At 40.3% G+C, this 144,179-nt stretch overlaps 2 protein-coding genes across 2 annotated transcripts; both read right to left on the bottom strand.

Annotated features, from left to right (window-relative positions):
* Positions 1–39,255: 39,255 nt before the first annotated feature.
* Myh13 (myosin heavy chain 13) lies at positions 39,256–90,982 on the bottom strand. The gene is made up of 39 exons (XM_046422095.1): positions 90,779–90,982; positions 88,939–89,082; positions 88,697–88,853; positions 87,158–87,185; positions 86,734–86,845; positions 84,907–84,999; positions 82,654–82,717; positions 82,460–82,558; positions 82,253–82,356; positions 80,593–80,731; positions 78,376–78,494; positions 77,487–77,636; positions 77,212–77,382; positions 76,168–76,477; positions 74,059–74,132; positions 73,863–73,950; positions 68,965–69,082; positions 68,025–68,148; positions 66,855–66,991; positions 65,120–65,375; positions 63,138–63,380; positions 60,898–61,074; positions 58,821–58,966; positions 58,621–58,711; positions 57,389–57,778; positions 53,964–54,090; positions 53,757–53,875; positions 51,756–51,952; positions 50,575–50,758; positions 49,425–49,590; positions 48,642–48,766; positions 47,235–47,543; positions 46,958–47,161; positions 44,907–45,032; positions 44,466–44,636; positions 41,801–41,905; positions 41,607–41,702; positions 39,769–39,903; positions 39,256–39,352 (listed from the first exon to the last, which is right to left on the bottom strand). Exons 1-39 carry the CDS (start codon positions 90,980–90,982, stop codon positions 39,338–39,340), a joined length of 5,817 nt encoding a protein of 1,938 aa, XP_046278051.1. The 3' UTR covers positions 39,256–39,337.
* Positions 90,983–113,175: 22,193 nt separating this feature from the next.
* On the bottom strand, positions 113,176–142,960 carry LOC124077643 (myosin-8). The gene is made up of 40 exons (XM_046422099.2): positions 142,808–142,960; positions 142,561–142,604; positions 140,864–141,099; positions 139,869–140,012; positions 139,525–139,681; positions 136,370–136,397; positions 136,159–136,267; positions 135,967–136,059; positions 135,778–135,841; positions 135,012–135,110; positions 134,821–134,924; positions 134,502–134,640; positions 133,209–133,327; positions 132,971–133,120; positions 131,571–131,741; positions 130,094–130,403; positions 129,914–129,981; positions 128,272–128,359; positions 128,069–128,186; positions 127,604–127,727; positions 127,376–127,512; positions 125,454–125,709; positions 123,504–123,746; positions 123,247–123,423; positions 123,023–123,168; positions 122,853–122,943; positions 122,376–122,765; positions 121,630–121,756; positions 121,211–121,329; positions 120,888–121,084; positions 119,667–119,850; positions 119,418–119,583; positions 119,197–119,321; positions 118,006–118,314; positions 117,160–117,363; positions 115,876–116,001; positions 115,615–115,785; positions 115,345–115,449; positions 114,524–114,619; positions 113,176–113,457 (listed from the first exon to the last, which is right to left on the bottom strand). The coding sequence occupies exons 3-40, from the start codon at positions 141,071–141,073 to the stop codon at positions 113,308–113,310; spliced, it is 5,814 nt and encodes a 1,937-aa protein (XP_046278055.1). The 5' UTR covers positions 141,074–141,099; positions 142,561–142,604; positions 142,808–142,960; the 3' UTR covers positions 113,176–113,307.
* Between the last annotated feature and the right edge of the window lie 1,219 nt (positions 142,961–144,179).

The following is a 144,179-nucleotide window of genomic DNA, read 5'->3' as shown; positions in this document are numbered from 1 at the left end:
TGAAGACCTCTCCCCCCCATTCTCCACTGATTAGCTCCTACTGAACCCTTAAGTTGGAACTTGGGGGCTGGGGCGCTGGCCTAGCATGTGTGAGGCACTGGGTTCTATTCTTGGCATCGCTCAGAAACAAATGAACAAAATAAAAGTCCATCAACAACCAAAAATATATTTTAAAAAAGATGCCGCTTGGCTTTCCCCAATTTTCCCAGGAAGGGATGCTTTGATCCCAGGGATCCTGCGTCCCTCATCTTGCCACTCCATAGCAGCTTGTCCGGCTGCCATACATGTTGGGATTACACCCTTCTATCTTCTTGCCCCAGTACACACGGGGTTGAACCCTCTACAGACAACCATAGCTAATGTGTGCTGACAACTCACTTCGTTCCAGACACGTTCTAGGTGCCTCACACATAAACATGACTTGTTTATTTTTCCCAATAACCCTGAGGTGCTCCTGACGACCCCACAGGCAAGTACTTAATACATTCTGCAATTATTAATTGAGCTGCTACTAGGAGCTTGGCACTGTCTCAGAGTTAAGTAATAGAATATTGAACATGGGGTGGAAGACACTTGCTCTCATGGAGTTGACAGTCTAATTCTAAGGATTCGACTTAATCCTTAGTCCATTTTCTATGGCTAATAACATAATACCATAGACTGGTAAGTTAGAAAGAGAAAGAGGTGTATTTGGCTGATAATCCTGGTTTCTGGAAAGTCCAGAGATCCTGGTGCCAGTGTCTGAAAAAGACCTTGTGTTCATCTGCTTTTTGTTGTTGTTGTTGTTACTGTGACAAAAATACCTGAAATAGTGAACTTAAGGGAAAAGGTTGATTTTGGCTCATGGTTTCAAAGATTTCAGTCCATGGTCGCTTGGCCCCATGGTGGCACAGTACATCAAGCTGCTTCAGGAAGCAGAGGGGGACTGTTCACCTCACGGTGCAGGCTGGGAAGTGAGTAGAGAAAGAGGAAGGGTCCAGGGTCCCAATAACCCCTTCAAAGGCCTGCCCCCACCCCTAACCTGATCGCCTCTCACTGGGCCCCACCTCTAACAGTTAGGTTCTACCACCTCCCAATAGAGCCATGGAGTGGGGAGCAATCCTTCAACACGGCCTTGGGGCAGACTCCCAGGTCCAAACTGTAGCAGGCCTGGGCTGTGTCACAACATGGCTGCGAAGCAGGTGTGTGGGAGAGGGACATTTGCAAGGGGGAGAGCCAGAGAACCAACTCACTGGATGACAACCTGCTTTTACAATAACGACCTCTGTCCCTTAAGAACACGCAAACAAAACAAAACAAAAACAACAACAACACCCCCTACACACACACACACACAGGAGACCTAATTCACTCCTAATGGTGGAAAAACGTTAATCCCTCTTCAGGACCTAGTTACATCTCTTAAAATCGCCCTGCCCCTCCAACTCAATACCACCATAGTGGGGACCAAGCTTCCAGTACATGAATCTTTGAGGGTTAAACCATGGCAGAGGGTAAAGTCACCAAGGAAGTAAACAGATCGATGGGCTGATATTTCTAGAAATTGGGCAGGCCTGATGGGATCGAAAGGTAGTGTCCAGGTCTGAGGAGTGTGCAGGGGAAGGATCCTCCCCCAGGATGCTACTATTAAAATACCACTGGACGAGGCAGGCGGCAGATGAAAGCCCCAGACTGGGAAACTGCATCCAGCCTGCTGGGCAGAGATCAATCTTTGCCATGAAAGGAAGGACCAAAGAGGAGAGCAAAGCAGCAAGAGCAACAGGGGTCTGAGGTGCACTGGTCCAAGCTGCAGGGGAGAGAGGAGAGTGGCTGCTGAAAAGCTTTGTGACATTGTCGGGGCAGAGAGAGGAGCCCCTGGTAATGAAAGCAATTCCTACAAGTGCCTGGAAATAACTGGCCATGATTGTACAGGCTAAGGCTTAAAAAGGCTTTGTTCTTCTGTCAGATAAGGAGAGCCATTGTGGTGCACAGGAAATAAGGAGTGTGTGTGTGTGTGTGTGTGTGTGTGTAAGTTGAAGGGGCTGGGGGAGGGGCAATCTTACCCCAAATGCAGATGGACGGGTCCGGGTCCGATGGTCCATTGTTGTTCTGAACCTTGCTCCTGCCTGAGAGGAGGGGATGGAGCTGCCCCCATGGGGACCTCCAGGTGGGAGCTGGACCTGGGGATAGGGAGCCTGGGAAGTCCGAGCCTGACTTTCTGTGAACAAGCCTAACCCACCAGATCAGCTGCTGGACATGAAGCTCATGCTCTGGGGTCCCGGAGGCCAACAGGACAGAGGTGTGAATGTATTGCGGGGGAAATGGGGACTAACTAACTACAATCTCAAGAGCCTGCCCCGAGGGCCTCTGGGTAAAAGAGGTGCTCTCTGGATCCAACTACCTGAGGGAGCCCCTTCTGACTGAAAAGGCTGCTGGGAGGTCTAAGGTCTGGCTGAAGAAACACAGGTAGCCTGGGGCTCTCTGGGAGGGCTCCAGAGGACACCAGGCTAGGATAATCTGCCTTCCTTGCCACTTTGCCACCCCTGCTATTAAAGAAGCCATATAACGAAGTGCTGTGGAGTCTCATCTTCAGGGTCAAATCCAACAAATTCAGGCCCTTTCTGTAGTATGGCTTTGAACAATCTTTTTATTTGTTTGGTTTTTTTTTTTTTTGATACTAGGGGTTGAACCCAGGGACTCTACTGAGTGACATCCCCAGCATCCCCAGGATTTTTTACTCCAAGTAAGGGTCCCATTAAATTGCCCAGGCTAGCCTTGAACTTGCTATCTTCCTGCCCCAGCCTTCTAAACAGCTGGGATTACAGGTATGTGCCACCACGCCAGACATCAAATCTGTTCTTTACCTTGGGGACATTGGAACTTTAGCTGAGTCCCTGCCACCATGACAAGCTTCCCTTCTATCCAGATTCCGCTCAGCCAGGGCAGCCTCCCTCCCCCTTCCGGTCTGCTCTTTCTCTGCTCACTGCTGAGTTTCTCCATCAGCTCTTCCTGGGGAAGGCAAGTTTGCGGAAGTGATTTGCATTAACGTTCGAAAACAGAATTTTGGCAGCTTTTGTTAGATGCCAGGGGTTTTGGGAAGGGCACTAAAGAGGAAAAAACAAAAGGAAATATTCTGGGAATTCCCATTTTGTTCTTGGCACTGGATAAGAATTCAAAATACACTAGGAAGTTTTTCTCTGATTATTATCCCCGTTCTCTTTGCCCTATCCAGCACCTTCTTGGTCCTGAGCTTGCTGAATGTCTAGGACTAATTTGAGCCTGAATCAAGGCCCTATTGATCCCAGTGGTTCTCATGGGTCCAGCTCAGGAGAAATAACATTTACAGAGCAGGTGAGCCAAGGGAGTGTCCAACTCCTCTCCGGAGCGTGTTGGCAGCCAGAGCCCTCTGGGGACCAGGGCAGAAGGGATTCCGTTATAGACCTTGGCACTGTTCTTGTTGGTATCCCTTGGCCTTGCCTTCTGGCGCCTACAGATGTCGAGTGATGCTGGAGGCATCCGAGGGAATGCTATTGTTTTGGCTTCGTAGGTTCATTCATTTGTTCATCTTTTTACCCTAAAATATTCACCTGCAAAATGTTATGTATTATGTGTTTGCTTGGGTGTCTAAATGCTTATGGGGAAAGTGTCTACAGCTTTCATTGGATTCACAAAGATGACCCTGACACCCCAAAGTGAAAAAACACTTCATTCAGAGGTAAGGAAATTAAATGAGTATTTAAAAAAAATTAAATTATTTTATTGGTACATTATAATCATACATGATAGTGGGATTCATTAAGCCGTGTCTGTGTATGTACATCATTTGATCCATCTCATTCCCCAGTACCTTCGGCTTTCCCTCCCCTCCCCTCTGAGACGATACAGGAAAAAAATTAATCTATAATCCAGCCACACAAAGGGCTCCGTAGCCACTGTGGATCAGTTATTTTCAGATTTTTTTTTCCCCCATAGAACTGGACACACAACATTTCTACAATTACCTTACATGGCTCTTCCATCCAAATCATAAAGGATTGTGAGGTTGAGAGGCTGAGTACTTGCACCCCACGGCACACAGCCCTAGCTCTGGAGAGTGGTTTAGTGGCTGGGAAGTGCACTTAGCTATCAATAGTGAGGTGAGGTCCAGGACTGAGGGGGTCAGGGAGCAGGAAGGAGACTGGAAGGCAATTTGCAGAGACAGCAACAATTCATAGGATCTGAAAGAGCTGTTGAGTGGCTGGCAGGGAGAGAGCATTACTGAAACGTAGGGTAGGGCAAAAGGGATGATAGGGTGGGGACAGGCACGGCATCCTGTGATACCTTGTTCCCATCCTGAAGCTGAGACTCTATTCTCCCATTGTGGAATAACCAGAGCTTTCTGGATTTCTTTCTTTCTTTAAAAATATTTTCCTTGTATACTCTGGATATTAGGGCTCTATCTGAAGTGTGAGGAGTAAAGATTTGTTCCCAGGATGTAGGCTCCCTATTTACCTCCCTATTTACCTAGACAATAAGATAACAAACAACCCAATCAACAAATGGGCCAAGGACCTGAGCAGACACTTCTCAGAGGAGGACATACAATCAATCAACAAGTACATGAAAAAATGCTCACCATCTCTAGCAGTCAGAGAAATGCAAATCAAAACCACCCTAAGATACCATCTCACTCCAGGAAGATTGGCAGCCATTCTGAAGTCAAACAATAACAAGTGCTGGCGAGGATGTGGGGAAAAGGGTACACTTGTACATTGCTGGTGGGACTGCAAATTGGTGCAGCCAATTTGGAAAGCAGTATGGAGATTTCTTGGAAAGCTGGGAATGGAACCACCATTTGACCCAGCTATTGCCCTTCTCGGTCTATTCCCTAAAGACCTAAAAAGAGCATGCTACAGGGACACTGCTACATCGATGTTCATAGCAGCACAATTCACAATAGCAAGACTGTGGAACCAACCTAGATGCCCTTCCATAGACGAATGGATAAAAAAAATGTGGCATTTATACACAATGGAGTATTACTCTGCATTAAAAAATGACAAAATCATAGCATTTGCAGGGAAATGGATGGCATTAGAGCAGATTATGCTAAGTGAAGCTAGCCAATCCCTAAAAAACAAATGCCAAATGTCTTCTTTGATATAAGGAGAGTAACTAAGAACAGAGTAGGGACGGAGAGCATGAGAAGAAGATTAACATTAAACAGGGATGAGAGGTGGGAGGGAAAGGGAGAGAGAAGGGAAATTGCATGGAAATGGAAGGAGACCCTCAGGGTTATACAAAATTACATACAAGAGGAAGTGAGGGGAAAGGGAAAAATAATACAAGGGGGAGAAATGAATGACAGTAGAGGGGGTAGAGAGAGAAGAGGGGAGGGGAGGGGAGGGGAGGGGAGGGGGGATAGTAGAGGATAGGAAAGGCAGAAGAATACAACAGACACTAGTATGGCAATATGTAAATCAATGGATGTGTAACCGATGTGATTCTGCAATCTGTATACAGGGTAAAAATGGGAGTTCATAACCCACTTGAATCAAAGTGTGAAATATGATATATCAAGAACTATGTAATGATTTGAACAACCAACAATAAAAATTAAAAAAAATAAAAATAAAAATATTTTCCTAGTTGTAGATGAACACAATACCTATATTTATTTTTATGTGGTGCTGAGGATCAAACGCAGTGCCTCACACTTGGTAGGAAGCCCTCTACCACTGAGCCACAAGACCCCAGCCCCTCAAGAGTTTCTTTTATAGCCATCAACACAGCCATATGTTTACTATTTGTATTTCTTGATGTATCAAATTTAGATGATATGGAAATGACTTTTCCTTATCAGCGAGGAACAATTAAGCTTATATACTTTTTTCACCTTTTTTTTTTCCTCAGTTATGTGATTTGGTCCCATTTTACAACTCTAAAAATTACCCCCACCTTCTATGGTTTGTGTTTTCCAACTTTGATCGTTAGCCATTAACTTTCCATTATGTAAGATGAGAAAGTCAGTGTCGCACACCTAGCCTTCATCTCTCTCTCTCTCCCTTCCTCTACTCCATCTCCTGATGATGAGTTTTAGCACAACAGAGTTTTATAATAAGAGTATTCTATTCCATAGCTGAAATTATTTTTTTTTTAAAAATTATGATAAAATACACACAGCATAAAATTTTCCATCTTAACCAATTTAAAATATACAGCTCAGCATGAAGTACCTTTGCATTCTTCTTTTTTAAAAAGTATTCTTTAGGTGTAGTTGGTCACAATACCTTTATTTTATTTATTTTTTTTTATTTTTAGGTGGTGCTGAGGATTGAACCCAGGATCTCGCACGTGCTTGGTGATTGCTCTATCCCTGAGGCACAACCCCAGCCCCAGACTTTGCATTCTTGTGCAGCATCACCACCATCCTTCTCCAGAACTTGCTGAGTCTTGTAAAATTGAATCTCTGTAAGATTTAGATACTAACTCCTCATTTCCTCTTTCCTCCAGCCCCTGGCAACCACCATTCTGTTTTTTTTTTTTTTTATAGTTTCAGGTATTATATTTGGGTCTTTGACCCTTTTTGAGTCAATTGTTGCATGTGGGATAAGGTATAGTCGTGGAAACACACAGAGTTTGGGTCCCCACTGGCTTATTTATGTCACTTGGCATAATGTGCTTAAGGATCACCCATGTTATTAAGGCTGAATGTATTCCATTGAATAAAGATACCACATTTGCTTATGCATTCATTCCTTGAAGGACCCAGGCTGTTTTTACCTCTTGGTTATTGTGAATAATGTTGCTGAGAATATGAGTGTACACCTATCTCTTTGAGACCCTGTTGTCAATTGTTTGGGGTATAAACCCAGAAGTGAAATTGCTGGATCATATGGTGTTTTATTTTCATTTTTTTTAGGAAATGCCATAATATTTTCCATAGCAGCTATACCATTTTATATTTCTAGCAATGTAAAAAATTTCAATTTTTTTCACACCCTTGCCAACACTTGTTATTTTCTGATTTTTTAAAACAAATTCAACATAAAATTTCCTTTTTTTATAAACTCTTTTTTAAAGTTATAGATGGACATAATATCTTTATTTTATTTGTTAATTTTTATGTGGTACTGAGGATTGAACCCAGTGCCTCACATGTGCTAGCCAGGTGCTCTACCACTGAGCCACAATCCCAGCCCCTTAAAATTTCTTTTAACAAGGAATGCTGTGTTGCCCAGTTTGACGCTGGGCTCAAACTCCTGGGCTCAGATGGTTCTCCTGCTTCAGTCTTCTGAGTAGCTGGGACAACAGGTGTGTGTGAGACCACATCCAACTTCTCACTGTGGTTTTGATTTGCATTTCCCTAATGATGTTGACCATCTTTCATGTGCTTGTTGGCATTCATATATTTCTTTGGAGAAATGTCTATTCAGGTCCTTTGCCCACTTTTTAACCAGATTGTTGTTAAGTTGTATGAGTTCTTTATATATTCTGAGTATTAATCCCATATCAGATACATTTCCTAAAATATCATCTCCAATTCTATAAAGTTTCTTTTTCACTATATTGTAACTTTTGATGCTCAGAAGTTTTTATTTTTATATAGTCTAATCTATCTATTTTTACTTTGATTGCCTGGGTTTTTTGCTATCTTATCCAAGAAATCATTGCCTAATCCAATGTCATAAAGTTTTCCCCCTATGTGTTTCTTCTAAGAGTTCTGTAGTTTCAGTTATTATATTTGGGTCTTTGATCCTTTTTGAGTCAATTGTTGCATGTGGAATAGGTTCAGTAGATACAGATTCTTTCTTCATTTCTTTTTCCTGTGGTATTAAGCAGGACTTCTGGTACCTTGATAAATAGAGATGATGGTAGTTGGCATCTATGTCTTATTCCATCTCAAATTAAAAGTTTCCATTTATGGAATTTTATGCTTTCGTAAGACTTTGGTAAAGGTTTTTATCTAATCACGAAGTTAATTTTTATTCTCAGTATAAAAGAAAACATCTTTCCATATTTTTATTGATGCCTTATATACATAGTAGTGGTGTTATAGTTAAAGCTTTGTCCCAGGGTTTCATAAACTGACTTCCAGACCACTCACATATAATCGAATCAAGCCTTTATTGAAGCACACCGGTGGCGGCTGACCAGAACATAAAGCTGTTCCCCTGATCAACCCCGAACAATTGCAAGGGAACTCCTTATAAGCCTGAAAACCGCAAAAGGGATGTTCGGGGGTCTAGCCAATGCAAGCAAGCCAGGTTACAGAAGCGGGACAGTGCAGTCAAGCAAAGAGAAGCCTAACCAATCACAGTTAGCCCAGTCACCCCAGTTACAGAAACAGAGCCCCATTACCCTAGTTACAGAAGCAATGCCCCATTAGGTAGTTCCAGTTCTTAAATGTTTCTATAGCAAAAGGAAAAGAACATCTTGCCCCAGTCATGACTCTTCTACTTGACATGGTTGTTTTACAGGATGAAGTCATAAAACAAAATGGAGTCACATTTGTTTCTACTATCACATTCCCCACTGGTTTTAGTAGATTTGATGTCAATCTTGCACATCAATAGGCCTCAGTTTTTTTCCATCCTTCTGTGTCTAAGGGACTATACTGGGCTCGCCAAACCATAAGTCTGACCTCACCTACATTCTTTTGTAAGAGGCAGGGTCCTACAGTAATACCAATCAGGAGAAGGACCAGGGGCCCAACTATGGCTGAAATGATGGTAGCCAACCAAGGGGACCATGAGAATAGGTTTTGGAACCACTTACCTGAAGTTTCTAGTGCTTCATCTCTTTCTTTTAACCTGTTTCTCACAAGCGCCAAACTGTTCTTTATTATCCCAGAATGGTTTGCAGAGAAACAAGTTTCTCCTGGAGCCATACAAAGTCCTCCTTTTTTCAGAAAGAGACCATCTAGACCTCATCTGTTTTGTAAGACTATTTCTGTCAGAGAGTCTAGTGAAACTTTTACTTTGGAGATTGACCTTTCTAGTTTTCCTAAATCTATATCTATTTGACGGCTGAGGGACTTCCCAAACCAGCCAGGAGGGGAACTAAAATGGGGGCAGCCAGTCTATGTTGGTAAATCAGTGGGCCCTGGCCTTTTAATAAGTCCAGGTGTTCTTTTCCTTTTACTCCATCAAAATAGTAGGTTACGTAGTTCAGAGTTTTGACAGTTTGGAGATATAGGCAAGGAGTTCAAAGTGGGACCTGGGAAGCACAATTTTTGGTGAACGGGGAGTTGTCCCACTTATAAGTTGGGTTGTGGAAGCAAGTGTCTCTTTCTGAGAGATCACCCAGGGTGATCTTGGGAGCAGTTTCCCAGGTACATCTTTCTGAGCTAGACATATTGGTGAACATCTATATTGACCGTAATTTTTCCTCTAATATTAGGGACCTCCAACTGCCTTAAGGGAAAAGGGCGATGACTGTTCTTGCTACTTCCAGCTGAAAGGGGGGCGATGTGCAGTGGGCAAGCAGTTTGGAGTCCCTTTTTAGAAACTGAGTGGATCAAGGAGTCCATGGTAAAAATCTGGCTCAAGAAGAACAGGATGTAAATTCACCTGGGGTGGGCACTTCTATGAGAGAAACAAAAAGACATGAGTGCTAAAATAAGATTAATACAAATAGCAGTTGTAGCATCTGGAACCTGTCCGTGAATATCATGAAAATGACAGAAATTAATAATTGTTTACCAGGAGGCAGAAGACCTGAGAAAATGTCCCCATAACAAGGCCTAACAAAGGCTAATAAGGCACTTTTTTAGGGAACATAAATCTTTAACATTGTCAGAATTATCAGGAATGTAGACACAATGTTTAGTTAAATTAGTTAATGTCATCTGATTTTTGTAAAAATACCTTTTTGGCATGACCACTGTGTTCAGTAAAGATCCTTTTGTTACTTAAGGCTACATAATTATATTAATAAACATTGATTACATCTACCTGTGTAGGAAGTTAGGAAGATCTGTAGGCCTTGAACTTACTAAAAACTTCTGGCAGTTTTTTTTTATTGATAGTTATCAGGCATTTTTGCCTAAGAATTTTTCTTTTGTTGCCTCCAGTCTTACTTATTTTTGGGGATGCTAACACTAGTGTACATTTTAAGTTACATTAAAATAACTGTTGTTTCTTTTTAAATGTCCAAGAATGGCTGTGCTTTTGTTTTTAACTGTTTTTGCTAGGTGCCTAAGACCAAGCTGGTCAAACTGACCTTGTTTCTATCTATTGGTAAGAGTCAGCTGAGTTTCCTTGGAGGACATTTTTGGGGAACTTGTGAGCAGTATTTTAGCTCTGTTAGTGTCATCTGCATTAGGATGGGTCAAGGTCTTGTTGACCAGATGGCTTCCCTTGGAAGTATCAGGCATGTCTCCTTTTTAAATGACCCTCCTCTTTTGCAGCATGTACACTCATTGGCTTTCTGTTCTCCAGGGGTCTCATTAATCTCCCTTATCGGGAGGTTATGTGGCCCAGAGTTGCAAAGCTTTTCCCCCTGTCCTGAGTTTAGGCTGACTTAGAGGGCAAGAGCCAAATATTGTTTTTTTTTTTCCCCCCTTTATTTTAACTTTAATATTTAAATTTGGTCTTAAACATCCAGCAAGTCAGTTTTACCAGTTTGAAAGTAAGAATGTTGGGCTTTAACTTTAATCTTTATAACTTTACAGTTAATTTTTACATAACACAATATCCTTATTTTATTTATTAATTTATGTAATGCTGAAGATCTGCCTGAAGGCAGAAGATGACACCTTAGCATCTACTGTGATCCAATCACTGTACGCCAACAAGGCAGCTTGCAGACCTAGAGACCCCATTAGATTTTGGCTATAAAAACTCTCTCTTGCCAGGTCCTCCTCTCTTGCTCTCTCCTTTTTCTCTCATTTTCCTCTCTCTCTCTCTCTCTCATTAATCAGACACTGTCACAGTAAAGGTCTCTTCGTTGCTCTGAGTGTAGCGGTCACTTGTTTTTAGTTACAATGAAAATACAAAGTGAAATTAACAATAGTAAAAACATATTAAGCTTGTATATAATTTTGAACTTTGGCCAAGTTACACATTATATTTCCTATTTGAGATCACAGTAACCTTTTCAATAAAATTAATCTTTGAATATAACTTTAAATTAATTGAAATCTGGCCTACTTCGAAGTTATTTTGACATACTGTACGGTGGGAGGCAGAGCCTTATCTCAGGTAAGGTGGGGCTCTTTACAAACCTTAGGCAAAGTGTTTTAGTTCTAAAGCTGATCTTTGTCTCTCTTTTAAGATCTCATTTTATAAAGTTTACATATATTGTTTCCTGACTCTGTATGAATGTTAGCTAGTACAATATGACATACATCTGAAACATTAATTAAGGAAAAGCTGAGAGCCTTTAACAATTTTTATGTGGAAAAGTGGCAAAATGTTTTATAATATTTAACCTTTCAGTAGATTAGGCTCTCATTACTTTTTTAAATTTAGTGTAAAAGGTAACATAAGATTTGGTTACAAAACATTAAATAATATAAATAAATTTCCAATAAAATTTATTATCTTTGTAAGTTTAAATTACCATTACAGACAATTTTAGTTTGGAGAATACCAGCTTGATAAAATGTTCCTTTAAACCTTTTACCTTAAAGACTTGTTTACCTGAAAGATATGAACACATGCCGCAGTCTGGCTGGGCACAATCAGGAGCCACTTGTCAAAAGAAACTAACTTTATTTTTAGAACCACACACGCCAAACAAAATAGCCTCTCAGGAAAAACCCTCAGAGCCTCAACTGCCACCACCGGCTTTCCACAAGCCTCTCTCTCCCAACACAAGCTTCTCTCCACCTCCCACAATCCTCCTGCTCTTGAGGCCGATTGGCTGGGTCACATGGGCAGAGCCAAAAAAGTCCCCCAATGAGCAGCTCCGTGGTCTGAAAGGGCAGGGAAACAGTCCAATGAGCATCACCGCAGAGGAGCCAATCAGCTAGATGTTGCTGGGGCCGAGGAGCCAATCAGCTAGATGTTGCTGGGGCTGCTGTGAGCCAATCATCAGCCGGCAGCTGGAAGTTTGCTGGCAGCTGGAAGTTTGCTGGGGCCCCTCAGGCTGTGGCTCTCAACATCTCCCCCTCTCTGTTTAAACAACAAGCATGTGGCTTAGGGACCGTGCCTGTTAGGCAGTCCAATTCAACATATGGTCCTTACCCGTCATCGGATGAACTGACCTCTAGGCGTCAGCCTCCTGTCTTAGGTTGGTACCACTGCAATTGGATCATACCCGTCACTGACTACCGGTCCAGCATACAGCCATACTTGTGGATAGGCCTTTGCACCTGTGGGGGGGTGAGGTTCTTTGCCTCACCTCTGTTGGCCCCCAAATTTTAGACCATCACTAGTAGAGGAGGATGCATGACATTAAGCCAATTGAGGGCTCCTTTGAAAAATTGTACCACCGGTGACATCATCAGCAAAAATACCCCAACACTACCATAAGTCGCTGCACCAACAGATAGTTCACAATGCATACAGGTGAGCTCACAATGTGTCCAGGCAAGTTCTGCAAGCAGTTCAGTGATGGCTATTGTAGAAGCTGTAGATTGGTTTTATCTTTGACTTCACCAGCACTGGGATGAAGATAGGAATTCTGGCAATAATGGCTAAAGAAAAAATTATGTAACATTACAGAAGGCACTAAAAGAAAACAATTTTCTTAACAATTTACATTGTCTTCACCGGCACTGGGATGAAGATAGGAATTCTGGCAATAATGGCTAAAGAAAAAATTATGTAACATTACAGAAGGCACTAAAAGAAAACAATTTTCTTAACAATTTACATTATCTTTAAGAGAATTATTAAATATAATGAAAAGGAAAGGTGAAAGTAAACAAACAGATCTGTTAACCTTCTTTTTTGTTTACATATTAAAACAATCCTCAACAGTTGTTTACCCAATTTAAATTAAACCATATAAATCACGTGAAAAAAAAATATTTGGATCCATTTTATCATGAGCGCTCATCATATATGATATATGGACATACGTACATTCAAACATATAACACAAAACACAAGTGTGCACACATAATATAATACATACAACACATAACATTATAGTAAAGGCCTTATAACTTTTTACAGGTGAAATCTCCATTGCAATGTTTAAAAACTCTATAGTCAAAAAATAGAACTGATCAGCAAAACATTAACCTAGGTCTGTATGAGCTCAAAAAACAAAATAGAACTTCATGATATGGCAAAGGGCAATAATAAAATAGATATTGAAAAAAGCATCCTGGTTCTGTTGCAGATGTAAGAATAGCCAAACTGGAGTTTTGGATATCAGTTGTTATGGATTTGAGCCAAATCATCTTCTTTTTGGTCTGTAGAAATCGCTTTAGTTAATCTTTCTGGAATCCAAATCGGCTGCTGTTCTCCCTGTGGAAACACATAAACAGACCCCCGACTCCAGACAATCACTGGGTCAGGACCTTGGTTAATCTCTCTGGAATCCAAATCGGCTGCTGTTCTCCCTGTGGAAACACACAAACAGACCCCCGACTCCAGACAATTACTGGGTCAGGACCTTTCCATTGTCCTGTTAGAATATCCTTCCAAAGTACCTTGGGCTTATGTACATTTTTTGGACACATATGCCTTTCTGCAGCACTAAGTCCTGATGAATCCAAATTTAAAAAGTTTAGAGTAAAAAGGGTTATTTTAAGTTTATCTTTGGGGAATATATACCCCTTCCCAATTCCTTCTTTTTGCTTTAATAAGTACATTTTAATAGTTTGATGAGCTCTTTCAACTATGCCTTGTCCCTGTGGATTGTATGGGATTCCTGTTATATGAGTAATGCCAAATGTTGAGCAAAATTGTTTAAAAGAGGTAGAAGTATAACCAGGGGCATTATCTGTTTTTAACTGTTTTGGAACACCCACAGTGGCAAAATTTTGTAAGCAATGAGCTATAACATCTTTAGTTTTTTCTCCGGCATGAAGGGAGCCCATCAAAAATCCAGAAGAAGTATCAACTGTAACATGCAAATATTTTAATTTTCCAAATTCTGGCAAGTGTGTGACGTCCATCTGCCAAATATGGTTAGGTATCAATCCTCTAGGATTGACTCCAAGATTAACTTGTGGTAAAAAGGTCACACAATTTTGACATTGTTTTATTATTTGTCTAGCTTGTTCCTTAGTTATTTTAAAACGCTTTTGTAAAGTATTAGCATTGACATGGAACTTTTTATGAAAATTTATAGCTTCTTCTAGTGTAGAGAAAATATGTATGTCATGTGTAGTTTTATCTGCTAAATCATTGCCCAAACTAAGGGCTCCAGGCAATCCTGTATGTGCCCTGATATGTCCTATAAAGAATGGATCTTTTCTGTCCCAGATTAGACTTTGTATAGTGGAAAGCAAAGAGAAAACAGTAGAAGAAGGGGAAATCCTACCAGCATCTTCAAGAGATACTATAGCATTAACTACATACTGACTATCAGAAAATAAATTAAATACAGAATCTTTAAACATCACAAAAGCTTGTAAAACTGCATTAAGCTCTACCTTTTGAGCTGATTGTTTGGGTACTAAAAATGTAAAAGTTTGATCAGGGGTAACTACTGCTGCTGTACCATTATTTGACCCATCAGTGAATATATTTGGAGCATTCATGATAGGTGTTTTTCTTGTCATTTTTGGAAAAATTACAGGATGCAATGACCAAAAAGACAATAAAGGATTAGATGGTAAGTGGTTATCAAATGAAACATTAGATTTGCACATGATTATTGCCCAAGTATTTAACTCATTAGCTAACTCATCAATTTGATTCATAGTATATGGAGTAATAATTTTATTGGGAGAAATTCCAAACACTCCCTTTGCTGCTTTTATTCCTTTGAGTATTAATTGTCCTACAGCCTCAGGATACCTAGTAAGAATAGTGTTAGGAGAATAAGATAAATGTATCCATAATAATGGACCTTCTTGCCAAAATACTCCTGTAGGAATATTTTTTGTTGGTAGTACAATAAATAATAAAGGCAAACTTATATCAATTCTATCCAAATGCATATTTTCCATATATGTTTCAATGATTTTTAATGCCTTTCTTGCTTCAGGCGTTAACATTCGGGGTGAATTTGGATCTGATGGACCTTTTAGGATATCAAATAAAGGTCCCAACTCTCCTGTTGGTATACCTAAATAAGGCCTTATCCAATTTATGTCTCCTAATAACTTTTGAAAGTCATTAAGTGATTTGAGTTGATCTACTCGTATTTGAATTTTTGGTGGACGGACCATGGTTGAGGATAATAGAACTCCTAAATAATTAATTGGGAAATTTAATTGTACTTTATCTATTGCTATCTCTAGATTATAATTTTTTAATAAGTTTGTAAGTGTGGCATAACATTCTAGCAATGTGTTTTTATCTTTGTGTGCTAATAATACATCATCCATATAGTGAAATATTTTTAGTTCAGGATTTTGATTTCTAAGTGGCTGGATTACTTTGTTAACATAAATTTGACACATAGTTGGGCTGTTAGCCATCCCTTGAGGGAGTACTTTCCATTCATATCTCTGATCAGGACCTTCATGATTCAGTGCAGGGATAGTAAATGCAAAACGTGGACTATCCTCAGGATGAATTGGAATTGAAAAAAAACAATCTTTAATATCTATAACTAAAACATACCAGGTTTTTGGCAAAGCAGACAACTGAGGAATCCCTGATTGAGCAGGTCCCATAATAACCATCTCATTATTAATGGCTCTTAAATCTTGCAATAATCTCCATTTACCAGATTTCTTTTTGATGACAAAAATGGGAGTATTATGGGGAGATACAGAAGGTTGTATATGTCCTTCTGCTAATTGTTGTTTGACCAGGTCATGGGCTGCTTGTATCTTTTCTTTAGTCAGGGGCCACTGAGGAACCCATACTGGTCTTTCTGATTTCCAAGTAATTTTTATTGTCTCAGTGGCCCTTTCTGAAAATCCAACCCATGTCTGTCTGTTCCTTGATCTATTTGTATTGGTGCTGCTATACCTTGTTCTTGTTTTTCTAATCTTTTTCCTTTCCTAAAACCTTGTCTAGTCATAATAGTGGGTGCATTTTGGTTGATGTTATTTGTTAATGTCAAACCTAATTGATCTAGGACATCTCGTCCCCATAAATTTACGGGAAGATGATCCAATACATATGGCTGTATAGTTCCTTCACATCCTTCAGGATCCTTCCAATCTAATACCATTGCACTTCTATGGGGATTAGTCGCCACTCCTAGGCCTCGAAGCGTTTGAGTGGCTTGTTGTAATGGCCAATGTTTTGGCCATTCTTGACGAGAGATGATGCTAAGGTCTGCACCTGTATCCAGTAGCCCATTAAATTCATGTCCTTGAATATTTAGTTTTAGCATGGGGCGAGAATCTAAATTTAAAGAAAGCATAGCCCAATCTACACCTGTGGAGCCTAATCCCTTGGAACCTCTTTCTACAGTACGACTGGAAAATTTATCATGTAGGCTGGGTATTATTAGTAACTGTGCTATTCTATCTCCTGGTGAAATTACTGATATACCCTTTGGAGAACTGGCTATAATTTTTATTTCACCTTGATAATCGGGATCAATTACCCCAGGACTTATCATAAGTCCTTTTAGAGTAGAAGAGCTGCGTCCCAATAATAAGCCTACTGTTCCTTTGGGAAGAGGTCCTTTCACCCCTGTGGGAATGATTTGAACTCCCATCTCTGGAGTTAGTACTGCTCTGGCGGAGGCGCAGATGTCCAACCCTGCGCTCCCTCTGGTTTGCCTGATGAGGGATCTGATGGACAATGTGTCCTGGGCACTACCCTGATGGGGTTGCTGGGTTCCTCCAGTGCTCCGTATATTTGTGGTTTTGGGCCCCGGAGCATTGGGCCCCCCTGTCCATTTTTTGGCAATGGAGCCTGATGCCTTTCTCCACGATATCGTGGATAAACACCTGGTCCTTGTTCGTTTTTTGATAATGGAGTACCCTCTATGGTGGTTTGAGAACGGCATTCATTAGCCCAATGTCTCCCTCTACGGCATCGTGGGCAAATACCTGGTATTCTACTCCTTTGATACCTAGTTTTGTTAAACCCTCCTCCAATGGGGCAATTCCTTTTAAAATGTCCTGTTTGTTCACAATTGTAGCATGTTCTTGGCCTGGCATCTAAAGCCTGTTTTACTGCAGCTGCCACAATTTGCCCTTGTTCATTAATGTCTCTGGCATCTAAAGCCTGTTTTACTGCAGCTGCCACGACTTGCTCTTGTTCATTAATGTCTCTACATAATTTAATATATGTGTTTAAATCTTCATGTTTCCATGGTCTAATGATATCTCTGCACCAACGATTCGCTTGCTCATAAGCCAGGTGTTTTAGTAATGGCATTGCTTGTTCTGTATTCCCAAAAACTCTGGTAGCTGTTTGAATAAGCCTATCTACAAATTCAGCATAAGGTTCATTAGCTCCTTGTATTACCTTAGATAATTGACCTTGTAAACCTCCATGTCCTTGTAAAGTCTTCCATGCCTTAATTGCATCTGCAGCAATTTGTGCATATACGCCAGGATCATATGCAATTTGTTGCTGCTGATCCTCATAAGGTCCCTTTCCTAACAACATATCTAGATTTCTCTGAGGATAACCAGCTGCTGCATTTCGCCTAGCCGTCTCCTTGCAAAATTCCTCATTGGCAACCTTCCATAACAGGTATTGTCCTCCATTTAGCACAGCTTTACACATATTAGCCCAATCTGCTGGCGTCATGTTCAAGTTGTTAATGGATTCGACCATGCTTACAGTGAAGGGTGCTTGAGGACCATAGGTTGTTACAGCCTCTTTTAGCTGCTTCACTGTTTTGAAATTTAAAACTTGGTAAAATCGCTGCCCTCCTGCCTCAAATACAGGGCATGTTAATATTTGAGACCTTGTCTCAGGATCCCAACTATCAACTGCGGGGGTTGGGGGCCTCCCAGCATATGGAGGTGGCGCTGTTGGTTGGACACTTACGCCCTCTGGTGATAGAAAGGTGTTAGTAGCAGTCTCCTGTAGAGGTGGTGCTGTTGGTTGGACACTTACACCCTCTGGTGATAGAAAGGTGTTAGTAGCAGTCTCCTGTTGTAACTTTCCCCCTGATGGCTTTTTCTGTTTTACACTTTCTTTCTCTGTCTGACTAGCTTGAGAGGCCTTCTCTTTTACTTGAATCTTTTCCTCTGTCTGACTAACTTGAGAGACCTTCTCTTTTACTTGAATCATTATGTCTTCTCCTTCCTCTACCATTGTCTGAACTGAAGGCTTTGGACTAAGCAAACAAGATACGAATGTCCACAATGGCAATGTGCCAACTGGCAGAGTCCCTGGGCTTTTCTTTTCTATTCTTTTTAAATCTTCACCATGATGGTTCCATTGTGATATATTCAACAACTCCTCCTTAAAAAGCCATGGGCTACATTTTTGTATTGTATCAACGTATGCCCTGACTGCTCTTGATTTTACTGGGATGCCTCCTTCCTCTAACAATTTACTTAACACTCTTTCAGTTTGTTTTTTACTAATTTCTGATCCCATATTTCTACTATAATACAACCCAACAAGATGACGCCAAACAAAACCGAGACAGAATGAAATAAAAAGGGAACAACAAAAAGTCATTATAGCCTTTCTATCCTCCTGACATGGGCATCCGTCCTTTCTCCCTATCTGTTCCTCAGACGTAAATAGTTTTTCCTCAGATGTGAGCGGTTTTTCTTCCATCTCACTCATCTCCAGGGACAGGCAACTTAAAACAAAAGTGAAGCAAAATAAAAGAGGAATCTTAAAATGGCTACCCATCCTCTCGCCCTGCCCTCAGGGGCGAGCAGTTTCACTTACCCTCAGTCGCCCCCCGTGCGAGCCACCAAATGCCGCAGTCTGGCTGGGCACAATCAGGAGCCACTTGTCAAAAGAAACTAACTTTATTTTTAGAACCACACACGCCAAACAAAATAGCCTCTCAGGAAAAACCCTCAGAGCCTCAACTGCCACCACCGGCTTTCCACAAGCCTCTCTCTCCCAACACAAGCTTCTCTCCACCTCCCACAATCCTCCTGCTCTTGAGGCCGATTGGCTGGGTCACATGGGCGGAGCCAAAAAAGTCCCCCAATGAGCAGCTCCGTGGTCTGAAAGGGCAGGGAAACAGTCCAATGAGCATCACCGCAGAGGAGCCAATCAGCTAGATGTTGCTGGGGCCGAGGAGCCAATCAGCTAGATGTTGCTGGGGCTGCTGTGAGCCAATCATCAGCCGGCAGCTGGAAGTTTGCTGGCAGCTGGAAGTTTGCTGGGGCCCCTCAGGCTGTGGCTCTCAACAAACACATTTAATCCATAAAGAAGAGTAATGTACCACACTTTTATTGATGTTTTTATATTAACCAAGGGTAGCTTTTAAAGTAAAATCTAGACTTTGTAATGTAGGACAATAGTTAAAAATAACAGTTGCTGTTTAGCCACAGATGTAAAATCCTTAGTTTCTCCAAGATTACTTGTTCTAGGGGATAAAACTTAACAGACATAATGTAATTAATTTTTTTAGAAGTTTTTGTCAATTTAACATATAAATATTTCAGTCCTTAGGGAACAACCTTGAATAGTTTTAACTATTGTGTTACATATATAACCAACTTAGTTACATATAAACCTTTTAATATTTGTCTTTTATTTATAGACCTTTATATTACTTAATTAGACCCTTTCGTTGTTTACTTAAATGTATTAAATTACACTTTACCACATAAAGACCTTTAACCTGGAAACGTTTTTTATTAAATATATTTTTATATCTAGAACTTTTTAGTATTTTTTAACTTATTGATCCTTTTTTTTGTTTGTATCTTGAAATAACCCTTATAAATTTTTGAATTTAGATAAATTGATCTATTTTAATAAGATGAAATATTTGTTATTTATAGTACTTTAATTAAAATACAGTTGAAACTTCTTGACTTCTTGTATGTAGAATTATACCATTGGGACTTTGTAATTTAGAGTAACCTTGTTTTTATAATAACACAAAATAATTTCAAATTTCTTTTTTAGTTTACCAACCTATGAAAACACCAACATTGTTTAAGTATTTTACCTTATGGAATTTAAGGAGTTAAGAGTACTTGATATTATATTTAACAGTCAGCATTTTAACTTTGTACCAATTAGATGTCTCTAACAAACATGTCTATGATTAATTTTATATACGTTTAGATGTAATTTACATATATTTTTTAAAAACAAGGTATCACACAAGTGTATTGAATAGTATTAGTAATTTTTTGTTGTTGTTGTTGTTGAATAAAAATCCTAGAGACAATGGATATCAGACACATTATAGACATTAACACTTTAACAGCTGTTTAACCATCTAGAAACAAAGCTGTGTATTAGTAACTTTAAAGATATTTGTACTTTTATCTATTTCCCCAATTTAAATTGAACCTTTTAAATTATATTAACCAAAAGTATTTGGATCTATTTTTTAAAATTTTAATTTATGAGCTCATTTGTACCAAATATATTTAGACATGGCAATACACGTAGACAGTACACCGGTGCACCCACACAAAGCAAACAGACAAACAAAAGCCTTGTAGCTTATTTTTAAAAACCTATTATATTGACAGTTAACCCTTGTAAATTGGCCTTAGAATAAAGCAGAGTGTAATCGGAAAAACATATTAACCTAGGCATATTGGATCAAAATTATGAGTTCAACAAATATAGAATTTTAAAAGTTTTCTGACCTTTTTCCTGAGGTGGTCCTGTTCATCAAAGCTGAAAAGAGTTGAGGGAACATAGACAAACAAAGGGGGCTTATTTTTCCCTGGAGGAACTTCCCAAAGATGCAGCTTCATTGGTCTTCTTGGGAGAGTCCCCCAGGTTGGGGTCCCATTCTAAACTGGTTTTTCTGGTTTCTTGGATAGCGGCCACCAACTTTTAGTCTGACATTGAAAAATCTTTAGACCATTTTTTTAATAGTTGGGAGTTATTCATGCTTGTAAATACTGAGAGACAAAAGTCAAATTTCTAGACAAAATTATGCTTTTTGTTATACAATCAATATAGGAATAATAATTTTATAAAACACTTTAGTTTTAATCTGTCCTCTATAGGAACTGACATGATTTACCCAGTTGGCCACCTGGCCCAGTTCCTAAATAAAGGCAATCTCTAGAATGTCTTTTTATTTTTACCTTTAGCTTTTACTTTTGACAATTTTTTAGTTCTGTTGGCAGCACTTTACATTTTAATGTAAGCTGTAGTGAGCACAGTTAAAACAATTTTAACCATTTTTTTCCATTAGAAACAAACTGAGGTAGAAATTAACACAGAACACAAAGGGAACAAACAAAAACAAACCAACAGACAAAGTCCTGAAATTGTTAACAAGTTAAAGGAGTCCAGGTAGAGATCTCTGTAGCATTTCCTTGTCTCTGATGTCGGTGGATCGAAGGAGTCCTGATGAAAGAAGAGTGGTTATGACAACAAGAAAAGGGCCCGCGCACAACACTCGGATAGAAGAACAGGACAAACAGCCCTAGAACAGACACGGGACAAATGACCAACAGCAGAAGACACTGGAGAAATGACAAACAGCAGAACAGACTCAGGACAAGCAACAATCGCTGAGGTCGCACAGGGAAACCTCTAATGGGACAGAGAAGACGTCTCATCCTGCCCCCAGACAGATGAGGCCTCCCAGGGAGGCCTCCAGTGGCCCCAGATACAGACAGATGAGGTCTCACAGGGAGACCTCCAGGGAGACAGTGAAAATCTCTCGTCCTGTCCCGGGGAAGGTGTAAGCGACTGCATCCAATCTGACCTTTTCCCCCAGAGAAGAGTTGACTCCCCAGAACTGACAGCCTGCAGGAGGCTTTTCAGAGCGTCCTAGGATGGATTGGAGTCATCCTCGGAGTGAGGCTGAGGAACGTCTCTCAGGAGCTCCCCTCTACTCCGGGGCCGAGGTCCAAAGGCCCATCGTTGGAGGCAAATTTGGCGTGAGGGTAGGGAAGAAATGGATCCCGGACGAGCCCCCAAATGTTATAGTTAAAGCTTTGTCCCAGGGTTTCATGAACTGACTTCCAGACCACTCATGTATAATCGAATCAAGCCTTTATTGAAGCACACCGGTGGCGGCTGACCAGAACATAAAGCTGTTCCCATGATCAGCCCCTAACAATTGCAAGGGCACTCCTTATAAGCCTGAAAACCGCAAAAGGGATGTTCAGGGGGTCTAGCCAATGCAAGCAAGCCAGGTTACAGAAGCGGGACAGTGCAGTCAAGCGGAGGGAAGCCTTAACCAATCACAGTTAGCCCAGTCACCCCAGTTACAGAAACAATGCCCCATTAGGTAGTTCCAGTTCTTAAACGTTTCTATAGCAAAAGGAAAAGAACATCTTGCCCCAGTCATGACTCTTCTACTTGACATGGTTGTTTTACAGGATGAAGTCATAAAACAAAATGGAGTCACATTTGCTCCTACTATCACAGTGGGAATTGTTGTTATATATCCATACATTCAGTTGTGTAATAACATAGTTTGGTCAATACTGTTCCCCAGTATTTCCCCTTCGTCCCTTTCAAGAGGAAGAATTTTTAAAAATCGTGAATAGCTGTTGAATTTTAACAAACTTTTTTCCTGCATCTATTGAAATAATCCTATGAATTTTTTCCTTTAATCTTTTTATGTAATGTATTGGTATCAATTGACTTTCTAATGTTACATCGACTTAAAATACTGGAAGAATCCCCAACTTATTTCAACAGATAGTACCTTTCTTGTATATTACTGGATTCCGTTTGTCATTTTTTACAAGAAATTTTTGTGCATCCATATTCATGAATGAGATTGACCTATAAATTTTGTTTTGATGTCAAAATTGTACTGGCTTCATAAAATGAGTTGGGGGATATCCTCTCTAAAAAAGTTTAAATTTATTTCTAAGATTGGAATTCTTTCTTTCTTCATTATTTTACTCTCATGAGGATTTAAACATTTTTTTTTTGAGAGAGAGAGAGAGAGAGAGAGAGAGAAAATTTTTTAATATTTATTTTTTAGTTTTCGGCTGACACAACATCTTTGTATGTGGTGCTGAGGATCGAACCGGGGCCGCCCGTATGCCAGGCGAGCGCGTTACCGGTTGAGCCACATCCCCAGCCCTCTCATGAGGATTTAAAGCTAAGAAAAATAGCAATCTGGACTTGAGAGTCTCCCAACCATCTTCAGCACACTCTCTTTTCAGAGCCCTGGAGCATCCCCTTAGGAGGTCCCCTAGCCATTTATGATAATAAGTGGAGCACAGACATGGCTTATCTTCTCTGAGTTTTGCAATGCTAGGAGAAATAGGAATACAGATGATCATTTATGCCATTCTTTTGTTAAATTGGGTGGATAACTAACTAGTTTTTGTCAGCTTGTAGGATATGTGATAGAAGATGTTATGGTTTGGATCTGGAATGTTCTCCAAAAGTTTCTGAGTTGAGAGTTTGGTCCCCAATGTGGCAATGTTCAGAGGTAGAGCTTTAGGGAAGTGATTGGATCATGAGGGCTGTCACCTCATCGACAGATCAGTCCAATAAATGGGTTATTGGAAGGCAGTGTAAACTGTAGGAGATGGAGCCCCGGTGAAGGAAGGAAGTAGATCACTACAGGCATGCCCATGGGAACTGTGTCTTGTCCCTGGCTGCCACTCCTCCTCCTGTTCCTCCTCCTCCTCCTCCTCCTCCTCTTCCTCCTCCTCCTCCTCCTCTTCCTCCTCCTCCTCCTCCTCCTTCTCCCCCTCTTCTCCTCCTCCTCTTCCTCCTCCTCTTGCTCCTCTCTCTGCTTCCTGGTTTCCATGGCTGTTCAGGTTTCCCCTTCCATGCCCTTCCACCATGCTGTTTCTGCCTTGGATCCAACCAACCATGGACTCAGTACCCTGAAACTGGGAGCCAAAGTAAATCTATTTTTTCCCCCTTAGGTATTTTGTTGAAAAAAAATCTGTTTTTCCCCCTTAGGTATTTTGTTGTTTCACTGCAACAAAAAGCCGATTAATACAGAGGATAGGGCTGGGTTTGTGGCTCAAGTGGTAGAGCACTCACCTAGCATGCGTGAGGCACTGGATTCGATCCTCAGCACCACATAAAAATAAAATAAAGGCATTGTGTCCACCTACAACTACACACACACACACACACACACACAGAGGATAGGCTCATATGTGCTTGCTTTGTTGGTGGGGAGGGAGAAGATGGGGATTATACAGAAAACCAAGGTCTCCAATCCTGATAACACAGTGCAGCCGCGTTATTGTGATGTGAATGTTATTCACATTCACCCCAATGCTGTTAATTGGAGCATTGAGTAGGACCAGGATCTGCATCGTGGTGTGGATACATCAAGCTGTTCTTGTTGTCTAGCTTCAGGGACCTTCCTCTGTCCCTGTCTTCACCCTACTGGCCCAGGCATTCTCAGTACCTTCAGCCACCCTTTGCTTGGGAAAACTGGGTGTGACACTTCTCTTGGCACTCGGAGGGAGGCTGCCCCGGGCTTATTCCAGGAAAGGAAAGGAAAGAAGATTTCCTTTTCCTTTTTCCTGTTCTGTACCCAGTGGAGTCTGCCACATGATGGACAGTGAGCAGGAAAGGAGAGGAAGGAGTTATCTGCATTCCTTTCCAAGGCTCTGGTCACAGCTAAAGCCCTGTGTCAGCAGTTCTCAGAAGATTTGGAGCTGCAGTATGGTGCATGCCTATAATCCCAGAGATTCCAGAGGCTGAGGCAGGAGGATGATTGCAAGTTTGAGGCCAGCCTAAGCAGTTTAGTGAGACCCTGCCTCAAAATAAAATGAAAAGGCTTGGAGATGCAGCTTAGTAGTAGCATGCTCTTGGGTTTCATCCCTGGTTCCTCAAAAAGCAACAGTAAAAACAAATAAACAAAAGCCCCCAACAGCTCTGAGGCTGAGGCAGGAGGATCTCAAGTTCAAAGCCAGACTCTACAACTTACTGAAGCCCTAGGAAGCTTAGCAAGACCCTGTCTCAAAAAAAAAAAAAAGTGTGTGGTGTGGCTCAGTGGTCAAGTGTCCCCGGGTTCAATCCCTGACTCCAAAAAAACCAAAAACAAAACCAAAATCCAACAACAACAACAACAATAAAACCCCAAACAACAACCGAACATTTTGGTCTCTGGGCCCTTTTACTTTCTTAAAAATTATCAAGCCCAAGGAATTTGGTTTATGATGGTCCTAAATATTAATAATTATCAGACTTTAAAATAAAACTGAGAAATTAAAAAATACTTAATTTAAAATAGCAACTAACCCATTATAATTAGCATAGTCATATATTTTTATGAAAAAATAACAGTTTTACAGGATAACTTGTGAGAACTGTGGTGTTGTCTTATATTTTTGTAAACTCCTTTTTTTTCGGACTTAATAAAAGATAGCTCATTCTCATGACTATTTCTGTTCTAAATCCATTGCAGTGTTTTTGTTTTGTTTTGTTTTGTTTTGTTTTGTACCAGGGAATGAATCCATGGGCACTTAACCACTTAGCCATATTTTATTTTTTATTTTGAGACAGGGTCTTGCTAAGTTGCTTTAGGGCCTTGCTAAGTTACTGAGGCTGGCTTTGAATGTGCGATCCTCCTGCCTCAGCCTCCTGAGCTGCTGGAATAATAGGTGTGTGATCCTGCACCTTGCCATGGCAATAAGTTTTGTTTTTGTTTGTTTTAGCTAAAGTATGTAAAGAGAATTCGGTCTCACGTAGATATGTAGTTAGAAAAAGGAGGAATATCTTTATCTCCACATTTTTTTTATTGGTGCATTGTAGTTGTACATAATGGTGGGATTTATTTTTTACATATTCTTATATGTGCACAATTTCACAAAGTAATTTGGCCCGTATCACTACCTAGATCTCCCTCTCTCTCTTTTCCTCCCACCCTCTGGTTTTTTCCTCAATCTACTTCTCTTGCTTTGATATTCATGAAAGACCCCCAACCCAGCACCTTTCTTTTCTTTTTTCCTTTCTAGCTTCCACTTAAGAGAGAACATATGACCTTTGACCTTCTGAGTTTGGTTTGTTTTGTTTAACATAATGGTCTCAAGTTCCATCCATTTTCCTGCAGAAGGCACAATTTCATCTTTCTTCCTTCCTTCTTCTTTCCTTCTTTCCTTCCTTCCTTCCAGGGGTGCTTAACCACTAAGATACATCCCCAGCCCTTTCTATTTTTATTTTTTTGAGACAGGATCTTGCTAAGCTGCTGAGGCTGGCTTTGAACTTGCCATTTTTCTGCCTCAGGCTCCTGAGTTGCTGGGGTTATAGGTGTGCACCAAAGCGCCCAGCTCTCATTTTACTTTATGGATGAATAAAACTTAAAAGGAGGAATATTTGAATGACTCCTCAGATAATTATAGATATCCATCTCTGTACTCCAAAATTTGAAAATTAGTAGTTTCTTAAAGATTAGTTGCAGCATGAAATCTAAAATCACATCACTAACCTTTTCATACCATGCTACGTCAGAATCCATTGGTCTATCTTGTGCTTTGAATGGATCTTTCACCAGTTTATGATTTTGTAACACCATCCATTAGTCCCAAGGGACATGCTGAGTTATGCAGAAATTCCACAAGCCAATAATGACAATTTCATTATAAAATTGATGGATTGGCATGAGTGCCAGTGAGACTAGCAGGATGGAATTTATGGAAAAAGAGTCTTCCCGTTCTTCAAGGTAGAAAAAGTCGTAGAAACTATGGACCCAAACTGTATCCAGTGTATCCAGTGTGAATATCCCTTCAGTATCACTTGAAGGGAGGGCCTTAAGGCTCCGTCTGAACCACCAGGCAACCTGCTTTGCCATCCAGCCTTGGGTAAGTCAGTTTCCTCCTGTGGAAAACAGAAATTGTAACAGTTTTTCTCTTAGGGCTATTTTAAGGTCTAAGGGAGATGATTGTTAAAAGCATTTTGAAAATGGTGGGCTCATCGATTTCTTTGCTGGCAATTACATATCTAATTAACATAGTTATCTGTTAAAACTTTTTTCTTTATATTAAGTGAGAAACTGAATCCTGTAACTCTTACCCACTGGTCTGGACCTGTCTTCTAGAGTAGTGCTTCTCACCATGTGGTTCTCACCATGTGGTTCCAACATCAGCATTACCTGAGATCTGGTTAGAAAAGCAAATTCTCAGTTCCCACCCCAGAATTAGAGAATCAGAAACTTTGGGTGTTGGACTCAGCAGTCTGCCTTTTAACCATCCCTCTGGGGGATGCTGACACATGCTAAAATTTGAGAACCACTCATCAGAACACAGCTTCTCAAATTTTCTGCGGTGAAGATTTTCTCCCCAACCCACGTGGACCTATCAGGCATGACTAGTGCCCAGTTCTGCAAGACTAAAATGCTTCCTGTTTAATGGGATAGACCCACTGACCATCAACTTGGATGTCACAGCAATGTTAAATTATTTAAAAACTTCCAAATGCTTTCAATTTCTGCAGGTATCCTGTGGAAGACCATTATCAAACAGTTCAGAGATGGACACTGGTCCCTGGACCATAACTTAAGTAGAAATGCTCCAGATCTGGGCTTTTCAGGTTTAATATGGCCACAAATCACCTGTGGATCTTGGTAAGGTGCTTGTTGGGATTGATTATGTCTGGGAAGGGCCTGAGATTTAGAATTTCTCTCTCTTTTTTTTCTATCTCTTTTTCTTGGTACTAGAAATTGAATTCAGGGGCACTTCAATATTGAGAATTATATCCCCAGTCTTTTTATTTTGTTGTTTTGAGACAGGGTCTCACTAAATTGCCCAGGCTGTTGAATTAGTCATCTTCCTGCCTCAACATGCCCCAGTCCCTGCGATTATGGGCACGTACCATGATACCCTGTGAGATTCTGCATTTCTAAGTCCCCATGGATGTCAATGCTGGGCCATGGGCCATATGTAGAATAGCAAGACTCTAGAACAATGCAGTACATGGCCTTTTTCCCCAGGAGCATCTACCTGAATATTAGAAGCTAGCTGCATGCATTTCCAAGGCTTCATCTAGAGGCTAATATGACCATTCCTTCACCTGGTCTTCAGGCAGCCTCGTTTCCACACCCCTGACCCAATTCAAGCTGCCCCTGTGTGAATGCTAACCACTCCCTCCTTCCGCCCAAGCTCTCCTCTTCTCCTGTCTCCATTTTCCCACCCCTTCCTGGCATTGCAACTATTCCCTTCATTATTTTCTGGGCTGGCTCCAGTCCAGGGGGGATTTTCAAACTGCTCATGCTTTTGGGAAGCTCTTGAGGATAAAGGAAGGAAATCCCCTCAGGGCTGGATGGAGCCATATGCATCTGCCTAACCTGACCCCCTACCCTGCCTTGCTGGGCCTCCTGCTCCAGACATCCTCTCTGGGGACTCCTGCCTGGCTCCTCCAGAGTCACCTCAATGCTACATTAATAACCAGGGCTTTCGTTTCTCCAATCACTCCTTAAAGACCCCCTTGAAGAATTGGGGGTGGCAAAAATTGCAGAGCGTGGAGAGTGGTCCATCCTTTGCCGAGGACAGAGACTTTCTGACCAGGTCAAGACACTGTAACCCCTTTGTGACACCCTTCTCAAGGATTCCCCCATCCCCACTATCCCAAGTGTCCTCCTCCATTTCTCTAGATTGCCCAGTGCCAATCTCACTCCCCCAAAGCCAGCCTTGAGCTGCATCTCTGCCCTGACAAGTTCTGTCAAATGCATTTCCTGGGAATGAACAGAGGGCTGGAGCCAGTCTCACTCCCAAACATCTCAGCAAGGATTCATCTATCAAATTAGTGAATAGTCTGCTGATCCCCCAGGACAAAAACTCATAGATAGATAACCTGAAAAAAAATTATACACAGCTTTACCGAGAGATAAAGATTCAGATAGATTAGAAACTATATTATTCCCGGGAATGTGGTCTTTTCTGATATACCCATACATTTTTGCATGGCCATAACCAATATGTACACATTATCTTGGACTTCATTCATTTAACTTCTGTCAGTATGTGCATTAACATATACATCTTGATGTAGCCAAGTCCTATGTGTGTGTTTATCTTTCCCAGTACACAGTCATCCGAGAGCAGCACGGTGATTGCAAGCTTAGGCCTCATCATTTACTAGCTGTATGAAGTTGACAAATTTCTTAACCTCTCTGAGCCACATCAGTTTTAAAAAAAAAAAAAGGATAAGAGTGTACAACCTAGGTGTGTAGTGAGAAATAAAAAGATCTATATAAAGTTCTTAAAATAGCACCAAACACATAATATATACCCAGTTAGCTTTAGCTGCTGCTACTACTGGAATTAATACCATAGTGTATTCAGTATTTAGGCGGTCCTTTGTTATTTAGCATTTTAAGTTATTTTCAATTATTTTTATTATTATAAAAGAGCAGGTTATTTTCAATTATTTTTATTATTATAAAAGAGCTGTCACAAACACTTATCTTTCCTGGTCATATACATAGGTAGTCTCATCTCTGTTGGAGGATGCTGAGAGGAGGAAGGGGGTGCCAGCTCTATGGAGTTGACAGCTTAGTGGTGGAGAGAAACTGGAAAATGAACGCTGATAATAAACAAAAGGCTGGATGGGAAGTGATACAAGGGTTGGGAGAGAGCACGTGAGGCTGGCGAGAGCTGGGAACACTCAGTGGGAGGGGCTGGCAGAGGAGATGAATCCAGGGTGTATTGAGAGGAAGGCACTTTCAATTTTGATATGTGTTTCTCCATCATGATTCCTGCACCCAGAGTCACTCCTGGCACTCATATGTCCTCAGTTTGCTCTTGAAAGGTCAAGTCCTCCATCATGAGCCATGTGCCTGGCCGGGGCACCCGTGTGCCATGGGTGGCCCTGGGTCCGGATTCCAGCCAAGTCCTGATTTGGGTCCAGATGTTTTGTCTGGCCACACCCAGTTCTCTCCTTCCTGACTCATGAGACAGGAAGCCCCTGGCTGTGGGGCAACGACTCTGAGCAACGGTCTCTTCCTCCTCCTGTCAGTAGTGAGAGGCCCTGCATGGAATTCGGGTCACTGGCTGGGAGGAAATGATGTTATGTTATGAGAAGCTGGACCCTTAGTGCAGTGTTGAAGAATGAGAGGTGTCTGCTGGGTCTCAGTGCCAGCTGGTTCAACGTGGGTGAAGAAGTAGATGTGTCCTATATCTCAGAATCTGACAGTAGTGGCAGTGTCTTTCATGGGGCAGAGACCAATGCTGATGAGTTGGGAAGAAAGGGAAATTCCAAGGGGCATTCCTAGATAGTTTACTTTGTGACAGGAGGTTGACAGTCATCAGATCTTTTTTTTTCCCCCCACCAGTAATGGGAATTGGACCTAGGGATGCTCCCTTTTTATTTTTGTTTAATTTTTTATTTAATTTAAGGTCTCACTAAATTCCCCAGGCTGACCTTGAACTTGCAGTCCTCTTGCTGGGATTGCAGGCATGCACCGCCACACCCAGCATCATATAATTGTGTCTGCCCAGTGACCAATGGGAAGGCATGATCAGCCCAAGTTTAAGAGAAACAGACTCAACATGGTCCACAGCCATAATACTAGTAAGCCCTCATAAGAGGCATTTGTTGTTATTTTTTTCCACACCATTTCTTCTGGGAATAGGAGGGGTAGGAAACAATACTCCTTACTTCATGGGTTCTGGGTGGAGCTGGTGCTACCCAAAGGTTCCTGGGTGGGCCCATGACTCAGACATGACCAATCAAACTCCACAAATCTCCTACCACCTCCTGACCATGGGCATGTGACCATATTGTGAAATTAGAGCCAAGGAGGGTCAGTTTTGGAGGTTTTTTTTTTCCCCTCCTGGAATTATCTTGAGTCTGCTAGTATAAGGATTTTAAGATGTGGGATGTAAACCACATCTAGCCATTGTGTAATCACGAAGAGTCAAGCTTCTTGATAGTACAGTTGATTTAGAGGAGAGAGAGAGAAAAAGAGAGAGGAATCCTCTGAAAGTCTAGCTCCCAGCTCTGACCACAAATCTGTGGACATAGTGAGACTGAAGACTGACTACTCTTAGAATTGCATTTAGGTGAAGCAATAAATTTTCTATCTAGATACTTGTAGTTGACTTTATGAATACAGCTTTTTTTCCCCCTTCCAGTGCTGGGGATCAAACCCAGGGCCGTAAATATATTGGGCAAGGGCTCCACCATCAAGCTACATCCCCAGCCCTGAATGAGTTCTGGTGACTAGAGCATGACAATGGAGCTGGGACTTGTGTTATGCTCGAATTCGGGACCTCCAAAGACCACCAGAGACCCAAGATCGATGTAAGCAGCAAAGAGGTGTTTATTGCGAGCTAGCTCGGTCCTCCGCGCACACACACAGCAACTGGTGACACAGAGAGGCCCCGAGCTCAGGGTTTGCAGCATTTTTATACATTCTTTGGAGAGGGCAGGGACTTCACATACATCATAGCCTCTTTTAGCAAATCATCACACACCGCGGGAAAATCAAATAACAACTCTAAAACATGATTAGCACATTCACTGGTGGGAACAAGTTGGGTAGGGGTGATTGGTCAGTACAAAAGGGGTATTCGTTTGAACTGATTGGTTTAAGCCAAGAGGGGTGTACGTGCTGAACTACATGGTTTCCCAACACGTTATCAACCACCATAAACTACTGGGAGGGTCATCTGGCATCCCAGGTATTTCCCTGTCTCATGCTGATTGGTGGCTGCTAGGGGCTGCTATGGATCCCCACCTAGCCTGACTGAGTCAGGGACACCTGGCACAGCAGATCTCTCCTGTTATTTGTAGATAAACAACTTAGCAGGGTGGGAATGTGCTTAGGAGTGCTCTGTGGGTTTTTCCAAGGACAAAGGTGATGTCCCTTCCTTGGACAGGCTTTGCTCTGAGATAGAGGCTGGTTTTTCACTTGGACAACACAGATCCCTTTTCCTTTCTGCTTCTCCTCCAGGCCCTGCCCTGTGCAGGATGTGAATTCCTAGTCTTTCGAAGTTTTCCAACTTGCTGCCTCTATTAAGCTGACCTAGTTGGACAGTGTGAGATCATACTGGCTTTACATACTCTACTATCTCTCTATATAGAATTGCATGTTTGTTTTTACTTGAACTTCACTGGTTTCATTCACCAGTGTGCTGGTACCAATGTTTAACACACTAATAACTTCTGCTATGTAGAGTTTGCTGATTTCTGTGGTGTGAGTATTCTCACCATGGCCAATTTCAAGTGAGCAACCTGACATGTCTAAAGGAGGAGGTAGGAAGGGGTACAAGCAGGGTGTTTCCACCACGCAAGTTGAATGATTGTAGATCTCCTCAAGAGATTATAAATAATAATAAAAATGTAGTAGGAGGCCCAGAAGTTATTAGTTTAGCTGGGCACAGTGGCACACACCTGTAATCCCTGCAGTTTGGGAAGCTGAAGCAGGAAGATCACAAGTTCAAGGTCAGCGTTAGCAATTTAGCTAGACACTGTTTCAAAATAAGAAATAAAAAGGGCTCAGTGGTAGAGTATTCCTGGGTTTGAACCTCAGTACCCCCCCCACACAGTTATTAGTCTAAAACATTTGCTACCTTTATTTTTAATAGAATTCACTTCGTTGTAAACATACATAATTTAATTTTTAAATAATGTTTGAGTTTGACAACTGACTCACAAAGTTTTACCATTAGCTCTCTGAGCTGGTTCTGAATCTCCACTGATCCCAGTTGGATCCCAGCCTATTACTTTGTTCATGAGCTTCAGGTGAACAATGGGTAGGTTGAAACGAGTGAGGAAATTGAATGCATTATTACCTGTGATTTGTGACCCAGAGATGCACACAATAGTGTGAGGTAGCTGTCTGATTAGTAATGGTCAGCAGGTCCTGCTCGATACCAAGGGCCATAATCCAGTAAAATAGATGTATAGAGCAGGGGTCCTTGGTCAGTCAAGTTTCCACAGAAGATAGCATATCCAAATTAGTACAATGTGAAGAGTTTTTGAGGAAGAGTCTTTTTACAAAGCTATGGGCAGGTATAGCGAAACCATTATGGATGCAGCACACCCCAGCTCTAACAGTTCAGGCCTCCATTGCCTCAAGGCTTGCAGGTGCAAGCATGGGTGATGAACCAGCAGCCAGAACCTGGAGACAGAGAGGGTTGGCGAGAGAGATGATGAGAATAAATATTGATCTCAGTCTTCTCTTTCCCTGTATTGGCTAGACTCATCCCAAAGCCATAGGGCAATGGAGCCCATTGGTCAACTTCCTAGAGGTACTGAGCAGGGTGGAAAGAGGAGGAAAGGGTCTCAAGGGTCAAAAGGCACAGTATTGACCTTGGGTAACTTGCTGCAGAGTGGACACTTTACCCTTCATCTTGGGCCTAAGAAAAAGGCCAGAGAGCCTAGTTTTGGAACTTTCCACCTTCAACCTAGAGACTCACCATTTTTAGGGTCAGGGGGCTGTCTGTGTAGGTGTACTGCTTTACCTCTTATGACCAACACATCTGGCAGAGGTTCCTGCGATAAGGAAGATGAGGTTTGTGGAGCGGACCCAGGGTCATGTTCCCTCCCACCTTCTCTGCTTAGGGTCATCACCAGGGACTCCTCTCTCTCTCTGCCATGCCAGTCCTAGCCCTTCATCTCAAGATTCTTCAGGATCTATTTCTATGGATAGTTGCAGAGAGCCCTTGTGTATGAGCTGAGAGACTTGGGCTGTCCGGATTTCACATTGTATCCTGAGAAGTTACCATATCCTATCACCAATTTGAATTTTCTCATCTGCAAAACCAGAGGCTTATACCAAATGCTCATGATTCTAAAGAATACCTCTGGCTAGGAATGGTCTAATCTAAAACGGAGTTTAATCTCTAGGCTATTTGCATAATGAAAAGCATGTCTTTCCATAGCCAGGAGGTGGCAGCAGAGTTCTGTTTTGGAGGGGGCTGTAGGCCAGGATAAGCCCTGCTCTTCAAAGCCCTACAGTTCAAAGTCCAAGTTTGGTGGCTAAGTATTACTGCTGAATAATCATCATAATAATGACAGTAATAACATTGACAATAGGAATAGCAGAATCATTATCATAATTGTTAGCAAAATAGCAACAATTTGGGCAGTGCTGCATCACAGAGGAAAACTTTTTTTGCATACCATCCCATGGGAACCTTGTAAAAACCCATTGTGTAGATAGGTAACTATCTACAAGCCCCACTTGGAGGCTCAGAGACATTTCCTGACTTCCCCAAGGCCCTCTGGAAAGTATGGATGTACCAGGACAGCATTCAAGCTACGTTGCTTTCATCCTGTGCACTCTAACTCAGTGGCAGAAGACCCAAGGCCTTTTGTAGAATAGTCAGGGGTGGGCAGAGGAACCCAGTTCAGGCTGAGGGCTTGGTCCTGGTTCCCTGCTGCCCCTAGAACTTGATGTGTATATGCTGGGGAAGAAAAGTCCTGACAAGAACCTCATCTTTATTCCCTTCTCTTTCTTTCAGTTCCAAGAAAAAAGAAGAGGAAATGAAAATTTGTCCTTAGATTTATCTTTAGCTACTTATTTCCCATCCTGGCATACCTAGTGTCTAGGCATGAAAGGCTCATTCATTCATTCCCTCAACCCTTAATTCCACAGTCAGAAGAATTCTAATGACATAGAAGATACTGTCAGGCACTGTGAAAGATGGGGAAATGTTCTTTCTCTTTTAACTTGGAGATATGGGGGCCAAGAGCTGAACTCTGGGGCCAAGTAAATGCAGAAATATTTAGGAGTGGTTTGTTCCTACGGATCTGCTGGTAAAAACTGAGGGTGGTATTTGAGAAAATGGAATTCAGATTTGGTTTGTTTAGGTTGTTGGGGAGGAATAATTCTGTAGGATTTTTTTTTTTTTTAATGATCCCCAGCATGATGTGTTAACTCCTCCCAGAGGAGACCTCTTAGAGAAACAGCCAAAGTCTCAGACTCTTGTTCATCTGGATCCCTGTCTTGTATGCCAGGAACTTCCTGGTGCCATAGTCTCAACCTTCCTCATCATGATAAAAGATTATCAGAGTGTTGACCACGTGCCAGGCTGTAGACAAGTGAGCTTCCTAAATATTCTTGCTTACTTCTCCAAAAAAAAAAAAAGGAACGAAAGAAAGAAAAAGAAAAGAAAGAAAGAAAAAGTAAATTGTTACATTCTATTTCACACAGTGAGGAAACTGAGGATTAAGCCATGAAGTAACTTTCCCAAGATTACAAAGTTAGCAGGGAATACGAAAGGATGGAGACTCTGGCAGTGCTGGACCCAAGGATTTTACCATTTTAGCACAGGCAGAAGGAAAACCCACCATTGTGAGATTCTGTGCTGTGCAGGGAGTCTGCAGAGCTGTAATCTCATTTCCTTCTCAAAACATTGGGCAGGTCATTACTCGTCTGCAACAACTCCAGAAAATGATTTTAATACCTGCTTGATCTCTTGAGAGGCATGGAATGGAAAGGAGAAAAACAGACATATGGATAGTTAGCATCCTACAAAATTAATTCTGTGTCTTTGAAATGATATAATTGCTCTTATTGGGAGGGCCATGGGGTGTCAGGAGTGCTGGACTAGGGACTGCAATCTGGGGGACTTTGAGGATGTTGTTGCTCCCTTCTGGCTTCAGATTCCTTGACTGTAAAATAAGAAGATTTAAAAGATAATTTCTGATGAACTCTCAACAATGATGATGAGAATGATGGTGGTGATAATGGTGGAGATGATGGTGATGGTGATGATGATGGTGATGCTTTTGATGGTGATGCTTTTGATGGTGGTGATGATGGCGACGGTGATGATGGTGATAGTGATGATGCTGTTGTGGTGCTGGTGATGATGGTGATGTTGTTGATGGTGGTGATGGTGGTGATGATGGTGATGATGCTGTTGTGGTGGTGGTGATGATGGTGATGCTGTTGATGGTGGTGATGCTGTTGATGGTGGTGATGATAGTGATGGTGGTGATGATGGTGATGGTGATGGTGATGGCAATGGTGATGGTGAGAGTGATGCTGTTGATGGTGGTGATGCTGTTGATGATGGTGATGATGGTGATGGTGATGGTGATGATGATGGTGGTGATGCTTTTGATGGTGGTGATGATGGTAATGGTGATGATGATGATGGTGATGGTGATGCTGTTGATAGTGGTGATGATGGTGATGGTGATGATGGTGATGGTGATGGCGATGGCGGTGATGATGATGGTAATATTAGAGGCAAGTGACTCTAGAACTATTTTCTATTACCGTCACTTCTGCCAATCCTCCTCAACTTCCAACTTCACTGTGTCAAAGGCATTTGGGATGAGCTGGTGATGAGATGAAAAAGAGGATCTAGAGACCAGAGAATAGGGATGACACAAGATATTAGATGACAGTGTTTTTATTTTAGTGCCTAGTACATAGTAAGCCAGTACTTAAAACAGGTAAAGGAAGTTGGGAATTCTTTAGTATATACACTGCTGAAATGAGCACAAGGAAATTATGGATTTTTAACACAGTTTTATTGAGACATAATCCCCATACCATCCAACTCATCCATTTAAAGTCTAAAATTAAATGCCTTTTTGATGTATTAAAAATAGTATATACATGACCACAATCAATTTTAGAATATTTGCACCCCCCCTAACATCCACACACACACACACACACAAAACCCTACACCCTTTGCCATCCCCTTATCCTTCTCAATGGAGCTATGAGTCTTTTTTTTTTAAAACTAATAATTGAACTCAGGGGCACTTAATCACTGAGCTGCATCCCCAGCCTTTTTTAGGGTCTCACTAAGTTACTTAGGGCCTCACTAAATTGCTGAGGCTGGCTTTGCACTTGTGTTTCTCCTGCCTCAGCCTCCCCAGTTGCTGGGATTACAGATGTGCACCACCATGCCTGGCTGGAGCTATGATTTTTACTGTGACATCCACCTTACAAGAATAAGGAAATTGATGCTAAGAGAGGAGAATGACTTGTCCAATGCCCCACCACTGCTGTGTGACAGCATCAGAATTCCATAAGAATTCCAGGTATGCCAGAATCCAGAGCCCACACTCCTGACCACATAGGTCAGTGTGATCAGTGAGGAAGCTCAGGTTGGGAGAACATAAGTGACCAACCAAAGGCCACACAGCTACAGGTATCAGGCAATCAGGTCAAGGCTCACATATAATCTTGGCCCCTACTCCATCCACAATGGTTCTTCTTCCATCCTACTTTTCCCCTGAAGGGACAGAAAATCGGCATAATCATGATCAGCAGGATCTTTAGGATCAGAGGAGGGGGTGGGGGAGGCAGAGGGGAGGGGACTGAAACTAACAGAAACTTCTATTTTGTTGGAAAGAGAAGATAGCACCTGGGCCCAGCCTCAAACCAAACTTTAAAAGTTAACAATTCTCTGGGTCCAGCTACCCACTTTGCCTTTTGGCCCTGGGAAACCTGAGGAAGATCCATACAGGATGGACAGAAGCAGGAGCAGGGTGGTCTCTAGGCCCCTACCTGTGGTTTTCTCTTTCTTTCTCTTTTTTATTCTTTTCCCAAAGCATTTGTTATTTCTGGAAGTGAATGAGTTCAACAGGGTCTGCTACCTGCTCATAAATTAAGGGGAACTGTGGGTGGGCATGGGAGACTTGTATAACACAACCTCTAATAGGCATGTGATGGAAAATCAGAGTTGTTTAGCACAAGAGCACTGGCCTAGGAATCTGGGATCTCCAGGGCCTAGTTTTCACTCTGTCTTGGACAACTATAGTTAGAATCCTTAACCTAATGTCCCAATCTGTAAATATAGGCAGAAAATGGAAAATTGAATTTGTGAGAACTGTGAATTCCTGGGAAGAAAATGTGCTATAGTTATTTGAAAGGGTCCTTCCTTTCTCCAAGCATTGTTCATATTTACTAAGGTTTATTTATAAATAGAAATTGTATGTATTTCAGGTGAACCCAGGGCTTCATGTATGTACAATAATTATAGTCACTATGCTGTATATGAAATCTCCAGAAATTATTCATCTTGTGTAATTGAAACTTTATAACCTTTAATCAACATTTTGCAGTTCCCCCAACTCCCAGCCCCTGGCAACCACCATTCTCTCTCCTTCGATGAGTTTGACTATTCTAGATTCCCCATGTAGGTGAGATCACACTACATTTTTTTTTCTGCACCTGACTTATTTTACTTAGCTAAATGTCCTTCAGGTTCATCCATGTTCTCACAAATGTCAGAATTTCTTTTTTTTGGAAAAGACTGAATAGTACTCTACTGTGTACCTACACACCATATTTTCTTTATCCATTTATGCATCCTGTCACACTGAGGCTGTTGTTTCTGTGTATGGACTATTGTGAATAATGCTGCCACGGACATGGATATGCAGATTCCTCTTCAAGATCCTGATTTTATTACCTTTGGGTGTCTACCCAGTAGTGAGATTGCTGGAGCATAAAAACAAAACAAAACAAAACAAAAAACTTTTTTGAGGAAATGCTATGCTTGCTTACTTGTTTCCTTTCTCTCACCCCCTTCCCTTTCTTTTGGGAGCTCTTTATTACTGAGCAACATCCCCAATCCTTTTTACTTTTTGAGACAGGACCTCACTAGGTTGCTGAGGCTGGCCTGCACCTTACAATCCTGCCTCTGCCTCCTGAGTCACTGCAACTCTAGACATGCGCCATTGTGCCCAGCTCAATACCATCTGCCACGATGGCTGTACCAACTTATGTTCTCCTCAACGGTGCACAAGGATTCCCTTTGCTCGACATCCTTGGTATGATATTTTGTCTTTTGTTGTTCCTTTTTTCTCTGTCCTTATTATCTTTTGTCTATTGTAATTATTTTTTTTTCTCTTTCTGGTAATAGCAATTCTAATAGGTGTTGGGGTGATAGAGTCTTCATTTTGGTTTATTTTTTTCATCTTTAATTTTTTTGTGGTGCTGGAGATAAAAACTGGGATATAACAGATGCCAGGCTAGTGGTCTAACACTAAGCTACACCCCAGCTGGGTCTTTATTCCTAGATGTTTATGTAAGCTGGTAATTTAGCTGGCAGTTGGGTGGCTTTTCACCTTTTTTATGTGGATCAAGGAGGCTCCTCCTTCATATCCCTTATATTTCTTAATATTTACAGTAGAGCAGGTAAGTCTTTAAAAATCAGCCCCACAGAAGAAGAATGGACTCCCATGTCGCTATCTATAAATTCAGAGAGAAAATGGAAAACCGAATTTGCAAAAATTATGAATTCATAACAAACACGGCCGAGCCAGCAATTGATGTGTTTAGGAGAATTTATTTCTCATGTATTTTCCCTCCACTCTCCCAGAGGTGTCCCATGGCAACGAGCCTCAGGAGGGCCTCATTCTTCCATCTTCTGTAGGAGATAAAAAAAAAAAAAAAAAATGGACACAGGAAATGAGTCAAATTCAATGGGAGGCTGACTATTGCCTTCAGGTGGAGCAGAAAAATGGCATTAAGAAGAGGCTTCGTCTCTCTTTGCACATTGTAAAAAACAAATCAGTCAAGCTGCTAGAGATAGGACAAGTCCTTGAAAAGCAAGGAGCTTCCTGGACAGCATCTCCAGTGACAGAGAGAGACAGGGGCAACACGTCTGTCTCCTTGTGTCTCTCGGCTTATTCTCCCAAGAGCCTGGGAATTGGGAGTCTCTGTTGAAATAGTAGCATCTGTGAGTGCATGAGCAGTAGCAGGGGTGGAGGGGACCCACAGGCATCCTCCAAGCTCTCCCTGGGTGTTCTATTGGTCCCCTAGGTCTCAGGGGTCTGCTCTTACCTGGCCCCCCACATCTCGGCTCTTGGCCCTCAGCTTGTTGACTTGGGACTCGGCGATATCCGCCCTCTCCTCGGCCTCCTCCAGCTCATGCTGGACCCTCCGGCACCTGGACAGCTGCGTGTTGGCTTGCTCCTCCTGAAGGGGAAATGGAGGTATGAGGTTATGGAGCCTCTCAGTGTGACTCTGGGGCTCCAGGGAGTTTGAGGACCAGGAGGCTGTGGGCCCTGGATTACCTGATAACAGGGAGGAAAGGTGGGCTGAGTTCTCCAGAGTGTGAGGATGAAGCTCCCAGTTCATGGCCATGTACACTGGGCTTACCTTGCAGGTGCTCCAAGCCCCCACCCATGTAGCCCTGAACCCCTTCTCTATGCTATCTCACCTGCACAGATTTTTGGAGGAGACACAATTCTAAAGTTCTTCTAAGACACCAGAAAGTCTCAGAGACCAATGGCTCAGGTCCCCTTTGTCCTATCATTCTGCCCAGTACCATGTGTCTGGGGCCGGAGCATGGTATGGATCCATTTGAGGGTTATCTAAGGGTTCCTGGCTTAAGTGGCCTCCTAGGTACCCCTCCAACCTTGCTAATCTTGGTGGGACTGCACTAATCCAATGTGTATGATCTCTCCCTCCATTTAACCAATTCAAATATGCTTCTTTGAGGTGAGTCTGGAACTGTCCAGGCTTCTAGGCAGGAAAGAAAAAGGGCAATGAGAGAAGTCATCTGCTTAGACATTTGTCTAGGGGAGAGTCCTTTAAATTTTATTCCTCATAACACTATTTGTGAGAGAAGCTCTGCATGCAATAAGAAGGTTCTGGAACTGGGGTCTGAGCACACCTTTTACTGCCCCATGGCCCCTACTGCCTTACTTCATTATGAATCCTGGCCACCTTAAATAGCTATGCAGGTTTCACCTCTGGGGTCAAGTTAAGGCTGAAGCCCTTGCCAAACTGGAGGATCCAGAGGAAGGGGCATCTTTGCTAATCCTGGCTCAGTTGCCCAGCTTTGTGCACATGTCAATTAAGTGTAGGAAAATCAATTAAGTGTAGGAAAATCAATTAAGTGTAGGAAATGCTATATGATAGACTATCTCTTCCACTGGGGGAGTTAATCGCAAATTACTTACAAAATCCAAGAAACTCTTGAAGTAAAGCAACCAGTTTTACTTTGTTTAACCCAGAGTGTTCCAAAGTCTATTTCTATAAAAGAAAAAGCTATCCTCCTCCTGTCCTCAGCTTCCTGTCATTCACATCCCCCTGACCTAAAGCCATAGACGATATTTTGGAAAACACTGGGTTCAGCTCATTCTATTTCTCTCCTGTTGGTTTCACCTCTCTGATAAAGGGGCAGATCCACAAGGATGAGAGGGAGTGGTGGGAGTGGAGGAGGATGAGAAGACTGGAGGAGGTGGGGAAAAGGATGTAGGGTGTGGCGATGATGTGCATTAAGAGGAGGTGTCTCAGGGAAGGTGGAGGGGGTGGCGGTTGGGGTGGTTAGGGAGAGTTTGGGCCATGCAAGGCCAGTAAAGTGAGCTAAGATGCAACACGATGGACAGAGTGAGTCAGAGTGGGAAGGGATGGAGTGAGGTGAGTAAAGGTTGAATGTAGGGGATGGAGGTGACAGTACAATGTAGGGGATGGAGATAAGAAGGCACAGACGTGGTGGAGGTAGGGAAGGTAAGCCAGGGGAGTGAGAAGAGGTGGGCCTATGTTTATACTTGCAAATGCAAACTCAGGTCAGACCTTCTGCAGATGATACTAAACAGGTACCTGTTCCCACTAAGGATTTGTGGGGCATACAGCCAGGTGCGTGGGTATTCCTGGGGATCTCCTATACTCACTGCCTCCTCTGCCTGCCTCTTGTAAGACTTCACTTTGGACTGCAGCTTGTCCACCAGGTCCTGGAGCCGGAGGATATTCTTGCGGTCCTCCTCAGCCTGCAAACAGAATATCTGTGACAGAGTCCCACCAACCTATGGCTTCTATTTATAGGGTTTGGCCCATGCAACATTCACTGAGCTTTTGGAGACTCCACCTGGTAAGTCATTTCCTTGACTTTGCGTTCATATTTGTGGGCCCCCTTGAGAGCTTCTGCTCCCCGCTTCTGCTCAGCGTCCAGCTCGCTTTCCAACTCTCGTACCTGGGTAGGTGAAGAAAACGCAAGTGTGAAGTCAGAGCTCCCAGCCTTCTTTCACAGACTCACATGCCAGGCATTTTAGAATGAACTCAAGATTCCCTAATTAGATTTTGCAATAGGACATGGGAGCTATTTTTATTCGCCAGGATACCACTAAGCCCATCAGTGGCTTTGCGTAGATTAGAAAGAGACGTCTTCTTTGGGCAGAGGCAGCCCGTGTGCACAGAGCTGGGCAACTGGGCCAGGATTGGCAAAAATGCCCCTTCCTCTGGATCCCTACAGTTTGGCAAGGGCAACACAGACTGGGCTTCAGCTTTAACTTGGACCCCAGAGGTGAAACCTGCATGGCTATTTAAGGTGGCCAGGATTCCTGATAGAGTAAGGCAGTAGGGGCCATGGGGCAATAAAAGGTACACCTTTTGTTTAACCCAGGGTGTCCCAAAGTCTATTTCTATAAAAGAAAAAGCTATCCTCCTCCTGTCCCCAGCTTCCTGTCATTCATATCGCCCTGACCTAATGTCCCAGAAGATACATTGGAAAACACTGGGTTCAGCCCTTTCCATTTCTATCCTGTTGGTTTTACCTCTTTAGGGGCATATTCACAAGGATGAGAGGGAGTGGTGGGAGTGGAGGAGGATGAGAGTTCTAGTTGGTGGATCTAAAGCAATTCAGTAACCATCATGGAGTCTGATGATCATCACTTAGGAAGGAAATGATCCTTCTAGCCAGTCTACCTCAAATGGATAAAACTAGATAAAGTATGTGAAAGTATTTTTAGAAGGATAAAGTACTGCACAGGCATTGTTAATGTCACAGTTGCTTAGGCCTTTTCTGAAGTCTGAAAGGGAGGAGCAGTCACTGAGAACTCAGTTCCTCAATGTGGTCCTAAAGCCACAACCCAGTAAGATCCAACTGTGGGTGGAAGCCCAGTGGCTGCAGAGGGGTCAACTCTGGACTTGGAGACTCATTGGATCAACTTGGAAAGCTCCCAGTGGAAACTGCTTACTCTGGAAACCCTTCCAAAAAGATCCTCACACCCTCCACTTCATGGTCCCTGCAAACTGTCTTCCATCAGGCTCTGCAAAACTTTTTTTTTTCCCCTTGAAATTGCTCTGTAGGTCTATGCAAGGTTTATGGAACTCAGTTAACTGGGCAGCCGGGATTAGAGGACAGTCAAGGTGCCTCACCAGAGAGAGGGTGACCTAGGGCCCTCAGCCAACCCAGAAATCACAGAACCACAGAGGGCAAGAGGGTCCTGATCCTTCCCTCCTTAAGGGATGTATGAGAAGGGTAGGTCTAAGCTCCTTTTAATGGAATAGGACTGGAAATAATTGCAAGTAAACACTTAAGGAATTTGAGAGGAAGTTCTAAATTCCCTGGTGGGTTTACTTTTGTCTACAACTTGTTGTTTTTAGCAAAAATTTAAAAAAATCCTTTCATATTTAAATAAACTGTGTGCCTGGTGACCACATCCTAGGGAGGTTGGTATAAAGAAAGATGGGCTATTCTGCTGGGAAAAGTTGTTTCCTTTTCTTTTCCTCCTCCTCATCCTCTTTCCCTCCCACTCTTTCATTTCCTGTCTTCCTGGGACAATAGAGATCTCCTAACAACCTCCTTCTAACTTCCTCCTCATAGCCCTTTTCTAAAATGTCAATTGCTAGCACAGCCCATTTAAAAAAAATGACTGAAATAAACCATCACAGGTCTAAAGGGAAAATCAAGCAGTAGAGGAAATGAAGAGAATAGTCAGCAAAGAAACAAAACAAATACAAAAGAAGCTTCCAGATAAAATACAAATAGGACTTTCAGTGTTGGGGGGCGGGCTAATCTTTTCTGGTGCATTAACATGGAAGAAATACCAATTGCTCTCCTTTTGGGACGGAGTGGGAAATACACCAGAATCACAGACTGCATTTAGAAACTTAGAAAAGTTGGGAAGAGAAAGAGACCTGGGAGTGGGAGACAAAGGGAGACTATAGACTACAGGATGGACCATCATTCATCAAAATGAATCTCAGTCCAAATTGTAAATTATAATGAAATGTGTATTTTTCTGATTATAAAGTGAGTTTTTCTCATTTAGGTGCATAGATCTGAGTCTGCATGAAAAACAGAAAATGAGTATTAAAAGACATCATCCCACTACAGATACCAAGGTAGTAGCGTATCAAAATGGATTTGTGGCAGGTCGTGGTGGCACACACATGTAATACCAGTGGCTCAGGAAGCTGAGACAGGAAGATTGCGAGTTCAAAGCCAGCCTCAGCAAAAGTGAGGCGCTAAGCAACTAAGTGAGACTCTGTCTCTCAGTAAAATACAAAATGGGGCTGGGGATGTGGCTCAATGGCTGAGTGCCCATTTGTGTGTGTTGGGGTGCAGGGAAAGGTCAAAGAGAATATGTAGAAATTTGGCTCACAGGGACTTTTGGAAATAGTCCCGAAGCTATCTTTTCAGTCTATCAGCAGCCACTTTTGTACCAGATAAATTTCTGGATCATGGTTTTGCCTGGGGCAGCTGAACTGGATATCATTTCAAGAGCCAGAATCCTCTCAAAAGAACTTACCCTGGCCTCCAGTTTCTGGATCTGCTTCTTGCCACCCTTCAGGGCCAGTTGCTCAGCCTCATCCAGACGGTGCTGCAGGTCCTTCACCGTCTGTTCCAAGTTCTTCTTCATCCGCTCCAGGTGGGCGCTGGTGTCCTGCTCCTTCTTCAGCTCCTCAGCCATCATGGCAGCCTGGTCAAGTTCACAGGACATATTAGTGAACAATCCACCTATCCCTTCCCAGAGCATATGGATGATGCTGTTCAAGTTGGTCTTGTGCATCAGATTGAATCTCCCCTGCCTTACTGGGGCCAGTTATCATGTTCCATTTTGCCTCTTTAATGACTCCAGGAAGCCACCACTAACTGTACTCATAAGGAGATGAAACCTACCTGTCATGCCCTGGCTTGGAAGCCCCCTTTCTCCATTTCAAACAGCATCTGAAAAGAGAACAGTGCTTACATCCGTGATGGCCTTCTTGGCCTTCTCTTCTGCATTCCTGGATTCCTGGATGGAGTTCTCCACCTCTGCCTGACACTGAGCCAAGTCAGCCTCCAGTTTTTTCTTGGTATTTATCAGGCTTGTGTTCTACAAGAAAAATGAGATATCAGTGGTGACGGTTTTATTTGGGCACATGAAACAATCGAAAAGGAGGTGGTTGGGTGGGTTAGTAAATAACTTATAATTATGTTCCATTTCTTGTTTTTCACATGGGTGGTCTGTTAGGTATGATTTCAGCTTCAACTGAACAGAAAGTCTTGAAACATATCCAAAACTGAACATAAAAAAAAAAATTGAGTCAATGATAAAGGTGGAATTTTGAATATTTAGGATAGATTAGTCAATAAAAGGCAATGGAACAAGGAAATTGTTGATAGATATAACTACATGTCACATGAAAAATAATCCTAATAATCAAAATGTACTTTAGATAGAATTGAAAGGATAATGACAAACTAAAAAATATTTACAATATATATTATGGAAAAAGTATTCTCTTCCTTATGATAGAAATAAGACAAATCAATAAAAGGGGCAAGGAGTACAAGTAGAAAAAAACACATAGGAAGAAATACAACATACAATAAAATGATGAAGTGATTCACTTTGCTAGTAATAAATACTGAAATTCCCAATGAAGTATGCTCCAACAATAAAACTGATGATGATTCAAGAAATAATAGGGACTTTTCAGAATTTGTAGAAAAGAGCCCTCACATCATTTTCTAATTGGAATAAAAATTGAGACACCTTGTTAAGGAACAATTTACAATGTATTATGAATATCTTTATTGTTTTGACCCTGAAATTTTATTTCTAGAATTTTATTTACTTCCAGAAATATCAAGGCAATAATAATAGTAGATGTATGTGAAAATTTAGTTATGAGCACATTTATAACAATGGTCTTTCTAATCATAAAAATTTTATTGGGAACAATCTAAATTAACCAACCATAGAGGATTGATTAAAGTGCCATATTATAGCACTGTAGTAGCCTGTTTTCCAGACATTAAAAACCATATCATATATGTCATGATCATTGTATTGTCTTGAGCAACCAATAAAAAAACCACCATATCATAGATGATTTAAAGAGGTAGAAATAAGTTCATGTCACATTATTAAATGAAAGCAATAGTTTACAAAAGATCAAACATAGTTTTATCAAAAATGTGTTTATGTAATTCACAAGGGCATAAGAATAAGATACCCTGAAATGTTAACAATATGGTTGATTTTGTTTCTTCTGTGTGTCTGCTCATATTTTCTGTTTTATAACACAAGCAACTTCTTAAAACTTTCATAAAAATGGTTATTTTGAAAGAAAATCCTAATATTCTCAGATTTCAGCTTAAATGGTATAGGCTAAGCATTCTAATTCAAACACATGAAATCTTGAAATCTGAAAAGGATCCAAAATTCAAAACCTCTCACAACCAGTGGAAAATTCCACACTTAACCTTATGTGATAAGTCATTGTCAAAACTCAGGCACCCTAAACAGAATCTATAGAAGTCCCTTCAGGCTATGTGTACCCAGTGAAAATAAAACAAAACGAGTTTCATGTTTAGATTTGGGTCCCATCCCCAATATATCTTATTATGTATGTGCCAATCTTCCCAAATCCAAAACAACCTGAAATCAGAAACATGTCTAGTCCCAAGTACTTTTGGATAAGGGCTACTTAATCTGTACTTCCTCTGTGAAGCCTTCCCCAGCTGCTTTAGGCAATAATATGATTCCTGCTTGCTCTGAATTCCCTTTAACATGCATGACCTTTTGTCTTTATCTTTGGATAAAAGAAAGCTCAGGAATCTGTCAATCAAGAGTTCAAGTTTACCTGGCAGTTTTAACCACTACTTTGGGAGGAGTAGGGCCTGGGCTCTACTTGCTCCCATGATGAACCTTGAGCAGAGGCACGTGGAGGAGGTAGTGGGGAGATACCTGCGCTTGCGGGAGGCCCTACCTGCACTCACAGTGGACCTAGAGCCTGGCGCAGGGGGACGCACCTGGGAGTGCAGTAGCTGCACTCGGTCGCTGGCATCCAGCAATTCTTGTTCCGACAGCCTGCGAGTCCTCTCTGTTTGCTCCAGGGCCACCTTCATCTCCTCCAGCTCTTCCTGCAGGAGACCATTCCTGCGTTCCACGATGGCTAGCTGCTCCTTGAGATCCTCATTGCTCCTTATGGCATCATCCAAATGCAGCTGGGAATCCTACAGGGGCAACCAGGAGTGAAGGCAGAGCCGCAGGGCAGGCTGAGGGAGCGTGGGAGTGGGTGGTGCTCACCTTGAGCTGGCCCTGGACCGTGCACAGGTGTTTCTGGGTCTCCGCCACCTGGCGGTTGGAATGACCCAGCTGGACCTCCATCTCATTGAGGTCTCCCTCCATCTTCTTCTTCAACCTCAGGGCGTCATTCCGGCTCCGGATTTCAGCATCCAGCACGCTCTGCATGGTCTCTGTGGCTCGCTGGCTGTTTCTTTTTAGCTGCTCAATTTCTTCATCCTTCTCAGTAACCTTGCGGTCAAGCTCGGATTTTACCTGGCTCAGCTCTAGCTGGACACGCAATATCTTGCTCTCCTCATGTTCCAAGGAACCCTAATTAGAAAAAAGGAGCAATTGGGAGTGCTGTGGGCATCACCTCTCGAATGGACATTTCCACCCCTATTGTAGTAAAATGGATATTTTTATACCAATTTCACAGATGAAGGGAACTATATTCAGAGGTTCGAGTATTTGACTTGCCCACGAATATCCCAAATGTTGGGATAAAACTTTATATATTGAGCATCCTTTGGAATTAATAAAAAAGATGATGGGTTTCTGTTTTAATAATAATCATAATTCAAATAAAAATTCGATGGATGGTATCTATTTTAATAATAACTGTAATTCAAGAGCTATTTTCTACAATGACAGGGTAAGTGCTTTTCTGTTATCCTGCATTCCTTCAAATTTTCCTAGAAACATCATCACCAATTGCCCTGCTCTGGACATGACCTGATCTGGTGTTTAGAGGGGCTTTGGGCTGATTACACACTCTCTTTGTAGCATCTGTAAAATGGATAAGAATAATATACCTACACAAATCATATGTACACACACACGTATAACACACAGGTATAGATACATATATGGATAGATATGCATACACATACGTACCTATACATATGTATATATAATGTACACAAAGGTCTGTTGTGAGAATTAAATGAATTATACAAGTAAATGGCTTAGAACTGTGCCTGGCCCATAATAAATTGCATACATGTTAATCATTATTATGGATCTAGGGCTCATAAATTTGAACTTTACATCTGGCTCTATTTTGATGATTTAAGATTCTCAATAGCCACCGATGTTGTGCACAACCCTAAGTTAAACATAAAACTGAAGGATTCTGAGCTGGCTTTCAGAATGTTTGCTGATTGATTTTTTGTTTTGCTTCTTGCAAGGAAGATATTGAGGACACAATGAACACACTTATTTTCCAAAGAGGACATGTGCTAGAGAGGGTACTCGGGAGACCATGCCACAAAGCTTAGCTTTTTCAGCCCCAGGAAGGGTTGAATGTTCTTCCCAACAGGGACTCAATGCCTCCTGGCAGGGAGGCACCTCTATGGGTGGACAAGGGCATCCTTTCAGATTCCTGTTTTCCTGAACTTCCCAGTGCCATATTCCAGACAAGGCACTTGCCTCTGCCTCTTCCAAGGCAGCCTGGAGGTCGGACTTTTCCTGCTCCACTTGCTTCTTGGTCTTTTCTACTTCCTGGAGGTTCTTGCCAGTTTCTGCAATCTGCTCAGTTAAGTCAGAAATCTCTTCTGCAAAGGACAGGCTTGATTTAGGCTGTTGCAACAGACTCTAGCTTATAGCATAGCTACACTTTTGCCAGGCAATTTAGGGGTTGGCAGCTCACTCGTGACATTCACATAGGAGAGAATACAGGGAAGCCATTCAGATGAGGTGTCGGTAAGACCAGATGTGTTGTCTCACCTGTGCTATGCAGAGGGGTGAGCGACAAGGATAGAACACTTTAATAAATCCTAAAACTTTACAAAGAATGCAACAGGATCACCGAGAGAGCCAGGAAATGCATAAGCTGGCAGAAGCTTTAGAAAGCACTGGATTTTGGTCTTCTAATTTTATAGGGCAAAAGTCTGAGGTCCTAAGGGATTTAGCGACATGCACAAAGATGCAAAGCCACTAAGAATCCCTGTAGGATCTTGTTCTCTAAAAAAGTGGGCATTGTAACCCATTGTGCCTTCAGTTCTTAAAAATAAAACTAAGCTGTTCCTAAGCTGATCTTATGCTCATTAAGGCACAGGATCCAAGACCTGGGGCCCATTGAGCAAATGGGATGCATGTGGGGAGAAGATTTGGTAGAGTAGTGGGAGGGAGGAGGCAGTGGGCAAATTGGGGAAGGGGATGGCAGGAGGAAAAGAGGAAATATTATACAGCTGGGGCCCCAAGAGAGCTCACCTTGCAGATTTTTGTTCTCCCGCTTCAACGTCTCTAACTGTTCCACCACCTCTTCATAGGCGTTCCTCATCTTGAAGATTTCAGTACTAAGCGACCTGGACTCTTTCTGAGCAGCTTCCAGCTCAGCTTGACTCTCATCCAGTTTTTGCTTCCATTCTGCAAGGACCTGGGAGATGATAAAGGGCCATGTGAGAAGCAGAGGGGGCTGGGGGAGTTGAAAGTCTGCTCAAACAAGGGCTATTAGTAATGCCAAGGCTTCCGACTTTCATCTTTGGGGGGTCAAAGAAGAGGAGGGGTCCTGCTCTGGACCACTGGCTACAATCTTTGCTTTTCTGGATTCTTTTATTATTTATTTATTTTGTAGTCCTGGGGATTATTACCAGGGGTACTCTACTATTGAGCTATATCCCTACTCTTTTCATTTTTTATTTTGAGAAAGGGTCTTTCTAAATTGCTCAGTGTGGCCTCAAAACTTGCAATCATCCTGCCTCAGCTTCCCAAGTAGCTGGTATCACAGGCATGCACTCTGGTGCCAGACCTCTGCTGGATTCTTAAAGATACAGATTGAGTATCCTTGATTTTAAATTCTTGGGAAAAGAAGTGTTTCCGACTTCAGATTCCTTTGAATTTGGTAGTGCTCATGTGTGTATGTGTGTACATAAATTTAACTATATACATTAAATCTCATTTTGATATCTGTATAAAATGAGATTTATTGGGGATGAGGCCCAAGTCTATACACAACATTTATTTGTGTTTCATATACAGCTCATACACTTGGCCTGAAGGTAATTTTATACATTTTTAGTTCATGTGCATTTTAATTGCAATATATCACATGAGGTCAGTCTGAAATTTTTTCACTTGGGACATCGTATTAATGCTCAAAAATTTTTGGATTTTGGAACAGTTTGGCTATTTGGATTAGGATATTTACCTGTATTACAATCTCAATATAATCTGAATTAGCTCTAAAACTAAAATTCCCTTCAGAGGGACTGTCACAAAAGTAAAGAGAGACTCAGAGTCCTCCAAACTGAGAATTAATGTTCTAGCTGGGGGCCTTGTCAAATGTGGGTGCATCTCACACATCCAAATGTGAAAGCCTGTCACTCTGACCACCACCTCCATTAAGCGGTTGGGGAAGGACCTTATCGAAGTTCCTCTGCTTCTTGTCCAGAGTGGCGCAGGCTGTGTTGGCTCGCTCCAGGTCCAGCATTAGGTCATCCACTTCTCCCTGAAGCCTCTGCTTGGTTTTCTCCAAGGAAGCACACTTGGAGTTTGCAGTCTCTGTGTTCTCCTCTGCCTCCTGGAGCCTCTGGGCCAATTTCTTCCTAAGAGAACCAGATTTTTTTTTCCCTTGTATTGTCAAAAGTGGGATATTTTAAGAATGTAACTTGTCAGGTTGAAAAAGAACTGTCTGGAAGGATTGAGCAAGACTTAGCATTTGAGTGGAAAGGATCCAAGTACAGTCATGTATCACATCATGACATGTCACAGAGCACATACAACTGGGGTTCCATGAAATTGTAATGAACCTGAAAAATTCACATCTAGGGACATGGTAGCCATTGTTATATGTAGTGAAATGCATTACTTCGTATGTTTATGGAGATGCTGTTATAAACAAACCTACTGTGCTGCCAGTCATATAAAGGTATGATACATATGTTTGTATACAGTACACAGTACCTGATAGTGATAAAAAGCAATTCTGTTAATGATGTATATTTTTATTATACTATACTTTTTTTGTGTGTGTGTGGTGCTGGAGATTGAACCCATAGCCTTCGCATGCTAGGCAAGCTCTCTGCCGCTGAGGTACACCACCAGTCCTATTTTAACCTTGTTACTGTTTTTTTGGAGTGTACCCCTTCTACTTATTAAAAAAAAGTTCACTGTAAAACAGTACATCCCGTGATGCCATCATTCATCTTGTATTTACCATGGATCTTGATCATATCAAGAGGACATATTAAGTGATTGGCCTATATCATTTAGGTTTGTGTAAGGAAATCACAGGATGTTTGTACAGCACAGAAATTGCCTCATGATTTGTCTCTCAGAACTTATCTCTGTCATGAAGCAACATGATTGTATCTCTGGAATAATCCCAAAATGCTTGGTGACAAAGAAGGTCCCTAAGAAGCTACCGAGGGGGCCAGAAGAAAGAGTTCCCCACAAGAAAGAGGAGACCCCAAGAGAATGGGAAATGGTTATCTGAATGGTTAAGAAACTGTAACAAGAGAGTCTCTCCAGGTAGGAAGTCCTCTCTGCCTCTTACGATGTGTCCAGGGGTCACCTGTCCTATTGTAACCTTAGAGCCCATACTTGGCCTCCTCCAGCTCCTCTGTGCGCTGGATGGCATCAGTCTCATACTTGGTCCTCCACTGGGCAACCTCACTGTTGGCCTTGGACAGCGCCCTCTGCAGCTCGGCTTTGCCTTCCTGCTCCTCCTCATACTGCTCCCGCAGCAGGTCACAGTCATGGCGGGAGGACTGCAGGGCGTGGGCCAGGGCATTCTTGGCCTGGGAATTACAGTGGTGACAAATTGCAAAAAATATATGATTCTTTCCCAGATTAAGGTATTTTTCATTGAAATAGCTTTTCCCTAACTAGGATCATTCCCATACTATCTTCAAAACATTTGCCATATCAGCATATCACCTGTTTAGTTTTCTTAAGTTTGCTTTTTAATTATATTTGACTATTCCACAATAGCCAGGAGAAAACCATTAACATTTGCCATAAACAGCAGGTAACCATAAAAACAAATGCAATGGAAATAAAGCAATATTATCGCTGCTTATCTTGGCACTGTCACCTGCTATGACTCTGTGTCTAAAGCCTTCTTTTTATTGCTTGATAAAGTAAATAAACAAATTCTAAAGATTTGTCCAAATTGAGACCTTTTTCCTGGACGTCATCAGAAGGATTGAAACAGAATTAAAAAGGGAACAATTTTCTCACTACTTGATGCAATGTTATTGAATGCTATAACCAGGAGAAATCTGAGAGCATCTTTTGGTGTCATCAGGGGGATGTGTCCCCACACTGGGGACTGTGGAAATGGGCTGTACTGTTTCCAGGGCTCCACCTCCTGTCTCAAGTGAGACAGGACATGCCCAGAGGTCTCTTCACTCACTCACTGTCATCTGGATAGGGTGAAAGTTTAACTCAAGATGCTATAATGGTTGTGAAACACCCTCTGGTGCTACCATCAAAGAAAAGAGTTCTGTCGACCTGGTGCAGTAATTTGTGTATTTTTTTCATCATTTTAAAAAACACAGTATGATATGTCAAGATAATTGTACTGTCATGTGTAACTAATTAAAACAAATAAAAAATAAAATAATTAGTTGAAAAGAAAAAAAAATTATATTTTCAAACTAAAAACAACAACAACAACAACAACAAAAAACACAAACTGCAAAACACTACCTGAGAAGGAAAACTTACTGCTTTTGTTTCCTGGCTAAAGGAGAGCCTCATTCCTAAAGTAGACCTTGTCATTACTTGTTTGTAATCTGGTTCTCACCATTCCCTGCCTCCCTTTAGTCTACTGAAAACCTTTACCGGGAATAGAAATATGGGAGGTTAAGTATAACATTTGTTCTTTTACAGAAGGGAAAAATGGGGGCTTGGAAAAATTTCTAAAAGATTGCCCTATAGGTCATGACCAGTGCACAGTAACCCCAGCTTTCCATTTATGCAGTTTTGTGGGCTTCTGGATTCCTATTCTAATAATTGAACACACATCATTAGCATTTACTGAACATCTACTATGTGTACTGTCCTACTAGGACTGCACCTACTAAGTGCTACTAGGGTGTGGGAAAATTATTCTGGCTCTTCAGGAGTGAACAGGATAGTGGGAAAACATGTATTATAAACACAAGTGCCTAGATTCTGGAATCAAGGATATGAATATCTCAAGGGAGTCCCCCAGACCATATAGTCTTTTGGGAGAAAGGGTACTTAGAAGCAGGTGTTATAGGTGTAATGAAGAATAAAGAGGAAGAATTCCAAGGGGCTTGGATGAATCATTGGGCAGAGGTGAGCAAATTAGCACAGTGATGGTGGGGAGGAGATGCTCCCAGCTGAAGAGGGAAAATTATTTAACCACCCTGTGGAGGATAGAGGTGCTCGGAGATGAGAAAGGAGATCCAATGTCAAGGTACTTAAACTTTAAGGAGCAGGTTCCCACCATATTACAAGGCAGACTTTTTAATGTAGCTCTGCCTTCAACCTGCCTAAGTGAAGTGATTGTGCTCCTCAGCTTCTCAGGTTCTATCTGCTGTGATGTGGCAATTCTCAAAGAGGTGTCCTTACCTTGGTTTCTTCTTCTAGTTGTCTCTTAATCTCCTCCAGCTGCTGAGTGAGGGCCTGCTTGCTTTTGGTCAGCTGTGAAATCAGAGAGTCCTTCTCTTCCACTTGGTGGCTCAGCTCCCCTACCAAACAGATGGGACCCCCACATCAGCAAAGCCGACCGCCCTCCCCTGGGGCCTACCCAGACCCCACAGCCCTGACTGTTCTCACCATTCTGGGTCTGAAGTCTTGCCTTCTGCATATTCAGATCATGGATTAGCTGGGTCTGTTGATCATCCTTGGCTTTGATCTCATTAAATTGATCTTCCACAGACCGGCACATTCTTTCCATGTTACTCTTGGGGGGTGGGGTGGGAGTGGGAGATAAAAGTCAACACAAATGGCAAAAATGGCTTTCTGGTACTTGATATTGAACTGGACAGTTTGATAATTTGATTTCTTATTAGGTAAAATAATATAACATAGAAAAGATAAAGGTCAGTTTAAAAAATCATAATCAGGTCAGAATTGCCTCATTTTTATTTGTGATTGCTGCTTGATGACCAGTAACCTGGAACAGTGGTTTTGGTAAGAATGTATTTAATGATTTATATGCAAACTTCTGAGAGGATGTCACTCAAAGAGACTCTGAGATTCTTGGAATATAAGTAATTCTGTTGGTAGGTGAATGGTGTTTGTGAGCAATGTGTTCATGTGACTCTGCTGAGGGTTTCATTGGATAATATAAACGATTCCCTGAGGTGACTTGGAGGGGTTCACCTTTATAAAGTCTGATTGGCCTATATTTTGGTGAAAATTTTTCAGCAACCTCATATATAATGCAGACCTCTTTCCTCTTCCTCCCACACCATAAAATGTAAAATAAATTGAGCATAAGCTTTTCCTTAGCTTGGGGAACATAAGATGGCAGAAAAGACAGGGATATTATATCCCAAAGGAGACCTCCAAGCACTCTGAATCTCTGAGAGGATGACATACACATGTAAAAGAATTCCATCAGGGGGAGTTGGAAAGGGGAAGGTAACACACAAGGAGAAAAATCAAAGAATACAATAACTTAAAAAAATATAAAGTAATAAGAAATGCTCCTTCCACTGGATTTGAAAATCAAGAGCTGAGAGCAAAAAGCAATTCTGGTGGGAGTGAAGCTGTAAGAAAGGCAGTGTATGGCGGGTGCTCGAGTTTCTTCTAACTCGGCTGACCCTGTAACAAGCTCCAGTCAGGGAATACTATGGTTTGGATGTGGTTTGTCTCCACAGGGTTCATGCACAGAAAGCTTGGTGCCCAGTGTGGCAGTATTGAGAGGTAACAGGACCTTTAAAGAGGTAGGACCTAAACCAGGTGTGGTGCTAGATGCCTGTAATCCCAGTAGCTCAGGAGGCTGAGGCAGGAGGATTGCAAGTTCAAAGCCGGCCTCAGCAACTTAGCAAGGCCCTGAACAACTTAGCAAGACTCTGTCTCCAAAAATAAACTCCCAAAACAACAACAACAACAAAGAAAGGGCTGGGGATGTGACTCAGTGGTTGAGCGCCCCCTAGATTCAATCCCTGGTGGGTGGAAGGAAGGAAGGGGGGAGGGAGGGAGACAGGGAGAAAGGAAAGAAAACGGTAGGGCCTAGTGGGAGATAAGTAGGTCATGAGGAGCCCATCCTCAGAAGGGAGTAATGCTAGTCTTGAGAGATTTAATTAGTTCCCATGAGAATGGATTATTATAAGAAGCCTGGCACCCGAGTGTCTCTTCTGCATGTGCCTCTCACCACTCTAACATATGCTCCTGCCATTGTGATGCCATCTACCATGGGGCTCTTAGCAGTGCTGAGAAGATGCCAGTGCTGTGCCCTTGAACCTTCAGAACTGCGAGCCAAATAAAACCCTTTTCTTTATCAAGTGTCCAGTCTCAGGTATTTTGTTATAGGAATGGAAATGGGCTAAGACAGAAAGTGAGGAAGAAATCAAGAGAAATCACAGGGAAGCCTGAACCAGACCCTAAACAAGGATAGAAAGAAGCTCCATAGGAACTACCTCCCCCCCGCCATTTTTTCTTGATGAACACCCAGACCTTCTGGGAATTCCTCTGTGGAAGACCCACACTTCACTGTTGCTTCTTCTAACCCAGCTAAACAGTTCCAAGAATAGCTCAGTGCACCTTGAAATGAGGACACTCCCGAATGGAGGAGCACACATAGCTGCTCTTTGAGAGAAGCTTTACCTGAAGTCATATGTAGAGGTGGGTTACTATGCAGCTGATGAAGTTAAGCTTCAGTGCACCCATCTGCATGGGCCCCAGAGAATTTGGGGAGCTGCAGTAAGTTTCAGGTGGGAAGGGGGAGCCCTCGCGAGCACAGTGTATTTCTCGGAAGGAATCTCTGGCAAATGGTTTAATGAGCCCTCAGAAGAAAGGAATCTGTTTTCTGGTTCTCTAATAATCTGAGATTTTTTTTTACTCTAAATAAATACTACCTTTCATATCTAATTTTCATAATTTTGCATATAGTTATCCCTCCTTATCTATGGGTTTCATGTCTTCAGATTTAGCCAACCACAGATTGAAAATATTTTTAAAAATTGCATCCCTACTGAATGTGTATAGTCTTTTATTTTTCTTTTCGTTATTCCCTAAACAATACACTGTAACAACTATTTACACAGCATGTACATTGTGTTAGGTATTATAAGTAATCTAGAGGTAATTTAAAGTGTATTGGAGTTTGTGCATAGGATATAAGCAGATACTGAGTCATTTTTACTTGAGAAACCTGAGCTGTGGATTTGATATCCATGAGGGTCTTGGAATCCAATACCCCATAGACACTGAGGGACAGCAACTCTTTTTTTTTTTTTTTAAAGAGCCCCAACCCTTCCAAGTTTTATGTGCTTTAATTACCATAAAACCTGGATCCACCCATGCTCATGCTCATAGGCACAACTTCATATTGACAATGGGGTAAGAAGATGGTGTAGATGCCTATAAATTTATAGATGCCTATAAGTCCCCTATGGTACAATCCATTGATAGGTTAGTTCTAGAACATGCCAGATGGACTGACGGCTTTCTGTAAGATTCAGGAAGGACCATGCCACTGTGAGGAGTGGCAGATCATTTGGTCAAGCTTGAATGATGCTGTGGTCTGCATGTTTGTGTCCCCCAACTCCCCAATTCGTATGTTAAAACTGAGTTCCCTGTGCAGTGGAGCTGGGAGGTGAGGCCTTCGTCGGGGGATTAAGTCTTGACGTTTTCACCTTCCTAAGGAATTAGTGTCCTTATCAAAGAAGCCATAGCTAGCTCCCTTCCTCTTCTGCCATTGAGGACAGGGTGGTAAGGTACCATCTTTGAAGCACAGAGTGAGCCCTCACTGGACACTGAATCAGCCGGCACCTTGATTTTTGACTTCCCAGTCTCAGAACTGTGAGTAATAAATGTCTGATCCTTAAATAAAGTGTCTTGCCACTTAAATATCTGTTGTTTATAAATTACAGCCCAAATGGAGAAGACACACATCTTAAATGAATTTGAGAAACTGGGAGCAAACAGAAGTGGGGGAGACGGTCTCAGTACAGAATATGCTGTATGTTTGGGGACATGGCCACGGGACAGGAGAACTTAGACTTAGCTGCCTTGCTTGGCCAGTCAGGTACCTTGGACTTGGAGACTGTCTCGATGTTGCTTGCCATGTCATCGATCTCCATCTTTAGCTCACTCTTCTCCTTTTCCAGCTTCTGCTTGACCCTCTGCAGGTTGTCAATCTGCTCCCCGAGTTCGGCCACAGTGTCTGCATGCTTCTTCCTCAGGGTGGCAGCTGTGGCTTCATGCTGCAGGGTGGCCTCCTCCAGGTCCCTGCGCAGTTTCTGGAACTCAGCCTCCCGCTTCTTGTTCATCTCAATCTGGGCTGAAGTGGCTCCACTGGCTTCTTCCAACATGTCGCTGATCTCCTCCAATTCCCTGGCCAGGTCTGAGCGTTGCTTCTCGATCTTGGCTCTGACCGTGTGCTCTGCTTCAATTTCTTCCTCCAGCTCTTCTGTGCGGGCCTAAAAGGGTCAGCATATCAGGAATGTTGTTTTGGGAGGGAACAACTCACTTTGTGAGGGACTGAGTGATGAGGAATTGGCAGCATGTAGTTAAGAATACATTATAACACTGAGTTAGTGGAACAAAATTGGAAATAACCTAGGTGTCCATTAATAAGGGAGTGATCAAATCAATTGTGGACTTTCTCTAGAAGTCTATGAAGTAGTTAAATGCTGATCCATGCCTACCTACCCTGGATAGCACCACAGAAAATAATGATCAATGAAATATGTGAGTTATAGAATGATGTGCTCAGTATGAAAATTTTTATGCTAAAAATGCAAAGAAACAAAATATTGCATAAATATATTCTATATATTTTCTTTGGATCTTAAATGTGCACAGACAGACATAGCAAAAAATCCACCAGGATGTACATCTGATTGAAACTGGTAGTTACTCTGAGAAACTCAGAGATCACTGGGCTTAGGAACAGTGGCAATGCTTCTCTATTAATAATATTTAGTTTTATTGGTCATATATTTTATTCTTTCCAAGGAAATACGTGTATGTTACTTAGAAAATTAAAATATTAATTTCAAAAATTAAAAGAAAAGTCAGTTGCAGTAGTGCACGCGTGTAGTTCTGAGCTACTCGGGAGGCTGAAGCAGGAGAATCATTTAAGCCCATGAGTTTGAGACCAGCCTGGGCAAAAAAAAAAAAAAAAAAACCAGGACATTTTCTCCAGCTTCCAATAGGAAGAAGAAAAGAAGCTCAAGGACCACAGGGGGAAAGAGCAAAGAGGGGTGCAGGGGCACTTGCCAAGGGATTTCCGCAGTTGGGAAGGTTTTGACACTTTTACCTGTAATTCTTTAATCTTCTTTTGCAATTGCAAACTGTGAACTTGTTCATCATCGATTTTGGTTTGTAACTGACTGATTTCAAATTCCTTCCTGCAAGTAGATTTTTTAAAAAAATAAAAGAACATGAGATACAAGCTTTTTAAGGGTGGGAAAGTTGGCTTTCAAGAGCCAATGGAGAGGTAGAAGATAAAATAGCTACTTCTTCAATTTCTCCTCTGCTTGCTGTTTGTCATTTTCTAGATCCATGATGGACTCCTGGGACATTTTCAGGTCTCCTTCCAGCTTCCTCTTTGCTTGCTCCAGGTCTGCCCGCAGTTTCTTCTCCTGCTCTAGGCTGCCTTCGAGCTGGGAAGACATAGGCAGAAAGTATGGAACCCTGCTACCAAAATGAGCTCAGCCCCTTCAGTCAGTGCAGCCACACACCTGGCCCATGGCTTCCTGGGCTCCTGTAGAGTGCTGGCCATAAGCACCTACCCTGGAAGGAAGCAAGTCTTCCCCCTCTTCCCTCTTCTTGCAAAGAGAACCCTAGGGGATCCTTTGGTTGGCTCCTGGATGCTTCTTTCAGCCAATTCCCACTTGACCCTTTCTAGGACATATTCCCTGTAGGAGTCTGGCACCCATAGGTGGCTGTTCTTGCCCAGACAGGAACAAATGGGGGATTCTGTGAATGACACATGCAGGTCCAGATTGCACAACATAACCCCCCCACTACTTATTCTATGCAACTGTTGGGGGCATTTGGGCAAGGACTTCGTGTGTGTGTGTGTGTGTGTGTGTACAAATAGGCACAGGGAAAGGAGGGAATGGAGGGAAAGCACACCTACTCTGGCCTCAGAAGAGTATAAGAGACTTGGAAAAGTTCTAGACATAGAAGTGAAAAAAAATTAGAAAACTTCAAACCTGGTTCTCGTATTAAGAACAATAATGTCAAGCCACAGGATCAGCCTAGGTGTTGGTCAGCAGATGAATGGGTAAAGAAAATGTGATATACATACATGTGTGTGTGTGTGTGTGTGTGTGTGTGTGCGTGCTCATGCATTAATAGGTGTCCATTAATAAGGAACCGATCAAATCAATTGTAGACTTGCTCTAGAAGTCTATGAAGCACTTAAATGCTGATCCTTGCCTACCATGGATAGCACTATGGAACATAACGATGAATGAAATAAGTGGAGTTTTACTCAGCTATAAAGAAGAATGAAATTATGTAATTAGCTGGTAAATGGATGGAACTGGAGAACAACATACTAAATGAAATAAGCCAGTCTCAGAAAGTCAAAGGTCAAATATTGTCTCTTATATGTGGAAATTAAAGAGAGAGGTAGAAAGAGGAATAATAATAATAATAATAGTAATAATAATAATAATAATGGATCTCTGAAAATAAAAGGGAGACCACTGTGACCAATAGAGTAGAGGTAGGGACAAGGGGAGGGCATGGGTGGGGACCAGGGAATGAAATCTACCAAATTCTGCTATGTACGCATACAAATATACCACAGTGGATACTGTTGGATATATAACCATAATACACTAATTAAAATAATAAAAATAAAAAACAGAAGTGACCAGCAAAATAGAAGCATAGCAGGGGAGGGAGGAAGGGAGGGAGAGTGAAAGGGGAATGAGGTTGACCAGATTATGTTTTGAGCATGTGTAGATATGGCATAATGAATCCCACTGTTATGTATAATTGTAATGCACCAACAAAAAAAATAAAGTTTGCTCTTAGCGAGCACGAGAGAGAATATAAGAATGTATTATGATGTGGAATATATTAATTTTCAGAGCCACAACTAGAACTAGTGTTTCTGTGGCTAGGGATTGAACCTAGAACCTCATATATACTAGGCAAGTGCTTTACCCCTGAGCTACACTAGCTCCAAATGGAACTAGTTTTTAATAATTTTAGAACAGGATTGGAGGTTTTGGAACCCAAATGAGCTACAAGTGGATGGTAATAATGATGAAGATGGTGATATAATAATAATATTAGCAGCCGAGGTCTTAACTCGATTTTTCTATGTGATAAACTTCCCATGGAAACCTTCCAAGGTAGAGCTATTTGTGTCCCCATTTCATAGGGTGGAATTGGAGGTTCACAAGGTTAAGTGACCTGGTCATTATTCCAGACTTCTTTGGGGTCAGGCCAAGGCTGAACTCAGGGTTCTGATTCCAGGACTGGAACTCTGGAGCACCCTATCATGTTCATCCCCTCTCTTGCCTGCACCTCCACCAGTAATAGACACTGCATCAGAGGAATCAGATGCACTTACATCATCTATTTGCTGTTCCAGCTTGATATTTACTTTGATTAGACCATTGACTTTATCTTCTTCGACCTGCAGATCATCCAGCGTTTGCTGATGGGCTTCCTGTAGCGATTTCTTTTCTTTGGTCAGCTTAGAAATGTTTTCTTCAAGTGCTGTCATTTCTTCAGACAGATTCTTGACCTAGAGAATAACACCACCAATTTAATATTGAAACAATTAAACTCTAAGCTTCCAATAACAAATGTAATTGCTGTGTTGGGCGTGGTGGTGCGTGTAATCCCAGCTGCTCAGGAGGCTGAGGCTGGAGGGTTACAAGTTCAAAGCCAGCTTCAACAACTTAGCGAGAGCCTATCTCACAATAAAACAATAAAAGGGATGGGATGTGGTTTAGTGATTAAGCATCCCTGATATCAATCCCTGATACCAAAAAAAAAAAAAAAAAAAAAGAAAAAAAAAGTGATTGTTGTCTCTCTTCCTCTGACTACTGTGCTTTTTTACTTCCTGGAATTGACAATCTCTCAGTTTTTTTGTTTTTAGGATGGGGGCTCACTATGTTACTTAGGCTGGCCTTAAACTTTTGGGGTCAAGTGATCCTGCCTCCGCCTCCCAGTAGCTGGAATAGGGGCATGTGCCACTGTGCCCAAACAGTCTCTCAGTTTTTTTAAAATCTGCCTTGTTGCTCTCTCATGATGTCTCAGATTCTCCCATTAGAATTATTTTTTCAAGGAGCACATTCTATTTTATAACAAGGGACATTGTTAAAATGCAAATATGCTACCTCTGAAAGGTAACATATCAATCTATATTCATTCGTAATGTATAATGTATCTGCAGGTATTTATTAGGTTGGCTGATGGGGGTTTAGAATGAGGCAGGAAGGGAAGGAAAGGCATGAGGTATTATGCAAGAAAACCCTGAGGGGAATCTGGTGTTGTCAGGGTGTGTGGTTAGGGCACTTTGAATAGAGCTCTAAGGCATTAAATAAAATTACTTTCCCTGTACACATCTTTCAAATCTGAGGTTGCCCTTTCTTGACCCATGAGCTGAATCTGGCCCCAAACATATTTTCTTTCATTTACAATTTTTGAAATGTTATCAAATTGGCGGGTAAAAAGAAATTTCACATAAAATCTCAATTTCTGGCATCTTGTGGAAAAGTAGAAGCTCTGGCAATGCTGGATAGACATTTCTACCTGAAGGTAGTTGGCTGGTGATTAGTCAAGGCTACTATATGTGGCCAGGGTTCACAGTCTCCACCCTTTCCTATCATCTATGTTCATCACTCTCAATTGTCTATCCCACATTGACTCCGAGTATTAACTGCCATTGTTATCTCATATCCAGCAGACCTCAGCCCTTACCCCTCCTCATGGGTGACCACTGTGGTATGAATCATGCCATGTGTTTTTACATATCTTTGCCACATATATATTTCTGTCCTGTGTGCATGCTGGATATTCCATTTTTCCTCATATTTCTCCCCACTAGTCCTAGGTATTTATTGTCTATCTTTGATGCCCCGTGTGTGTGCACAAGTCTTTTGCTCCCCAAAGCTGCGTGGTATTCCCTGGTATGCATCCGGCATGTTCTGCCTCTCTGTTCCCCCAGGGGTGGACCTGGATATTTCCTGCAGCTCTCCCACAGGCAATGCTGCTATAAACCTCCTTGCATATGCTCCTGCTCCAATCTCCCTCCTCTTTACAGCGGGAAAGTGGGGACTGGTGGGGAGACGGGGGCGGGGTGGTGGTGGTGGTGCCCACTTTGTCCATCTGTGGACTGGTGGAAGACTTCCTTGGTCTGCACACTTCAGAATCTCTGAGTCGTAGAGTATGTGGTTCTTAATTCAATTTTGTAATTCCAAAAGACCTTCCCAAAGGCTGCATCTGTTTATAACCTGCCAGTAATTCATCAGGGTCCCTGAGCCTTACCTCCCTGCCAATCAGTCATTGGTATTATCTAGTTTTCTGCCTCCTTCACGATCTGTCTTGTTTCTCAGGCATTTTGGGTTTGCTATCCCTGTGCTGGGTGCTATGAGCAACAGAGATGAATATGAAACAACCTTCTCTCTTAAGAAAATGCTGGAAGTTTGTGGTACAACAAGGGAGAGTTGAGAAGAGCCTGCAGGTTGGAGAACAAGGCAAAGGGACCTAACTACCCTGAAGCTTGGCTCCTGCTCCAACCTCCCAGCAGGAAAGTGGAGACTGGTGGGGAGCTGGGGGCGGGGTGGTGGCGGTGGTACCCACCTTGTTCTCTGTCGCATGCTTCTCCTTTTCGACTCTTGTCAGGGTCAGCTCCAGGTCGTCAATGTCTCTCTTGAGAGAGGAGCATTTGTCTTCCAGATTCCTTTTCTTGGCCACCAGGTCAGAATTCATCTCCTCCTCCTCTTCCAGCCTCTCGGTCAGCTCCTTGACTTTGGCTTCCAGTTGGATCTTGCTTTTGATGAGACCCTCACACCGTTCCTCAGCGTCCATCAGATTTTCTGTTTCCTGAAAGTACCAGGTCATTATAAGTTTTCATCAGTCACTTGGCAAGCCTTAGAAGGAAAGGGACTGACCCTCTAAAAGTCCATCTCCTGTATCTACGCCAAGGAGTGGTTGTGCACACACATACACACACTCACATACATAGGTACACATGCGTGCGCGCGCGCACACACACACACACACACACACACTCCCTACATATCATCCACATACTCTCTTTTAGACCACCAAGGATATCATTTATTTAAGAGACAGTCACTTAAAGTGACTCAAAAGAGTTCATGGAGTTCCAAGTTCAGTTTATTTTATTTTATTCAGGACTAGGGGTGAAACCCTGGGGCACTCTACTTCTGAGCTACATCCCCAACTCTTTATTTTTTTATTTTGAGACAGGGTCTCACTAAATTGCTGGGACTGACTTCGAACTTGCAATCCTTCTTCCCCCAGCCTCTTGAGTTGCTGGGATTACAGATATGTACAACATTCATTTTAAAGAATAAAGCCTCTAGAAAGTTGTCTGATTATTTCATGTTTCCTAGCAAACACCAGTTGAAAAACAACTCATCTACTCCATATTATCCCATGTTAAGCTAGAATTTTCAAAACATGACTACCTTTTAATTTTCAACACAGAAGTGGCACCTGTGTGTCCTCGGCTGAGCCTCCTCAAGCCACAGAACATTACAATGAAAAACACATAAGAATCAGTGATTTAATAAGTCCATGTGCCAGAAGGCTCCGCAGTGAATCTCTCAGACAGATGAAGATTACTTAATTCTGTTCTTCAACAAAACAGGCTATATCTTCCCATATAAGAGAATTTTAAAAACTGGACATGCATGGCAGGGAAATGGATAGGAAGAGACCGGCAAGAATAAATGTAAATATTTATTGCACATCTTTAAACCTCAGGTATGTGCTCCCTGTAGTTCCCCAATAGCCATATGAGGTGGGTGTATTACTATGCCTATTTTACAGATGAGAAAACCAAGGCACAAAGAGAAGGGCCTTGTGTTAGATTACCTTCACTAACAAGTGAAGGATCTGGGATGTAAACGCAGGTGTCTTGCTCCAGAGGTTGTTATCCATTATCCATAGATAATAGGTTGTTATCTCACCCACTGTGCCTGGGAAAGTGTTCCTAAAAACTGTACTATACCGATTGGGAAAATGATAGGGGAGTTGAAAATTCTTGGCAATAAGGCAATAGGCGAAGAAAGTATTGGGGGATTTATTAAGAAGGAAAACCCACAAATGCCCTAACTTCTGGGAACTGCCAGAATTTGCATGCTGTAGATGTGGTTTCATTTTTCCTATTTATTTGATAAAAAAGTGTTCTCTAAACCAATTCTGAGTATAATACTGTCATTGAAAATCATGTGGAAAATGACTCATCTTTGAATTGAATCATCTCATTTGAATGATTTATTTTTATTGATAGGATTTTAAAAGACCTGGTGAACTCCTGACAGCTTTTTATTTTGAAGACACAAACAGCTCTCATATCTACAGCGAAACACGTCTAATTCTGCTACGGAAGACAGGGAGGGATCAGGGACAGCCCAAGTTCACTTTGCAGACATGATTTCTGGCCTGTGCAGACCTTGGGACCAGCGGCTGGCCTTCTACTGAAATACTCTGTATGACCACTGGGTGGCACCACTGCCTCTTGAATAGACTCCTTAAGGGGCCTCAACATTCTCCTTTTGAGTGATTTGCATTTTCAGAGAGGATGTACTTACAGACTGGACCTGCAACTGGAGGTCATTCTTTTCCTGCAGCAGGGAGACCATTTTCTCCTCCAGCTCCTTCCGCCGAGCCTCAGATTTGGCCAGGTCTTCCTTGGCCTTCTCAAAGTCCTCCTTCATGGTAGCCATCTCCTTCTCTGCCTCTGCACTCTTCAGCAAAGGCTTGATTTTAAAGAAGAGGTTCATCCAGGGCCAGTGCTTGACATTCATAAAAGAGCGGATGTTGTACTGGATGCAAAAGATGGAGTCCCTGTGCATTGGTTAGGACTCCAATTAATAAACCCCAGCAAGGCCTCGTCTGCCTCAACCCCCGCTTGCTCTCAAAGGACCCTAGGATCTGCATCCTTCCTGGTTGAATGGGAAGGAAGTACAGCCATGCTTCGCAGACCCTGTGGTTCCAGAATAGCTCTTCAAATGAGGGGCACAGGACAGAGCACGTGGAAAGGTTGGAAAGAAGAGAAGGCACAGGGCCATTGGTGGATCTCACTTTGCCTGGCTGCCTGCTGCACCACCCTGTTGAAAATCCTTTACCTGAGATCATCGGTGGATGCCTAGTGACCAATGCCATCAGCACATTTATTCAGACGATTGGGTCTTTCTCTCGCATTTGAATTATTAATCAAATCTCACTTCTTTGGAACTCCTTCTGCCTTTGATTTGCTGCTTTGTAGTATTTTGACATACAGACCCCCTCTTCCTGCTGAAGCATTGGTAGAACCCCATGACCTGTTTTAGGTGTCTCTTAGCCTCTTGCCCTGGGGGAATTGATTTGTTTTCCTAATTTTGATTGTTGCCTATGTCCCCGCATATTCTACACAGCTTCATAGAAATATACGTAAGTGCCTAAAAACTCACTTATGTCTCCATTAAACTGGTTCTTCTTTTGGAATATCTATACTTTATTTCCATGCCAGCTTCCATTGGCTTCACCAAACTGGATGCCTGGTGTATTCCTAGCACATGGTGGAGGTTCACTATGGCACTTATGGTGTTAGATCTACACCGGAAGACCAAACTGCCACCCAAGTTCCCTAATGCCCTCACATAACCAGTCATCCATGCTGCTTTTCTTTTCCTTGAATTATCCAAGCAATTAGACTCTTAAATATTTCCTTATTCCATGCCCTCCTCTCCCACCCATAGACTAAAGCTCAATTCAGGTCCTTGTCTCTTTAATTTGGACTTCCACTACAGTCGGGGTCATGACCCCTTCCATCCCCTCAGGTTCACTCTCTTCCCAGCTGCTAGAGTGACCTGATCCCTCACTCATCTCCTTATGTTCCTTCTGGAGTTTCCCCATCAACCAGAGGATGGGGACCCTCGCTACCTGCCTCATTCAGTATTCCAATAACAGTGACCTGCTTGTTGGTGTCCCTTCCAGATCATATTTTAAAACACGTTATGCAAAACTTTTTCCGAGGGGAAAAAAGTTCGTGCTGACCCATTCATGCCAACTCCAAAGCCCCAAGCATTTTGGGGGGCTTGCTTGTGTCAGGCCCCCATTCCCCTGACTATAACATTGCACTTATGTTAAAATTGGTCATGCCCATGTCTGCTTCCCCCTCCTCTGTGAGCTGCTGGAAGACAGGGTTCATTTCTGTATGAGATTGCTGCTCTGGAAATGTTGGTCAAATGAATGAAGGAGAGTCTCCCAGCAATAAAAGCAGGAAGTAACAACCAGCTGCTATGTGGGACGGGCAGGGTAACATAGAGGGAGAGTCTGCATCACCTCCTCTCCAACATCTTCTTAAACTCCAACCGCATTAGATACCCCCTGCACACGGCCTGCGTGCGTGTCATAAGGGTCACCAGCTTCTCATCTCTCATCTCCTCCAAAAGTCCCAGGAGTCCAGCTTTGAAAAATACCTGCATTCAAAGAGAGATGATCCCTGCTTTGTCTTCAGCAGGTGGTCAATTGAGTCTCTTGAAGGAGCCTGTTTCTGCCCAAGCCCACCCCTGGGTTGGAACTGGCGGCAGTTTAGCCTCCAGGACTCTTTCCCAGTGACTTTGGGGCAGTGAGATGACCCGTTCTAAAGTAGGTTCCAGGCCCACCAACTCATATGGACCAGTTCTGTCAGAGCTTATGCTCAGACAGTAAAAATGAGTCCAGAAAATCACACTAGTGCAACTGTACCCAGATGAGGTCTCCTTCTCTCCCTGCCCATCAACAAAGGCAGGTCTCACTCTCGGGTCCCCTGCACCAACTGTATGCAGTGGCAGAACTTACTCCATCTCCATGGAAGCCAAGGAAACAGAATACTCTGTGGACCATCTGAGGACCCCAGCCTGCCTCTTTCCAGGAGGTAGATCTTTGGAGTCAGGCCAGGACCGAAAGCCAGCCTTTGCCACTCAGTGGTTCCTATCTGACTTACCTCTCCATGTGACCTTGAGCATTGTCCTTGTCCTTGCCTTCCTGCCCTTACCCCCCATTTCCCCTGCCTTCCCAAGAACTGGATGAGGCATGCCCCCTGTCTCACCGGTTATTGTAAGGAGAATGAAATACATTTGGAAGGACTCATAACACATGTGCTCAATAACTAGCATCCATTTTATTGGTCATGATTACTCTGCTCAAGCCCTCACTGTCTCTGGAATCTTCTATGTTCTCATCTGTCTGTGGTTCTTTCTCTCCCTGAGTCTCTCTTCTTGTCTCCTTCTAGGACATAAAAGCTCCCCATTGCTATTCACTGGGGCTTCCAATCTCAGCTTCTAGTCACTTCAAGACCAATGTGGAGACCTAACCACAGAGCTTCCTTTATCTGGGCTTCAGATAAGGGATGGCCAGGTGGACCAGAAGAGGAAAGAGACTCTTCCCTCCATCCAACTAACAAGCAGTTAGAACTGTGGGTTCCCTGAGGGGTTGGGGGTGTGGTGAGATTCCAGTTCCACCTGTTCTCACCTTGGTGTGACCAAACCAGAACTGTTCCCGGTCCACATCGATAGAGTTCAGGAGCTTCTCTGAAGCATTTTTGCTGTCAATAAACTGCCCCTCTGGGATGGCGCTGGCATTGAGGATCCGATATCTAAAGAAAGGTGACAACACGCCTTAAATAGATTCAACTCCCAGAATGGTCCCATGCTTGAGACCAGGGCTTCCAGAACCTTCTGTTCCAGCCTTAGGAGGAAGTAGGATACTATCAGCTGCTCTGGGAGAGGGAGAGATTTAGGGGTTGGTACTAGGGCCATGGTAGAGAGAGAAAAGCAAAAAGGAAGCCCAGCAAGTGCACACAGGGCTGGAATTTTGCTTTCAGAGGCAATGGTTCGTATCTAATTTAAAAGAGCCTTGAAATCAGCTGTGACCTACAGACCTCAGTTCTCCTGCCTCTAGGGGGTCCCTGCTCCTCTTCTACTCTGGACATGGCCTGAACTTCCAAGCCCATAAGAGAGAGGTGGGAGGAGAGAGGAGGTCTGGAGCAGTGTGTCTTAACAGGGGCAATTTGGTCCCCGGGGATGTCTGAAGAAATATTTGATTGTCACAGCTTAAGGGTAAGAGCTGTGGGTTTGCTACCAGCTTGTTGGGCAGAGGCCAGGAATGTTGCTAAAGTCCTACAATGCACAGGACAGTCCCTTCATAAAGGATTATCTAGCTCCAAATGTCCATAATGTGGAGGTTGAGTCACTGTAGTCTAGAGTTACAAGCTAGAGGGCTCTGGCCTTGGGACCATTTAGGGCAGGCCCAGCACTCATTTTGAACATGGGATCACCCCCTAGCAAAAGGCAAAGTCCATAAAAACCCCAGGAAGCTTGTAAATTCACCAACTACCCTACCCAAGGAATGCTTTTGGGGAGAGCAAAAGGTGCCCTCAAATGGAGAGAGATGCAAAGACATGGTAACCTACCTCTGTTTGAAGTCAGCATAGAGAATCCTGCTGGGGAATCCTTTCCTGCAAATCCGGATGCCCTCAAGAACCCCATTACAGCGCAGCTGGTGCATGACCAGGTAGTGGTCCATCACACCTGGGAAGAGAACATCCTAAGGGGATGCCTGTGGCTTTTTCATTGTTCAGCTCCTTTTACTTTTTTGTTTTCTTTTTGTTTTTGATGTTGTTGTTGCGGTACAGAGGATTGAACCCACGGGTATTCCACCACTGAGCTGTATCTCCAGGTCTTTTGTAATTTTTTTTTTTTTTAAATTTTGAGACAGGGTCTTGCCCATTTTTCCAGGTTGATCTAAGACTTGCAGTCCTTTCGGCAAAACCTCCAGAGTTTCATGGCTCATTGTTCATCCTGGATGATCTGAGGCACCAGGAGCCACTCCCAAACACCCAGATTTCACTAAAGGTAATGCCAGCTTTAAGACGGGGGTTGGAGGTAGCTGAAACCTGCTTACAAGTTCCAGTATCTTTGGGAGAGTTTGGCACCCACAACCAAGGAAATGAGAGCCAACAGTTTGATCTTTACTCTACTTATAGCTCTGGATTCTAGCAAGGCTCTCAAAGAGGGCACATTAGGTATGGAGTGGTTATTGGGCTTCCTGTTAGATACCTTGAAATCCCTTCCTGTCTCTACACTATACAGATTTGTCTTTAGTGAGAGAAGAGAAATAAAATAGAGAAGAAGGTGGGCTGTGGTAGGGAGCAAGCTGAATTCAGGGTGGATGATCATCAGTTAATCGCTTAGCACCTGCCCTGGGAAGTGAGGGTGATGACTAAAATTTGCAGTGAAGAAGAGTAAACCGAAGGACAAATCCCCATGTATCATGTGGTACCTTTGCCACTCTTGGTAATCAGCCTGGGTCAGACACAAATCAAACTGGGGCTGAGAACACTCTGACTTGGGACTATGTGAGGGGTTACAGGCAAGGTACCATGGTGACATGATGGCTTCTCTTTTTAAAATATGTTTTATTTGTTCTTATTAATTATACCTGGTAATAGAATATATTTTGACATTATACATATATGGAGTATAACTTCCCATTCTTCTCGTTGTTCGTGATGTGGAATTACACTGGTCTTGTAATCATACATGCCCATAGAAAAGTAATGTGTGATTCATTCCACTGTCTTTCCTATTCCTATTCCCCCTCCCTTCCCTTCATTCCCCTTTGTCTAATCCAAAGCACTTCTATTCTTACCTACCACCCTCTCCCCTTCTGTGAGTTAGCAACCACATATCAGAGAAAACATTCGGCCTTTGGTTTTTTGGGATTGGCATATTTCATTTAGCATGATATTCTCCAGTTCCAACACGATGGCTTCTTAACAAGGGCTTCCTAAGTTGCTGGGGAGGGTGTGGCTAAAGCTGGCTTTGACTTAACCTTATGAAAACTTCTGGAATGCTACAAGCTTCCCTGGTGGTTGTGAGGAGAGATCATTATACAATTTCTAAGGCTTTGCTAGAGCAGCACTGTCTGATACAGCAGTTATTAGCCATGTGGGGCTATTTACATCTGAATTCATTAGCATTAAAAATTCATTTTCTTAGTTGCACTTAGTCCACATTTCACATAACTAATGGCTACCATATTGGACAGTGCATATATTGAACATTTCTATCCTTCCCAAAGGTTCCATTGGACAGTGATTCCCTAGAGAAAAATTTGGTTAAGACCAAATAGAAATTGTATCAGAAATTCAGAAAATCACTGATGTAGACAGAACCTTAAACATCATCTGGTCCACCCCTCAGTAATTCTCAGATGACGATTCCTGCTGGTTCAAATCCCTGCTGTGCTATTTATTGGCTATGTGAACCAGGGACTTTCTGTGTCTCAATTTCTTCACTTGAAAAATAAGAAAAATACTGAGTATTTGCTTTAAAAGGCTGTTGTGAAGATTAAGGGGAAGAAGACGTAAAGAGGTTAAAATAGCCCCTGACACACTGTAGGGGGCTTCATGGACACTTGTCCCTGTGATTTGCCACAACCAAGCATGGTGGAAGGCAAGGCTAAGGCCTGCATCTCCACAAGAGCCAGGAGCAGGGAGAAAAGGCACAGGTAGAGGTCAATGATCCTTCTAGAACCAAAAGAAAAGGACCATCATTTGATGATGGGGAGACCAGAGCAGCCATGTTGCTTGCCAAGCTGTGCACCTGTTGTATACTGTGTGCACTTGGTGGTGGAGAGAGAGAGAGGAGGGATGGGGTACAGGGCCCTTTCCTAATCTCCACAGAACCTTGGGGAGACTGAGGCCTGGAGAGGTGAAAGGCTTTGCAAGGTAATGGCAGAGCGAAGACTGGACCCTCTGTATGTTTCCTCCCAGCCCTGGCTGAGTTGTTTTCTAGCAGGTCCATGAAAAGTCCTCATTTGTTTTGGTACAAATTTCCAGAAATTCTAAAATGTTCCCTGAGCCATCACCTCCTTCTTCTCATGTTACCAACCCCTGAAGATTTTTCCTTTTTATCCCCCTTCACTTTTTACTTCCATCTCACTCTTTTCTCCTGCCATCTCACCCTTCCCCAGGCAGTTGCATGACATCCATGATATCCATGCTGAGTTTTATAATTTTTGATATCTCAGGGGACCTGCTAACCAGGGAAAGATTGCCCCTTCTGTAGCTAGTGAATTCTTAGCTAATGACTCCTTTTTAAGTTAACCTTTCATATGCAAAGCAACTAATCCAAAGCCTTTACCTTCCAAACTGTCCTTATCCAGCTCTCACTCTGAGACATTATGCCTCTGTCCTAATCACACAGCAGCAAGATATCTGGGGCAGTTCATACACCTTGAAGCCTGATGCAATTATTCGGGTCTATTCAATCCTAAACCAGCTTAGCCTGTTGACATCGACTCACTCATTCTTTTCCATGAAAACCACAATAAAGTCTCTTATCTGAGATTTTCCCCTTGCTCTTCTTGCCCCCTCACCTGGCCCTTGTCTTTCCCTTCCTGACCCTACAGGGTGAGCCCCTCTGTCTTGGGAATTGCCTGTGACAAACCATCTTTTCAGAAGCAGTCCTCTCCTAATCTGATGGCCTCACCATACTTGAATCATAGTCAAATCCACATTTTAAAACAGCACACATCTGCAAAGTCCCAGGCTTGTCACAAGAAGAGAGTCAGAGGGAGGCAGCAGCCCTGATTCCTAGGGGTTCCTGTTTCTGATCCCATGAAGCCCTGGGAGGTTGGAGAAAAACAACTAGAAAGAACCACATGTGCCTGTGGATGGGGAGGAGGTTGGAGATTTGGTCTTGGACTGTGGCTTTCAGTCCCAGCTCTGAGTGCCCTGGGGCGAAGCACTGGAATCCCAGGGTCTCCAGTGTGACCTCTTCTAGGAACTAAGTGCTTTCTGAGGTGTCACCCAGGCTATCTACCATAGTAGGGTGTTAGTCTCTTTTCAGACAAGAGAATGAAAACAGAGCAATGCCAGAGCAAAAGAGAAACAGAGGGGAAACGATGGATTTCCCTAGAATTGACCTTCTGAAAGAAAAGGTAAGCCATTGGCACAGTTTGGAACTCCCAGAGGTCAATCCATTCCTGTATCTGTTGATACTTGAAGGCCATCTGATCTCTCTATTCACTTGTGATGTGAAAGAGGCGGGTGTTTTATCACGAGCACTGTGTGTAGGCTCCCTCACAGACACAGTTCTTTGTGACAATAGTTGTTCTCTTTGAGACAAAAGACCCCGAGAAACAGCTATACTCTACTATGTGTGAGCCGGGCCTGGGTAACAATTAGGATCCTACTTTAGTGCATGATGTTCTCTATCTAGATTTATATGGTCTCTGATTCTCAGTTCTCATTTTTAAAGTGGAGGTAATCACATGTATTTGTTTCAAGGATGAGAGATAATTTAATAAGGTGGTTGAAATACACTACAGGATTAAAAACCAAAAATCTATTGTGATTGATGCTGTTTTATGATGGGATACCAAAGACAATTATTTGCCAAATGCAATTATTCTTTACTTTAGGGTAAAAGAAGCCAATAGAGCCCTTCAAAAATCTTATGAGAGCTATGGATGAAATGTGTCTATACACATACATACAATACTTGGGATATGATTTCATGGTAGGGGCACCAGAAAAAAAAAAGATGCCTCGTTGAATTTGAATTTCAGATATAAAAATGAATAATTTTTAGTATTTAAATTAAATAATTTTTTAATATACATCTATCCCAAACATGCATGGGTCATATAAGTCATTATGTGTGGAGGGGTTGTGGTGCTGGGGATTGAACTCAGGGCCGCTATACCACTGAGCTATATCCACAGCCTTTTTAAATTTTGAGACAGAGTTCTGCTAAGTTGCTCAGGCTGGTCTCAAACTTGTGATCCTCTTGCCTCAGACTTCCGAGTTGTTGGATTATAGGCATGTACCATTGCACCTAGTAGCCATTTTTGAACTATTTATCTGAAATCCATACGTAGTAGAATGAAATGTAATTCTTATCTGTCACCTGGCACAAAACTCGACTCAAAGTGGATCAAAGACCTAAAACTTAGACCAGAAACTCTGCACATATTAGAAGAAAATGTAGGCCCAACCCATTGGAACACATTGGCTCAGGAACCAACTTCCCTAACAAGACTCCTAAAGTGCAAGAAGTACAATCAATATTCAGTAAATGGGATGGCATTAAACTCAAAAGCTGCTTCACAGTAAATGAAACTAGAATTTAAAATGGCATCCAGTGTTTTAATTTACAAGTCAGGTAACCTGATTTAACAAACTCATTTGAGAAGTGATAAAGACTAGAATCCTTTCCCTACACACATGCACAGAATTTTATGTACATTTTAGGAAGTTTTGCTCGGTTCGATAAACACTCTGCAAGATGGATTGCTACTCACCAGGAGTCTTGGTCTCATTGGGAATCAGACATCGTACAAAGTGAGGGTGAGTGCTCCGTAAGTTGGTCATCAATTTGTTTAAATTTTCCTGGGACACAAACCAAAAAAAAAAAAAAAAAAAAAGCTCATTTGTTTCAGCACATGTCATTTTCATCAGACAGAATAACTGCAATGTGGAAGTTGCCAAAACACAAACCCTAAACACGGCTGACACCGTCTGGAAAGAGGATCCCTTCTTCTTCCCGCCTTTCTTGCTTCCCCCGGAGTCACCTGGAGGCAAACACGGAAGGGCATGTCAGAGGCAGCCCAGAGAACACAGTGGTGGACTCTCCAATCACCTCTTTCAAGTCCAAAACCAGGAGCTTTGGTTTTCTTTTGACTTAACAGACTTAAATTATTATTTGTTTGATTTTTTAAAATAATAATTTTTTTAGTTGTAGTTGGACACAATACTTTTATTTTATTTATTTATATGTGGAGCTGAGGATAGAACCCAGGACCTTGCATTTGCTAGGTGAGCGCTCAACCCCTAAGCCCCCTGTTTGATTTTTTAAAAGATGCTTTTAAACTGTCCAGATTTGGGGAAGCTCAACTTTATCCCCATTGATGGGGTGGGGAGGGTGCATGTGGGTGGCATTTTACTTTAATAATAATTTAAGACTCTCAGAACAGAAGATTGGTCTCTTACCTTTAGAGGTTAGACATGAAATCAGACTGAATAATTGGCAAGATTGAGATGTCCCTCTTAATGACTGTGATTTCTTTTTTTAAAATATTTTTTATTTTTTAGTTGTAGTTGAACACAATACCTTTATTTTATCTATTTATTTTTATGTGGTGCTGAGGATCAAACCCAGGGCCCCACCCATGCTAGGCAAGAGCTCTACCGCTGAGCCACAACCCCAGCCCCGTGATTTCTTTCTTGAGTTGACATCCTTTTATTCCAGAATTTTTGTTTAGCTCTTTCTCTTTTTCTTTCCTTCCTCCCTTCCTTCTTTCTTTCTTACCTTTTTGGCAGTACTGATAATTGAACCCAGGTCCTTTCCACTAGGCAAGGCCTGTATATCCTCAGCTCCCCTGTTTACTTCTTAATAAGAAAGTAACAGAAGGTAATAAAAGTAAGCCGATAATATTCTACAAGTCAAATTTTCTTCTTTCTAATAGAAATAACCCAATTTGCTATCTGAATTTGGAGTCAGTGATATTTGGTCTACTTTTTCTGAATGGCTCACTTTCATATTTAGCCCACATCAAGTTTAAATTTATGCACATTTATCACATTTTTCTGCCAAAGTATGCTAGACATTAATTTTTAAAAGATCCAATTATCTATGAAATGTTTATATTGCATATATTTTAAAATGAAAAGCATTAATGTAATAAATTTATACATTTAAGGTAGTCTCTCCTTTTCAACTCAAGTTAGGCAATTATTTAAAATATAAATACAATGGTAACCTTAAAAAGTGACACTAGCTGCTGCAGTCACTTTGGAAAAGGATTCAGCCACCTCAAAAGGTTGCCATAGTTACCATGTGACACAGCAATTCCACTCCAAGGTATATTTTCAAGGGAATTGACAACACATATTCCCATAGAAACATGTCTACAAATGCTCATAGCAGCAGTTTTCACAATAGCCAAAAGGTCAAGGCAACCCAAGTGTCTGCCAATGGGTGAATGGATGAACAGAATGTGGTACATTCACACAATGGAATGTTATTTATCTACAGAAAGGACGGAAGTACTGATGAAATATGCTACATCATAGACAAACCTTGAAAATATTAGTCTGGTGAAAGAAGCCAGACACAAATGGCCATGTTGTATGTGATTCAATTTGTAACAGATCTCCAGAATAGCAAATCCACAGAGACAGAAAGGAGATTAGTGGTTTTCAGGGGATCTGGACGAAATTGAGGAGTGACGGATGTTGGTAGATTGCAGGGGTGATGAAATGGTTCTTGAATCAGATGGTGGTGGTACAACATTGTGAATATACTAAGCACTGCTGAAAAATGTTAAGGGTAAATTTTATTGAATGTAAATTATATATTAATAAAAACATAATTAAATAATTTAGTATTAGTGACTTTGTGCACTAAGAGGGGCAGTTTACCTCCACAGACGTCTATCTTAAGGAGGAGTTGGAGTAGGAAAAAGAAAAAATGGAGAACAGAGACAGACAAATCTAGCTCAGCCTGAAGCTCATGCTTGACTACTGGTTCTATGAGCAGCTTTGTGATATGAGTAATTACACAGAGATTTCCACAGGGGGTGGGGGGGATAGAGATAAGAATTTTACCTGTTTCAGCACCAGCATAGTTGGAAAAAAGAAAGGAGAGCAACTTCAGTGAAGATTTCTGGTACAGTCCCACCACAGTCTCATTCAGGGGGTCCTTGTTCTTGTCCAGCCAGCCAGCAATGTTGTAGTCCACAGTGCCTGCATAGTGCACCAGCGAGAAGTGGGCCTCAGCCTTGCCTTTGGCAGGCTTGGGCTTCTGGAAGTTGTTGGACTTGCCCAGGTGCTGGTCATATAGCTTGTTCTTGAAGGAGGTGTCTGTTGCCTTGGGGAACATGCACTCCTCTTCCAGGATGGAGAAGATGCCCATAGGCTGGAAGGAGGATAACAGAGACCATTCCTCAGAGTGTCTACCAATGGCTCCATGGTCTGGGGAAGCCAAAGAGAATTTCTTTGGTGCCATCACTCTGGTACTTCCAGCACTGGAACATAAGCTCTGTAAGAGCAAGGCTCTTGTTTTGGTGCAACGACCAAACAATGGTAGATATACAGAATGTGTTTAATATTTGTTGAATAAAAGAACATGGAATGAATAGAAAGTTGCACATAGAGCCATAAGATGAATCATACATTAAATGATATCTGGGCTTCCTATGGCTACTTAGGAAGATATAGTTATTTCAACATGATCAGTTTTCAAAATTATTATGGGAAGTCCTTTTTTAAAAGTTGATGTCATCTCTTGTTTCCATAGTAATGTTCTACCAAGAACCCCATTGTGCATGGTCCTTCCCCCTTGGGTTTTTGGGCAAATCTAGAGGGTAAGAAGTGCCACAGTCCTTGTTGGACTGGCACTCACATTCTTGGGAATAACGGAACCCTTGGATCTGAACCATCCATGCACCACTTTGAAGTGTCAGAACAGATTCTGGGGTGCTTTTCAAATGCTTTATCCTTTCTATAAAAGGGGATTCAGTCATCTGAAGGCTCACAGCCTTGAAGAATCAAGTTAGGACACCAATCTATTAGCAGAGAAGAGGCAGAGTAACAAGTATTCCAGGGTCCCATCCAAAAAAACGCTGTCCCTGGGGAGCAGCGTTTCTCTACCTTCTCGATGAGCTCAATGCAGGCAGCCAGGTCCATTCCGAAGTCAATGAACTCCCACTCTATGCCTTCCTTCTTGTACTCCTCCTGCTCCAGCACGAACATGTGGTGGTTGAAGAACTGTTGCAGTTTCTCATTGGTGAAGTTGATGCACAGCTGCTCCAGGCTGTTGAACTAGGTGTTTCCAATACCAAAGAGTTTGAGTGAGTTTGGAATATTCCCTGGAAATTCTGCCAAGCAGACACCAAGTCAGCCAGTCATTTCCCAAAAAAACTCACATCAAAGATCTCAAAGCCAGCAATGTCCAAGACCCCAATGAAGTACTGCCTGGGCTGCTTGGTGTCCAGCTGCTGGTTGATACGGGTGACCATCCACAGGAACATTTTCTCGTAGACGGCTTTGGCCAGGGCTCCCACTGAGTTGGTCACCTTGTGGAAGGATCGCCCACAGCACACTCAGCGTTTTTACAGTCACATTAAGTTGGAACAGATGAAATTGATGTCAAGAAGGTCAAAAGCCATTGAATTTTGTCAATTTCATACTGTTCAATATATATTAAATATTTCTTGAGACATTTGTCCAGCTCATGATGCTCCTGTTTCTTTGAGAACTATTTCACTTACAAAGATAGTTTTCTAACAACCAGGGTTATAGCCCATGACTCTAGCCCCTGGCCATACTTATTGGAGCCAGAGTTGGATCCTTGATCCAGAATGAGTGAATTGGAGTATCTCTTATGAGAATCTGGAGTTGACTGGTCTCAATATCTGGGTGGATCTGGAAACACAGATATGTAAACTTGGGAAGTATGAGGGGGTCATCCACCCAAAGAGGTGGAGAAAGCTTCTCTGCCTAAGCAAAGATAAATAGAGAAGGAGAAAGATGACTGCCCATGCCACCTCAGTAAAGATGCTAGAAAAAGCCACCTGGCTCTAGAGGGTTCTTCACTGCCTGATTCCTGGTGCTCAGGACTTCCAGGGGGTGGTGATGGGTGGACATTTTTTCTTTGGCATGACTTGAGTTCCCCCTGAGGTCTAAAATGAATTCCCCCTTAATGCCCAAACCAGTTTCATATGTATTTCTAAAAACTGTCACTGAGAAGACTTTAATATGATGATTAAAATAGCAAAATATCTTCCTCAACTGTATTTGAAGCATCTCCATTACCTGTTGGACATTTTGCCCTTTGGTGACATATTCATTTCCAACCTTCACCCTGGGACAGCACAGGCCTTTCAGCATTTCTGCAGAATTCAGACCCATCAGGTACCCAGCTTTGTCAGCCACTGACAGAAGAGGAGAAATATGTCATGCAAAAAAGCAGCCACTGCTAAGGCGCCCAATGTTTTCCATGAGTCCTTTTGATGTCTCTGCATTCTCCCATATGTACCAGGACTGCACTGATTCAGTGAGGTTTGGACTCATAGTCCAGGGACCTGTCTCAAGAACTTGCAGTTTGCCTCTTGGATATAACCTTTATCAGCAATTAACTTTTTGTTTGATCTTGACCTACTGATATTTCAACTTCATAAAAAGACATGACTTGCATAGTTATATTAGAGTCCGATAATACATAAAATGGTACTAAAGTAAAGGACCATGTGGACAGTTGACAATACATGTTAGGCCCTTTCCTAATTTATACAAAGTGCCGTGCTAATGGTTGAGAGAAAAACTCAAAACCTTGACCCTGTCTTCAAGTGTTCACAGTTGAAAGCAGTTGAACATGGGCAATTTTATATGGCTTATGGACTACATTTGGTCCTCAGTATCTGTGGGTTCTGCATGTGTGATTCTACTAACCCTGGATCAAAAATATTTGGGAAAAGATTGCATCTGTACTGAACATATACAGACTTCTTTTTCTTGTCTTTATTTTCTAAGCAATACAGCACAGCTATTTACATAGTGTTCACATTGTTTGGGTATTGCAAGTAATCTAGAGATAATTTAAAGCATCCTGGAGGATGTGCATAGGTTATATGTGAACTCCTGGGGGTACCCCTTAGGCTGGGTGGTTGGTGAGTCGACAAGCTGCCTGCTGGCTGATTAATCCCAGGTGGTCACACACTTCCCTTGTTACTTGGAGTGTCAGTGGTTTCTGCAGCTTGCCAAATACGTTCTAAACCATTTACCCTGGTACTCAAGGACTTTCAGAACTAATGCCAAAATAATCACGTCTAAATTTTAATCTCTTATAAATCCACTACACACAGACTGCTCTGTAGCCAAAGTGGACCCCTCTCTGTCCCTTCCTTCCCACACAATCTTTTCTGGACTACCTTGTGGAGGCAGTTCTAATGCCTATTCTTCCCTCTACCCCACATTTTCCAGAATCCTAATCATCCTTCACAGCCCAAAATCAGTGGCTCCTCCTCTAGGAAGCCTTCCCTGATTACTTCAGTCAGAAATGCATTCCTCCGGGAGTCTTTCTCTCCTGTGATTTACTCTGCACAGTTATCATGGGCAAGATTCTAAGACCGCTTCTGAGACATGCTCCCCGGGGTGTTAATACACGCTTTTCTTCACCTGAGTGTGGCAGGAGTGTATGATAGGCTATCACATCCCTGATGAGATGGCTAACCAGTGGACTTTGAGTTGATATAAAAGGGAGACTATCCTAGGAGGGACTAACCTAAGCAGGTAGGCTTTATGGGGCCTAGTCTCTAATTCCTTCTTTATTACCCAAGGGCTAAAAACACTCTGCTTCACACCCTGTGGGAATGACAGATAAATCTGGAATTATCAGGGTTGACCCACGTTGCCAGCCTTCTATTCAAGGAATTTGTACATTGTGAGAGATAAGAGGTTCAATAAGTAGGACACATAGGGGTTAATCCTGTCCCTATTCAGCCCTCCTGCTTCCCTAGGCTCTACTCCCAAGCCTCTCAGAGGATAATGGTGAGATCAGTCAGGTGAGAGTTAGGAAGAGGAACATTTGTTCACCAGTCCTTACTTCAAGGTCAAGTTCGACAGATGTCAAGGTGGGAGTAATAGGAAGAACAAAATTTGGACCCCACTTTATCAAAGGCCTCATTTTAGGCCCAAAATGATTATGACAGTATTGTTTACATTAATAGTAGTGATATACATGGAAAGAAAGTAAAGTTCACTTCATGATATTCTCGCATTAATTCTACCTTAAAAAGCAGGCCAACTTAGAATGTGGAAACTAGCAGAGTGGTTGGTCATTCACCACTACAGGGAGTCCCCAATCAAGCTGGTGGACTTCCCCATTGTAGGTACACTGAGCTTCAGACAACTCAAGTTCCACTTATACAATTTTGGAAGAGCAAATCTTGAGATGTAGTGTTTAGTTCCCATGGTCTCATCCACACACAAACACAGATGGGGAGTCAAATCTACCTTCTTCAAAGAAGTTACCTTCTGTGCCATCTGGCTCTGCCTGCTCCTCTCGCTGCTTCTGCTTGAACTTCATGTTCCCATAGTGCATCACGGCTCCTGTCAGCTTGTAGATCCCAACTTTCTCCTCTGAGCTGAAGCCCAGGATGTCAATGGCATTCTGAGAGGGGGAAAAAGGACCAGCTGTCTCAACAGGACCCAGGGATCTGTCTGCAGCTTTCTCCTGGCAGAGCCCTCACCTCCTTACAGAACATGAGATAAAATTTGTTCCAATAAATGGATGATGGGTGGGGTGTGGTAAGTTAGTGGGTAAAAACCATTTATTTAACATGTTTGTGTGTCTGTAGGTGATTGAATGATCTGTCTTTGTCCATCAAATAAGAACTGAGTAAAATCCTTCCCACTGCACATAGATGGGGGCTATTTTCTGGATGAGGCGATTAGGAATCATCGTGGTAAGGAAATCACATAGGTAGTGATGGAGAAATAGTCCCAAAGCTTGAGCGTTTATCATTGTAACATAGGAGTTCCAATATTGTTCAGAATCAAATAAATGTATTATAGAACATTAGATCTAGAAAAGGAGATCATTGAATATAATACCATTGGTTTTCGAATGAAAAAGGGGCAAATTTAGGCAAAGCTCTTTTTTGTGTGTGTGTGTGTGCTGTGCATTGGGTAAAACTGGGAATGGAACCACCAGTTGATCCAGCTATCCCACTCCTCGGTCTATACCCAAAGGACTTAAAAACAGCATACTACAGTGATGCAGCCACATCAATGTTCATAGCAGCACAATTTACAGTAGCCAAACTGTGGAACCAACTTAGATGCCCTTCAATAGATGAATGGATAAAGAAATTTGGTATATATATATACACAATGGAATATTACTCAGCAATACAAGAGAATAAAATTATGGCATTTGCAGGTGATTAGATGGAGTTAGAGAATATCAGGCTAAGCAAAGTAAGCCAATCCCTAAAAAACAAAGGCCAAATGTTCACTCTAGGCAGCGGATGCTCATCCATAATGGGGTGGGGGAGTGGAATGAGTGGAGGAACTTTGGATGGGTAAAGTACTCTCTATATATTATCTCATTAAATCCACATGAATACCTTATAGATGGTATTCATGTGGATTTAATGAGATAATAATTTTTCAAATTATTCCCCAAAGTAAAAGGCCACAGACTAGATAGTTATATGGAGGAGATAGGTCCCTAAAGTGAACCTACAAGGACAGGTAGAAAGAATAATGGAGAGGCATTGCAGTGTGAGGTTGTTTATTATTGTTATTATTATTTTGCCTCTCTGTTTTGTACTTCTTCATATTTTCTAAATTTTCTTGAGCCGTGTAGGTAGGTGATTTTGTAACCTGAAAACTTCCAACCAATGTTACATTACAAAGCTTATAAATGCAAAAATTTATTCTAATTCAAGTATTAGAGGATAGAAGAGATGTGTGCTTGGAGAACCCCTGGATTCTTATTTTGGAATCTTGTGATGTGGAGCTAAGTAGGGAAAAGGGCAAAGTGGACTCATTCTCTGAGCTCTCAATCCCTGTCTTTGGTCTAATCACTTAGTGTCCCTGGGTCCCAGTTTTCTCATGAGTTCCCTGAGCTGCCTGTCAGTTCAAAACTCCTTAATTCTCTGCATAAACAAATTAATTTCATGCTTACATCAGTCGCCAACAGCTCCTCGCTGTCATCAATGCTGGCTACAGTGACCTCTCCCTGGCTCACGAAAGGAAAGTCAAAGGGGTTGGTTGAAATCAGAAGCAGGTCTGCAAAACACCAAGATCTTTTTAATACTGTAGACACAACTTACTCTGGGTATTGTCCCAAAGCCACTGATGAGGAAGATAAGAATGATATCCGAGAGCTTACCAATGAGCTCTGGCTTCTTGTTTGACATGATTTGGTAAAAAATATGATAGCTTCTCTCAGCAGATAACTGAAATGTCACTCTGGATTTTTCCAAGAGATCTACGGTAACAACAACAAAAATAATAATTTCAGGTTTCTAAGAGTGACCTTTGTGGCAAACTACCAAGGTATTTGTATCAAGTGTCCAGACTTACAGGTTTCAATGTCAGCAGATGCCAGCTTTCCAGTGGCTCCGAAGTGAATCCGAATGAACTTCCCCTGTCCAATGGCAGGATGAAAAACACCACAGTCACTTGCTCTATATGATTCTGTGTGGGCTATCACCCATGGGTGGGAAGCACAGGGTTAGGGAGGCAGTGAAGCCAGAAACATAAGTACTTCCTGTCTCGGTTTGTCTCACTCCTGCAGTCCCCAGGCTGAGCCAACCAAGGGTCAGGTAGCCCTATCCAGAGTTCCCAGCCTTGTTCCTACAGCTCAGGGGGCATCCATAGGCTCCCGTCCAACTCTCTGCTTGGAACCACCTCATTCCTGACTGCATCCTTGATTTTTATACTATTTTTACACCTTGTTTCCCAAATACTTTCTCAAATATTAGAATTGATTGTATGGATGGGCTGTCTAATTTCTTTTTCTTTTTTTCTTATTTTTTGCCTTTGAATGCTAATTCTGAGATTTTACATACTACTTATTACAGGCAAGTCTAACTTCTAGGCATCTGGCTCTCCAAAGAACAACTCAGGGTCTGGGTTTCTCCCTTTTTGGGGAGTGATAAATAAAGTATACACACACACACACACATACATACACATATATATACACATACTTACACATGTATATATATACACACAAACATATGTATGTGTATATATGTATATATTAATGTGTATGTATATATATACATATGCACATACACACATATAAAATATATAAACTTTAATTTATATATTATTTTATAAAATTTAGATATAATGCATACATGTGAATTATATATGTATTAATTTACATAGTACATATAAATATGTGCATAGTACATACAAAATATGTGTGCCCCTTTCTCATATCCATTTAATTGGTACTCTACCATACTGTGAACAAATTTGAGGGTGAAAATGTTGACTTGTTTATTCTACACAGTTTGGAAAGTGGTCAGTACTCAATAATATTCTCAATATTTTTCTGAATTTGTGAAGGCTCAATGGACGTATGTGTGAATGAGAGTATTGGGGCTTCAGTATTTTTAGCTAATTTCTGGAATACAATGGAATCACTAGCCTACAAAGGTCTGGAGGGCAGAAGGTGTACAGAGTGCTTATGAATTCTGGCTCAGGACCAAAAGGAAAGGCCTAAAGTGAATAAATGGATGTGATGACAGGGAGTCCTAAAGGCATCATCTCCACTTAAATGTGGAATCAGATTAGCACCATAGCTAAAATTGGTCCAAGCACTGTAATACATCTCTACACATGTAAAATGTACTCAGATCCCCCACAAAGAAGGGCTTAGTTTTGCACCCAGGAAGACAGATGTACAAGTAGGTAGTATACAGGGGACCAAGCGCATATCTGAGGAAAGAAAGGCCAGGGCTCAGAGCTACAGTGTTTGAGGAATGCATCTACTTTTTAATCAGCAACCGTTTTATCTTTATGGGGTGACCATAAAATGTGAGCTTGAGATTGTCCAGCTGGTGAGATGTGTGAAGTTCTCAGGTACTTTTGCAACTAGAGGCATAAATGAGGGCTGTACCTCTTGAGTATTTGCTCCCCTGGCCAATGAAATTGAACATATTGCTGAATGCTTATTTGCCAGTGTGGAAATAAATACCTCTTTGGTGGTGCTATTCCTAAGTGAAATGTTGAAGGAAGAACGATTGACTTTAATATACTTAGCACCAACCAATTCCTACTGGGATCCCTTTTGTCTTTGGCTAGTTCTTCTGCAGCTCCTAGGACTTCCTGACTTGGAGTAGGTCAAATCTACCAACCTAATTCACACTAAGAATTCTGTGGCTAAGTCAATGGATGTTGCTCAGTAATATTAAGTGAGCACATGAAGAGATGTTCACTATCATTACCAATTTAGGAGATATAAATTAAAACCATCATTAGATATCACTACACACTTATAAAAGTGGCCAAAATAAGGTTTAAAATGTCTCCATCTAGAGAATCTGATGTTAGCATTCAAGAATTGATTTCTACTTGCAGAATTTGAATCTCTGAGGCTTCAGGATGCTTGTGAGGTGATGTTGACTAGTTAGGGAAAGACAGCTAAATCCTCCCTCTGCCAGGAAGAGGCCAACACTTTTTTTTCAAAGTGGATTGACAAATTCCAGTTGAGTAGATTAATCTGAATTGCTGGAGGGTAGTTTATGTGACAATTTTTCACATCCAGCACTTAAGGACAGAGTGTGGTTGGCTGGGGTAGGTGAAAACTGGGCTGTGTCTTACAAATCTGGAAGAGTTGTCATTCCTCACGGTCTTGGCATTTCCAAAGGCCTCCAGCAGGGGATTGGCTTGGATGATCTGATCCTCCAGTGTTCCCTAACAACAAAGAGAAGAGAGGACTTTGGACTGTCTTCCTGAGAAGCCCACAGTTGACTGGAAAGTGTGTGTGCTCTGGGAAAGGTCCAGGGAGAAGTGTCCACCAGTCTTACCTGGTGCTCAGTGCAGACATGTGGAGATACCAGGGCCCCACCAGATCCCACCTAAGAAGTCTTAAGGTCCTACCCCAGGGAAGCTCTTATTAGGATGCAATGAAGGAACCCCTGGTCATGTCAGATTCTAGGATGGAACATTATCCTCTCCATCTTGACATTCACACTGCCTCTCTTCTCTGATTACATTTCATTATAAATCATGGATTTTTAGGTACATGTACCTCTGTACTCACCTAATATCATAGACATTTGTGTTCAGAAGGGGAAATGACCTCAAAGATCGTGCAATTTAAAAAAATGGTTTTCAAAAATGTCTTGTAAGTAGCAAAACAAAAAAAAATCATAAAAATTGTTACTCAGGAGTCTACTATGGTAAAAAGGATTTCTACCTCACTTCCATCACTTATCCTTCTGGCTCCAGAGAGGTTTGGAAACTGTTAAACCTAGTGATTCTCAAAGTGTGGTCCCTGGACCAGCAGTAAGAACTTTACATGAAAACATGTTAGAAAGGCAAAACATTGGATCCCACTTTAGACCTTCTTAGTCAGAAATTATGGGCTGAGGCTCTCAATTCCTTTTAAAAGCCCTTTAATTGGTTCTGATGTGTGCTTCAATTTGAAAACTCCTGGTGTTTCCATTCCCTTCTATAGAGGGCATGTGGAATTGGTCAAGATCACTCAACTATTGTTGAAGGAACTAGTGCTATATCCCAAGTCCACTTTCTGCCTTGCCCCTGATTGTGATATAATAAAAGATGCATATTTCCGTTTTCTGACACAAATCTCCTGAATCCCTTGGCATCTCCAAAGTTCTAAGTGTCTTATTATATACTAATAATGAATGAGTGGTGTCTGGGGGGTCCCCAGACAGCCCCAGGATGAGAGTTGCTTGCCATGGGAACTGATTACAGGACTGGAGATTTCAGGGGAGAGAGACTGAAGGTTGAACTAATCACCAAAGCCAATGATCTGGTTGGTTATGCCCATGTAACAGAACCTCTGTGAGAATTCTTAACCATGGAGAATTCTTGACGAACCCATGGAGACACTGGGAGGTGGCATGGCAGTTCCATGCTTCTCTCCCTGTCTTACCCCTCTATGCATCTCTTCCAACCGGTTGTTCTTGAATTGTTTCTTTTATAATATACCAGTAGTAAGTAAAGTGTTTCTCTGAGTTCTTTGAACCATTCTAGCAAATTACTGAACTTGAGAAGGGGTTTGTAGGAGCCCCAGATGTGTAACTGGTCAGTTCCACTTAGCACTGGGACTTGCAATGGACACCTGAAGTGGGGGGTGTCTTATGGAATATGATACTATTTCCAGGGAGTTAGTATCATAATTGAATTGAATTGTGAGATTGCTGCTCCCACCTGTTACCCCAGTGGGTGTGTATAGAGAATTAGGATATTGCCTGGTATGGGGGGAGAAACAAAACAACAACAACAACAAAAAAAAACCTCACACATTTGGCATTGGAAATGTTCTGTGTGAGAATACAGAGAAGAGGAAACTTCTATTCTGTTTACCTGGCTCATCTGAGCTGTGACACACCCTTGGTGCTCACCCAATATGTCAGACATGCTTATTCTAATAAGCCTCCAGGGCAGGCCATTGCTTACCTGCATTTTGCCTGTTGGCTGCTCTTTCTTTTTGTCTCCAGTAACTGCAATTGTTGCAAAGTACTGGATGACACGCTTGGTGTTCACAGTCTTCCCTGCACCAGATTCTCCACTGTCAATTTAAAAGTAAATGGTAAAAGGCCTGGTTCAGTGGCACATGCCTGTAATCCCAGCGGTGGCTCCGAAGGCTGAGACAGGAGGATGGCGAGTTCAAAGCCAGCCTCAGCATTGGGGAGGCGCTAAGCTACTCAGTGAGACCCTGTCTCTAAATAAAACACAAAATAGGGCTGGAATGTGGCTCAGGGGTCAAGTGCCCCTAAGTTCGATCCCCAGTACCAAAAAGAAAATTAAATGTGATAAAGGAAAGTAGAAGGGATGGGCTCTGGCTTCTGAGTCATCATGGGTTTAAACACAGGTTACTCACGTGATGAGGATAGACTGGTTGTCTCGATCTAGAAACGCAAAAGGAGGCAAACAAAATAAGTGAACAACAAAAAGATAAGATTTAAATACAGAGCAAATTGGGGGAAAGTTAAAGAACCTAGGGCCTGGTTGGGTTTTGAACTTGTGGTGTGGTTCAGACATGTCTAATCTTGGTGACAATTTGTGCAGATTTCTTAAATGTGGGATGTATGGAAAGCCTGGGAGATGAACAGTGAACCCCACATGTAAAAGTTGTTCATGTTGGTAGATCTTTAACTCTTTGCTTTCCATCTCCCTTTGAAACAAAGAAAGTCAGTTTCAGGTTCAGAGCAAGTAGGAGACCACAGTTTCAATTTAGAATTTGTAGGCACTTATTGGCTGTCATGGTATTTTTCTCTTACTTTTATTTTCTACTCATGAGAAACTATTTCTGAGACTGTATGGATTCAAAAAATTCATATATTGAAGTCCTAATATCCAGAACCTCAGAATTATTTGGAAATAAGATGTAAATAAGATGCAGATATAATTAATCAAGATGAGGTCTTTCAGGGTAGGGTGAAATCTTGATCCAGTATGACTGGTATCCTTATAATAAGGGGACATTTAAAGACACACACACACACACACACACACACGGAGAATGCCATGTGAAGATGAAGCCAGAGGGCAGTGTGACACTTCTACATGCCAAGAATCATTAAAGATTGCCTGCAAACCACAGAAGCTAAGTGCAAAACCTGGAACAGATTCTCCTACAGCCTCAGAAGGAAAGAACCTTGCTGAAACCTCGATTATAGACTTCTAGCCTCTAGAACTGTGAGACAATACATTTCTGTGTTTAAGCCACCCAGTCTGTAGTACTTTGTTATAGCTCTTATAGCAACCTAATAGTGATATTAACCTTCCCTTTAAAACTGAGGTCACTTCAGTTAAAGAAAACAAATATTATTTGCAGAAAGGGTAAAGATTGTAAATGTGGGATAGAAATGATTGAAGTATGGGTAACATTGTACTGGATGATTTTTAAGTGTCCTCCGATCTTGAATGCTGGCTTTTATTTCTTGTCTCTGTGCTGAGTCAAATCAGGCAAAAGTTGAGAAGATAAAAGTGATAATGGCATGGCAGTATCACCATATCTCTATTTCTAATGCCACCTTGGAAATCCGGGGAAGATGCACAGAAGCCTGAGTTAAGGGGGAAAGCAGGTAAAGGGAGACTTTTCCACCTATTTTTACAACTTTGTGGATACTAATATAGTTTCTCTTCTAAGTATGTCCATGCTAAGGGTGCTTTGCAGGTAAGGACAGGACATTTCTTTGTGCTCCCTAAATAAGCATGGACTTAGTGTGGCTTTGGCCTTGACCACTGGACTTTCCATGCATTATGACCAGTAAATAGAAGGGTTTGCACTGCTGGCTACTCATCCCCAAATCATCTGAAGCTCTTTGGTTCATGCACTGTTCAGATGGCCAAAGCCTCTGACGGGCTTGAATAACTGACAATTATTTTTAAAAGCATGAACAAAGAGAGGACTCACCAGTCAGCATGAACTGATAGGCGTTGTCAGAGATGGAGAAGATGTGGGGTGGGGCTTCCTGGCGCTTTTTGCCTCTATAGGCAGCCACCACCTCTGGGTTGTATACCGGCAGCCACTTGTAGGGGTTGACGGTGACACAGAAGAGGCCCGAGTAGGTCTGGGAAAATCAGAAAATTAATCATTTAGATCTTGTTTTTACTCAGAGAAATAAATGATGTGCACCGATGTTCAAGGGCACTCACGTAGATCATCCAGGCTGCATAACGCTCTTTGAGGTTGTACAGCACAGCAGGCTCGTGCAGGTGGGTCATCATGGCCATGTCCTCGATCTTGTCGAATTTGGGAGGGTTCATGGGGAACACCTGGTCACTGTTCAGAGTGAGCGTCTGGGTATTGAGAAGAAAAGCAAGCAATGGAGAGGAAGCCAATGATCTGCACCCCTCTTCATTGGAGGGGTGGAAGTAGTGAGATAATGTGGTAAATTCAGTGATATATTTATTGGTCATTTCCATGTCTAGAGATGATCTTTAAGTAACTTGCCCTTGATTAACCTGATTATGGTCAAACCAGTGCTGGTCTGATGATCCCAATCAGTCTGCCATTGTGGGTTCCAGGAGACGGTTACAGGGGTGCAGAGCTATAGAGCCCTTTGCCTTCAGGGTGGCCAGATGTAGCTTAGGATAGCTACTATCAAGGTAGGTTGCCTTTGTTTACCAGGTTTGCTGTGAGTTCTGGGATGTGACAAAGGTTGGAAGGTTGGAAGGAACTGCTCCAGTGTTTTTTATGCATTTCTACCTCAATGCCCTGGGTCAAGTGGGTTCCTTTATCTTCAATGAATATCTTCATTGAAATGATATCTGGACACCTTCAAGTGTCCCCTCTTCTGAGACCCATTTCCTCTCTTCCTTGTTTCTTCAAGGCTCCCATAATTCTTTGTACCCCTGCTCTCCTAAGTTAGAACATTTGAGCCTGCATCATGCATGGTTCATGGCTGTAAAATATTTCGAGATGATTACTGGATTTCCCACCCCCCCCCCTGTATTTTTCCTGCCTGTCCTCATTCAAGGATGCAGTTGGCTCTGTACTTCTTTCTTAAGAGAGGTAGAAAATAGGGCAGAAAAGAGAAGTAGCCTATAGGACTTTCTGGATTTTGTTTTCCAAAAACCAAAGTGCCTAGAGGACCTTTGAGGGTTTTACAGAAGAGGTAAAAGGAAGGAGATTTGCTATAGCCTAAAATTCTTGAGAAGGGAGGCCCTCCTGTGCCACTGCCTTAGACTAGAAAGACAGACCCCACTGTGGCCAAAGGAATGAGAGAAAAGTCTCTGTATCCTGAACCTTTAGGATCTGGCACGTTTTTCTAAATAGATCTTTTAGGAGGCAATGCAACCCCGAAGCAAGACTGTGTAGGTTGAGACTATGCCACAACCTTGAGGGTGGGACAACCCCAAGAGTGACTGAAGACATTTTTTTTCTAGCCCAGTGATAAAGATCTGGAATCAGAGATTATGTCCAATAATAAAGAAAAAAAAAACTAAGAAAAATCTGTCTCATGTGTCCAAGTTTGAATTGAGACTCACACTTGCCGAACACATCTTGATTCCTACACTAGATGGGTAAGTTTAGGGGAAGGAATGTGCTAAGATTTGCAAATATTTGAAAAGTGATCCATGCTTTGATGGAAACCTACTAGGTATCCAATAAGTACTGAATTGAAAGGCATGCTGTAATTCTCCATATTAAACTAGCCAGTGCTTCTTGGGCTTCCTCTTAAGAATGATTGTGTATAGCCCACAGAGCTATATTTGTTTTTCCATCCAGCAACAATAGCACCAATTTGCTTTTAAGTAGTCCAAAGCCTTTCACCTGCACCTTCCCCTCTTCTCCAAAGCAAACACCAAAAAAATCCTTAAAGCCCAAACCCTCAAAGGAAAGAGACAGGAGCAAGGTGTATGGCATGGGAACTTCACTATAGAACAGGGAGATGTAAGTTTCAGTCTGTCTTTAGATGCAATTTCTAATATTCCATTCCCAAGGAAAACAAGGACGCCCATCTTATCCAAGGCATTTGAGATCAGCACTTACCCGGTCATCCAGGGTCTTGACGATGACTTGGTCATTTTCCCTGCTCTGGATCATACCTTTCACGTACATTTCCTTATCATCCACTGCAAAGCAGGCTTTCTTTGAATCGAATGGGCGATTTTGAGCCTCGATTCTCTCCTTCTCTGGTTTCCGGAGGTAGGGAGCTGCTTCTCCAAAAATGGCCATCTCAGCATCCGAGCTCATGACTGCAGGGAGCTAGGAAGACCAGGGGATTGCTGAATCTCATACCTGGGAGAACACTGCATCTATAGGGTGGCTATCTGTTATCTCTATTCAACAGGAGGCCAGATTCAAAGGCTCTGGGAAGAGCTAGGTCCTGAGGGATCTACAACCAGGTCTATGGCTTACACTGGGCAAATAGGAATGAGGTACAAGGCACATTTTAGGCTGGGCATGGATGTGTGCCTGTAATCCCCACAACTCAGGAGGCTGATGCAGGAGGATTGTGAGTTCAAAGCCAGCCTCAGCAATTTAGCCAGTCCTAAGCAACTTATGGAGGCCCTGTCTAAAAAAATAAAATATAAAAAGGGCTGGGGATGTGGCTCAGTGGCTAAGCACCCCTGGATTCAATCCCCAGTACTAACAACAACAACAAAAAAGGGAACAAAAAATGTGTGAGGATTGTTTTTTCTTTCTGAGTGTCACTTTTGGGAACATCTCTTCGTTCAGCCCCTGGTGTGCACATCTGTACCAATGAAAGGCAACCCTGGTGAGCCCAGTAAAAGGGGGCTTAAAGCATCTTCTTAAATTGTGCCTCCCGTTTGAGCTTGTGGCCTTGAGGTCTCCCCCAGTTCCTAAGTGAATCTGGAAACAGTTGCTGGAAACTGAGGATTCCCAGTAGAACTTGCAGATAGCCCAGTGACACGTAAATGAGAGAATACCAGCTTCTCACGCTTGCTTAGGTAATGTGGTAATAGCAAATGGGCCCACAGCAATGTCACTCTCTCCCATAATCACCCCCCCCCCCGCACCGTCTCCTTTGCTGGCCCTTCTCTTTATGTGCATTCTCTGCTTAGAAATCAGAAAACCCAATCCCCAAATCCCAGCACTGACCTTGTTCAGACCATTAAACTTCTCTGGTCTCCTGTCTCTTGCCACTTAAAATGATAAAGCCAGTCTAGCCCCTGTCTAAGGTTCCTGCCTGCTGTGTGACTTTATGGTTCCTTCTCGCCCTCTCTGTTTGCCTCTTCCACTTCTTCTTTGGATCTGTTTTCCCTCAACTCCTCTACTTGTTTTTCCCCTCGTCTCATCCTTCTTCCCTTTCACTCTTCTTTTCCTTCCTATTTATTCTCCTGTAACTGGAATAAAATGGAATTAAATGACACTACCATACACACCTTCCCATATCCCTCTTAAAAACAATATTTTTTGAATGGAATCTTTTATATACTCTTTTTTAAAGTGAGACAGTTGAACATATTATAGTTCTCTCTCCCCCATCTTAGCCTTTAGGATTTTGCTCTCCATTGGTCAAGGTTTAAATATCCCTTCTGGGCTGAGGATATGGCTGAGTTGTAGAGTACTCAACTGGTACTCTTGAGGTCCTGAGTTTCATCCCCAGCACCACAAAAAGGGAAAAACCCTTTCTTCCTATGATTCTGTGGAGTTCTATGTTGCATAGAGAGAAGTACCTGTCTTGCTTTGGGCCTTAATCGATTAACTTGTGTTTTGGATCTGGTCACAATGGCACATGCCTGTCATCTCAGAGACTTGGGAGGCTGAGGCAGAAGGATTGCAAGTTTAAGGTTCCCCGCAGTGTCTCAAAAAGGGTGGGGGATGTGGCTCAGTGGTAGAACGCTACTGGGTTCAATTCCCAGGATGGAGGAAAAAAGTTGCATTTGGTTTTACTTTGGCCAAGGGCTGTTCTGAACTCTCTGTGGACTCCTGGTTAAGATTTCATGGCTAAGAGTCTAGAATTCCAAAGAAGGCCCCTGGCTTGTAGTTGTCATGCAGTTTAAATTTTCTCAGTTATTACAGGGAAAGGAAAAGAATCCATCATTTCCCCCATTTACTCTCTGAAGGCAGCCCCTAGTGTTGTGGCTTAAGTGGGTTTCATTAGGACAGCCATTCTTAGGTTTTGTGGTCTCAGGACCCCTTGGCTCTCTTAAACTTAAACTCCTGAGAACCCAAGAGCTTTGTTATATATATGAGTCATACCTCTCCATATGTACCATATGAGATATTAAAATCAAGAATATTAAAAAAATTACTAATTCTTTTGAAATTACTATAAAGTCCCTATATCTTAACATAAGTTAACATTTTTCTGAAGACAGCATTTTTCAAAGCAAAAGAAAAAAAGAAAACAATTAGCGAGAAGGGTAGTTTTGGTTTTAATTTTGTGAATCTCTTTTATGCCTGCTAACAGAAGACAGATGTGTTCTTATGACTGCTTCTGTATTCAGTGTATTGCCATATATTTTGGGGGAGTTAAAATAAATATTTTAAAAATCCAGTTTTGCAAAGCAACACTATTTGTAAAAGAAAAGAAAATTTTAATCAACTTTTCAAATAATTGTGAATATTCTTCTTAGATACTGTGTCAACAGTAAGTGAAAGTTTCTTGAAGACTAGTTGTGGAATCTGAAAACGTATCAACAAATGTTTTGTTCTTTGGTACATTATAATCCATTGATCTATCTGGTATTTTAATTTTTCCCCTATGAATGAGCATTATATAGTGTCCATTTGGAAAATAGGGGATCACTGAGTTATACAGAACTTCCATATGTAGAAACATTTCATTGCACATTACTGAAAACTCAAAATCATTAATGTTGCCACTGTGATATCATTGGAAAAAACCTTTAAATACTAGGAAGCTGTCAAGTTAATGGTGGCAGATACATAGTTTCTTATATTCTAATTTTTGTTTAAAGGCTCAAGTTTATTTCTAGTAAATGCATGTTTTTCCTCCCAAAATCAATCACACTTCATTTATTTTTGGGAGCATGTCTACTAAATCTCTAAGTTTGAATAACACACAGTTTTGTCTGCTTGTTGGTCTTCCAGGTAAAAACGGTGTTTCATGAGTACAATGTCGAATTCAGCTTGCAACTCATAAAACTATACATGTATTTTCCCCAGAGATAACTATAAAACACTAGTGGACTTCCCATTTCATTGCAAAAGATATTAAAAGGATGTATACATAAGAATTGAAATTAAATAAAATTAACAATTCTTAAAAAAAATTAAGTAATTCTTAGTGAAACTGGCTTTTTTAGTTGAAAAGAAATTTTTTTTAGTTCAACTATATGGCAGTGAAGAATATCATGACTACTAGTGCAGTTTGGTGCCAGACCTTGATTTTTAAAACTGCAAGCAGTTTTATACATCCATGATTTTACATCTTTCATATAGTGAAAGAGATTTTAGAAAGTCAGTTGGGTATTATTATGAAATTGTTTTAACTTCGTATCTCCTAGAAGGTTCTTGGGGGATCTCCAGGGATCCACGAATCACACTCTGAGAATGGCTGCACTCTTGCATTAAGGAATCTAGGCAGAATGCACAATTACAGGCTTCTATTACTTAGTTTGACTTAATGTTAAGTACGTTCCCAAAAGTGATGGCAAGAGATCATACACACAGAAACCATCTGCAACAGAATCTCTGTAGTGGGGACCAGAGAATCAGATCTATTTACAAGGGCCTCAGAGTGAGGTTTAGACATTACTTGTTTAAATTGTTATTTTACTTTTCTGAAATTACTTTGCTTTTCTAAGGCTAGGATCGTGACATAGTCCCATTGGTTGTGCACAAAATGATCTTGGGCAAATCTTTCTTTATTTAGTAATTATATACTTATTTAACTTTATTAATTTTTGGTACTGGAGATTGAACCCAGGGCCTCATGCACATGAGGCAAAAACTTTACAACTGAGCTACATCCTCAGCTTCCCCCCTTCTTCTTCTTTTATATATATATATATATATATATATATATATATATATATATATATATATATATATATATATATATTTCAAATTTATTTTGAGATGGGGTCTTACTAAAGTGCCCTGGCTAGCATTGAACTGATAATTCTCCTGCCTCGGCCTCCCCAGTAGCTGAAATTACAGCAGTATTTCACCATGTTGTACAACTTATCATTACCTTATTATATCAAAATATAAGATGCCATCAATTGTGTGATCCACAGCGAAAGAAAATACAGCTAATTGAAACCATAGTATTCCTTACATAGATTGTAATAGGCATCCCAATTTCAGAAGTAACATTTTATGAAAAAATGTGAAGAAAATAAGAATTGATAAAACAGGATAATAAATGTTTCCCATTTGAGAGTATTTCACATCCATTTATACCAGCAATATAAAGCAATATTTCTGAGACTTTAATGTGCATATGAATCCAACTGGGAATTTTTAGAAGGTCTGGATTGAGATTTTGAATATCTTATAAATTTCTCAGCTGATTCTGATGTATCTGGTTAACACTTTCACAGTAAAAATTCAGGGAAAGTTAGAAAAAATAATGAAGAGACATATATTATTAAGTGAATTAATGGTACTGAATACAAAATTTGTGATGCTAATCCTGAAGTTGGTGAAAGACTACAATAACTGATGATTAAATTATAGTTTTTAGTCTTCTTAGAAAAAGTAGACTTTTCCATGTGGGCCTCAAGTTATGATTAATTTTCAGGTAGAGAAAAAAAAAACTATTCTAACCATGACTTAGAGCCCAGTATCTACTAATTGTATTATCTAATGACTTGAGTTGTCTTCAGTAATATTCTTAAACAGGTGTCATCCAGCCTCCTTGAATACCTTCAGGTACAAGTCATTTCTATTTTAAGCCACTTTGACAGGCCAAGGATTCTTCTCATTTTGAATGGAAATCTTGTTCTCATAACTTCAGGATGATTCATTCTCATTCCAGCTCTTGGTAACAATAAGACAAGCTCAAGTCTTGCAACAAGATAGCTCTTCATTTGCTTGATGGTTGTCCTGTGTTCTTGACTTTATCTTCTCTGTGTTAAATAAGCCCTGCTCCATCTTCCATCTTCATCTGCTTCTTCCATGATGTGTTTCTGAATATCCTTTACTGTCCTGGTCACTTTACTCTGAATCTACTCCTGCTAATCTCTTAAAGTGTGATATCTAAACCACATGTCCTCCTCCATCAGAGTGTGCCCTCACCTCTCTTGACCTAGGTGTAATGGCTGAGGTGGTGACTGCCTGTTGGCAACCATGTCCCTCTGCTGACTCACCATTCACTGTCTAGCAAAGCTCTCAATCCTCTCTGTGCATGCGGTTGCTAAGTCAGATCTTCTCCCTATATTTATGCGACTGTGTTGGGACTCAAGGGCAAAAACCATTTATTCCTGGCTAATGAAGTTCACCTTGTTAGATCTGGCCCCACTCTCTTGCCAGATGACTCCTGATGGCCCCTGAATTTACTCTCAGAAACAACCTTAATTAGCCTCTTCTTCATTCCATGAGCATGACCTGCTCCCACACTACATAGCTGTGCCCCTTTAACCACCTCCTCTTCTCCTGTCTTCAAGAACCTGCACACGGATATAACCACCCCCACCTGCCTAATCTCCATCCCACCTCTGAGAGCTCCCCTCTCTCTTTGCTTTCAGGGTACCGTGACACAGCTCTTGGTTTTCCTTCCTCTCTTGGAAATTTCTCAGCCATTATCTGACATTGTCTGGTCAGCAACAATGTGGTCATGAATCAATTACACTTTGGTTCCTTTGATTTTAATTAATCTAGAATTACCCTGAATAGACACAAATTTGGGGGAAAGGAGTTTGATTACCACATGGGGCATAAATTTGAATGATCCCTCTTCATTCTTTCAGCATTACTTATAAGCAAAGATATGGCTGCATGATTTCAGGGGTGCAAATTCTGCCTAAGAAACAGTCAAGTTAGCAGTGTGTGAACTGGATCTTGATCCTATGAACAACTAAGTGTACTAATCTGGAGACTGCTCGTTAAAGTTCTATAATCTATTTTACACATTTCAATGTAGTGAGCAAATTCTTGGGAAGTTATTTTTCCTTTGGCAAAACCTGCACATTTTAAAAATTTGTCTTTAAGAGTACTTTAGTAATTGATCTCAAATTCATTGGTTTCCACTACTTATGCATATGGCAAGAATGAGAATGTGCAAAATAATGTTTGTTTTCCCTTTCTGCATTCAGGATTAAGTCAAAAGTAGATCTTACCTTCTTGGTTCCCAAAGTGTTGGTGAGTGTCCTTCAGGAATGAAGTGTCTTCTTAGGGGTGATTCAAGAAATCAAAAACAAACAAATAAAAAAAATGAGTGAATTGCAAAGACTTTAAGTAAGTTGTGTTTGTTCTGGTTTACTAGAAATTGTGTTTGCTCTGGTTTACTAGATTTGAATAGATACACAGTAGGTGTGGTGAGATGAAAAGAAAGTTTCCATTTTGCATTTTTAGTTTTGATCAACTCATCATTCTTTAGATATAATTGGTTAATAACAACACTTTTTTTTTCTTTAGAAATTTCCATATGTACAACTATTCAGCTTCTTAGGAAGGAGATAAGAAAAGAAACAGATAAGAAAGAAATCCTGTTTCTGTCCTACAAGAATTCAAAATTTAGTCAGGGTTAAAAGAAAAGCTGAAATAAATCTTTTAATACATATATATATATATATATATATATATATATATATATATATATATATATTTTTTTTTTTTTAGTTTTCGGCGGACACAACATCTTTGTTTGTATGTGGTGCTGAGGACTGAACCCGGGCTGCACACATGCCAGGCAAGCGCGCTACCGCTTGAGCCACATCCCCAGCCCTGAAATAAATCTTTGAACAAGGGAGAGTAAGAAGTTTTGAGTCAAAATTAAGGCTTAGAGGACTTGCATCTGGTTGAAGGGCTGACTCTGGTTGGAATCAAAGACAAAGAAAGGAGAAAGGGGGATTGATCTAGACTGTAACTTGGACACTATAGAGCAGCTTTCAAATTCTTTTGCCAGTAGGAGAAAAGTTGTGAATTGTGGGTAAAGATTTCTTTAAGAGTTCTAAGAAAGGTCCTCCTACATGCCCTAAATTTCCCTGGAGCAGATGAAGATGGGTAGCTGAAAACTCATCAAGACTAAGGAATCTCATCTCTAGAAGTTTAGAAATTATGTGACTAATTCATGGAGCTATGAGTTTGAAATTTTGGGGTATAAATTTTAATTTAAGCACACTTTCCATTTATCATGAAATACTTTTATGGTGTATACTTCATGAAATCCCTTCAACCACATTTGGTTTGCTATTTTGTTTGCCTTTTCCCTTCTCCTTTCACAAGTCTTAATAAACTCCAGCTATATCCTAATAAGCACATAAATTTCTCAGAAAAAAATAATTTGTTGCATATTATATCCTGAATCCTTAGTCCCAAAAGGGTAAGACTTGGAGGCAAAGCCATAGGTTTCTAATAACAATTCTGTTAAGGAGCTGCTATGGTTTAAGTTTTCCTTTCCTTCTGTAAAATCAAACAGACCAGAAAAATCTTCAAAATTCCTTTCAGCCTTTTTGAGTCTATGACAGAAAGTTCCCCAATGTAATGGTGGTCTGAAATCAAAGCATCACAAGACTTTGAAAGCTGGAGTCATTGTGACGGATGCTACTGTGCTGTCAGATATGATCTAGTTCAAAGTCCTGAAGGCACATCATACCGGACCAGCCTGCAAACCTGTCAATAACAACGAGATGATGATGCATCCTATCATGGATAAAATGTGGAATAATTCGATGAGATGATGTCTTCCTGCAATCAGAGATTTAAGTAATCATAAAAATATTCAAGGCAATCACAGAGGAGATGAGTTAACATGTTAATTTGCTAATAGCAAATTAACTTTGAGAATGGGAGGTGGATTAAGCGTTATATTCAGTTTTTTTCAGCAGCGTGGATTTTTTTTTTAAGTCATAATTGCTTTTATTCTTGTCTTTCTGCCCCTTGTAAAATCTTGAAGAGACAGGTGTCTTGCCTTGCCATATTATCTCTGACATTGCCCTTAACAAGGGACCTTACATTTTAAGTGCTCTGTGTCACCTTCCCTTCTTCACTGGTAATCTGATCAGGTTAATCATTGCTACATGGAGGAAAAAAGCGGACATTTGTGTGTACTTACCTTTAGATGCTGCGGTCGGAGCAATTTCAGGAGTGTGGCCCCCAGCTCTCTTTATACTCCCAAATCTGCCAGCCCAGCACTCCAACTTGGCTATATTTGGGGGATCACCATTTACTTGTTAGATGTAAATGCGTCGTAGCCCTGATCTCTCACTCTTGTTAAATTACTTGGATAAATGACCAGCGGAGGCTGCATAATGCCAAGTCAGCTGCATAGGGATTTTGACGTTGGACACAGATCTTTGAGACTTAGAGAGTCCTAGGGGCTGAGTGGAACTGGGGCAGAGTGTGCTAAGAAGGTCAGCGAAGGGCAGAAACGCAGGCTGATATGTCAAGTGATGGACGATCAATAGCATGGACAGTAACTACACCTCACCTACTTAGCATTGATGTGGATGGAGTAGTATTCCTTGTTTTAGAAATTCCTGGAAAATGTAAGATTGACCATTTGACACAGCCAGTCTTGCTAATTTGTTTGTTAAAAATTCACTGTAGGAGGAAAGTTTTCCAAAATGTATTACTCGTTTTTTTGCTTTATTTAATATCCTTAATATTCTTTAATATAGAATTTAACTTTTTCTGAACCATTCAAGGGTTCTGGGAAATGATGTAGTGAGGTCATCATGGATATTAGGTTCTTAGTGGGTTTTGCCCTGCACTCATTGTTCCTAGGCTGAAGTGAATATTTCTATTTTTAAGCTTTTATATCCTGTTTGTGTTTGGTTTTGCTTTTCGAATCAAGGTCTTGCTATGTTGCCCAGGCTGGCCTGGACTCCTGAGTTCAAGGGATCCCTTACCTCAGGGTGTCTGGTAGCTGAGATTATAGGCATGAGCCACCGTGCCCAGCTTTTTATATTTTTACCTTCAGGATCAGCCTCTCTGGTGTACTTTCTTTCTGTGGTTAATAAGTTTACCTCTACTAGCCTGGTTTTTCTTTTTAAAATCGGCTATGAATTGAGATTACAAAGTTAAGATCAGATGAAAGTAAGAATAAATAAGATTTAGAGGGTTCTAATTGAAACAAAAAAGTCTTTGGGACAACTCCTATGGTTGCTCAGGGGATTTTGGGGATACAACAAATGATATTTAAATATGTAGGAGAATTTGTACATGTAGAAGTTCAAGCCACTCACAGAAACAGTCTGATGTGTTTAAATTGTATATTACCAATGTTTGCTGAATTGAAGATTCTCTGTTGAGTCCTCCAGAGTGTAGAGTCTCACATGGGCCACTTTCAAAGGATAAGTTGCATTAGTCAAAAATGAATATGTAGGTGGAATAGGAGTAGAAGGGAATAGAATTTCTCCACAGCATTTTCCAAAACAGGCTGATTCTAAAGGTTCCCTGATTAAATACTTTTAGGAAATGGGGCAAATTCTATTCTCTCCTGATAGAGTCATATAAATATTAGTGTGTTAAAGAATCTGAGAATTCTTTTGATAAAGAAATATGAATAAATTTATTGTTTGGGATTCAGGGCCTCACAAATGCTAAGCAAGTGCTGTATCCCTGAACTACTTCCCCAGTCCTGAATAACTTTTTTGGGAACTCGGAAGTTCCCAATGTTGGAACATCAACTTCTTTAGTCTCTGCTCTATAAAACAAAAGTGGAAGGCTGAGGGATGAGATCCATTTAGAAATTTTGGCCCAGAAAAGAGCAACAGAAAGCTATCAGGCATACATACAGCTGCTTTTATTGAAGGAATACTTTTTTTTTTCTTCATGTAACAGGTGCTTAGTAAATGTTCTGGTGAATAAATAAACCAAGAAAATTCACAGGGGAATCTATATTGAAAGAAGCCTGAAGTGATAAGGTAAAAAATCATGGGATCAGACTCTCAGTTTCATTTAATAGTAATGGTTAAGGCTTATTAAGAACTCATCACATGTCAAGCTGTATCCATATTAGTTCACTGAAGTTTCATAATCATTCTGTGAGGCAGGCACCAATGTCATTCCCATTTTATGGCCAAGGAAGCTGAGCCCTAAGAGTTTAAGGAACTCACTCAGGGCCACACAGGTACGGGGCAGTGGAAATGGGGCTCAGACCCTCTCCGACTCTACAGCCTCTGATTATAACCTCTCACTTTTGGAATCATGTCATTTTTGAGTTGCATGGATGGTACAGAGCTCTGTACTGGGAATGGGGAACCAGGCCCATGAGATAGGGTCAGTGTCCTAAAGGAGTTGACAGTGGAGATGGGAACAAAGTGTATAGGCATGGATAGGATAAGATGAAAACTAAGTACCCAAAGGAGTGGGATCACAGTGGTGTCTGAAAACCATGAAGTACGTTGTATATATAAAATATTATCAAAATGCTTTTAATGATAATATTAATACTTTGGAGGAGGAGAGAGATTTGGAAGGGCGTGGTGACTAAGATAATAATCATTTTGAGTACATAGATAATAATGTTTTCTAGTTCTTTCCAGTTTGCATACCATCATTGTATAATTTATTATGTTTAATTTTCTCTACAAGACTGAAGGAATTATACCATTTATATTGCTATTATTCCCAGTGTCCAAATGGGGACACTGGCCTTAGGGGGTTAAAGGGTTGTCCAAAGGCCCCATAGTTAGTGGAAATCCAGGGTTTCTAATTCCAAAGCCATGCTTTTCTTCTCTCTTCTTCCATTTTCTCTTAAAGGAGTTGATTTTTTCCCCCCCTGCTAGAGATAGATCACAGAGGCTTTTGCAAACTAAGCAAGCCCTCACTATTGAGCTACACCCCCAATGGAAAGGAAGTGGATTTTTATACAGAGAGAACAGGGAGGAGGTTCTTGAGGAACTAAAAAATCATGGCTTGAAAACAAGACTTCCAAAAAAAAAAAAAAGAAAAAGAAAACAAGACTTCCTAGGATATGTTTCAGACAGGCTGTTCGTGTGAGCCTGGCTATAGTGCAGGATTTGGGTCAGGTAGGGTTAACATGGAAGTGAAGGCTGGAGAAGTAGGCTGGGCAGGTTTGTGATAGATTTCCAGTGCCCACTTAAGAAGTCAGGGCATTATTCTGAGAACAGAGGGGAACATTTTATGATTTGTGAGTGGATTTTTTTTCTTTTTCTGAAGTTCTAGGGATAGAATCCAGAGGTGCTTTACCACTGAGTTACATCCCCAGCCCTTTTTATTTTGAGGCAGGTTCTCACTAAGTTTTTGAGGGTCTCATAAGTTGCTGAGGCCTTGAGCTTACGATCCTCCTGCCTCAGCCTCTCAAGTTACTGGGATGATCGGTATGCACCACCATACCTGGTGGGTGAGCAGATTTTATATATATAATTTCTTTTTTAAAGATGGGTCTAGACCTGATGGTAGAGATATATTTAGACCTGATGAATAGGATATAATGGTGAAGAATAAACCTGGGCACCTAAAACTATTTATTGACTAAAAAATTTGGTGAACACTTGCTGATGTGACATATTGACTCTGATGACTCCATAATCCTGGGGGAAGGTAGGCAGTAAGATGGTTAGAATCTACCTCTGGATGTCCCTAAGAATTCAACTCTGTTAAAACTTTCCAAAGCACCAGATGGTGGTTTTCACAGTGGTTAGGCTGAGCCCACCTACAGATTCAAAAAGAACATTATGCAGGCTCTTTGTTTTCCTTCTACCATATTCTACTTAGAAACAGCAAGAAAAGAGAACTTCTTAACCTCAAGAGGTAAAAGGAGTATGTTTCAGGGTGATCTTTGTGAACACTGCAGTTTGGCAAAAACTTGCTGATCTGTGTGAACGCTACAGTTTGGAGAAAACATGCTGATGTGATCACATTGACTGAACACATTCTGGACCGATCATATTGACTGATCTCCATTCTGGAATTAAGCCAATATCAGAGTGAGAAGCAATATTTTCTTGTTGGAGTCAGAAGACCCAAGTGGGTCCAGCCATGCTCTGGTTTAGATATGATTTCTCTCTCATGGGATGTAATGGTATTGGAAGGTATTGGAGCCTTTAAGAGGTGGGCCTGGGGGAAGTGATTGAGCCATGACCATCCCCAGGAAGGGATTAATGCTAGTTTCTCAAAGTGGATTAGGTCTCACAGGAATGGGTTAGTTTCCAAGAGAGTGGGTGTTATAAAAGAGTGAGACTAACCCTTCCCTTGTCTCTTGCTTTATCTCTCTTTTTTTAAATATATATTTTTATAGTTGTAGTTGGACACAATACCTTTATTTTATTTATATGGTGCTGAGGATGGAAACCAGGGCCTCACACATGCTAGGCGACCACTGTACGACTGAGCCACAATCCCAGCCCCTTGCTTTATCTCTTGTCATGTGATCTCTTCTGCATATAGAGCTTGTCTCTTAAACATGCTCCTGCCACTGTGAGGTTGTGACAGAGCCAGAGCACCCTCAGATGCTGTGTCGGGCTGTTTGTATTATCCAGCTACCAGAATCACGAACAAAACAAACTTCTTTTCTTTAGGAAGTTTCCAGCCTCAATTTTTATGTGATAGCAACAGAAAACAGGCTAAGACAACATCTTACTTCTGCCATTTACTGACTGGCAAATTGATTTACCTCTCTCAGCAAATCCCCTCTGCCAAAAAAGTCAGATTTTTTTTTTCTTTTTCTGCCCAAGTTATGAGGATGAAATGGGGGATCAAATTAGACATTGTGTACATCATCTATAGGTGGCCATCTCAGCATGGAGTTTCTAGTTCATACCAAACAATACATTTTCATCTCTGTGACCCTGACACAGGTTTCAGCAAATAATCTGCCACCACTCAAAATGTAAATGAGCAATGCAAACTTTACTGGAGTAAAGGGGGAAACATAGAAGATTACATTACATACCTCAGAGTAAAATTCACAATTTTCACCAGAAATGGCTGTTCTGTCAAGTTCAGTTTTCTTCACACTGATGTTGGTAGTTGTTTCTTTCGTTCTCTATATGTCTTCCCTACCCATTAGTGATATTCATTTGTTCTTCTACTTTTTGGAACCAAATAACTCAGCCATTTGACCTGCATTTCTACTCATTGGGTGATTCAGTCCTCAAGTGAAGATTGCATCCATCTTCAGAAGCAAGTTTGGTGTCTACCTCTTTCTACTCACAGATGCTCTGTCAGGGAAATGGGATCTCATATTTTTTTTCTTTGCTTTTTAATTTATTTTTGTCTACATCTGTATTGAGGTATAATTAATAATCAAAAAGCTGCATGTATTTAATGTATACAATTTGATGAGTTTGGACCTATGTATACATCCATGATATCATTGCTACAATCAAAGCAATAGCATATTCAATCACCTCCAAGAATTTTCTTATGTTAGAGGGTCTCATCTTTACCCCCAATATTTCCACTGTGGTCTATAGCTCCTACATCACACCCTCACCATCTCTCTCTGAAACCTGAGAAGAGTTCTGTGAATATGGATTTTCTTCAGTCTCCTAGCATAGTTATCTTGTCAACTGTAAAATGTAGGTAACTTTTATTAACGTCAAAGGAAGTCAAGGGAAGTGACATTTTTCAATAAAATATATATATATATATATATATATATATATATATATATATATATATATATATATATGAAAAAGAACACTACAGAAAGCCAAAGAAAGACAGGACCAGGAACAGGGCATTGAACTGGCCAGGGAGGTGATCCTGACAGTAATATTAGCAGGATGGTGGGGGTGGCCGCTTTGAAGGCAGGGGATTATGACAGGAACAGGTGTTAAGGAGGAGGAAAAAGTTTTCCTGATTTTCCTAGGATACCATATTGACATCAATCAAGAATTAAGATGCATTCAGAGAAAATGTAGATTTGGATGGCGCAGTAAGGAGGAGAAAGCAGTAGCAAAGCCAGATAGAGAGGACTCGGAAAAAGTGCGGTCAAGGTCATTCTTCAGAAGGCTACTTGAGAAGAAAGGGCAATTAATTGTGCTGATAAGAGGATCATGTCTTACCCCTCACAACTCAGAGTATCTAAGAGCTTATGTAACAGATGAAGTTTCAAAGAGCAGCAGGGAGTTGCCCAGTCAGGACCAGAAATTTCTGGATGAAAGTCACAGGACAGGTACATTTAGTAAATGATGCTAATTCATATCTGAACTGCTTAACTAAGGATTTGAGGGAGAAGATTAGATTCTGGAACTAAAGAGAGCCTTGCATATTATCTAGTCTAACTCCCACCTTACAGAATCAGAAGTTGAGGTCTTGGACAGATCGCCTAATTCATGCTGAAGGTAAAAACTGACCCTCTCTTCATTTTATTCAAATCCAAGAGCGTAAGTGCAGAACTTTCCAGTATAATCTGTAACTTTCTTCACGGCTGGCATTTACATACTGAAAATGTGCATTCCAAAAATTGATAAGGGGAATTCAAGGGCATTATTTAAATTGATTCTTATTAAATGGCAATGAGGAGATAGACATTACAATTTTACAGATGGGAAACTGAGGCTCAAAAGGTTAGGTGACTAGTCATACAGCTAGTAATTGGGAGAGTGGAAACAAACATTTTTGACTCCAAATCTGGCTTGTCTTTCTGTTAGAAGACCATTGCTCCTGGCTTTACAAGATCCCGTAAGACATTAATGCTTTCAGAATTATACACGCTGCTCTGAATTACGTATAAATCTCTCTGAAAATAACATGATTGTGTGGCTGGTCTGGGAACATTCTGTTCAGCGAATAAATCCTACCAGCTATGTCGGTTCAGTAAACTGGAGATTTTCCTGCCTGGCTTCATAACCTTGACAGATGTCTGTGAGAGTTAGGGTCTCCTTTCACTTGCCTTTGTTTTATCTATTAACCATGTTTTGGTACTTCAGTTGCTTAAAGTCTTACCAGAACTAAGGAAAAAAATGATGAACTGCTTTTAATTACTACCATTGGGGTCTTAACAATGTACCCTCAAAAAGCTACATCCTTTGTTGGACACAAAGTATATATTTATATTATTAAATATGCATGATAATGTAGTAACTAAGAATGGATCTTGAGTATTAGAATGTGTGTGAACCAAATTTTGACTTTACCACTTAAGTTATGTGAATTTGGGCAGTTACTTAACCTTTCTGATTTTTAGTTTACTATCTCTAAGATGGGTTCTGAGTCAATGAATAGTTTGGGAAGGGGCAGAATGGTTAGGGTCATGTCAATAGAAGGACCTGAGATTGAGGAATCACGAGCTTTTTCTGGACAATGCACCAACCACTGCCACGGACAGAAAGGTCTGGAAATTTGGTCAATGTTGTTCTTCTGCATCTTTTATACTAGGTGTGGTAAGACCCAGGAGCTAACCCACAGCCTGTCCATCATCCATCAAATCCTCTCTTTACACCCCTACACACAACTAGCATACTGTTCAGACAGCCCAAACACTCTTAGGTCAACCTCTTTTCCTCCCATACACAATAATAAAACAAACAGGGAGAATAAGAACCTGGATACGTGAAAGTAGGATGACAGTCATCCTGGTTGCTTAGGGCTGAGGGAGTTCTTGCAATAGAAAAGTTGGTGGGGTGTGATGGCAAAGTCCTTAAGCCTGGCCTCAAGATGGGGGCTAAGTGAAACCAGTTTGAGATCTCCTACCAAACTAGGATGTTGAAGAAATTTTCACCTGGAACTGCTGATTCAAAGCTGTATAAAGTACTCAGCAGGGAGCCAGCCACACAGCGAGAATGCACTCATTCGATTGCTTATTCATCAAACATTATTGAACAAATACTATGTATAAGGAAGATTTTATGTGCCGGGCTCTGCCCTCATGGAAATTACATCTAGGTTGTATGTTTGTGTGGGGACAGACAACTAGATATATACTAAGATGTCACTTAGTGATAAATGCTCCAATGGAAAGGAAAGCAGATTAAGGATATAGTGGACCTGTGGTGTCTACTTAGATGGATCAGTGACAGTTTCTCTGAGGAGGTAATATTTGAGAAGAACTAGTTCGCAACTGAAATGAAGGAGCAAGCCGCAAGAATGTCAAAGGGGGAAACAAAAGCAAAGACCCTAGGAGGTGAGTGTGGCTGGGCAAGAACAGAAGGCGATCACTGGTGCAGGATGAAACTACTGGTGGCATTGAAGTGGCAGGGGTCATATGGTTTAGAGCCTTGCAAATTAAAGTAAGCCCATTGGGCTGAATTCCACTTAGTACTTTTTTTTTTTTTGTAGTGCTGGGGATCAAACCCAGGGCCTTGTGCATGCTAAACACATGCTCTACCATTTGGCTTATATCCCTAGCCCTAGGACTTTATGTTTTAAATGTCAGTTGTTATAATAAAGACAATTTTATTTTTCCTTATCCTTTGCTGGTAGCTCTATTACCCGATATTTTTCTTTATTTAATGACATTTCATAGCTGTACAATTTATGGGGTACAATTTCATTATTGATGCATGTATACGTTGCATATTGATCAAATCAGGGCAGTTAGCCTATCCATCACCTTGTATATTTATCATTTCTCTGTGGTTGAGAATACTCAGAATCCTCTCTTCTAATTACTTTGAAATGTATTTTACCAGTAACCAGAGTCACTCTCTTGTACCATAGAGTACCAGAACTTATTTCTCCTATCTGTTGTAATTTTGTACCTTTGACCACCCATCATCCCCTGACGCCAACCTTGCTCCAAATTCTAGTGGCCATTTCTTTGAATTTTTTTTTTAATTTATTTTATTTTTATCAGGGTCTGGCTATGTTATCCATGCTGGCCAGGAAGTCCTGGGATGAAGTGATCCTCCTACCTCAGCCTCCAGAGTAGTCAAGTAGTGGAACTGGCCCTGATGAAGTCATCTATCCTAAGGTTCCACGTGGAAGTGAGGCCATGCGGGCTTTGCTTGCTCTTTTTCTGCTCAACATTGCTTCATTCTTTCGAACAAAAATCCTGTAGTGAACGTCTGCTTTTTCATTCAATAAATGAAACTATTCCAGGCAGTGGGGATTAAGTTTATTTTCTCAACCCCCTTACGACCTAGTTGGGGTACAGACGCGTGTGTGGTCACAACACTGAAAACACACGGAAACGGGGCGATCAGTTTTGAGGGAGACACACTACATCCGGGAGAGCGACCCCAGTTCAATTGCTAACAGGAGACAGGAATCACTTCCAGAGCATCAGGGGAGGGGCCAGGCTGAGGCAGGAAGTAACCCTGCGCCATGATTGGCGCTGGTCTGGAGGCAGTACCCGGTTTTGGTGGGTAGTGCGCATTGGAGGGTTCCTTAGGGACTGGAGTGCGATTGGCTTGTGTCGTGTGACCCCAGTGAGTGACTGTGTGAAGGACTGTGGTGGCGAGTGTGTAAAACCGAACGCAAAGGGAATTTGAAGGCAGGGCACGTGACATGACTGAGCCTGAAGGAAAGTTCTGGAAAATTCTTTAGAGTTTCTAAATCCCATTAAAATTTTTGCATGTATATTATCATAATATCGTATATTATATTGACATAGTATATGTCATAAAAAATCCAGTTTGGGTACTAAAATGTGTGTATAGCAATCTTTTTTTTTTTTTTTTTTTTTTTCAAAATAGTGGATAAAAAGGTTCCATTGCTGTGGAAGAACCATCTTCTCTGTGCATGCTTTTAACAGAATTTCTCATCATTTGAGCCCTGGTACCACCGCTCATCCTCTCCATTTCCCCGAGAGCGCCACGGGCGGGGTTTCTGTTGGGAGCTGAAAAAAACTGTCCGTCCTCTCCTGAAGGTCAGGTTAATGGAATCTAAGAAAAGCCTTGTTTGGGGGTGCAGTCCCTAAGGCGGGATGTTTTTTCTCTTTCATCATGGAGAGCCCCCTCCCCTCAGTCCCTGCTTGTGGCCTCCGGAAGCAGCATCTTGGTGACCTGTGGAGCCCAGGAGGGAGGAATCCAGTGGTAAATTCCATCCTTAAGTAGGGCTTAAGAATCTGCCCAGGGCTGCTGCTTCAGCTTCCCACTTAGGAAAATGTGACCGATGAAGTCTTCGGTGAAGGTGTTTGGGGACACTGATATGTGGAACATGTGCTCCAACCTCTGCCACAGCCAGGAGGCAGAATTTAAGTTTGCCCACTGACAGCTGCTGGGTGTTAGCCCTGGAATGTTAATCCGTACAGAAAGCTTGGATGAAAGGCCACAGCTTTTAGCAGCTGTGCTAATGGTCTCATCCATCAAATGACCCTCTCCCCTTCACCTTTCTGTTGTCAGTTGTGATGAAAACTGGATAGGAAATCTTAAGAGGCAGATTATTTTTATTTACTTTTTAAAAATATGAGCCTTTAAATATTTCCCAAAGTAATAAACACATTAAAAAATATAATGAACCATAATGAAGAAAAATTTTATTTTTTTCAAATTTATTCTTTAATTGACAAAATTGCAGGTATTCGTCATGTACTCCATGATGTTTTGAAATATTTTTGTGTTATGCATGTATTTGTATGCACACACATACAGTCACACCTATATGCATGCACACAAAAGGAAATATTTAAATGTAGCTAATTATAGATATTTTGCCTCCCATATTTATTTTGTGGTGAAAACACATACACTCTCAGCATCTTTCAAAAATAATCCATAATTCTTATTAATAATTATTTTATATAATTATAATGAATTATTAATAGTATAATAATTATTAATATTGTCATTAGGTATAGGAATCATGCTGTGTAATACATTTCTTGAATTTATTCCTCCCATTTAAATGTAATTTTTATCCTTTAAATAACATTTGCCCAAACAGCTCCTAAAATTTTATCACAGAGGTTATGTCTATCTTGGTTAAATCCCTTCCCACCATTTTCTAACATGTTTGTATGTGTTCCTAAACACATGCAACTGAAGTATCAGTTTGTAAGCACAGTTTTGTATTCTGCTTTTAGAACATATTTTGTAATTTTTTTGATGATATAAAGCACAGACCCTCCCCAATTTATGATAGGTCTGTGTACAGACAGAAGTTCTGGTTTTGCAAGTGTATGAAAGCCATACATATATACATATATATAATAGAAACTGAAATTTGAATTTTGGTCTTTTCCCAGGCTAATATGCGGTAGAACTGTCTCTTGAGTTGCAGCTCCCAGTCAGCCCTCTGATCACCAGGGGAAACAACTGATATCTGATGTCTTGTGTTTCTAAGCTAGGATGGTTGGTAGGTTAGATGTATTAAATGCATGTTTGGAGTAGGATATTTTCAATTTATCATGGATTCCTGGGCAATAACCTCACTGGAAGTCCAAGATTTATCATTTATGTTTACTACAAAAAAAGTAAAATGTGTAAATCTAACAAAATGCACAGGACTTACATGTTAGAAACTACAAAACACTGATTAAGTCAAGATATAAATAAATGGAGAAATAGACTGTAGTCATGAAATGGAGAACTCAGCATAGTAAAATATCAGTGAACTAATGAACCGGTTTACTGCAATTCCTTTCAAAATTTTTAATTCTGGCTTTAAAATTTGATATGCAATATTCAAGTGTTGTAGTATTTCCCTCAATGAAGAATTTTTAATAGCTTTGTGTAAGTATAATTGGCATGTAATAAACAGCACATTTAAAGTATACAGCCTAAGTTTGATGTGTACACACTTGTATAACCATCGTCTTAGTTAATAATAAGCATGTTCATTAACCCCAAGACGATTCTTGCTCTCTCCTACTGTCCTCTTTATTCTCCCTTAACTTCCCTCTGCATACCATTAGTTTTTTTTTTCTGTCACTATAGATTAGTTTTCATTTTCTAGAAATTTTATATATATGGAATCATACAGTATGTACTTTTTTGGAGAGGTGTTGTGCTACTTTCAATAAGTGTAATTATCTGCTGGGAGTGGTGGCACATGCCTCTAATCTCAGTGACTGGGGAGTCCATGGCAGGAGAATAGCAAGTTTAAATCTAGTCTTGGCAACTTAGCAAGACCCTATCTCAAATTATAAAATAAAAAGAACTGGGGATGTGGTTCAGTGGTAGAGCACCCCTGGGTTCAAACCCCTGTACTATTAAAAAAAAAGTAAATATTTTGAGATTTTTATTTTTTTGGGTAGAATTCCATTTATTTATGTTCCACAATTTATCCATTCATCTGTTGGTGGACATTCGGATTCCAGTGTTTGACTATTGGAAATGAATATGCTGTAAACATTTGTGCCCAAGTGTTTATGTGGATGTATATTTTGATATCTCTTGGATAAATAACCAGAAATGGAATGGCTGGCTCATATGTATAATTTATCAACTTTTAAAGAGCTGCCAAACTGTTTTCCAAAGTGGTTGTACCATTTTACATTATGACTAGTAGCTGTGAGAGGCCCATTTTACCACTTCTGGGCTAACTCTTGGTCTTTTAATCATTGAAATAGGTGTATAGTGGTATCTCATGTTTTAATTGGTATTTTCCTATTGACTCATGATGCTGAGCATTTTTCGGTTTTTGAAATTCTGCATGTTTTCTCTCCTCCTCTTCCATCTCCTCCTTCTATTTTGTTGTCTTCTCTGTCACCTTCTCCGTCTTCTTCTCCTTTGTTGTTTTCTTCTTTTTACTCTTTTGATACTGGGGATTGAACTCAGGGATGCTTAACCACTAAGCCACATCCCCAGCCCTTTTATTTTTTAATCTTAGACAAAGTCTCACTAAATTACTTTAGGTTGACCTTGAATTTGGCAATTCTCCTGCCTCAGCTTCCCAAGTGGCTGGGATTACAGGTGTATGCCACCGTACCCAGCATGCCTATTTTCTTTAGTGTAACATTTGTTTAAACCTTTTAAAGTTTTGGGTGTTTTTTTAATTGAACTTTTAGATTTGTTTTTTATTCAGAATACAAGTCTTTTATGAAGGATATAAATTGCAAAAACTATTTCTTAGCTTCTGGTTTATCTTTTCATTCTTCACAACAGTATTTAATGAAGAGCAGAAGCTTTAAATTTTGATGAAGTCCAATTTATTAATTTTTCTTTCATGGCTTATGCTCTTAGTGTTAGATCTAAGAAATTATTGCCTAATCTAAGGTCACAAAGATTTTCTCTTAAGGTTTACATTTAGTAGTTTTCATGATTGTGGTTTTGATTTCTTCTTTGACCCAAAATTTCAAGAGACATTATGAAAAATTTGTCTTTGTTTTTGTTTCAAACTGTTATTATTAATTATAGACATATTTGAGATTATGAGATGAACAATTTATACTGTAAAGGATTGAGATTGGTAGGGGTTGAGAGGTGGGGAAGATTAGATGCTAGAAGGTGGAAGAAGGAGTACGTGAAGTATAGTCTTTTCTAGATTGCATTTTTGTTCTACTGCTTTCCTTCTTTCTGAAGGCCGGCTTTGATATTGTACTTCTCCAAAGTTATTTTATCCTTCATCCCTCTTTTCATAGTTCATTCTCTCCCTCTATGTTCCCCTCACTCCTTCTTTCCTCTTTTCTTCTCGCTCTCCCTCTTTCCCTCTTTCAGCTAACCTACCTGAAAATCCTATGTGTGCTACCTTCAGTAAATCTAGAATTCATCCACTTCTGATCCTCTCCTAATGCTATTTCTCTGGTGTAAGCCATTGACATTTTTTAACCTTTTATTTTGCAATAGGTGCATAATCGGTTTCCCAGTTTCTTCCTTTGCTCTCTTCATTCTTTATACAAGCCAGCAGACAAAGTGATTCTTTTAAAATGCATGTTGATATCACTTTTCTTCTTCAAATCCTCCAAAGCTTTCCTGCTTCACTCTGAGGTAAAGGTAAAAGTAAGGCCTTAGAGTGGCACTCAGTCCCTAGATGATCTGCATCCCTGGTTTTTCTCTCATGTTAGAACTGTCTGTCTCATTCATTTCTTTCAGCCACATTGACCTTCTTCCTGTCGCTGCAGCTCACCCACTTACCTACTCTCTATAAAATTGTGACTGACTTCCTCTACTTTTAATTTTTCACTAGCACTTATCATCTTATACATTATATGGTTACTTACTTGTTTCTTGCTTTTCTCTCTTCTAGAATATGTTTTGTTCCCTACTTAGAGCGGTATTTAACACACAGTAAATATTTAATATCTATTTATGGAATGGTTAAATGAGTGGGTCTGTTTGGAGAGGTGTCATCAGAGAATGTTTTCCTTAGTAATTTGTAACAGTCTAGAGAAATTTAATAAAAATAAGCTCTACAAAAGATGTTAATATGTGTCTGTGGGAAACGTGGGGGAAGGGGCAGTGGATGGTAATGGAGGTACAAAATAAACGTTAAAATAGGTAGGTGAGAACTGTACCTGTAAGTAAATAATTTTCCAAATTAAAATATAAGTCTTTTAGTTAATAAATTTACCGTAGGTTTTATTTATTTAACATGAAGAGAAAAATGAACGTGATAAAGCAAGCGATTAAAAATAGCACATTTTGTGCATTTCTCAACCACTTGGCAACATCAGGCAGGTGTGTTTACTCTGCACTAATTTTTGTGTGCACCTCCCGGCTCTTCACTCGAAGTTTGTTGACCTGGGATTCTGCGATGTCAGCCCGTTCTTCAGCCTCCTCCAGCTCATGTTGGAGCTTGCGGAATTTAGCTAGATTAGCATTGGATTGTTCCTCCTAAGAATAGAGAGAGAATTGTGACTTTTGTCCTCATTGTACTTGTCATTACACAGGATTATTTCCTCTAGTCAGATACTTCTTTCTCATGTTCTGTTTGCCACATCTGACTTAAAATCTAGAGAGAATTCATAACTTCATTTTCAATTTTTACTTGAAAGAAGAAAAGGAGAAATAGTTTTGGAGTACAAGGGTCAGACTCTTGTCAAGCCCAGATATTATTCATGGTGCATGTCCTGGGCTGGAAAGGAAGAAGACCCAGATATTCCAATAGAGTTCAGTAAGTAAATGTAAGGTCAAATTATAACTTAGGAAAAATCCCACAAGTATTGTTTTGCCATGTTTGACTCAGCCTATAGAGAAAGGCAAGGAAGAGAAAGACCACCTCTGTTAGTTTGACTCATTGCCATTTGTGCCTCCTTTCCTTTTCTGTTCTCCTTCTCTTCCTTCCTTCCTACCCACCACATGTATCTGGAAGAGTTCAGGGGACAACCAGGAAATGTATGGCTGGAGAATCTTCCAACATCTTCCCCCCCCCCCCAACCCCCCAGTGCTGAGAATTGAACCTAGGGCTTCATGTATGCAAAGCATGCACTCTACCACTGAGCTACACCCCCAGCCCTTTCACCACGATCTTAAGGTAGCTAGAGCAGACACAGGAACAAGAGCCCCCATTGATGATACTGGTAGGGAGTGAACAAGTCACCAGTTCAGGTAAAAGATTGGTGTGGCTTTTAAGAACCATTCGTTTTGCGTATATCTGAAGGGAGAGGAATATTCATCCTGGTGTTAGAGTTTCTACTATATATTCTTTGCAGCTATCAAGTAAGTGGGTTATTTAGAACTTTCTTTATCCCTCATCCCTTACAAAGTGCTTAATAATAAAAATATATTCTCTTGAAGTCCTAATTTGCAATTAAGATCTAGGGGATAAATTCATATTTATAAATTCACCTTTCTTAATATATATAAATGGTAGATTCTTTGTTCCTTTTTTCTCATTAACACATTCTTTTAACCTCAGTAGGAATTTGCTTCTATTCTCAAGGGCTTAAAAAATACTTACAGCCTCCTCAGCTTGTCTTTTGTATGATTTCACTTTTGCTTGCAATTTATCCACTAAGTCCTGTAGCCTGAGAACATTCTTTCGATCTTCCTCAGTCTGCAAGTTTGAAAATGTGCATTCAACCCAAAGAAATTAGTCCAACTATGGGTAGTAAAATAAATTAGTTGGTATGATGGCAGGTGGACCAGGGGGAAACTTGACCGACTCTGAGGATTCCCTCATTGTATTAACAGTGGCCACTCTTGTTAAATGTCTGCTTTTTGCAGGCATTGTATTAGGGAATTACATACATCTTCTCTAACCCCTACCTCTCTTCCCTGGCAAGTAGATGCTGTTATTTCTGTTTTATAGATGAGGAAACTAAAGCTTAAGCTTAAGAGTGATCAGTAGTTTATTCAAGTTCAAAAATCAACAGGCCAAACTAGGATTAATACTCGGTTTATCTACTCAGTTCTTTTCTCTGATATGCCATTTCCCTTTTTTCTTCTCCTCTTTCTCCTCTTTTTCTTTCTTTCTTTTTTTTTTTTTTTGGTGTATTTGTGTGTGTGTGTGTGTGTTTTGGGGGGGATTAAACCCAGGGTCTTGCCCATACTTAGTACATGCTCTACCACTGAATTATATCTCCATCTCTGTATTATTTTCTAAAGACCTCCCTAATCTTCCTAGCTGAGTATATGTATATGATAGGAAACCATCTTTTACCCATTATATGTACGGAGGTAAGATGTATCTGTTTGTGAGTGCCACATAAATAGTCCCCAGGGTTTCATTTTCCCTCTGAGTAAGGGAGTCTGGATATTCTAGAAAGCTGTTCCCCTTACCTGGTAGGTGAGTTCCTTTACTCTTCTTTCATGTTTCCGAAGCCCTTTGACAGCCTCTGCGTTACGTTTCTGTTCATTTTCAACCTCTCCTTCAAGTTCACGTACCTGCAACCAAGAAACACTTGTAATTAGTTTATGGGATATTAATTAGACTACAACCTACTGAAGGTATGGGCTAGGTGTCCCTTGCCCCAAGATATGAATGGAAGCCATATGTAGGAGGCAGTGCTCCTTTTCCTTTCTCAAGTTCATAAAGATTGAAACACCCACCCTGGCCTCCAGTTTCTGGATCTGCTTCTTGCCGCCCTTCAGAGCCAGCTGCTCAGCCTCATCCAGACGGTGCTGCAGGTCCTTCACCGTCTGTTCCAAGTTCTTCTTCATCCGCTCCAGGTGGGCGCTGGTGTCCTGCTCCTTCTTTAGTTCCTCAGCCATCATGGCGGCCTATTTAGCAAATAAATCAAGAAAATAATGACACCTGCTGGTAGCAGTTACTGCAGGTATGTCAAGAAGACAAATGCACATCTTGCTCACATCAGTGATGGCTTTCTTGGCCTTCTCTTCTGCATTGCGTGATTCTTGAATTACTTCTTCCACTTCGCTTTGGAGTTGTGAAACATCATTTTCCAGTTTCTTCTTGGTGTTGATGAGGCTAGTGTTCTGGTAAAAAATGGCAGTGGAAATTGACAAGATTTTCAGTTTGCCCTTTTCACATTTTACAAATGTTTTGTTGTTGGCTTGATACCAACATTTCATCAAGCTTTAAATGTTTGTTCAGTGCCGAAATCAGTCATTTGCACAGTTTGAAACTCCTTCATTCTCTCTCCAGCAGTCATCTAATTTATGTATAAGGACCTCTAAAATTTAAGAATGCTCCTATTGATGGACATTAATTATTTGCTCTTTCAATTATATTTTAATAAGACATCACTAATATTCTATTCTTTTTAATTTTTATGTTTTGGTACTGGGGATTGAATTTTGGGGTGCTTTACCACTGAGCAACATTTCCCAGCCATTTATTTTTTATATTTTTATTTTGAGAAAGGGTTTTGCTAAGTTATGTAGGGCCTTGCTAAGTTACTTAGGCTGGCTTTGAACTTGTGATCCTCCTATCTCAGCTTCTCGAGTGGATGGGACCTGGCACTACTATTCTATCCTTAAAAGGTCAGGAATACTGTGTTAGAAAAGAGTAGATTCTTTTTTGTAAGTGCCTGAAACAGGAAGTTTCTCAGAAGGTGAGCTTTCATTGCTTGCTTCCTTGGGTAATTCTGAATTTGTTGAATTTTCAACCCAGTATTCTCAAAGAGAAGCAAAACTGCTTCCATGGATATCAGATAATGCTTGGAAGTGCATTTTTTTTGTGTGTGTCACAATGACTAGGAGTTGCTATTGCACTTAATGCCTGTGCATGTCAGGGATGCCAAAGATCCTGTGAAGCACAGAGACAGTGGATACAGTGAAGCCAAATATGGCAGTGGCCCTAATGAGCGCCCTGTATGGAACATTTTCAGAGTTTGGAGACACAGATGTCTTTACTCAAATTTATTCTACCTCATAGTTTTGAAGATAATCTGAAGAGGCAAACCTCAATTTTAAGTTAACAACAATAACAACAACAACACTTTTTGGTAGAGAATCTTAAAAAATAAAATAAAAAAGTTAAATAGGAACACACACCCAAATCACCCATAATCCCATCACCCGAAGGTAATGGCACTTGATATTTTAAAGCATATCTCTCATTCTTGTTTATATATCCATATTTATAGAAACAAATCTGACTGATCACTTACCAATAATCAGCTTTTGACTCACCTGGGTGTGGAGGAGCTGGACACGCTCGCTGGCATCCAGGAGCTCCTGTTCTGCGATTTTCCTGCTCCTCTCAGTCTGCTCCAATGTGGCCCTCAGCTCCTCAATCTCAGCCTGAAGCAGGTTGGCTCTGCGCTCCACGATTGCCAGCTGCTCCTTCAGGTCCTCCTGGCCCCGGAGGGCATCATCCAGGTGCAGCTGGGTTTCCTATTAAGTAAAAAAAAAAAAAAAAAAAGATTTTAGATATTATGAAGAGGATGGGAAACATCACAGGAGACAAACCAGAAGAATGTACTGGTACCAGGAACAGGAAATGACATGCATGTCATTTGAATGAATTTGAGAATGGTTATATTGCTTGCTTATAGAGGACATAGATTTTTGTTCTTTTTCTGCCTTTAAGTAGTTATTTAATGTGTGAGTCATGAATGTTTATCCTTGTGCATATGTTCTACATAGTACATAGTATCTGTTATCTCATTTGATCCTCACAGTAATCCCATGAGGTGGAACATTTCATTCTTATTTTGGAGAAAAAGGAACAGAAGTTCTGAAAGGCTAAATAACTTGTTAAAAATCAGGCAGCGACAAAACAGACTCAACCTAGGCCTGTCTGATACCAAATTCTGTGTATGTTTATACCTTAATCTTTGGGCTTCTCTTTGCTTTTCTTTATATGGTATCTTAAAATATTTTGTTCTATGTGCCTTTAATTTAGTTGCCTTCATACATTCAGTGACATAATTTGTTAAAAGACAAAAAAAGGGCTCACCCCTAGCAAAGTATTTGGGGAATGACAGCCAGGTAACTTCCTTGACTGGTCTGAGAGGCTAATGTGGACCCATTTACCTTCAGGATCCCTTGGGTATTCCTGTAGTTCCTCAAGCTCTCTGCAGCCAAGCGATTGGCGTGGTTCAGCTGGATTTCCATTTCATTCAGATCTCCTTCCATCTTCTTTTTGACTCTCAGAGCATCATTCCTGCTTCTGATCTCTGCATCCAGGGTGCTCTGCATTGTCTCCACCACCCTAATGTGGTTTCTCTTCAGCTGGTCAATTTCCTCATCTTTTTCAGCAATTTTCCTATCAACTTCAGACTTGACTTGGTTCAACTCAAGCTGGATACGCAGAATCTTTCCCTCTTCATGTTCAAGAGATGCCTGAACAAAACAGTGATCAATTAATAATGAAAAAAAAATGTGAGTATCTGGAGCCTATCCCATTGTGACCCAAACTTATTAATATATAAGTTTATCTAATTGTGCAAAGCACAATAGAGAAACCTAGGCAAAATAATGCTTTTGTTTATCCACTCACAAATTACATAGGACAGCTTTGTAATGAAGATGCTTTGTTACAAAAAGATTCTTTTTAGTAGTAGCAAAGTTGTGTGATTAAATTTAATGTGTAGTAAACATGAACTCAATCTGTTTTATAAATTAAAATGTTCATGATATACTAATCTGGTATAGAAACTATCATTTTAAAAATATATATTTCTCTGATTATATAATATATGTTCATTTTAGAATGTAGGGGCAATGTATAAGAATGAATTTAAAACCACCAATTGTGCCTCTACTGAGAGATAGTCATCTTAATGTGTTTTTTTCCCCATCTTAATATGTTTTCCCATTTCTACATATTTTTTACATAATCAAAGTTGTACATGCAACTCTGTATGCTGATTTTAAAAAGCAAATATTTTGATCTATCATAAATATTTCCCCATATTAATCCTATTTGGTGGCTATATGGAATGCCATTATATGGCTATTCTATAATTTTTTTTGTCCATTTTTGTCTTAAAGCTTTTCTTCTTTTTAACTTTATTTTCTTGGGATAAATCCTTACAATTAACGGATCAGAAAATTTGTGTTTTTACAGCTTTTGATAACCATTATCAGGTTGTTCTTCACAAATATCATACAAATTCAGATTGTCATCAGATCCATAATAATGTATAGATCTCATGGTACCCACTTTCAGTGTTTTCACTGATGTTTGTCTTGGGAGTTTTCTCACAACATAATTATATGTACCTCTGCTTCCTCTAAGGCAGCCTGAATTTCACATTTCTCTTGTTCCACTTGCTTCTTTATTTTCTCCAATTCATGGATTTGTTTCCCTCCTTCAGCAATCTGCTCTGTGAGATCAGAAATCTCCTCTGTGTGTGAAAAGACCAGGGAGAAGTAGTTAGACTCTAGAAACACAGGAAGGTCCTGTCAGGGCCGCATAGGCAGTGAGGGTCATGAGGACTCACGCTGCAAGTTCTTATTTTCCCTCTTTAGTGTTTCAAGTAGGTCCAGAGATTCCTCATAGGCGTTCTTCACCTTGAACAGCTCTGTACTGAGAGAACGGGACTCCTTCTGGGAGGCCTCAAGTTCAGCTTGAGTTTCCTCATATTTCTGTTTACATTCTGACAGGACCTGAGAAGCAATACATTGTCAGCAGATACATGGAGAAGGAAAACCAAATAACAAATTCATAAAGTTGAAGAAGGCTCGGCCACCTTGTCGAAATTCCTTTGCTTCTTATCGAGAGCTGCACAGGCAGCATTGGATCTTTCTACATCCAGCATGAGGTCCTCTACCTCATTCTGGAGTCGCTGCTTTGTCTTCTCCAGGGAAGCACATTTAGCATTCACAGCTTCAACATGTTCTTCAGCTTCCTGCAGACGCTGAGCCAGTTTCTTCCTAAAGAAGAAGCCAGGCAGTCAAGACCAGGGATAAAGTGAAAACCTCCATGGCTTCTCTCACAGTCCTGTTCAATACTTGCAAAACCCATTCTGTTTTCAAAACTGTGGGAGCCGAAACAGCTGTCTCGATTGATAAACTATATGGAAAGTTCTGAAGTAGTCAACAACTGAATTTATGTCCTTGGTATATCATTGAATTCTTAGAGGCTGCTATGGATGCTGCCATTGGGCCTTACTTCATTAGTAATTTGGAATTTTTAGGACTTTTGATTGGGGGTGGTTATGAAAATTATTATCAGGGAAAATCTGATTGATTTACATATCCTTTCTCATTTCAAAAAGGATTTGAGGCTAACTAGATATTTTATTGGGCAAAAATATACCCAGCATTATTTTCTCATACTTTCCATTTCTGTTCCATTTCCCCCCCTGAGAATAGCCAGTTTCTTCTAATTATATATATATATTTGGACCATCTAAAAAAGAGAAATTGATAGAAAATCAGGAAAATTTCTATAGTTTAAGCAAAGGCATGATTATTTTTTGTTTAAAATTTTCTACATTGTTGTTTTATTTATAATTGTTTGCAAGGATATATTCTTAAGATACAAAAAACTTTAGTTTTGATATTCAAGAAAATACTGGAAGGCATCTTTGGTATATAAAAAGTTTTAAGAGATGTGTTTGTCTACTCAGTGCTTAAGAAGGTGGGTTCTTGAATCAGAATATCTGGTTCTAATCCCAACTATATACATTTATTAAGCATATATCTTTAGGTTCATTGGTTAACATCTTGTGGCTTCAATTTCCTCATCAGTAAAATAGGGATAAGAATAATGATATAATATTGTTATAAAAACTAAATTAGTGGATACATATCCACTAATACAGTACTTGACACATAGTATACACTCAGTGGATATTAGCTTGTCCTATTTTTATATTATCAAAATAATCACAGCTATTTCTAGGAGTTGCAGAGTTGCACTACTAAGAGACTATGTCTTTCTACTCCTCCAAGTTCACAGCACATACTTGGCCTCCTCCAGCTCCTCCGTGCGCTGGATGGCATCCGTCTCATACTTGGTCCTCCACTGGGCAACCTCACTGTTGGCCTTGGACAGCGCCCTCTGCAGCTCGGCTTTGCCTTCCTGCTCCTCCTCATACTGCTCCCGCAGCAGGTCACAGTCATGGCGGGAGGACTGCAGGGCGTGGGCCAGGGCATTCTTGGCCTATAGAAATGGCAATTCAGATACTTTAGTTCATGTATTTAGTGATACTTAGTTTATACAACTTAAGTTGTCCCTATTGAGCATGCTTAGATTTGATTAATCAAGAAGATTAATGGTAAAACTCACTTTAGTTTCTTCCTCTAGCTGACGTTTCAGCTCCTCAATCTGTTGGGTAGATGCTTGTTTGCTCCTTGAAAGTTGAGAGACTAAGGCATCTTTCTCATCTAATTGTCGGGAATATTCACCTAAGAATAATTGAAGCAAAAGAATTTTTAGTGGCATAACAATAAGCCTCAAACTTCTTTGGTGTGTGTAATCTGCTTTTAAATATTGTTACAGAACTGGGAACTAACTAGCAGAACTGCCAGAAGAGGGTAACTAGTAAACTTATCTGCTCATCTTGCTTTTTTTCCTTTTTTATTCTGCCTAGAAAATTCTGATAGTTAGTTTGTCCTCCTCTGCATGGGGGTATTTCTATTTTTTCAGATCCCCTGAATCACTTTGACCTAGACCATAACCTTGGGACTCCAAACAGGTGCGTTTACCTGCTTCTGTCTGCAGGCGTGCCCTCTGCGCTGTCAGTTCGTTGATGAGCCGCTGCTGCTCTTCTTCCTTGGTCTTCAGCTCACTGACCTGATCCTCTAGAGTACGGCACATCTTTTCAAGGTTTACCTATGGGGCAGATGCCATGAAAGATAAAGATACTGAATGCAGCAAAAAATAAAAAAAATAAAAACGAAAGTTAGACTCTGATTCCTAAAACATTTTTAGCATGTATAAATTTATGTCGAGTGTGAGTAGAAAGTTATGTCAACTCTGTGGGATATGCCAGAGTTCAAGCATGGTGAGTACATAATGCCTCTGCATTGTTTGCTGTTGGAGACCATTCGTGTATTCCAATGATATTGACACTTGCTTAAAGTGAATTTTTAAATCCTCTTAGTGGGTCATAACCAGTAATTTTTTTTAAAGAGAGAGAGAGAGAGAGAGAGAGAGAGAGAATTTTTTAAACATATTTTTATTTTTTAGTTTTCGGCGGACACAACATCTTTGTATGTGGTGCTGAGGATCAAACCCGGGTCGCACGCATGCTAGGCGAGTGCGCTACCGCTTGAGCCACATCCCCAGCCCGATAACCAGTAATTTTTTAAAAAATGAAATAAAATGAATATATTAGGATAAAAATATTTTGAGTAGTGCTATAAAATGCCTGCAAACCATGTTTAATGCCAGAGAACAGTGGATGAGTATTTTTATGTCATTACCCTCATTTAGATTCAGTATTGAATACCTTGGCTTTGGAAATGGCCTCTGCGTTACTGCTGAGGTCATCAATCTCCATCTTCAGCTCACTCTTCTCTTTCTCCAGCTTCTGCTTGACCCGCTGCAGGTTGTCAATCTGCTCCCCAAGTTCAGCCACACTGTCTGCATGCTTCTTCCGAAGAGCAGCTGCAGTGGCTTCATGCTGCAGGGTGGCCTCCTCCAGGTCCCTGCAAAGTTTCTGGAACTCAGCTTCCCGCTTCTTGTTCAACTCCACTTGAGCTGAAGTGGCTCCACCAGCTTCTTCCAGTCGCTCACTGATCTCCTCCAGTTCCCGAGAGAGGTCAGAGCGCTGCTTCTCTGCTTTGGCCCTAGAGGCTCGCTCTGCCTCGATTTCCTCCTCCAGCTCTTCTATGCGGGCCTATGAGTGAAACAAGAACATTAACATCAACCCAGCTCAATTTTAGTGGTTTTGCTCTATAGAAAAAATAGAGGTGAGATGACTCACTTGCAACTCTTTGATCTTCTTCTGTAGTTGAATTTCTACTGCTTGCTCATCTTCAATTTTGCTGATCAAATTGCTGATTTCAAATTCTTTACTGTAGAAAGAATAAGTCATTTTAATACCCATATTAATTGCAAAATGGTATCACATAAATTTTTTTTTTAGAGTTTTACTTTTTAAGCTTTTCATCAAGTTGCTGTTTGTCATTTTCTATATCCATTGTGGATTCTTGGGCCAATTTGAGGTCACCCTCTAATTTCCTCTTTGATCTTTCTAGGTCCATTCGAAGTTTCTTTTCTTGCTCCAGAGACCCTTCAAGCTAATGAAAAAATAAACATGTTAAAAATTGAAAGTATATTTGATAAATATTTCAAAAGGCCATTAAAAATGTGCTTACATCATCCACTTGCTGTTCAAGCTTGGTTTTAGCTTTGGTCAGGGTGTTGACTTTGTCCTCCTCTGCCTGCAGGTCATCCAGGGTCTGCTGGTGGGCCTCTTGGAGGGCCTTCTTCTCCTTGGTCAGCTTAGCAATGGTTTCATCCAGGCCTGCCATCTCTTCTGTGAGGTTTTTCACCTATAGGGGTTAAGAAAGAGGTGACCTCTGCTACTGACTGAGAAGAACCTGGATACAGTACAACAGAGTATATTTCATACCTTGTTCTCTGTGGCATGCTTCTCCTTTTCAACCTTGGCCAGTGTCAGCTCAAGGTCATCAATGTCTTTCTTCAGTTCTGAGCATTCATCTTCCAGTTTCCTCTTCTTGGCAGTCAGCTCAGCGTTGATCTCTTCCTCATCCTCAGCTCTCTCCGTCACCTCTTTGATTTTGGCCTCAAGCTGGATTTTGTTTTTAATCAGTTGTTCACACCTTTCCTCTGCATCAGCTAAGCTATCTGCTTCCTGTGGAGAGATTCATTAAGACATTTAGAGAACTTGGTGTTGATTTTGAAACTTATTCTTTGCACAAAGTATTAGTGTTTTATTGAATTCTATTGAATTTTTCAGTATGAATATAAATTCCACTTTAAGTGAACCTTATTACATGGCCTGAAGAAATGTGGCTAATTAGACGTGAGATTTAGGTTCAGAAGTTCACTTGTCTCCATAATGATTGGATCATAGATGCCATTGACTCTGAAAAATAGTGTGTAGAGGAGTGAGAGACATCTAGACAGTGCAAAAGGAAGTCTGGATTCTTGGGCAAATTGTTTTATTTCTCTTATTCTTGTTTTTTTCCCCCTATATGTAAAAAAGGAGACTGGAATAAATGATTGCCAAGGGCCTTTCAGCTGTAATGTTCAAAGATGTTGATTAAATGAAATCAATTAGTTTTGATTTTGTTTGTTCCCTCCTCTTATCAACAACTAGTTGCCGGATTTAATTTAAAAAACAAAAGAAAAAATAACTTAAACACTATTAAGCATTTTATTAAGCTGAAACCTTTTTGACAGTCCATAACAACACTATAATTATTTAACATTTCCATTTCCATTTAAAGAATTACCTATTAGCTTCAAAATGAACTTTAGAATGTACACGTAATTCTGAGAAACTGTATAGAGAGCTTTGTAAAATTTTTTTATAAGTGACTGATTAAAGGACTCATATTAAAATCAATTCAGCCAACAACTTATTAGATTAACTCTGCCTCAGGGAATTTCTTCAACTTCTCACAGTTTGTTTTGTTTATATCTTACATTTTAAAAAATTATTTGAAAATAAGTGTAATAAAAAAGGGTGATAATGATACTCTTATGGTTCCTTTGATTTTTTAAAAATGGTGATATATTCAATAAGTATTCTCTAACTGATCATGACTATGGAAAGAGGTAAAGATAGGCTGTGGTTCCTGTGTTTTGAGAAAAGTGTAACTTTCATATAAATGAAACTATCAGAGGAAACATTGAAAATCACTTAAAATTTAGGAAAACTATCCTCTTTATAGCTTCCTTATGACATGTTGGGCTTGTTGAACTAAGGAAATGGGAGGTTATGTTTGTCCAGAATGCTGGTGACAAATATACTTCTCACCCTGACAGAACTCCTTGACTCATAAACAGAGGCCTAAGAACTCTTCTTTGCATCAAAGGAGGAATTGGGAGGCTGCATTGCTTGGCCTCCTTCTTTGGTAGTTCAGTTCAAGTCAATGCAAGTATGTTTATTATGTTTAATCTCAGGTGTTGAGGAAAGGAGGTATAGAGACAAAGAATATTAACTGTAATTTTTGAATTTGAAGACAATCTCATACACTTGTGTTTAGAAAATAAGACTATACTCTTAAGGCCAAGACAGTGCAGCCAAGACAAAGGAATAAAATACTTCACTGAGATCTGGGGGATTTACTTTCAATTAGATTCTATTGTGGCAATTAAATTTTGTGATGTTATTGAATAAATTCTTCAATCTTCCCTTTTCCCTTTTGTAACTTGGATGTAATTGTGCTTTTCCTTCCTCACATAATATGGGAAGATCAGGAAATACTTACAACAATAACATCAAAACCTGAGATTTTTTTTTTCAAGAAAAGACAATTTTGTTAGTTAGACTCTATGCTCATTTCAGATAAAGATTTGGTAACATAGAGTGTTCAGAATATGGGGTACTTACAGACTGAACCTGGAGTTGCAAGTCATTTTTCTCTTTCAAGAGAGTGACCATTTTTTCCTCCAGTTCCTTCCTTTTTGCCTCTGACTTGGCAAGTTCATCCTTGGTTTTCTGAAACTCTTCCTTCATGGTAGCCATCTCCTTCTCAGTCTCCGCACTCTTGAGGAGGGGCTTGATCTTGAAGAAGAGTTTCATCCAGGGCCAGTGCTTGACATTCATGAATGCACGGACATTGTACTGAATGCAGAAAATGGCTTCTCTGAAATGGCATAAAAATATCAGTGTTGCCAGGTACAGTGGCACATGCCCGTAATCCCAGCAACTCAGGAGGCTAAGGCAGGAGGAGGATTTTAAGTTCCGGCCAATCTCAGCAACTTAGTGAGGCCCCAAGGACTTAGCAAGTCCCTGTCGCAAAATAAAACATTAAAAAAGGGCTATGGATGTGGCTCAGTGTTAAGCAACCCTGGGTTCAATCCTCCTTACCAAAAAAACAAAAACAAAACAATATCAGTGTAGATTGATCCATTAGATGCAATATTATTATGACTATTGCACATGAACTGTTCTTTTAATGATAATCTTTGTACATGAATGTCAGATTCTGTATATGCAAAATTTACACACGTGTACTCTGAACACTCACATTCATAGTTTGCAGTCCTCAGCACAACTACTTTGCTAATAAGTTCTGTTCCTATTGAGCAATTCTTTTTTCTTAGTTTCCATCAAACTAGGATAGAAGCTGACTTTGGAGGGTAAATATTTGAATTTATGAGTAGCATACCCATTCACTGAAGGATCATTTGACCTATTACAGTGGTAATGATTTGGGAGTGGATGTAGCAATTTTAAGTTGCTTGTGTTGCTTGGCTCTTGCCATATGAATGTTAGCTGTGAAATGGAATAGGTTTATTTCAGAATTGCCCCACCTAAAGTGACCATCTGATTTGTCATCTCTTTCTTTAAATTTCTCTTTTTTAATCACCACTGAAATATCCACTCTTCTTTTGTTAGCTTCCTCAGATTATACAGTGGTTTTTTTAAATTCTTTTGAGGGCCTCAGTCTTATCTGCTTAATTAGATATTAATAATTGCTGAGTATTTAATATGAACTATGCTCTAAAATTTGTTTAATCTTAGGTAAAACTAAAACATAGTAATAGAATATACCCTTTCTGCAAAGTATACCAATAGACTAAAAGGGTTTGAGTAACTAGTAACAATGTGTATCTATATTCAAGTTTGTTAAAATGAAAATTCTATCTCTATAGGTCCAATTTTTAAGAACTACAAGTCTGAGAAGGCAGACACTATGGCAAAACCATAATGTAGACACATGGGAAAGCCTTGAGAACACTAGTAATGTGAACCTGAATAAGTACAGTCAAGCAAAATGAACGTAAGATGTGTGTGAGGAGAGGGAATGTGTAGATAAGCTTGGTGAGGTTAATTACAGAAAGGAGAAATGGAACTTTTAAATAGATAAATTTGGATGAGGGGACAGGACTTGTGAAAACATGAACATAAGAGATAAGTAAACTGTTTAGCCTGGCTGGAAAAGACTGTGTGGTTGGAAATGATAGATGAGGTGGGGAACAGAGAGGGCCTTGAAGCCAAACAAAGCAACTTGGATTTGATATGGCACACCATGGGGAGCCACAAACTCAGATATGGCTTGATGAAAATAGTGCTTTCTGCAAACTGTTTCTGTGGCTATATGTGACATAGTTGAAAAGGGAGAAATTGGAGGCAAGAGAAGTTTTGGAGGGAATTCAAGTATGAGCTGTGAAGCAAAAGCTGATGTATTATAGGGTTGAGAGGCACATGTTAACCACAAAACAAAAGAATTAGTGAATGATGACGTCTGATTGGGAATCTCCAGTCTAATTGATAATTATAGTCTTGATATTCTATATCATTGTTACCTCCTCTGTAACATTTTCTGGTATTCTACCCTCATTAGGAATCCTCTACAGACAGCTTGTGTTCTTGTTATAATCTGGGCCAACTTTTCATCTCTCATTTCTTCCAGAAGACCCAGAAGACCAGCTTTGAAGAAAACCTGGAGAAAGGAAGAGTCACAAATCATCCCCATACTACATGAGACAGAAGTGGCAGAAGGTACTTGGATCAGGCATAAATAAGTAACATACCTTGGTATGTCCAAATTTATACTGAGTATGATCAATATCGATAGAGGCCAGGAGTTTCTCAGAAGCCTTCTTGCTGTCAATGAACTGTCCCTCTGGAATAGCACTCGCATTTAAAACCTTGTATCTGTTAAGTTAGACAGATGAAGAATAGTTAGGAAGGTGTGACTCCAGATTCAAATGACACCAAAAAGAAATATCAATAAAAATCTTAAGAACAAAAGTCAAAGTAGGAAGTCTAACTGTTCTTTAAGGTCAGATAGTGAAACTATGATTTTCTGTTGCATACCTCCTTCCTATTGTTCTTCTAACCTGTTATCCTGTACTTTTACCTCAAAACTGTATTATTAAACCTCTTAATTTTATAATATATACCAAGAAGATTACATGAAATAGAATAACAGAGGACAGCAATTAAGATGATAAAATCTTCACAACGTTTGATTAAATACAACAAAGAGAACTGACCTTTGTTTAAAATCCCCATATAAGATTCTGCTTGGGAATCCTTTCCTGCAAATGCGGATGCCTTCCAACACACCATTACACCTCAGCTGGTGCAGGACAAGTTCATGCTCCATGGCACCTAAAAATAAAGAAGAGAATTTAACTTCTGGGCATTGAATTTTCAAACCTGTTCCTGCTTGATTATTTCATGCTCTGTTTCTTACCAGGAGTTTTGGTTTCGTTGGGAATGATACACCGTACAAAGTGAGGGTGTGTACTCCTCAGATTGGTCATCAGTTTATTTAAATTTTCCTAGAAAACCAAATAGAAGGGACTTGATGAGAAAGTTCTGTTTTGGATTTTTTAAAAAAATAATTATATGATACTCTCTTAACTAATAGACATATGCTTATGGAGCTTCAATTGCTCAGTATTTTGAAGGTCTCAGGATTCTATTTTGCTAAGTAGCCAGAAGGCCAGAGGGCTGGGAAGAAATGTAGACCTCTAAGGAATTAATTTATAACATCTAGGATCTGTTTGATAAACAGACTGCAAAGTCAGTAGCCTTGATACACAGGAAGTGTTCTCAACTGGGAATCAGAAGACAAAAGACTTAGTGGCCTTTCTCTGCCACTAATGAGCTGCCTGACTTTATAAAATCCCTTTTGTCTCTCTGAGCTTCATCTGAAAATAGTTGATATGATCCTTTGGTCTCTTTTGTCTCTTTCAGTGCTAATAGTTTTCACAGTTGCTAGCAGTTTACAGAGGTAACCTAGATTAACAATTGTTCAACTTTTTCGATTCCTTCCTTGAGTTCATTGTTCCCAGGGTCCTCTAACTTCTAGTTTTGTTTAGTTTTTTGACAAATCTAAAATTTTGAGATTTTATAATCTTGTGTGGATTGATCTTGGGTACCCAAGAACATGGTCTGCAGCATATGGGATAGTTATTCCAAAAATACAGTGATTGATTATGACAGGAGAGGATGTTTCATCCAGCCATAAAAATCTTACATATAAATATTGATCAGTCTTTCTTAGGCATAATCTTTAAGAAGACAGAAGACAGATTTTTCTGTATCTCAGTTAACCATTAGGAAATGGAAATAAGTAATGTGAGTTTGTAGTCTTGAAAACATATAATAAGAACAATTTAACAAACTGAGTCTATTTGGTGAGTTAATGCAAATCAGTAGTGAGAAAGGAAAAGAACAAGAGAAATTTTCCGTTTAAGTCAGAAGTTATAGGCCATATCTGCATTTTAGTTTTGAAGGGAGTGAGACTTAGCCACACAAAATTTCATAAAGCAGTCATTAGACTAGATGTATTATGTACTTCCCTTAGGAAGAACCATTTCTTCAATGACATAAGAAAATTACATTTGTAGTGAAATTATTATTCTTTCAATTTCAAGAGATTTTTTTATCTTATTCATTTAAATCACTAGGATTTTTCAGCTGATATAAAAAATTAAATGCACTTCAGAGGACAAAGATGTGTTATAGTGTAAGGATATTCTAAAAAGAGTATATTCAGGCTCATTCTGAAAGAGAAACTCAAAAACATTCTCAAAGGGCAACATTAGGAAATAAGAATATGACCTTCACAAAATAGCTATGAAGTTCAGCTATGCTTCCTTAAAAATCAGGTCATTATATAATAAAAAGCTTCTAAGAATATTTTGGCATTCGTGAATTCATTAGATAATCATAATAAGGAATAATGAATAAAGCAACCACTCCTGTAGGAATGACAAAAGTAAATATTTGAATTGATTCCTATTAACATTCCATTCCTTTCTAAATCCTATAATTATAATAATTTATAGAAGCTGAATATATATTTTTATTTTAAATTAGCATTTTACCCTGAAAAGAGCTGACACAGTCTGGAAAGAAGAGCCCTTCTTCTTAGCACCTTTCTTTGCTCCACTATCTATGGTAAAAAGAAGAAAACCCATCAATTATAATAGAATCCCAAAGGCTAGAATGTTATATGAACACTCTATGGATACAGGTTTAATTTAGATTAAGGACATAGAAAGTACCTGCTTCAGCACTAGCATATGTGGAAAAGAGACTGGCCAGTGTCTTCATTGCTGACTTCTGGTATAGTCCAACCACAGTGTCATTCAGGGGGTCCTTGTTTTTGTCCAGCCAGCCAGTGATGTTGTAGTCTACAGTGCCAGCATAATGGATCAGGGAGAAGTGAGCCTCAGCCTTGCCTTTGACTACCTTGGGCTTCTGGAAGTTGGCAGACTTGCCCAGGTGCTGGTCATACAGCTTGTTCTTGAAGGAGGCGTCTGTTGCCTTGGGGAACATGCACTCCTCTTCCAGGATGGAGAAGATGCCCAGTGGCTGGATTCAGAAGAGTAAATAGTGGTATCAGTCGCCTCTCTTTCAAAATATATAGATCTGTTATTTTATAAAATTATGAGTCCCTCAATTAAATATGTGTGTGTGTATTTTTTCTCACATTCAATCTAGCATTATTTTCAATTAAAAGAATACCTGACTACAAATCCCAAAGGTCAGCAGAGCAATTAGCGGTGATTTTTAAAGATGCTTTGAATAATCACACTTCTTTTTCTATTAAATAAATGTCAAAGTTTTATTTTGCTATGGAAAGAACCTACTTACTTAGAATGATGTTGACTCTATATACAATAATGGAATTGTATGAGTAATCCAAACTTTATTTAAAGTGTTGTATATTTATCTCCTTAAAAATAGATTACTGGGCTGGGGTTATAGCTCAGTGGCAGAGTTCTTGCCTAGCATGTGTGAGGCACTGGGTTCGATCCTTAGCACCACATAAAAATAAATAAAGGCATTCTGTCCATCTAGAACTACAAAAAAAAAAGTTAAAAAAGCACATTATGAAGTAGCATGAGCAGTTTGACTTTAACAAATTAGCTTTCATAAAAGCACCAACTGTATCACCTGTGCATTCATTTTTGTTTAGAGAAGTCTTTTATAATGACATATTGGATCGTAATGGAGATAGTTAATCTAATAAGGGTGATTCTTCTGGTGAAGCAGACCTCAAGTAGAATTTTCAGTGCTGCTTTAAAATTGTGTTTGTATTGGTATTAGAATAAAACTGACTGGGTATGGTGGTGCATGCCTGCTGTCTAGCTACTCAGGTGGCTGAGGCAGGAGGATCACAGTTTGAGGCCAGCCTGAGCAACTTAGTGAGATCCTGTCTCAAAGTAAAATAAAAAGGGTTGAAGATGAATCTGAGTTAGAGTGCTTGCCTAGCATGGGTGAGGCCCTGGGTTCCATCTCCGGTACTGAAAAGAAAAAAAGAAAAGAAAGGAAAAGGAAAACTGGGTAGAACAAAATTAACCTCTCTTTCATCCTTCCAATGTAAGAGTCATAGAAGAAGTTATTTCTAAATAGTTATTTTCCAGTTCACTCAGATCTTAAATTACTTGAGATTACAGTAATACCTTTCTAGAATTACTGAAGACATATGTGAAAGTAATCCTCACAGCCTGACTTTTCTTTGGAAGCCAAACAGACCTTCTCAATGAGCTCAATGCAGGCAGCCAGGTCCATCCCAAAGTCAATGAAGGTCCACTCGATGCCTTCCTTCTTGTACTCCTCCTGCTCCAGCACGAACATGTGGTGGTTGAAAAACTGTTGCAGTTTCTCGTTGGTGAAGTTGATGCACAGCTGCTCCAGGCTGTTGAACTGCTCAAAACAGAAGAGATTTCCAATGTTAACTGTTTTTTATGGTGGTAAAATTCATTACTGAAAATTTTCTTTTACTGAAACAATGTGTAATAGAATAATGAGATACGATTTAAAGTACTTATTCTTCCTTCAAAATTTCCAGGAAAATATGATCATTATTGACATGAGTCTTTCTTATGAATTCTGGACATTCTGTAGGGGCCCAGGTATCAATTACACTATAAGGTATCTTTTCACTTTAAGATTGCACAGACAAGAATGTACATTAAAAATGCAATCATGGTCCTGTATGCTGTGGTTCAGATTTAAGAGCAAAAAGGAAAGAAACTTATTGGAACACCTCCCTTATTTAACTGCCCCAATGCTACAATTCAAAATAAAGTTCATGTTTCACCTTGGTTGTCATGTTATTAAGGAAAGCTTATCCTTTTTTTTTTTTTTTGGTACTAGGGATTGAAACCAGGGGTGCTTAACCACTGAGCCATATCCCTAGCCTTTTATTTTATTTTATTTAGAAACAGGGTCTTGTTGAGTTGCTTAGGGCCTCACTAAGTTGTTGAGGCTGGCTTTGAACTCATGATCCTCCTGCCTCAGCCTTCCAAGCCACTGGGATTATAGGCATGAGCCACAGCACCCAGCTAGGAAATCTTATCTTAAATTGATGCATAAAGTGAAATTAATAGGCTATTATCTCTACATCAAACATTTAAAAAATCCTCCTGGACGTTAAATCATTTGTATAAGATGAACTTGGACAAGGAAAGACTATCATTTATGTCTGGACGTCTTTCTACCTTTTCTCCTCCGTGAAAGATGCCTGCATGTGGCTCAAATGCTGCAGATCTGGGTTCGTGATGTGGCTTTGTCTTGAAGGTGTGTTAGATCTTTTGCTATTGTTTTGACTTCCCTGAATCTCAACTTCTTTGTATGTAACTAAAGGCAATGTTAACTTCTCCTTCATGGGTTGTTTTGAAGATTAAATGAAGTAACCTTTTGAAATCCCTAGTATAGTGCCAGAAATACACTGACTGCTCAATAAAAGTTAGTTATTAGTATTATTGCATTCTATTACTGCCTGGATATTTTGGAGATAAGTCTTGTTCTAGGTGCATCATTGGAACAAACTGTGTGGACACTGTAAATGTAAGTGAATAATGAAAATATCTAGTATATCAAATCCCATAATTGCCTCCCCCTCACTTAGTATTAATATTAAGATAACTCACATCAAAGATCTCAAAGCCAGCAATGTCCAAGACCCCAATGAAGTACTGCCTGGGCTGCTTGGTGTCCAACTGCTGATTGATACGGGTGACCATCCACAGGAACATCTTCTCATAGACAGCTTTAGCCAGAGCACCCACTGCATTGTACACCTTCATAAACAGTAATGTTTGTTAATATTATTAAAAACATGTCATGGAGGCCTGGGATGGGTGTGATTCATTGAAGTTGTGTGCTTACCTGCTGCACAGTCTGACCTTTGGTAACATACTCATTGCCAACCTTGACCCTGGGGTAGCAGAGGGCTTTAAGCAGGTCTGCGGAGTTCAGATTCTGGAGATAGGCTGCTTTGTCAGCAACTGCAGACACACAAATCAGGGACTGTTTAATGATGCACATCCTTTTTAACTTAATCTTTCCATTTTCTTCCAGTCCAGTTTTCTTATTATTTAAATAAAAAGCTTTAATTAATTCTATAGAAGGTCAAATAAGATTCTCTGTACATCAGGACATGTAATTGCCTCTGAAAGGTTGATCATGTATACTGGCCTTTAGTGATTTTTACAAGTAGATTCTGAGAAGTTTTTCATTAAAAGTAAACATGTGTCTAGTGTTTATTGTAATATTTTATGTAAGGTAAAATTCATAGTCTCTGCTTTTAAGACATTTTAGATATAGTTGAAAAGATAAGATAAATAAACCTTAATACTCAATAGTAGGGAGGAGTAAAAATCAGAATATTTGGATTTTTATCTTAGTTTTGCCATTCTGGATTTAACCTTACTGGTTTGATTTCTTTATCTGAAAATGTGGGGATTAAATTAAAATGGATGATTCTGACTAAAATTTTAGTGACTATAATGTAATGACACATGTCATGTTCAAAAGTAACTTCTAGAAAGTTTAGAGGAGGGAAGAACAAATGTTAAACTTTGGTGGTCAGGAATGGCTTTAAAGAGCAGATAACTAGCTTTGTGTTGTATATCCATTACATTGCATATCCTAGTCATATGCAGAGTACATGATTTTTTTTTCTCAAATCCTTTTTTTTAATCTTATGTGCTGCTGATATTGCCAACAGGTTTATATGTACACAACTCACATATACATGCATATGTCCCTAGGGGCATTCTTCACCCCTTATCCAGTATTTGGGCAGATCCTCTATTGCCAGCTCCTAGTCTTGTCCAGATAATGATAAAATAGACCAGTATGCAAAATTATCTAATATAATGACCCACCATTGCTGAGGCAAAGCAGGAGTACTAGTTCATTGTATTTTATGTCCAATTATCTGGCCCTAGGTTAGGCTTGTGAGTGGATATTGGATCTTATTTGGGCTGGATAGAAATGAAGGAGAGATGGAGAGAGGAAAGTGAGTGATGAGGAAAGCATGCGGAGTGTATAAATGTGTTTGTTCCCTTTAGAAGTCCTGCCATAAAGGAGAGATGAGTGTAGGATAGGGTTTAATATTTTTTTGTTGTTGTTGCTATATTCTCTTGATTTAAACCCTGATGAAGGTTCATTTGGTACCTTCAGTGCCATCTGGTTCAGCTTGCTCCTCACGTTGTTTTTGCTTGAACTTCATGTTCCCATAATGCATCACGGCCCCTGTGAGTTTATAGATGGATACTTTCTCTTCAGGAGTGAAACCCAGGATGTCAATGGCACTCTACCAGAAAAGATAAGGGCACAAAAGTTAGGGAAGAAGACACTACATATTTATGAAAATTTATGGTACATTGCTATCATCATTACCATACATGGATTTTTTAAAAATCATGTATGTGTGTGTGTGAGAGAGAGAGAAAAAAGGAGGGGGGGGCGGAGAGAGAGAGAGAGACTGACTTACATCAGTGGCCATCAACTCTTCTTGGTCATCAATGCTGGGGACAGTGATCTCTCCCTGACTGACGAAGGCATAGTCATATGGGTTGGTGGTGATCAGGAGCATTTCTGGGTACACAGAATTCAGAGTTTATGTTTTATATTAGAAATTTTTTATAAAAATATTAACATCTATGAATTTAGGTTCTTTCTTACCGATTAAATCTGGCTTCTTATTGGAAGTGATCTGATAAAAAATATGGTAGCTTCTTTCTGCCTTCAGCTGGAAAGTAACTCTAGACTTTTCCAGAAGATCTAGAAAGAGAGAAAGACAACTAGAAAAAAAATATCATTTCTTTTAACAAATTAAATGAACCTCAGTGTCTTTAGTCAAAATTGAGGGCACTACATTTGGCTTCACTGAGATTGCACCTGGATGATCATCCTGCAGTTGTACATAGGCATATGACATTTCCTATGCTTCTTGTCATCTAATAGCAGAAATGGAAGCATACCTGCTCTGGAACAAAAACAGCTTCATATGGAGGATATGTGAACTCTATTTTAGTTAATATCTAATATCTCATCCTTCCTTGGATGATGTCAGATTCAGTCCATGGTGAGGGGCTACCTTGGACACATCAAAGTTCAGATCAAGAGCAAAATTTATTGAGTAAAGTTATATTGCAACTTCACAGGTAACTCATAGGAACCCATAGGTAGTCCTAGTATTTGTTTTGGGAAAAAAATCGTAGCTGCTTCTGAAGCAGATATTCTCTAGGTTGTGCTATAGGACCATCAATCTCAGACTGAGATAAGGGGAGTGTACAGTGAATTTGGGGGAACTCTGGCATGAGCTCACAAGCAACAAGGCAGCAGGCCACTGTTTTATAGGCTTCATGCACAGTAAGTATTGCAAAATAACCCTGGAAATGAAATTACTTGTATCTCTGTTTGGATTGTCAGAAGTCCTGTTACTCACATGTTTCAATATCAGCTGATGCCAGCTTCCCTGTAGTACCAAAGTGGATTCTAATGAATTTACCCTTGAAAAGATAAAGATTAGTATTAAAAAATCAAAGCATACAGAGAGATGAAACTGAAATAATAATTCAGACATGGCTACTCGACACTTGAAGATGGAGAAGAGCTTCATGAACAAGAGACTTACAAAGCGAGAGGAGTTATCATTCCTCACGGTCTTGGCATTGCCAAAGGCCTCTAGTAGAGGGTTGGCGCTGATGATTTGATCTTCCAGAGTCCCCTGCAAAGGAGAGAGCAGTTCTTACATCTGGGGCTCAAGAATTCAGTACCTAAGACCCCTAATTAGAGCCTGGATTCTGACCATGGCAGTCAGGCGCACCTGGTTTTTGCCAGATTCTTCCTTCTTCTTCTCTCCAGTAACTGCAATTGTTGCAAAGTACTGGATGACACGCTTGGTGTTCACAGTCTTCCCTGCACCAGATTCTCCACTGTCAAACAAATCAGAAGAGATCAGAACTATGACCCACATTGCCAACATCTAAGACAATCACTGCAAATCAGAGAAGAAGAAGAAGAAGAAAATCACATACGTGATCAGGATTGACTGATTTTCACGATCTGTGAAAGAAATCAAGATCATCAGTTAAAACAAAAGTGCATTCAATAGGAAGATAATTAAATCGATTCAGCTCAGACAAAGCTTGTTCTTTTTAACTTGTTGAAGATTTTGTTTAGGATTTTGGCTTTGTGTCTAGCCCTCCAAATAGCCAATTGATGCTTGGTGTAAAGTTTGTGAAAATTAGAGGTAAAAGAATCATGCATTTCTTTTTCTTTCTTTTTTTTTTTTGTATTTTTTATTGTGGTAAAATACACATAGCATAAAATTTCCATTTTAACAACATGTGAATGTACAGTTCATTGATATTAAGTACATTCATAATGTTTTGTAATCATTACTACCTTTTATTTCCAGAACTCTTTCATCTTGTAAAACTGACATACCATAACCATTAAATCCTAACTCCTCATTTCCCTCTTCCTCTAGCTCCTGGCAACCCCATTCGACTTCCTGTCTCTCTGAATTTACTACTATAAATACCTTATATTTATAGTATAAGTGAAGTAAAATAGTATTTGTCTTTATTTGTGACTGACTTATTTTACTTAGCATGACTTCCTCAAGGTTCATCCATATAGCACAGATCAGAATTTTCTTTTTTTTAAAGACAGAATAATATATCATTATATGAATATAACATATTTTGCCTATCTCTTAATATGTTAATGGATTTTTGAATTATTCCTACATTTTAGCTATTGTGAATGGTGCTCATGGATATACTAATATTTCTTGGAGATCCTGCTGCAGTTCTTCTGGGTACATATCCAGAAATGGATGCTGGATCATACTATAATTATATTTTTAATTGGTTGAGAGACCACCTGTTTTCCACAGTAACTGTGCCATTTTTACATTCCTATCAACAGTGCACAAGGATTCTAAATTCTCTATACCCTTGTCAGCATTTGTTATTTTCTGTTTTTTTAATAGTAGCCATATTATAATAGAAAAATATTATGCACAGAGGTACACATTTTACTAATTTTTAAAAATTTTGTTTAAGAAAAATTTAAATGTACACAAAAGTGGACACAATAATGTACTGAGTCCCTGTATGAGCATCTTATAGATACAACAATTTTAAATTTTTTTATTGTGGTAAAATATACATAGCATAAAATTTTCAGTTTAACCAGCCAGTTTTATATCATCTCAACCCCATACCAAACTCGCTGAATTATTTTAAAGAAAACCTCAGGCAAAGATGGTGGAATAACATGGACATCATTACCCTAGGTCCATGTATGACTGCACATATGGTGCCATGCTACATTGTGTACAACCAGAGAAATGAAAAGTTATGCTGTAATTGTATACAGTGAATCAATGCATTTTGCTGTCATATATACCTAATTAAAATAAATAAATTTATTATTAATAAAAAAGAAAACCTCAAGCATCATATAATTTTTTGGTAAATTCTTTAAAAAGAATTATACAAATTTGAGATCATAAGAAACCATAGAAATTGTTTAGGTAAAGTCGTAATAGTCTGAGACATAAAGAGGAAAAAGTGACTTTTCTAATATTAATTACAAGCTAGTTAAACTCAAATATATTCATGTTTTTGATTTCCAGTTCACATATTTTTCTGCTACCTGGTCTCCTTCCAGTCTTTGATGTCACTAATTTGATTGCTGATAATACTAAATAAGAAGAGATCTGGAATTGTGAATTTTGGAGTTTACTTACTTATTTTCCTTTTAACATTGTATTCATTTCTAGATATAGATATAGACATAAGCTTTAAAGAACTTTAAAGTTCTATTCAGGGAAATAGAATGCAGATTTGGATCATATTCAGATGATTTTATTTTTACTATAAGCAAAATAATGGAAGATACTATTGCACATAGTGGAAAATAGATAACAACATTCTGGTGTCTGTTGGCAGTGCTAAAATAATATTAACTAGGTTGAATGCCACAGTTGTGCATGATTTTAAACAAAGGTCACCTATAGGTGACCTTGGGTTTGGAGTAGCCCCAAAGCCTGGGGAATTAGTAGGGGTGATGTACATAGCTTCCATGATTTTGTAAATGCAGCTGCTGAGTATTAAAATCTCTGACATAAGCTAGCATTTGGATAAATTTTGGGAGGTAGCTAGCTTCTGTAGACAACCAAAGAGCAGTTTGCTGGCACAGAATCCTTGTAGAACTCCTGAATAATTCATAATAGGATATTCCTATTTTATCCTTTTTTTTCTTCTCTCTCCCTCTATAAAAGACAATTTAAAAGAAAGTGCAACGAAATGAACAAAAAAAGAAAGAAAAGAAAGAAAGAAAAATGAAAAAATAAAAAAGAAAGAAAAATGAAAGAAAAAAAAAAGCCCCTCAGTTTCCAAAATTCCATGGAAGAACAGGAAACTAGAGAATTTAGAATATTTCCAGAGGCAAAACATTTGGTATGTGAAGATAAAAGGTTTTAATCCTACATTTGGGCCTCTAATGTGAATCTAAGCTGCTTGTTTATGCTCTGATAAGGCAGGAATAACAGACTTTCATACAGTTTTTAAAAAAAATGTTTCAAAGAAAAGAGATTTTTTTTTTTTCCCCAAAGTGAAAGTAGATTTTTTTCCCCTTCCATTCTGGTAGGAAAGCCCTTCACAATCTTTGGGAGGAGAGTCACAGATCTTTCTTTATTCATGTTCTAGTAGTGCCAGAGAGGCTGGCAATACATTTCTGTGAATAGATGCCTCATTCACTCACCAAAGAGGCTGGCAGAATTAACTGTGCCATTTGAAAATAAAGATAAAAACTCACAAAATCCTCTAGCTGTGGCTGAGAAGTCTTTTCTTCCATGACTGTGAATGTAGATTCTTTTAAAAAATTTTTATTTAAACTCTTTTGTACCCAAATCAGAAAGTTTAAAAAAATTTGGACAGTAATAACTATTTTTACAGAAGTCTTCTACTTGAATTAAATAGGTTGCCATTTACTAGCTGTATTAGCTTGGCAGGACAATGAATTCAGCGAGTTTCACCTGGGAAGAAATATGACATAATGACTGTGAAAGTTCTTTGAAAACAGTGAAGTCCCAAGTGGCTGGAATACATTATTATAATAAGACTAGGATGCAGTCTGTTTGTTCATTGTAGAGTCTATTTATACACGCTTTACTCACCAGTCAGCATGAACTGATAGGCGTTGTCCGAGATGGAGAAGATGTGGGGTGGGGCCTCCTGGCGCTTTTTGCCTCTGTAGGCAGCCACCACCTCAGGGTTATACACTGGCAGCCACTTGTAGGGATTGACAGTGACACAGAAGAGGCCTGAGTAGGTCTAGAAAATCAGATAGTTCAAAATATGTATCTTGCTTTTTTATTTTTATTTTTTGGTAGTGCTGGAAGTTCAACCTAGGGCCTTGCACATGCCAAACAAGTTCTCTACCACTGAGTTATATCCCTAGCTCCTGTCTCTTGTTTCAGAAAAATAAATGGACTAAAAAGAGATGTTGAAGGACACTTACATAGATCATCCAGGCTGCATAGCGCTCTTTGAGGTTATACAGTACTCCGGGCTCATTTAGGTGGGTCATCATAGCCATGTCCTCAATTTTGTCATATTTCGGAGGGTTCATGGGGAAGACTTGATCTTCCCTGACAGTTAGAGTCTGGTAAGGAAACAGGAGACGAGTTAGAATTAATGGTTGGAGATAGGGTTTATGATATAAAACTAATCACACATACTTTTTGTTATATTATTTTATATTCTTTAAAGGCATATAAACATATTTATTTAGAGTTTAATGCCAAGAAAATGTTTCTTATGATAAGTTAGGATACTACCATTTTAAAAATTAATATATACTAATTGTACATATCAGTGGATACACTGTGATATTTTCATACATACATTACAGCATGCATCGATCAAATCCAATCACCCTTTTTCTACCCGCTCATTGCCCCATGATCCTGCTATCTCACTCCAGGATATATATCTAAAGGAAATGAAATCAATGTATCAAAGAGATTACCTGCATGCATGTTCATTGTGGCACTATCCATTTTTTAAAAGATTTTCTTTCTTCCCACTATCTTTTTCCTATCCAGATTTATCTATCAATTTATATCTTTTTATTCTTTTACTTACTATTCATTATAAAACAACTGCTTTTTTTTTCTTTTTGAAGTAAAGGAGATATTAATACATTATTGAGCTAAATAAGTAACTGAAGAATTCTTGTGGTCAGAGAAGCTATTTTTTACTTTCCTAATTGGGAGATTCAGACTGGGAAGTTGGGAATCGAAGAGAAATGGTTTGTATTAATGGGTTAAAGTCCTATATGAAGTTGGAAAGGAAGACATGCAATTACTGCTGTGAATTCTTTTGCCTTTTAAATCTGATGTCTACCTGCTAACTAGAAGTGTGTTTGTATTAGCAACAGGCTTGGAGATTTCCAGCAATAGGAGATAAAGAGAAATTAAATGGGGATTATTTTCTCCTTATGCTTTTACTTACTGCTCCACTTTCAGTCTTGACAGTTACTTTCCCTCCTTCCTTGCTTTGTATGACACTCTTTACATAGGATTCCTTGGGCTCCGCCACAAAGACAGATGTTTTAGCATCAAAAGGCTTGTTTTGGGCCTCAATCCGCTCTCTTTCTGATTTTCGAAGGTAGGGAGCGGCTTCACCAAAAACAGCCATCTCGGCGTCTGAACCCGAGCTCATGGCTGCAGTTTATGTAGCAGAGGATTCTGTGCAGGGGGAAAAAAAACAAGAAAGGTGGAAAGGGAAAGCAGAAATCATAAAGGTAAGTTAGGCTGGGAAATGAACAAAGTGTTGAGTTTAGCTGCTGCTGTGACTAATCTTCCAATCTTAACATCGACTTGTGTTCTAACACAATCTAAAGGACTAGTTTGGAATGAGACTGTAATTTGACACTTCATTTTTACAATTTGTAAGTTTCCTTTCCAGATTATATACCTTGATCATCAGGTGGAGTACCTATAATTGAGTTAGAATGGAATCCTCACATGTTTTTATTTCTAAGCTTTAACAATCTCTGTAGCTAAAACCAGTGATGGATAGGATCTGTCATTGTTGAATCCTCATTTCTCCTTCTGCATAATGTTTGCATCGGCCATATGTTAGGACAACCACATAGTAGGGAAAGAAAGTTTATCTTATGCAAATTAAGGATATTTTCAAAGCTATCAAAAATATCTTTGTCTTTCAGATAGTCATTTTTCTCTTATGATTCAAATAATTAACATTAACCTCTTCTTTATGTTGCTTTTTGGTGTTATGTCTCTTAGTGGTTTGTTAAGAGAATCTAAATAAATCCTTGTTCTCTGGATTTTTTTTCATTATTTGGCTTGTTACCAAGAGACTTAGCATTGTTCTAATTCCTAAATCTCTTCTGACACTCTCCTTATGCCATGAGAGATTTCATCTGTCAGTTACAGATCTAACCACAAGAAATGAGAGCGTCATCATAGAGGCCCTCTTCCCATATAAATTCCATGAGGTTCTTTATTCATTTAAAGACTTGCAACTTTTTAAAAGAACAATAATATTTCTAACAACAACAGTGAATAATCAAAAATAGCTAAAATATTGTTTTAACAATGTTTGCGTTCATTTTTTTTTGGTAAGAATTTTTCTAGGGTGTTTAAAAAATGTTTGTAAAATGTCTAAGTGTTCAGTGCTTTGCAGTAGGGAGATTGGTGTGGGATACTCTATTGCCCTGGATGGTTTTAAGAACCACTGAGAACTCACTGTCAAAACTCATTCTGGATATTCTGCTCTAATACCTATATGCATAAGGATTAAAAGAACAGCATTTGAATTATAGAGTTCTTTGCATATTTATAATTAAAAATTCTTATTATTACTGTACATGATTACTAAATGTTTCTATTTGATTAAAATTACATAGTGGCAAATGAAAAAAAAAAAAAAAACTCATTCTGTCCTAAACGGTCTTTTAACCCTGGAACTCAATTGAGAATAGTAATCTCTAAAGATAAGACATTTTGAAAAAAGAAAAAAAAAAAAAAAAGATTCTCCAGCATTTAGAAGTAGTCACTTGCAAGTATTTATATTGCTATAACTGTAAAAACATGGAATTGGTGTATAATTAAGAATTGTTCAAAGTTTCCTTAGACTAAATAAATCCTCTCTATCACCAATGATTAAATCAATCCAAACCTTACCTCTGGAATTCCAGAAGAAAATGCAGGGTCAGAAGTGTCCCACACTATAAAACAAGAAGTTTCTAATTAGTGACTCTCTACAATTTCAGTAATACAGTTACAGAATTAAAATTTCCCTGTCCTAAAGCCTGGCTCTATGAAAAGAAAAATTAAAGTTGGGAGGAAGAGTTTCATGCTCAGAGATAGCCGCAGGCTCACTTCTTTCTTCTTTTAGGGGTCCTTGGGTTCCCAAGACCCCATCACTTACCTCTGAGTTCTTGGTGGAGATAAGGCTCAAGGGCCAATCCTGTTTATATAGGAACTACTGTGCTGATGCTGCAACTACCTCCTCTTTGTTAAGGCAACACATTTGGCAACATGAACCCTCAGCATAGTTTGTAGTGACATTTGGCATGTTTGGATATAATTAGAAGTATTCATACCATTTTGAGTATGTGAACCAATTGCCTATAAATAATTTGACAGGGACCAATCTGGTGGCAGAGAATGCTTTCTAGTGTGTTGAGAAGGAAATCTTTGACAGTGCCTTATGAGACCTCAAAGTCAGTTCTTAAGAGCTATATTCAGTTTGGCAAACTCTTTCATGCATGCCTGTAACCAAATGATCAGATACCAGAGGCACACTGCTGTCAGGGCCTTCAGTGTTTTTCATTTGTTCTCACGGGAACCCCCACTGCATTCCCTTGGGCCATTGCCAAGGCTCACCCTTGGAGTTTGGGCTCAGGCAGGAAAGCCAAACTGAGAGGAGATTCTTTGCTGAGTCTCCACAATTGAGCCAGTGCCCAACCAGCTAACACTGAAGAAAATTATTATTAGAAATTAATGTGTGCACAATAGGAAAAAAAATACAGGTAAGAGAAAAGAATGTTCATAATCCCAGTATGGAGAGATATGATTCAGATTTATTAGTGAGATCTTATTGTACACACATACATAGTATGCATATCTTGTATCTGCTTTAAAAATTAATATATCATAGGTAATTTTCATACCACTAATGTAATTTTATCTTTATTCTTTAAACAAGTTATGGTTGTTCTTTTTAAATTAAACTCTTTTAAGGTCATGAATATTGAGGTATAATTTATGTACATCCTAACTTACCTATTTTAAGTGACAGTTATATAATTGCTTACAGATTTAAAAATTTTAAACTTTTCAATAAAATTTACTTATTTTGTTGAGTGGTTCTATGAGTTTTTTTTAACCTATGCGTTGATTCATGTAACTCCCATAATTGATGGAATGCAGAATAATTGCAGTTCTACGAGTTTTGATAAATATAGGCAGTTGTGTGACCTCTTACATTTTAATTGTGTAAAACTTAAAGCCTTATACATTAGGCTAAAATTCTCCTTTCATGAGCTCATAGGGGTTCATGCAGAACTTCTCTTCAGAGGTAGCTACCAATATCAGTTTGGTTTGTAATATTCCAGATCTTTTTTGTACATTTATGTATGTATTATTTTGATATTACTTGTAAAAATTCTGTGTAGAATCCCTATATTCAGAAAACTGGGGGGAAAATGAAGGAAAAAAAATTGAAGATTTAAAATAAACAAAAAATATATCAAACTTATGGATCCAAAGACTCACTATTGTAAAAGCATCTATTCTTA

The sequence above is a fragment of the Marmota monax genome, unplaced genomic scaffold (assembly GCF_021218885.2).
Source record: "Marmota monax isolate L192 unplaced genomic scaffold, Marmota_monax_Labrador192_F-V1.1 WCK01_AAM20220418_F8-fsc00521, whole genome shotgun sequence".
Taxonomy (NCBI): Eukaryota; Metazoa; Chordata; class Mammalia; order Rodentia; family Sciuridae; genus Marmota; species Marmota monax.
Note: the sequence above shows the minus strand (reverse complement) of the source record. Positions and strands in the feature narration are given on the sequence as shown.

Coding starts and splice junctions, on each gene's coding strand:
- Myh13 (XM_046422095.1), bottom strand. CDS start 90,982: ATGAGCTCGGATGCTGAGATGGCCATTTTTGGAGAAGCAGCTCCCTAC. Junction 78,495..80,592: donor AGAGCCAGATGGCACAGAAG/GTAACTTCTTTG, acceptor CTCTTCTGTCAG/TGGCTGACAAAGCTGGGTAC. Junction 61,075..63,137: donor AGCATGCGACAGAGAACAAG/GTGGGTACCACC, acceptor GTTATTCTCTAG/GTCAAGAATCTGTCTGAAGA.
- LOC124077643 (XM_046422099.2), bottom strand. CDS start 141,073: ATGAGCTCGGGTTCAGACGCCGAGATGGCTGTTTTTGGTGAAGCCGCT. Junction 140,013..140,863: donor TCAAGACTGAAAGTGGAGCA/GTAAGTAAAAGC, acceptor TTTCCTTACCAG/ACTCTAACTGTCAGGGAAGA. Junction 128,360..129,913: donor CTGTGTCAGCTCTTTTCAGG/GTAAAATGCTAA, acceptor TTGGTTTTCTAG/GAAAATTTAAATAAACTGAT.